Genomic DNA, 108,170 nt, shown 5'->3' on the forward strand with positions numbered 1-108,170 from the left:
ACAGCATGGAAAACAGAGTAAAATGCCATAACTTCCTGAGAAATGCTGAACGTAAATTCCATTTCCGTAATTGGTTCTTGTCGTCAAGAACGATTCGACAATATTCGTTTTTCTCTTTCTCTCTCTGCTTCACTCGGCTCTCTTGCATTTTTACTCTCTTTCTGCTTAAATTGAAAAACGATGCACATGTTCGTAAAATATTTAGTTATATTTTTGTTGATTCGGTGCAGTTTTGTTTTCTTCCCTTTTTCTTCTTCTTCTTCTGTGTACGTATACTTGAACATTAAACTCTTTTTTTTCTCCGTGATAAGCAGCTCATCGTTGAGTCTTGCTAACAACGATGTGATAAAATGTGTATTCCCGATATATTGTTACACGGTGCTTGAAGATGATGGCGACAACGGAGGATTGCTACCGCACATACAAATGCATTGTGCATGATCAAGTGGTGTATGTATTACGATGCATTCAAATGCATCGCATGGAGAGAAAAAAATGCGGTAATAGAAAATAACGCACCACCAGAATGTTAGAAAACTTCGGTAAACATTCTAGCTATTCTCTGTCAACCTCACAGGCATACACACACTAATACCCGAAGCATTCGTGTTTTTGTTTGGAGCGCACTAACCATTGCTACTGACACACTTTACCCGCTCAAATAGCACTCAACAAATTCAAGAACACAAAGTTAATCGTAAGGAGACGAAAAAATGGATTGAATAGATACAAACAGAGATCGAAACACTGAAACGCTTTTCGCCCAAATAAACAGTGAGAAATATACAAATATATGCCGACAACGCGGTGCTTAAACATAACTGACAATTTTTTTTTGCTACATATTCAAAAAGCATGCACATCCCAACCGGATAAAAGAGAGAGAGATTATTCAAATCCGTTTTCGTGACTGTTTGATAGTACAAATGTTTTTCGCTTGCTCACATCGGTGCACCAACTGATTCGATTGCATATCGTAGCCGCAGGTAGTCTCTGCAAACACTATGCTTGCTAAATATCGGATCAAACCAAAGATGGTTGCTTGATACGAATGGATAGAGATTCGGTTTTGACCGGATTGGTACAAAAATCTATCGAAAATCTGATGGAGAAATTCAAATAACAAACATCAAGACATACTCAAGCTCATTCAATGCGCTTGTTTTACTTTGAACATTGCAAGCAAAGTGGTCCCTCAGGGAGTCAACCCGTGCCGCATAGTTACTTTGCTCATTTCACAGTTCCATAACAAAGCAGATAGCATACACAACATGAATTTTGCCATTATTATTGCTTTGTGATGAATCTACCATCGTATAATAATATTTCAATTAGACAAAGGCAACACACAGAGACACCCATCAGCCATCTTCAGCTTTGCGTGTGTACCTTTGCTTCTTCTTAAACAAGAAACCCTATTGTTTTTGTCATTTTTTATATGCTCCTTTTGATATTTTCAATATAGCAACGAAGACAACGACACTTCCATTTAGTATTTCATTTAAGTGCCAAAAGGCAACCGTTGCTTAAGAAAGCAGTTGCCAAACTTTCACGAATAATATCTTAACTAGACGTAATCAACACATTTTTTTATTTCGACACATCGACTTTTTGTCCAACCATAAGACATTTAATAAATGGGTGACCAATTCTTTTAATTTGTTTTGGAGTTGAATCAAAAATCCCTTATTACAATGAAGTTATGGAATCTTTTGATTTTCTAGGGATTTTTCGGAAAAAGTGAAGACCTTTTGCGAGACCAAATTACCCCATTTAAATTTAAAAGAAAATGAAATTGTTTGTCAATTAAAAACATTTTGAAATTGCACTTTTTTCACACATCATTGCTAGTTTGTGTCTACCCCCTAGTTTTTTTTCTTTTATAAAAACAGTGTTTTTAAAACACTAATTGTTGCAGATAATGAACCAAATTAGTATCTTCAAAAGAAGCTACTTAACCTTGCCATGGAAACTGATATACAAACATTTCAAACATTTTGCGTATAAAATTCAGTGATTTATTGACTTTGTTTCAGTTCGTGTTCTACACCTATCTTAAATTAATTTCTTTGAGCAATTGAATTAATTCAATTTAAACATCCAAAATGTTACTCAAGAAATTATTCGCAAAGATTGAATCATTTAAGCAGGAATACTTGGATCGAAGCCCACTTGGGAAATGGCTTTTTGTTCGAAACGCTGGAATATTTGTTTTAAAGTCAACTGGCGTCCCCATTATTGATCCAAATTTTAAAGTTTATTGGTATTCTTATGCGGCTGCAGCTGTTATTATTGATCTGACAATTTCATTGATTTACACCTTCTGGTATAATCCAGCAAAAGGATTATTAAATATTCCGCTATATGTTGGTGTACTCATTCCGGTAAGTTCGAACAGAATCTGAAAAAAAATACATTCAACCAAACTAACTGATTTGATATATCTAATGAAAATAAAGTCTATTGTTCCCTATTCTTTGATACTGTATCGTGGAAAAATATATCAAAGCTTAGCTTTCTTTGCTGAAGATAAAATTTATACGGATTTTCAAAATTCCACTCCAAGTTATATTAAAGTATGTGATCAAAGTGCAATCAAACTACTGTGAGATACGCTAATAACACTGGTAATTATTGTTGGATCATTGAATGTATATATGGGGGGATGTGTATTCGAAATTACGCTTCAACATGAAATGCAATTGCCAATGCCTGTTCTACTTCCATTCACCGATGATGAAACACAAAGTGGATTTTTATTAAATCTTATTAATCAAGTCTTTGCGTCTTTGGTTGGTTTTTCTGGAAATATTGGAGTAGAAATTATAACATGCATGTTTAAGAATAATTTCTGGGCATGCACCGTTGCAATATGCCATTCAGTTGACGAATTTTCTGAAGAGATCAAAAGTTTGGGAGTGAATAGGGAGACAGACTTGAAATTTCGAAATATTTTAGTTCAAGTGCAAGATCTTGATCGGTAAGAATTTTTCTTTGATTTAAAACACGAAATTTTGTTTTATTATAAGTACTATGTAACTATGATATTGAAAGCGTTCGTTTATTTAGTCAAAATCAACTTTTATAAAATATTTAAACTAGTTTAAAGAGACCCGCGCTCAGCGACAGAATATTTACACTGTCCCTTGTATACAAAAACATTGTTTATAATAGGCTAGGTCGACATTTATGTTATGGTCTATATCGAAATCGAACCAATTGTCGTTAATTTTTATTTAATTTTTAGGTTTCTGTTTTGACTAATTAATTTTTTTATGTAAATAATCAACTTACAATGCATTGTAGTTTCACCCTTCAACTGTCTAAATTTTATTACTGGAAATTTTTCATCCAACCAATTGTTTGCAATTTTTCAACGGCGTTCGCTCTATTTTTATATTTTTTTGTAAGTTAATACAATCACATTACTATCAAAATAATTGTATAATAATCATTTACAATGGATTTTCTTCATATTAAATAGGTTGAATGGGCACCTGCTCTTGGTGCTGCATTTCTTATCTATTCACAAATGTTTATACTTTGTGATATTGGAAATGAAGTCACTATTGCTGTAATACTATTTTTTCGAGAGAGTGTTTTTCGCTGGGTGCGCATCGCTTGCTGTCTCACAACTCAACAACAAGCACAACTCACGTATTTGCAATGTTTGGTATTCTCTCTGAATGCGGACTTTCACTAGGCACTTCTGTGCAGCTATGAGTAAATGCATTGTATATGTTGACATAAGATCGAAGAGATTCGTACAGAAGACAATATAAAATAATATGCAAATTCTAGGCACATCCGTTTTTTGTCTTGTATTAAAATTTGTTGCTTATGTTTGTGTGTGTGTGACTGTGAGCTGGGCAGCAAAAAATACTCTTTGATTTTTTTTTATTCTCATCAACAGATTGGATTAAACATTTTCAATTTCTTCTAGAACGAACACTTGTTACGAAAATTCTACGGCATGTCTTGGTATATGATGTCGCTGAAAAACCAAATATTTTATGGTCATCTCCTTAATCGTTTGCAAAATGGTGCTGTTCTCAGCATTGGCCCATTTGGCGTGCTAAGCTTTCAAACATTCTCAGATGTAAATAATTATTTTATCCCACGAAACCTAAAACGTTTCTCAATGTACATTATTTTCTAGATGTCAAAGAGAATTTACAGCGTTGTGATGGCATTGGCAAGTATGATGGGTTAATTTTAATTTTAAAATCAATTTACGTTTGAAAAGGTTTTCCAATTTGTACAGATCAAATAGAATTTTACATTGAGTCAGCGATTATTATTTTTAATTGCTTCGTTTTGCAAAGGGCCTGTTTAATGTTCATTTTAAATTCGATTCAGTTTGAATATTTCTTTAAAGTTTATATACAGTGCCGTCAGAAAGTTTGAGACCAAGCAAAAAAATGTCATACAATTTCATACAAATTGACGATTTTTTGGAGCAATATTTAATATATTTCAGAGAGAGCTAGACTCATAATTTTTTGCAGACTTATTGTTCTATTTACGGAGAGTAAACTAGTGAAGTTTTACCAAAAAATATCTACGCGTTTAAAAAATATCCGATGTTTGAACTTTCAAGTGTGGAAAAGGATTATTTTTCATACAAAATGTAAATCCGTAAATAAAATAATAAGTGTACAAAAAATTATGGGTCTAGCTATTTCCGAAATATATTAAATATTGCTCCAAAAAATCGTCAATTTGTATGAAATTGTATGAAAAAAATGAGCTTGGTCTCAAATTTTCTGACGGCACTGTACCAATTTTTGTATGAGCCGTATACATATGATTTAAGTGATACCTATCAAGTATTGTACACTTTGCCAGTAGTATGCGAGATCGGGTTTCTAGGGGGCTAATTTTCAAGACTTCATTTTATTTAATACAAACTTCTGGGCAAAATCGACGACCAAAAACGAAGATTATGCCACCCGGATAATGTTTATTTCGATAAGTATTTTTCATTGTTTTCTCAATTGTTTACTTTTTCTGTTTACTTTTTAATAAACATTTTCCGATTTTTATGAGTATTTCATTGGTTTTTGGTGCAAAAATTTTAATCATAGATTAAATTAAAATCTGATATCACAAAGTTATTGATATAAATAAATACCCAATATTTACAATTATTTCTTTATTTTATATCGTGCAACATTGCATACTTTCGAAATAAATCAATTATAAAATCAAGACATCTTTTTGAACGCTTGAACGCGCGAACATGCAATTATTCACATCAACACAGCTAATAATAATTATCCTGGCGATATTATGGATTTTAATGGATTTAATAAATACGTAAAAAAGTGATCGATTATAATGCGAAAAATATGTCTAAAACGAACAATAAAAACAAAGAGATGGAAAAAAGGTTTTTCAGACATTTTTTTTTTAAATCAATGTTTTTTGTGCATGTATTTATTGAGAGAAGTATGAAAAATGGATTGTTTGAAAAGGATGTTATGATGATGAATAAAGTTTATACAATCAAACTGAGTCAATGGTCTTTACCTCATTAAAAGTTAACATTGAAGAGGCACACAAAACTTTGGCACCCATCGTATGGTTTTGCACCGCAACAAAAAGGAATGCATACAGAGAGATGAGGGAGGGGGAGAGAAATGGAACAAGCAAAAAAGTGAAAAAACATGATTTAACATTACACGGTTATTAGTTGACTTTTGATATAATATACACGGTTATATGATGTGAATCGATTACAGCGAAGACGTCATCAGCATCATCGGGTGCTTTAACCTACTTGAGGACGTTTTGCAAAGACTTGTGCGAATGATACACATCACAAAATCAAGCGACACACTTAGTCACACAGCGAAGTTCATTCAAATAATTCTCTGATAATGATAATCGTGTCGTATCACGTCTTCGTCTCTCACAAGCACACACACACATATATATACTGTTCTTGAATGAAAAGCTTTCGTAAGTTGCGAGGGATGCACATTATATGTGTATGCAATATGCATATTCGCAGGCAAATTGTCGATGAGTTGAATAGAATAAGAATATAGCGAACAAACTGCTGCGTAACAACTACTTGTTTCTTTTTTTCATGTCTAATTCGTCAAAATGTGTACTTTCAATGTATAGTTTTTCTGTCCAGTGGAGCGGTTTGAGTGTTGCACAAAAGAACGAATTTGAGAAAAAAAGTGTTGAGGCAGAAGAAAAAAACATGCTCTAAGAAAGATAGATATGACAAATAAAACGATTAATTTTTTTTAAAAATCGTCCAAATTTGGCGAGACAAATTCATCGCATGCACAACATCATGACGTGGTTCGTGTAAAGAAAAATTGGAACGATTATGTTATGTATTTGGTTAACGGTGTTCGTGTCAATGTTGTAAAATCATTGGCCATTTTAAATGGCATGAATGATATCGCTCGTGTTTTGTGTGCGCCCCAATGGTATAAAGAAACCACAGAATAGCATCCTTTTCGTAGCACCAACAGCAACATTAATACCACCATCACCATCTACATCATCATAAAAAATACACATATACCACACAAATACATAGTGCGACTATATGTATGAGTTGTGTCTCTATTTTTAGAAGTTTGACCCAATTTACAAAGGTCTCGGTTTGTGTTGACATGTGCATTACACTTTGTACACCAGACGCATTTGAAAATTCAAACATAAAGTGGGTGTGTTGCATTTGGGGATTCACAATGCAAGTGAGACACACATACACACAGAGAGATGAAGAGGGAGAGAGAGAGAGAGAGAAAAACACAGCAAACAAGCTTCGAGCGAGATATGTAGCCACACTGAACCCAAATCTCATAAATGTTCTTTAGCACAAATAAAGCAGAGTATGTTGCTAAGTGAAACAAAATAAGAGTGAATTCCAAATCAAAGATTAACACCAAACGATGCTCAAAGGTGTTTTTGGTGATTACCAGCAGCAATATGCGCGATGTTTTTACATTTCATCATGCACACCTTAAAATCTTCAATGTATTATCGTGTACGCGTTCAACACAAGCATATAAACATTTTCTCGGTTGCGCGCGAAAAAGAAAGGTACACACATAATCCAAAATAAATAATTCCAAGAGCCAGCCGCAGAATTGATGATGATGATGATATTTCATTCAACTCTGGCTCAAGGATTTCAAAAGCGTCGCATCCATCGTCTAGACGGTGTTTGGCCTATCGGCTATTGGGATATATTATCGTCAATGTACAAACAAACACATTCTCTGCAAGAGACAGAGACAAAAATTGTGTTGAATTTGTAATTTTAACAGACAGAAAATGCACAATGGTCATCGACACGGCTTTGCTTTTAATGCCCATCATCGTCGTCGTCTTCTGTTGTTGTTTGTCCACCAATTTGATGTTCTATCATAGTGTTCGTTGATATTGCTCTGTTTCGCACACTATCTATCACCCGGTCATTCGTTCTTTCTCCCACATTCGGTTGTTTTTCAAAACAATCCCACGTTTGCATATATTTCCATCGCTCCAGAATCAACAGCGAAAAAAACCGGCAAACGTTAATAATATTTTGGGTTTGAACATTAGCATATGATGCATGTGCATTGTGCGTTATCATCATTGAATATGCCGTATTCTTATACGCTTGTGACAGACTGTTCAATTCGCAGTAATTTTGCATCGAAAATTATCGTGAACGTAGATAAAACGACCAACGCGAGAATTCGTTTAAAGCAACATTAATACACACAATCGTAAATTTTGAACCGCACGCATACAATCGCCAAACTGGAGCACTGCAGTGAATATATTTACACCATGAGACAGACAACAAGAATATGTGAGCGAGAAACTTGAATTGAGCGAAAGAGAAAGAGACTGAGCAGTATGGTAGTGTGTTGAATGCGCGTCGGGAGACATCCATATCAAAATGAACATACACTAGCACAATATCGAATCTAGTGTGTATGTAACTGGGTGTGTGTATGTTTGTAAAAGCACAGCATTCATGCTTATACTGAATACGACTGCTGCCGCCAGAATTGATATGTGTATCGTATATTGCACGCTCCTTTTTTGGCATAAACGGCACAATGTTTCATTGTAAACGCAAACAGCAAACCGATTGGATGTGCAAAGTTTCGATGCTGTCACACATCGTTGTTCACAGTGAAATTGATTCGTTTTCGTGATAAAAAGTGTCGTTGCTGTCAGAATTGACAAAAACACAAACCAAATAATAAATAAAAGTGGTTATTCTTCATTTGTTGAAATCAAGTGAAAAATAAAAAAAAACCATAACCAACATTTTTTTAAATAAATTGTTGGGTTTTTTTTCTCTCTCTCTCTGTCTATCTCTCTCTCGCTAAAGCCATAAAATCGGTTTGCTCTATTTTGTATTGTGCGGCACACAACTTTGTTCTCAAAACAAACGGTTTTTGGGTGGTGTTGTTAAAAAAATTTTCTCAGTCTTGTTCGTCGAGAGTTAACGAGTGGTCGATTTTGTCATATTTGTAACTGTGTGTCTGCCACACCAAAAGAATTTCGCGTTTCGGTGAATATACGGGAGATAAATTTATTTTTCGGTGATACTTTTTTTTAAATCAAAACACATCAATAGTAAAGACAACCGAATGTCGGAGATTAAAATGGATGAACAAGCCCAAGAGAGAGATGGATTGGCGGAAAAAGAAATAGAATTGGAAGAGACCGATGGAATCTCGAAACCTTATAAGGTAAGTCAATATAGATATAAAATAACAACAACAAAGATTGATTGTAATTCAAATTGTCACTTGCATTGTGTGATATCTCTGCAAGCCAGCCACCGCCACTTCATTAACCATGAAGCGACATTGCACATACCAATACAGTACAATTTGATTACATTGGAATGTTATGTTTCTGTTGAATTCATTTTGTGTGTGTGTATGTGTCTTTCAGTCGGTTATCGCGTTGTTCACGTGCGACAACACACAACTCAATATATTTTGAAGAAATACACACACACACACATTACTCGTGTTGCAACTCACTAGATCAAATTCACACGCGGCACACGAGAAATATATATACAACAACAGTTTTGCAACATATTTTCATCATCAAAATGGTCATTTTGTGTTTCTCTTAAATTTCCTCCGAATAAAATTTGTGCATGCAAATTCATTTAAATGATAACTGAATTAAAATGCACCGGCATATACAGACTGTATGTCTTTTGAGAGTTTTGTAAAATATACTGATTCAATTATCCTTTGAAATCTTATTGTATCAGTGACGATGACGACGAAAACGAGATTGTAATTTTCTAAACGTGGATTTAACTATTTATGTGTGGCATCTAAAATTCGATTAAAATGTAAAATGGAAGTAGATTGCAATTAACTCATTATTGGGCGTTGGATCCTTTGTCTTTTGTACGATGTGTAGCACACACCAATCAAGAAAGAAAGAAAAAATACACTGAGCACCTCATCTATCGTCAGACAACCATATCTAGCGCATACAAAAAAAAACCGACCGGAGAAAAAATTGCATCCAACGATTTAGGCACTTCGTAACGACTCACATATCGATTGCACGAATCATTTGCCAGACTCTCTTAAATCAGTCGGTTCTGGTATTCTCATCACTTCTGTTAGTTTGTCATGCAATGAAAATGCTCCAAGCTTTTCTCCGTGCGTTATATTGCATTCAATATAAGAAAGTAGAATGATGTATAAAGTACTGTGTATGTAACAGACACAATGGATTATTATATGGAATACTTTAAATCCGGTTTTCTAAAGAAACATACATTTTTCCGCTATAATTTTTCTCTTCAATTTTTTTTTTTGCTGAATATGATTTAATAAAAAAAAGTGGGTCCTAGTTTGAAGTAAATAAAGTTCCACTTTTAACCCTCTAATGCATTAATTTTTTTTCGACATGAGACTTATTTTTCTATGATTGTTTTGGTTTATAATTCCTTAAAAAAATAATCGAAATTCAAAAAATCGCATGGTTTTCTCAAAAAATGCTATTGACAAAATTCGAGAACAATCAAAACCATTGTTTAAACTGCAGTAAAACTGCTATAAACAAAGAAAATGATATTTTTTTTGTCAAATTTCTGTTTTCGAGTACAGCCGTGTTTATAATTAAACAACCGATTTACATCCAGTTGTCAAATGACCGGAAAATGAAAGCCTGAACCCTACTGAATGTATTTTAATTCATAAATAAAATCTTTTTTTTAAATTATATATTTTAGACAATAATTTGTACACCATGCCTAAAGGCAGGGCTATGCACTAGAGGGTTAATAAGGTAATTTGAATTGACCGATTGATTCAATTATCCATTCGATTACGCTCTCTACAGAAATTCAATGGATCTGGAATGGATCTAAAACAGAAATACTTTAAATTATTCATGCATTAATGATTTGCTTTTCAAAATCTTGAAAGAATAGCGATTAGTTATTGGCTTTGCATTTTATCCCTGGAATCATCTAATTTATTCAAGCATATTTTTTTGCAGATATTGAGTTACGAATCTATTTGCCAATTTTTTTTTTGTTTTCCGCTCTTTTCAACACAAAAACCAGACAAAAAAGTTCGTCAAACTAAAATGTGTAAAAACATCATTTGGACTGTTTGGTAAAAATACCATTTTCTTCAACATAATGCTGGTCATCAGTATTTTTGCCAAAATAGGCTCTCTGCATTTTGGTTGTGTAAATTCTTGGTTAATATTAATTGAATCGAATAAATTTGTGCCGATTTACGGGATAAAGGACCAAGACCATACGATTCGTTTCCGCTTCGTAGAAAATAAGTTTTTCACTTTTTTTGGGAAATTTAGTGCTTAACACACACGAAAACGACTTGAAAAAAAAAAACTGCTACGCAATATTTTTCATATGATTTACGAGTTTATAATGGAAATAATTTTTTTTGTTCTGATTGTACAATTACGGAAGCATTGAAAAAATCTCTATGAGAACATTTGATTTTATAAAATGTTCGGATAAATTGTTTTAAAGTTTTTGTTGTCGGTGAATTGGTGCGACACATCTAAAATTGAAACACGTTTGAGCAACGAAGTATAAATGCGCAATACGCTCGTTTTCAGCGCGCATACACAGTTAGGACAAAGAAACAGAAGGCACAAAGATAAACGACAATAAAGTCGCCTTACTTAGTTCAATGTTCGGTTTGTCATTGTCCTTCTAACACATTTATAAAATCTTTCACACTTTAACAAGCGATCACCAAGAAGCATCAAGAGATCTTTAGAAGCAATGGTGTATTGTTTACAAAGGGTTGCGTGAATGTAGTAGAACTGAGACTATAACTCAATACACAGAGCACAGAGATACAGATCGGTTTTCAGTTGTCACGCTATCTTTTTTCTGTTTTTTTTTATATGCGCCATGTGGATTATATGCATCTTAAATACTTAGTATATTGCGAGCGAAATAAATGTTCAAATATGTATGCAAAAGGCTATATACATAGATTAGTTACGTTCAACTCTCTAATATTTTTATCTTCATTTTGAGAAAAAAGAAAACTAAATAACATTGTAATAACATTGTTCAGTTGGTACGGAATTTTGTCAAGTAGTTTTTTGTGTATATATCTTAGCAGTTTGGGGTGCATAAACAATGGAATCAATGAGGATATGGTCAGCAATCGTAAATCTATTGTTATCAAAATGTTCGGTTGATTATTTTTCTTTTGAATTAAAATGTAAATTCTTCCATTCTAAATCCGTTCTAGTCAATGCGATATTTGGCAAAATATTTGCGTACATTGAAATAGGTCGTGAAAACTTTCAATATCAAGAGCATTTAGGCGATGTTCAATGTTATTATTATCATGATATTGGATGAGCTGTAAAACAGAAAGAAAGGTAGAGAGAGGAGTATTTGTTAGAATCGGTCAAACACAATTTTCGATGCAAATGATAAATTCATTTTGGCACGCATACTTAAGTGTGTGGTGAGAAATCAATTTGTACGCTTTCAAACGTTGATGGACGAAATATTGACATATACCCCCTTTTCAATAAACGCCACACCATTTTATAATTTCACGAAAAAGATTGCTTGTATGATTGCACATGAATTTGTCGATTTTCCAGACATTTTTCGAAGCTGATGAAGCGAAATGTGGTGACACTTTGCGGTAAGCCGGAGTTCATGTGTTCACTTGTCGGTCATGTGCAATGCATATACATTTTACAAACGTACAAATTTTGAATCGAAATTAACAAAAAGCCGCAAATGTCGAGAGAGTCGAGATCCACATTTGGTAGATGTAGATGAACATTATTGAATTAAAAAAAGCCGGATTAATTACACAGAAATTTTCATGAAATTTACAAAAGCAGTAATATTAATGATACGATTCAAATGTCGTCAGTCTATAAAAAAAATGGTCTGGACACTCAAATGCTTCATGTTAATTGCAAATTGTTTCGTATGGTTTTTCATTTGTAATAGGTTCGGAACGTATCACGCGATGAATGTAAAGGTATTTCTGCCATATCATTGGAAGATGTGAAAAAGAAGGCGGCCAAACGGTATAATCACTCGGATTTACCCAAAATTCATTTGGATGCAGACGGCACTGAGGTCGACGATGAAGACTACTTTCAAACGCTTGATGGAGACACTGAATTGGTTGCCGTATTCGAGGGCGAAAAATGGATTGATGTAAGTATACCTCATTTTCGTGATAGTTTCATGCTATTAGCGTCGAATCTACTTTGAAGCGCACGACATTTTTAACGTAAAAAAAAATAAAAAAATAGAAGCAAATGGGAGAATAATCACAATGAGAAGATTAATTCAAATCTATCATTCTAGTGACATCATAAAAGTGTTTGCTCCATTTCATGATATGATTGCAAACACTTTCAAAGTAGTTGACACCAATCACAAAGGAGGATGTTCAATAAATCAATAATATATTTCAAACTTTCGTTATGTTTGACTTCTGACAATTCTGAATGAAAACCATCTACAGATTAACAACAGAAATGTATTCCAATGTAACTTATATCATCACTTGTACAACGCTTGAATTTGAAGAATGTCTGCACTTAACTGGATTGTTGAACAAAGATGGGCATCAAATGCGCACTTTGTATTTGATACGATGATTTTATTAAGCAGCTTTAGTTTTTGAAAAAATTCTATGCTGTGCTGCAACAGCATCAGTGTGTCATAAAATAATAAAATCGTAACTCAAATCCATATGTATATTTAAATACAGTTACGAATTGAAACTTTTAATCGATTTAATTTTCTTGGAAATAAATCATTTACACAAACCGCGTCAAAAATGAAAATGATACCAGAAAAAAAAAACACTGTTGGCTGTTAGTCGTTTCATTCTATTGAGCATCGAGTGTCAAAAGTTTTATGTGTTCATATTATTTCGATATATACACATTTCAGCCAAATTGTTCGGAAAATGTGCACTATAGAACGGCAGAAAATGTAAAGCATCTCTTCTGACGAATAAAAAGCAGCAAACTTTCAGAACGCCTAAAGCTTGACGTTGAACATTGACAAAATGGAAAAAGTTTCATTTATTTTTTTTTCTCTCTCTCTTTCTCTCTCTGTTTACATGTTTGGTATATTTCGATTTCCGTGCACTACTTGCAGTCGTCTGTGGTTTCGTTGATTTTTCTTGCCGAGTCGATCGAGCCTGAAACTTTTCCTATCTTACTTTCTCACTGCATGCAACCATAATTTTTCGTGGTTGTCGTTTTCATTCGTGGTTGTTGTTGTGAACTGGCCAAACAATGGTTGTGCATGGAGCGCTGCATTGAAATGTCGGAAATGAAGTTACTCGCATAAATCATATAAACATTTGAATTGTGCTGATTTGCAACGGCTGCCTGAGCCCAAAATGGTTTGTGGTCTCTTTTGATACGAACTCAGCGCGAGAGCACATTTTTGCTATATATTGGTGCACTTCTTTTTTCTCTATGTCAATGTTAATGCCTATGTTGTGGTATATGTGTGTGTATCAAACAAGGTGTCCTCCAAATATTGAAAATATCAGAGCCAAGCACTTTTTCAAGAGTTTGTCAGTTCTAGCGAACAACAAAAAAAGCATCACAACACCGGTAAACATTAGTATCTCTATCTCACTCGATGTCTCTTTCTCTTGCTCTCATTCATGAAATTCACTCCAACTTTATTTAACAGAGTTCGCAACGGAGGCGATTTTTCAACTCCAAAGCCGACTGAAGCCGAGACTATCAAATCCGACGCCGACCGACGCCGAGATTATTAAATCCGATACCGACCGTACGTCGACCATCTTTTTTCGATGCTCGAAAATCGAACAAAATTGAATACAAAATGAGATAGAAATGAGAAAAAAATGACAATTGATAAAAAATCCATTGAATTTTTCAAAAAATCGCGAACTCGGAAAAAACTCGGATGGCGAAATCATTCCGACGCCGACCATTCTCCGAGCAACTTGGGTTCGGTCGGAGTCGGCGGTCGGTCGGCGTCGGAGCTCGGTCGGAGGGCTACTAAAGAACGCGATTCATTTTTTTATGTGACATTAAGCGTGAAACAAAGTTTTTTCGGATTATTTTAGAACATTTTTGAATTATATCCCGGTTGAAAAATTACTGACTGACTTGGCTTAAGCCAACTGAGATTGAAGTAATTTAAAGTTGACTTGTTTGATTTTGCAGTCGATTCCAGTTGAGAAAAATATAACTCAACTTTAATAACACAGTTGGCAATAACCGAAATAATCGTCTGTTTAAAATCAGAAAAATAGACGACTAAAGTCAACTGGGTTTTAGTTAACAAAATTTATTTTCAGTTGATTTCAGCTAGTCAGTCACTTTTTTTCCACGCGGGATATTCAAAGCAAAAATTGGCATTGCCATGAAAAATAGAAATGCTAAAGGGTTAAATTGGTTTTGGCGGAAAGTTAATTCAATCTACGTAAATAAATTAAGATGAGCTAAATCAACAATGCAAAGTTTTGAGCATATGATTCTTTAAGTCAAGTTTGTTTGGACGTTGAATGTTATGAAATAACACGAAGATTCCGTCTCAAAATTTTTGAATTATTGTTCATTCAATTTCGATTAATGGAGTTTTCGAACTTTATTTTCGTCTGTTATCGACACACACACACACACACACACACACACACACACACACACACACACGTTAACTTTGTTTTCAAAAGTTTAAACAATGCCATCGTGATCTCTTTCAATCATTTATAGTTCTTTTTGTTTGGTATTTACATTCCATTTTGCATGCATAGAATTTGTTTTATAAGTGGAAACAGAAATCTACCTTAATTCAAATGTGTCGAGTCTAGATGTGCAGCTGAACATGATCGGAATATGAATATTCGATTAAGTGTAGTCATTTGGTACATTGACTGCTATTTCTATATTTAACAGCTTTTGCTTTGCATTCAAAATCATGCGAATCTTGAATTTTCGTTATAGTATCGTATTCTAATGCGATGGAAAACACAGCAACCATTCTTCTTTTTTTCTTTCTCTCGCCATAAACCGAACAACAAAAAAATGAGTGTGACATTACTGTGTCTGGATATTAAACTTGCGTCAAATATTGACACTTGTTACAATTTCAATTATGGTAGTGTTCATTTACGCTCTGCTGCTCGCATTTTATTTTGCAAATCCATTTTTGTATTTAGTTAGCAACACGAAACACACTCACCCACATCCAATGTCAACGAAAAAAAGGTGCATTAATTATTCGTAACAATGCACGTAAGGGACTCAATTTACAGTTTGCAAATGCGACTGGATGGCAAAGAATGGGAACACATCAAACAGACACCGAACTCAAAATTTGACTGGAATAAATTCCGTACACTTTTGCTATTTTTCAATTCCAATGAGAATTTTCAATGAACTGCTCTTTCCATTTGCAAACTGGGCTATATCCAACAGTACCGAAAAAAATATATTTTCAAATTTATTTATTTATGATTCCGCCCCGATTCTCGTCACCACTTTTTTAACGCAATTTTTTCTCTTTCCATCGCTCTCTCTCTCTCTCTCTCTCTCTGTCTGTCATGGCAATGCATATATCAGACTGAATGTAGTTATCGTGCATCAAGTTTGGTGCTTGTCATTTTTTTGGCGAAAGATCGGTCAAAATGAAAATTGATAATTCTATTCATGCACACATGCACAAATCATCTTTTTCGCTAGATATGCTCCACAAAATTTCATGAATATAGCTTGGCAGTGAGAGCTAAATTTTATAATACTACTCGATGATAAATACTATCACTATTTGCCGAACATATCGCATGTTACAATTTTACTACAAATTCCAAACCGAATATGTATTTATTCCGATAGTTCGATGAAGGCCACAAAAATTGAATGGCAAACCGGGTGGTTTGACTCTCTTGCAAATCAATATGGATGTCATGTGATTTGATGATGGCGAACTGAGATGATAAAAAATGCAAATAATATTTGGCTTTATAAAACAATGCAAAATGTTGATGGCACCATGTGCCATATACACGAGCCCTTTGGCCACCACTGGATTGAGGATGAAAACGAGCTATTGTATGAGTACTTTATTGACGATGACGACGACGAAACAACATAATATTTTATTCTACAACGCATATTCCTAATGAAAGTGTAAATAAATGATTTCAAAACATCATATCAGTTTACATGGTTGAAAGAGACACGCTTTCATTAAAATACATGAAACGACTGCTTTTATTTTTATCATACATGAACTTACGTACAGTTCACTTACCAAAAATGAAAATATCTTCTTATTCTGTTAATTAATAAAACTACTTTAATTATATTATTTATATACGGTATCTTACTTCGACTCTCATAAGCATTATAGCAATAATTCTATACAAACAGCGGATAATATAGTATTCAGAAGAATCCATTATTTAATCAGCGAAGAAAAGCGAAAGAAGAAAAGCGTTTCTATTTTTACTTTTGAAGAAAACAATCGGTGAGCATAATCAAGTTCTTTGCTTGAATATTGCGCTCTTTCCAACTTTCCCCCATCTCTCTCTGTCTTTATTCGACGTTTGTAATGTTGATATTGTTGTACCATCGATGTTAAACGATTTAAAAAAAAGCAATTTGTTTTTAATTGTGCATAGACGAATTGCCATTCGCAAAAAAGCAATTCGTTGAATGCCATTCGTCGTATTGTATAATAATCAATAAAAAAAATCAACAAGAAAACCATTTCATTTCAATGTGCCAAAAATATTTTTCTGAATTCAATTCTGGGAACCGAATAACATCAATTCTAATATTTTGATTTTTTCTTCTTTTTTCCACTTTCATTTACCTGTCAACACATCGCATTGTTTGATCCCGTTTACGAAAATCGCCAACACATTGCCACATACGAATGGGCGTATTGGGGTGCATCAAAACGGCATGCAAAAAAAATGGATTTGGTATGTATTTTCACGGAAATTCCATCAAATTTAGCCAGCAAAATACATCGTTAAAACCAGCCGAAGCTCAGGCGATATGACGGATAGTACGATCCACGGCAGATGTGTAAATTTGCGGAATATCGTTCTACAATTAAAAAATGATTTGACCAATATATCGGTGTTGAGCGATCCAGAGCTACAAATGATCACAAACATGGACAATGAAACGGAAGAGGACGAGGAATTTGTCCATCGTTTGAAAGAAGTATCAACCAGGTTAGGTCAGAAATGGGAAATTCATTTTTTGAAATTAAGGTGCACCATTCGTGGGAAGGTATTTTCGAATACAATAATAAAAATAAAATATTGAAGAGCAAAATTGATTACCATATTACAATTTCAATTGGGATCGCCAAAAATCATTTTAGGGTGTACTAGATTCGGTAAACCTTGCCCACGTATGTATCTCTCTTTTTTTCATTTGAACATTTATTTGATGTGATGAAAGTATACACACATCGGGCGCATACACACATTTAGTTCACTCATATGGATGCAATGACGGATGAACAAATAAATGAAATATTTTCTCATTTGTTTCAGTGTCATTTGTGGCAAAGTTAAAGAGAAATTGTTTGTCACAAACGGTACTCTTTCGATAGATAATAATCGCAATTATTTCCCCAAGTATATGTAATTTTCAAATGAAATGGAAGCTTTTTTAAATTATCTTTACTGTTGAAAATTATGTATCATCTGCAGTTTAAAACAGTTATTCCATCATACGTCAAATACACATGCACAATACATGACAGCATCACCGAGTACAGTTCACTACACAATCATATCAAAGCATTTTCTCCGTCAATTTTTTTCAATTAAACGATTTGGCTACATATTATCTATTTGAACCGGTTCTCATCTGAAAAAAAATTAAAAATTTATCTGTTCATTATGTAAATTAATAATATATTCGAATGAAAGGAGTTGAAATGGTTGTACCGACCGCAAAATAATTTCATTTATATGTATTTTCTGGATTTCAACTGTCTGAAATGAGAATGTACATGTTGTTATGCATGGCTGGAGGGTTAATTTCATAAAATCTGATTTATTTGCCATTCATTTAATTTGAATGAACTTCCGCAAACCAGAGTTGTCACATTTCAATTTCATAAAGTTACTCAATTTCCTCTGGTCATATAAATTTCAAGATCGCATTGTTCGTACCTAGAACGTTTTCGATTCCGAATACATTCTCCACCGCTTTCTCCTTTTCAATCAATTTTAACATTTCTTGCTGACACTTTTCGAAACAAATCCAACACTGAATAAAGGAAATCCTTCAAAACAACACAAAACGGCAACAAATCTTTGGCATAAATTGTACACACAAGATATCCGCCCCCCAGACATGAATAATGGATTGATTTGATTGAAAATTAATGCATGTTTTGGGAATGGTTTGCAAAAAACCTTTTATATGGTTTGTTAACAATTCGGTATTGTGTCGACACGCGAAAGATTTGTGATGTTTTTCAACACGCCTTTTGCAATTGCTGTTATTATCAGTAAAATTATTGATGTGTGAATGGCAGAAAGAAAGACATTGTGTGACACGTGTTTGAGTCGATCTCAAACGTCTTGTTCAAAACTTTGAATAATCCCTGTGCCAATACAAAATTACACGACGTAAATTGCGTTTGAAATATGAAATTAATAATCGAAAATTGTGGTAAAAATATGGAAATTTAACCGTTTGAAGCACGCCACAAAATTGTGTGGATGACACGTGCAAAGCATTTTTTTGCCATTTTTAAAATGAACGCATTCCGAATGAGATAATGGAAAAGTCCAATATAATACCATTTTGATGTAACGCGCTTTTCATTCGAAACACACGCTTTGTCAATTCAAAGCTTACCTTCTTAATGGGAGGTCCGTCTTCAATGGCAATGTTCTCTCGGCGACCAAAACATGGAACTCATTATATTGAAAATGCCATCGGCAATGATGAAACTTGAAAACAATTATCAAACAGAAAAGAAGGATAGTGATTAATTTTTAATTAAAAACCAATATTCTGTTTTTGAAATGTATTGTATGTTCTACCGTTTTCCTCACAAACATTTAAACATCCAACATCATTAGCAAACTGGGATAGGGGTAATCCTTGGACCCTATGCCAGAAGCTATGGTAGAATACCATACCGTATGTACACCACCAATGTGTTTTCGGATACTCGAGTCACTATTCTAATGAAGAAGTATTCGAATCTACATAATGTTTATTGTTACAGTTGATGTTGATGATTATCGATGCGTTCGAGTTGATGATAAAATAATCATTATTTGAATAGCATATGGCTTAGGTGTTCAGTGTTCAACATATTACTTCTTCTTGTCTTCTTCTTGACTTCCGTTGCTTTTAGCATTTTCGATTTAAACTTCCATAAAACGTTTAAACTTTGAATAATCACTTTGTTGAATGTTACATTTTTGTTGAAATTTTGAAGAGAGCTATTTATGCGATGCATAAACTGTACGTGGTTTTGTTGCTATTGAATCAAATAGCTTTCAAAGTTATTGAATTAATACACTTGACACTGACTGAAAAATCGTATCTGATGGACCATTGACGATTGACAGAAGACAATGTAATCGGATTTATCTGTTAAGAGTGTTTCTGAGAGAGAGAGAGAGAGAGAGAGAGAGAGAGAGAGAGAGGCGTAATGTGTTACGCTTTTGATATGTTTTGTGCTTTTGTTGTTGAAATCCATGAGTATTTTTTTGATATTGAACGTGTGAAGTTGTCAATGATGTGAGATTGGTTGGCGAATGTGTTGTCTTGCCAACTGTTCGACTCACACTCATTGCATCACATCTTTACTCTGATGTTTCGCGTCACATTTCACATTCAATCGTATTCGCTCGATATTCACAATTCTTCATGTTCGAATATGCGCGAATGTTCACAATGCACTCAAAATATGTTTTCATCCCTTTTTCGTTTTTGTTTCGTTGAATTTATACATATTGACATTATTTTTGTTTTATTTTTATATTTCCGTTTTCATTATTTGTTCCGGCAATTCAAATGGATCATCATCATCTTCTACGCTTATGGTTGACTGCGTACCTCTAAACCGCATACACATCAAAACCAATGTCAAATTCGTCTTCGACATTGCTTCATCATTCCACCGGAAATCGTAATGCAAATAATGACATTTTCTTTATTGAAATTGTGACAATGTTTGTGAATATACAATCAAATAGATTCTTACAAGATAAACAAATCGCTAATGATGCAATTAGAGTGTTAAAATTGATTTCCACGGATCAAGGTGTTAAATTGGAAACGCATGGAGCTGAAAACACATCCGATCAACAACAAGAAACCAACGAATTGACCATAAATTTGGATAGCAGCCAACAAACACTAACCGGTTCAGCTGTAATTGAACAACAGTTCCGTTTGACGACTTCAAATCCGCCAGACGATGCAATCGAACAAGTGCCCATCGAACAACCATCGACTTCAATTAATGTGAAAAAACCCACTTCGGAGGATATTTGATATAAGTTTAAGCATTTCATGCATCGGATGTGCTTCTGCAATACCATTCATTCGCTAAAAACATAAATTTGCTGGAGTTTTGATTTATTCGTCATTTCTTATCACACCCGTGAATTTTGGCAGCCCATTGCAGCTCCGCAATTCTCTTTTTATTCATTTTTTTTCTCACACTCTATTTGGGGTAAGTGGTGAACGACTGATCAAAGCACAAAACCACACAAATACACTTTGCTCAGTCAACACATAAAATCCTTATGAATTTACTTGAATCAAAATATAATGTACATAAATATCACAACTAAATATACACAGGAAAAAACTACGGTTTATACCAAATTTTTGATTTTTTTTTTAAATATGCATACATTTTCTTTATTGAATTTTTGTTTTTCGTGTTTTCTTTTTGTTCTTGTTCGGCATCTCGAACACCAGTTTTATGACATGTTAATTGCAAGCGACAGTTTGTTATATGTAACAACTGTTGGCAAAGAAATTTGAGATGATGAAAATAACGATATAGTTTATAACGACGAATGGATGTTGAGTTAATGAGTTTTTAATGCGCAGAGAAAGAGAGATAGAAAGAATGTTTAACAGATTTTGCTTATCATGTCATGCATACAAATGACATGGGCGGTGAATAGTACTTAATCGTAGCGAACAACTGGATAACTTTTCAACAACAACACCTATAACAATGGAAAGGGAAAAGAATATCCTCACCTAGTTTTGTATGGCTTGAAACAAATGTGAAAATACTAACAAATCAATCCTTGGGCGGAAAGATCAAACGAAATTTGGTATACTTTTCATTTATTCGGATATTTTTAATATATCTATGAAATATTTTCGAATTCTCTTTTATGGCTTATTTCATTTTCCGAATTGGAGCTATAGCTGTAGACATTTTCAGAATTTCATTCGACAATACCAAAAATTCCTAAGCTAGACGTAAAGTTTTTTTTTTCTTTAAATAAGCACGAAAGCTATAAATCCTTTTGCAAATAGATTTTTTTGCAGATTTTGTTTGAATGACATGAGTCAGTGATGTGCGAGGGTTATTTTATGGGCGGGGATTCATTTTCAAAATCTTTTTTTAATCTGGTGTAAACATTCTGGTAAAAAACTTGGCAAAGAATTTTTCAAACGGCATTCCTCGACACCCCCGTTCGCACCCACTGACATATATGTTTTACTTGCAAACATTTTTTTTGTTCAAGTCAGCTCAGAAATCAAAGTAATACTCTAGAACATACACTCCATTAAAAGTGAATAAAACAAACTTGTTATGAGTATGACGAAATTAAGCGAATATTTTGAAATATGCACACAAACTAAACATGTTTTTATATATCAAATTAGAAAATAATTTGGAGTTCTTGTTGAGTAGTTGTGACAAAAAAAATCCAAGTTAAATCAAAATCAGTCGTCGTCGTTGTATATGACACGAAGCAAAATTGCGAACAAATGAATATCTTTGTATCTGAAGAAATTGTTGATTGGCTCAAGTCTGCCATAAATTAGATATTAGAGAAATTTGTTTTGGACGAAGGAACGACCGAATGGAGCCTTCAAATAAACTCTCACTTCTTTTACACCGAATGAGAGTAGACTGTATTCGGTCGTACATTTTCACTGTGGAATCCATTAAATCAAACACTGTAGTATCAACGAAATGATATAGATGTATATAGTATTTAAATCTAATGAATCCAATCAAACCCAACTACTGCCCTTTAATGCCTGATTTGAAATAATCTAGACTCAATTTTATTCCCTGCCCCTCCATTTACACTACATTAACTAAATTGATTACAAAAAAAAATCAAACAAATACTCTATTCGGAATACACAATGAAAATAACGTTTACTTGCAAACACATTCAATAAACTGCTATGGATAACTACGAAATTGAGTGTACTAAAGAAGAAGAAAGTCGAGATTCTTGTGAATGGCCAAAGTTTAATAAAATTTAGGGGAATGCATTGGGATTTAAATAATATTCTAACTCTCTCACTCTCCATATAGATTCTTCCTTTTTCCAAATCGGGTTATTCCACTTCGTTTGAATGGCCATTGAACAGGCACTTAAACCTTTTATTGGAAACGGTTTTTTTTGTAAACTTTCGACGAAAATGTATATGTGCACACAAATGTATATTGGAATTTCCATTTCGTAATCTAGTTTATCTCCCACTGATTTAAACTGTCGAGAGCTGGATTTTGGTTTGATCTCATTTTGAAGCTGGTTCCCAAATTGAAACCGATCAGCTTCATAAAATATGCACAATCATTTTAATAGCATTCAATGAATTTTAAGAGCACATACTATTTGCGCACACAATATTGTATGCTCTCAACATTCCCACTGCACCTCTTCCCTCTCCCGACGCCTCTGTTTCTCTCAATTTCGTTTGAAATCGTTAAGTCAATTTCGAAAAAAATGCATAGTTTAATTGGCCCCGGTATAAAATGAGTATTAGTTTAGGATAAATTCACATTGATGCCATTATTTCTGTATTACGAATGGAGATAAAATATGAACGAAATATATTCCGGTAGATATATTGAAAGTAGACACCGACAAAGAATGCACACAGTTGGCGTACTTAACGTCAAAGCCGAGTCCATTTCTGGAATGTGCGAGCAAAGAAGAGCTGTGCATAGTACTCAACACTTTGGTTCCATGACATTGCCATCGTAGAATCGCAAGACTTAATTAATGAACAGCAAGAACATTGTAGAATAGGAACTATTCACGAAGTAGATATTTATTGAGTTCGATGTATGAATTATTTATCAAAAGCGGTAATCGAAGTGTAGTTTTTGAACATGTGAATGAGAACATACGTCGAATTTTACTATTTACAAAAAGAAACGTAAATAATTACAATTTTGAAAATGAACGAGTTCAGCTTCTAGCTTCCATTACATATAGTAATAAACATGAATGAAAACGACAACCAGACGAATGCCATTTAAATGAAATTTTATGATATAATTAATTCAAATGCATAGAATACAAACTACTACATACGACTTATTAAATTAAATTTCCCCGATCTGTGTGTACACATTTTTGACCGCATTTTCACCAGATTTTAAAAATGACAAATTTATAAATGGTTTTGCACATTCCATTTGGAATATATGTGTTTATTCCCTAGAATTAGAATTGATCTCGTGCAAATCAATGTTTTTGATGATTGTTGCATCTTTTTGTAATTCATGTTGGATTTTATTCCCTTTGTCTTCTATGTTTTCGAAGTCCAGTAAATATGACTTCGAAATTTGAATTTTAAAATTTCAAACCTAGCAAAAAAAAATAATGTTGAATTTTGTCCCAAAATTGTCTTTTTGTATAACAATGTACTACACAAAGAGGACGAATAACGAAAACACCTTTGCATATTTTGGACTCATGTGTGCATTGTTTTTAAACATGAACCATTGTAAACGTGGCTATTTTACAACTAAAAATTGTATATTGATCAAATCAATATATTTGATGTATTAATCAAAGTGTTGTCTGATTTCGGTTCTTTTTTTGAAACCAAATCTTATTGGCAATTTTTTTTTGCAAGATTCTTCAGTTTTGGTTTGAATTATTAAATAAAACGATGGCAAAATAAAGCGAAAATGAAAATGAAGAGAATACAAACAATTCATCACCGAAATCGAACAATGTTTTTATTAAGTTGATATGCATATTATAATTGAATCGAAAAGTTAACCAAAGATAGCTGTTTTCAAAGTGTCGATTGCGAATACTTTGATAGAGAATAAGGGAATAATATTATATTTGACTACAAAACATTTTTAAAACATTATATAAAAATAGAGAAAAAAAACAACAACACAAAGAAACATTACTAACGAATAGATATATAAAAAAAATAGCAAATAATAATGATAATGATGACATGAACATTATATTGGTTACGGTTTCATTTGTTTCCCGCAAGTTTCTGTTGTAGTGATATGCGACTCGGTATAGTCATTATTATTTTTGTTTATAAACACGCAAGAGTATGTAAGAGTTTATAATTGTAGGAAAACGAAGATTGTGGCTTCATGCACGTTGTACCATCACAAGTGGTGGTTTGTTTTGTTTTTTATTCCTCGATGCAGCCAACAAGAAATATATGATATCGAAAAGAATTGATACGCGAAAATGAAAATAATTTTGATGAAAGAAAGAAGGAGACGAAGAAAAATGGACCGAAACATTTTTTCACTGCAAACATTTCATTGGATAATTACAAATGTTCTTACGTTTATGTTTTATGTACAATCGAACGTGGTACTTTGTTTGTGTTTTGTAGTTTTGAGTTAAGCTCTTTGCGATCTTATAATTATAAATAAATCGATATACATTTCGTTCGGGAAAAATTCGCCTTTTTGAGAAAATCGAGTTTAGCAATGTGGAACATAAATAAGATGAACACTTCTTAGTCTGATACGAAAATGAAAATAGAATGTTTTTAACAATAGAATCGCTTTCCATTTCATAGAAGTGTTGATTTTTATTTTTGTTATTAAATCACTCATAGCAGCTTAGGTATATGTTCATTGTTCACTTTTCAAGTGGAACACAATAAGAATCATGAAATGAATGTACTTTTTTTTGGAAATTTCAAAACAAATAAACAATAACACAATTTTATTAAATTAGACTTTAAAAATCGATGTATAATATTTGTGTTAAATGAAATCAGCGCATGGTATACATTTGATGCCATTTGGTTGTGGAAACGGAATAATTTATGATACTTATTGAAATCGGTTGAGCACTTAGTAGCGTTTTAATACCCATTTTCTTTTTAAATCGTTTCATCAATTAAGTGGACTATTTTTATAGGCCTGACATAAAAACAAACCTGTTGATTTTTCCATATATTTTAATCAAGTTAGCTTAAGTCCAAATATTTGGAATGCTATAAAAATCAACAGAATAACCAGCCAAAAACACAAACCCATGACGGAGACTCGCTGTTGGAAAAATGGAAAATTACATAAATTATCGGAAAAACGTTTCTCGTCCAAATGTCATTCGGGAATAAAAGAAAAATTGGCTTTAATATGAAATTATTTGGTTTTATAAAATGCACAGCAGACAGCATTTTATTTTTGAATATGTATAGAGCAGGACAAAATAAAACGAAAAAAAATGTGCGCTGGTTTTGGTAAATTAAATTTCAAAAAATAATTGTATTTAAATGTGAAAATTAATATATTTAGATAATTTTATGAACACAAAAAAAAATCGAATTCTGTTTGTGAAACCTGTCCCGAATGCCATGCAATTCCACACAATCTTCCAACACTCATACACAGTGTTCCGTTTTATAAAATTAAATTATAATTATACCATACATCCATGCAAAATTCAAAACCGAATCAATAAATGCATAAATAAATTAAACAATGTAGAACACATCCAAACCAAATGTGCTTGTCTTTTTTTGCCTTTTTTTATTATGTATTTTTATTACAGTGTAGCAGAAGAACCTTGCATTCTTCTAGTGTTATGCTTACAAAATATGCATGAATTTTGTTCAACAAAAAAAAAATTGCGCATCATGTAAAATGTAATGCAAAGGAATTTCAAATATTCATCAGAAGACTTTCAAAGCTTTCAATTTCTCTGTCGCTATATTTTTTACTTTATGGACGCTTTAAGTGATTTCCGAAAAAAAAATTCTTATAAGCATCGTACTGAGATGCTTTTGAATAAATTTTTCACTAAAAACTTTTTACCACAAATTACACCAAATATGCGCCACTTTCTGACGATGGCATTTTATGTGCAACATGAAACATTGTTCGGGGCTACTGGATGAGGTGGTATGGAGATAAAAAGAAGCTGCATATATGTAAGTGAATCCAAATAGAGTACAAAACGAGTAGCAAAAAAACCGTGACACCGACACCGATCCAACCATAACTTTTCAAAAATTGATGGATAACATAAAACAACTGGCCTTACAGATAGAAATAACGTTCCGAATAAAAAACTGTAAAATAATGAAATTGACTGTGGCCTTGACTTGATGCTCAACTCCATTGCACCACCAATTGCCGGTACAACAAAGCGAAAATTATATCTCGTTATTTTAGCCTTTATTCATTGTTTTTTTTTTTTTTTTTTGGTTCAGTGTTGCGATTTCTTTTTCCTTTTGTTCGGTCATCTTTTTCTCTTCGTCTCCTAATGATGCCAGCGTATGAGAGATAGAGAGAGAAAGTGAGAATCTCTTAGTGGATGCGCGTGTGCTTGTTATTAAGCCAAAGAGTTGCTGTGGTGTTATTGTAGCTTTCGAGGTCGCATAAATGCACTTTGGATGCATCGGGGGAAATCTCATTTGCTATGCGAGATGGTGCATGGTATATGCTGATGGCTGTGTTTATGTTACCGTGACCGCACCATTAGAATAAGTAGCTGCTGCAAATGAATAACGAATACCATCAATTCTAATTAAATTGCATGTAAAATGATAGCAAAACGGAAATTAACATTAAAAAGTTCATTTAATTTGATATAATTTGTGGTTTAAGCATTGAATTTTCTTAGAATTTATCGATATGACATCGTTGGTGTTGTTACTCGATAGCATCAAATGAAGAGAACATGAACTGAATGCAAGCATATTGTTGCCAAAACTAAAACAAATGAGAGCAATGTGTTATTTTATAGATGTGTAAATAATATGCACTGTTCACTGTGCTTAAATCTTCGAATGAGGTAATGACCAATGGTCCCTCTTCATATCCATTCATTTCAATAAATTAATAGTATTTCCAATTATTTTATGTGATTTATTATATGAAAGGTAAGTATTTGATGCTTCATTCGAAGAAATTTGGCTATACACTATCTCAACGCGTAAAATTGTTCGTTTGATGAGTGTTTTTCAATAACAAAAGCATTTTTAATTCCAATTAATTTTTAGTACAATTTGGAAAAACACATTTATAAGTGTCATACACTTGAAAAATCAACAGTGTGCATGCATTTCAACTTCATCTCGATATAAATAACAACTATTTTGTATAAAACATCATTTTTATTCCGGAACTCTATTCATTTATATCTACAATTGTTTAACACATAATTATATTGTAGTATAAAGTCCACACTCCACTCTCATTGTTCGATAGTGAAACAATAACAATGTTTATATGACTAATAGATGATTTATTTAGTATCATTTCATAAATTAAATGAAGCTATCTATAAATAAAGGCCATTAAAGAATAATTATTTACGGAAAATGATTTTACTCTGATGTTTTCCACATTTACATTGTAGCTTTTTTTGCAAATTTTATTCGTTTAGATTTTTTTCATTTTCCATTTAATAAATGAAGGTGGCAAAAATGCATGAATTTCATTGAATAATTAACGTTTATTTAATTGGCCGATTCAAATAGTCCAACAACAAACTGTAATAAGTCCATTGCTATAAAAAATGACATTTAACATAACCTCAATTATGCTCTTTGTATGAGTTCATTCATATATATTTTTTTTGACACAACGACATCGGAAAATTTGTGAATGATTTCAATTTTCTGATCATAAGTTAGAGAAAATTTGGTGTAAATTATTTGAATCACGTGGTGGTTTTTGTGCATTCTTTGGTTTTAAATAGATCGCGAATTTATTCGTTGCATACGTAATATAGAAAAAAATTAAAATGTTTGTAAAACCATTTAAAACGAAAAGTAATACTCAAATCAAAAGTACTGAGCGAAAAAAATTGCGTTCAAAAGTCGAATCCACATTTAAGCTAAACGAAGATGATTTAAATAAATTATTACCGAGCAAAAGTACGCTGAATCAAGTAAAATTGTATGCATATTCTGGCCAATTGGTGACTGTTTACACATGTGATCGTCGTCCAATGTTCTTTGAATTCAGTCCGAGCGGCGATGAATCAAAGGCGGTGGTATTACCAACAGTTTATTCACTTTGGATTTTACCAGAGATGATTCCATCGTTTACCACACATCCGGCCGTTTTGCCACGTTTGGCTGGTGGTGCTGATTTAATGCTTCCTGGTTTGTTTCATTATCATTTGCATTTCATTGCGTTTTTGGTAATTGCTCTAAATTGTCATATAATTTGTTTTAGGTATAATCAAACAAGGCACGGGTTATTCAACATATGGCAATTACAGGTGTGATACGGTTGTGGCTGTGAATCTAACATCAAATCGTTCGGCAGTGGCCATTGGCCTACTAGCTAGATCCAGTGCCGATCTGTATATGGCTGCAAACGCGGGTGTTGGTGTTAGAATAATGCATGTATTTGGCGATAAATTGTGGGGCTACGATCCGACTGTGTGTCTTCAAGTGCCAAATTCTGGTGCCATTGTCAAACCACCGACAATGGATGATTTTCCAGCACTTGGCGAATCGAAACCAAAATCGATGTCAAAATCCGTCGAATCAGTAATGCCATCTGAGTTGAATTCAACGGAAACGTCACACCTTGAAAATGATATGCAAAATGTAGAGATTTCGAAAGACGATAGTGAAACAATTGACGATGAATCAAATGAGCCACTTGAGCCAACTGAATCACCAGATGATAAATTGAAACGAGCATTTTTAACGGCAATAAAAAAAATGGGGAAAAAACCACCAACACCACTGTTAACGAGTAACTTTTATCGTAATCACATTTTAGAAGCCGATAATGACATCGATATCAAAAAGACCACATATAAAAAACTATCAAAATTTCTCCAAGATATGGCCAGTTATAATTATCTAACCGTAAAAGAAGAACCAAAAGGTGTGGAGAAAATTGTGGCATTCAATACAACACATCCCGATGTTGTGAATACTATTCTGAATGTATCGGATGGTAGTGGACAATCGGAATCTGGTACGGGTGGTTTATTTGTTACCGAAATGAAAGAATTGTATACCGTAACAAATGATACAATGAAATTTTTTAATGTATTTGATGTAAAGTGTGGCGAAGGCATTGAACCAGCTCAAGTAAAAAAATATGTTAAAGAATATGTTTGCAATAATAAACTTCAAGATGTGGCCAATATTCGTCAAATTCATGTTGATGCCATGCTGCGCGATGTGTGTCAATTGGATGAAAAGCAGAAAACTGTACCATTCGATGTGATTTTATCAACAATAATCGATCGCATGGATCATAGTTATGCGATGCGAAACCGAAATGAATTGAAAACCAGCGGCAAACAGGCAACGATTAAAATGACATTGGCCACACGGTGTGGCAATAAACAAGTTACATTGATTGATGGCATGGAATTGTTTGGTATTCGTTTGCCAGAATTTGCGCAAGCATGCAAAGTTGGCGTTGCAGCCAGCACCTCAATCATTCGTCCAGATTGTCCGGCCAACGGTAATAAAGGACAATTACTCGTACAAGGCAATCAAATTCGATTCGTGCACAAACTGCTCACTGACACCTACAAAATTCCGCCGAAATTCATCACCGGCTTGGATCTAGCAAAAAAAGAAAAAAAGAAAAAGAAATAAGAAAAATATAATGAAGAAATCAAATCTTGACACTGTTGATTGTTGTTATCACTTTTTTTTCTATCGGTTTTTAATGAATAAAAAAAATATGATTTCAAACAACATTTTCAAATAATTTTTTTTTATTTGGTAATATCATTTTTAGAAAGAAGAAAACGCCATCTACGGAAAGTACACGAATTAGTATGCCGCTTTTATTGTAGCTTTAAGTGCGTTGAAGCTTATGATATTCAAAACATAAACCTCGAATATTTTAGTACACCACTGTGAAGAACCCATTTAGCACATTTCTTGATAAGCTATATCTTTGACTTTCCAAACAAAAATTAAAATGAAATCAACGATTTTATAAGTGATTTATAAAAAAAACGTTTTATTTTCAATATTACAAAATAGTTAGAGTTTAGTTATTGAATTGTCTGGCCTTTAATCAATCCCAAATCGATGCTGCCCGATTACTGACCACTCAAATTTACTATCAATTAAATTTCTTAATCTATCTTAATGTCTTAAGTACAATCTTAAATAGTGCCCTTTAATCCAATGCAATGTCTATTCCATTCACTATCAATATTAATTTAAATTTACTTTCCACAAACACATGCACATTACATGAGGAATTATTCCAATCTTCCGAGAAAAAAAATTGTCTCCTTGCTTTTTCATCTTCAGTAATTTATTTTGAATTTCAAATAGTTATAATCGGTTTTCATATTAAGAAAAATATTAGTTTAAAATGTATCTCGACTGTATTTCGAGTGAAAAAAAGTTATGTCTGTAGGGTTTTTACAAAAGTCGAACAAAATATTTTATATGCATTTTTCGTAGTCAAATGTTTCAATATTCGATGCGGCGATAAATATGGACACTTTCAAAAATTCACCATATTTATTCGATACATAAACAAATAATAATTAAAACGTTCACAATTTCTCGATTCCAGTATAAATGATTTTCGCTATTAAAGGGAATGAGTTTTGATTTTGTATTTTTCAAATTAAATTTGATCAAATTGCTTTATATGTATAGTTTGTGCTCCGAAACATTTAAACCTGACAAAGTAGTATTTGTATCTAAATAGTATATTTTTAAAAAGAAATTTTTATTCTTTTATTACGAAAATCATCTGATGAAAATTGTTCATTTCGAAAATGTGTACGTTTTATATGACGACTGAATATAAAACAATTGAAACTAACCAACAGAATAAATAAACTTGATTAATATTATAAATATTCAAAATTCTTATAAAACTGACGATGGTCTGCACCAGTTGCATTCATTTTTAAGTAATTCAGCCTTTTTAAGCTACATCAACGATTCATTAGGTTTTGTGCGCGTGTAAAATAGAGAAAATGATAATTTCTAATAAAGTGTGCGATAAAAGACACTCTGTCATCTCTGCCAATTTTTTTTATGCGACTTAATTTAACTACGAAAATTAATATATTTATATGTTGTACAACGAAATAGCTAAAATTGTGTTGGTTGTCGTAAATATTAATAAAACTTACACACAGAGTTTGTATATTCATATCTTAAACATTTAAACTGGGCGCTTGCAATAAATATTAAATATTTGTAACATTTAAAACAAAAATTCGCTTACAAAGCCAATACATACAATTTTATATGGAATGTTCTTATGCACATAATAATAAATAAATAAAAAAAATTAAAGAAAAAAAAATGTCGAGCAATATGAATGAGTCAAAATTCTCTCTCTGTAATAAGTAAAAAAAAAGTATGAAGAGAGTTTGTGATTTCGAAAAAAAGTAGTTTAATGAATGAATGTATCATTGGGGTCACGAAAATGCATTTCTGGACGATATGTGTGTAGTACGTATATAGAATGTGCGCATAAATTCTATCGATTGGATTTTATTGATAAGTCGATCGGTTCATTTTGCACGTAGAGGTTAAGGCTTGTTGCCGACGGTGGTGACATTGTTGCGGTGGCAGGACTGGCCGTTGGCGGTGTCATCATGCATACACCATATCTAAATTAAGCATGAAAAATATCACATCAGAAATTGAACTAAAGTGTAAAGCAAAAAATGAAAACAAGAATCATATAATGCCAAGATTTGGTTGCATTCAACAACATTTCGACTCATAACATTTATCGAAATGTGACAAAAACCAATGAAGAGAAGAATTTCAAAAACGATTATTACCCAATCAATTATAAAATTATGAATCATTAAAACATTTAATTAGATAATTAAAATTCAATTTCATATTAAATGCGATTGGTTGCATTTCGCTCTCTCTCTCTCTCTCTCTCTCTTCTTTTTTCAATTAAAAAGATTAATAAAAATTGGAATGCTCATTCGAATGATGGAAATTATAAAGAAAAAAAATGATCTGCTAAAAATGTGCAAACTTACGATGACAGTAATTGTGATGTAATCGTTGATGTGGTTGAAAAGAATCGATTGTTGGTAAAGTGGAAATTCTTCTGACCATTGAGGAAGAGATGTTGTTGTGTCGTTGGACTAGAAATGACGAAATAAATAAAAAACACATTTTTTTCCACAAAAATTGAAGAAAAAAAAAACAACAACATGTAAATTAATTAATAATAAATAAAATGTTTACCTGTAGCATCGAGATCGTGGGCGATTTTCGTCGGTAGTAGACGAGGCGCCCGAATCGCTAGATGATTTCTTTCGTTTTCGTTGTGCCTTCATTGCCAGTGCCATCGATGTGGAGAACAAAAAATTGGCGGCCGAATCGTGAATACGATTCGAAGATGGTGTTCCAGTATCACTGTGTCTAATCGATTCTGTTGGTTCGGTAAGTTTAGTGTCGGACGTTGAGCTCTTCCTCTCACGTTGTTCGCTTTGTTGTTGCTACGTCGGAGTAAAGAGAAGAAAAAAATGATGTTATGATTTTGAAATATTTCTTTGGTGACAGCTCTCTGGATTGTGAGATAGATAGATATAGACTGCGGGAAACTTACTTGTTGCTGTTGTTGTTGTTGCTGTTGCTCTTGCAGCAAGCAATGGATTTTAAACCAATTTGATCGACGTCCAAATCGAGAGCCACTTTTCGACATACCAACCAATAAGCATTTACGCAAACGGCATGCCTTACATGACGTACGATTTTTTTTATTTATGATGCAATCGCGATTGTTTTTACATTCCGATATTGATGACAAATTGTTGTACGTGCGCCCGAAAAATGACTGCAAAACAAACAAGAAAATAAACAAAAATTAGTATTTTATTGGAATTGTTGAGCATACGATACAACAAGGGGAGACAAAGGGAGTAAGAGCAAACATGCATATCAACTTTTAACGATTTAATTTGTAGCGCCAACGTCAAAAATGTTTGTGACGCATTATTTTTTTTTCTTCTCTTTATTGATAAAACAAGAAGAATCTTATACAGTAATTTTTCCTTTTTTCCGTGTGCAACTATAAAAAAAATGTTGAATGGAAATGCTGAAATTGAGCAATTGAATGTGATACTGTGCGCTGTATTTTGTTTTTTATATCATTATTTTTCTTATAGTGTGACCGTATAGCGAACAGTGTCTGTGCGCGAACATTCTTCACCGATTGACATGCATATTGACTCAGTTCTTGGCTATATCTTGACAACATGTTATTAATGCGTTCAACTTGTTAGCCGCTATATATATATACATATTTATTCACTTCTCTTCTTTTAAATTTCATGGCACGTTAACAAATGGGCTTCGAACTATTGCCAATTTCAATTCAAATGTCCGAATTCAGTAATGCGCACGCTTGTAGCCATATTTTCGTCTCCTTCTCTGCATTTCGCATCGAGGCTAAAATGATTTATTGACTATTATTTGCACATGCATGCAACCAAATGACGACAATTTGAAAAAAAAAGTGTGTGGTGTTATTTTTTGTTTGTATTGTGATTGCAAATGAACTTTCTGATCAATGCATACCGTGTCGTGCAATGGAATGTATCTTTCCCTACTGAATGTGATAAAATTCGTTCAACAACAACTTCATTTAGTATGGGCAATGGTCAATCAAATATCAATTCGAATTGTCGATGGTTTTTTTTTCGTTGTTCAAAATCGTCTTGTTTAAATTAAAACTTTTTTTTGCTTGCGAAAGAGTCTTAAATCTGCGCTGAACAAAAAATAAAACACCGATTACTTTTTGTAGAGAAAATGCGTTTAAAATGCGTCAAACAAATGCATGTGAAATGATTTATTTGTTAAATATTTTGTAGTCGATGGGCTATTTTTTTCTGCTTGTTCCATTGACAGACCATTTTCATCGTATGCGCACTTTTTTTTAACTTGTCGACTCTTTTTGTTCGTTGCGTTTCTTGCACAAATTGCTGTCGATCGACTGTGTTTGGTAGCTGTTTAACATTTTTATTGCATTAATCGTTTTTGTTCGATTCGCTTGTTTGACCTTCTTGCCGCTGTCAATTTGTCGACGATCGATTCGTCGTGCATTTAGTTTGGAAACCAATTGCCATTGGTCGCCTTTTTTTCTTGTAAAACTTTCTTATACAATACGCTTCCGATCGTATGGATCGAGGAGATGATGCACAATGAAAAAAGAAGAAATTGTGCAGAAAAGAGCAAAAGAAAGAGAGAAAGAAAAAAAGTACACAACTGTTAAACACCGACGATGAATGACGGCGATGCGTGATATAAATTAATGAGTCGCTTTCAACACAAAATCACAATCACACTCATTTTCAATTCAGATGCAGTGTGCGCCACAGCGCATATTTAAAACTAGAACGTCCTAGCGAAGAAGTTTTTATTGTATATGGCTAGTTTTTTGTTGTTGCTGGGAATAAGCTGGATTTATTCTTTGCTATTCTTTTCAAAGAGCGATTTTTCGTAAGAAAAAAAAATCGTCTAGTTACGGGGAAGAGAAAATCAGAGAGGATTGGAAAATACATTCATATCTACCGAATTGAAATATCATTGAAAATTCTTTTGAAAAAATACTTTGACACAAAGAAAATTTTGACAAATTAATACTGATAGACTTGTACAAGTAAAATACAATTCAAATGAGCAACAATCTGAAAACTGGATTATTTTGCGAAACAAAGAAAACTTGTCCTCTCAAATTCATTTTTTGAATCCATTTTTTCCTAGTCAAAATGGAAAAAGTTGAGTATCGAAGGCACAAATAACTAAAAAATGCAAAGTCTTTGTTTTTGCTTTTAAGGTATGTATGAATGTTGTGACATGAAATGTCAATGATTTTTCAATAGTTAATAAAGATGATATGAGGAAAAAGAAGAAGAAGAAAAAACCTGGCTCTTCAATCACATCTCGTGGTTATCTCATGTGTCATGGTTTGAGTTGTTGTGGCATTGATCGTTGTTGTTAGTGCGTTTTGTGGTAGTTTGAGTTGAGTAATGCGCATGATGCGCGATGTGGAATGCATGCATTCATTAAATTTAATGGTGTAAAATTATCGCATTATCACTTCATTTACTTCTAAAGTGTCATTAATCAATCAAATAGGCTGTGTGCGACAGAAAGCGGCTCATGCCGAAGCACCAACAAAAAAAAACACACACACAATATGCACAAAGAAGAAAAACAGATTGAATTGCATCGATAGTAAAAGCGATGAACGATGTTAGTTAAATGACAAACAATAATCATTATCAATCGGTTCGTCGTTTGTAATTGCAATGTAGCGATTAGCATCAAAATCGAAACAATGAAAATTTATCACGATGCACGCAACCATGTTCGATACACACTCACAAACACACAGTTTAATAAATGGTTACTTTCACAATGCGATGAATCGATTGTGCTCTCGGCCTGGCGCTCCCGAGATGACCATTTAGTGAAAATGATGATGGCAAGAAAGAACGAACACAAACGAATATAAATTAAAAATACAATCACTATACACGGTTCATAAAATAAATAAAGTGTCTTCGACATTTGATCGATTGGCAGCGACATTATCTCGATTTTTCACATTGTTGATACATAACGGATAAAAGTTGAAATCGATTCGTTCGATCTTCTTCAAATTAAACAAAAAGCACGTGTTGGCAATCGTGTAATGGGCCTTAATTATTCGATGTGATGATAGAGCGGAGTAAAAACAGTGGCGGAAAATAAATAAAATAGGCTAAACGGTTGTCATAGGCCTGACCAAAAAAAAAATGGAATAATTGCGCGTTGGGCGCATGATAGATGAAACGGTCGACCACCAATTTATCACGCACCTTTAAGATATTGCGCTGTTGTTTTTGGTAAAACTACGGCAATTTGTCGTCAAACCGGTGGTGCACTTGTTGCGTTCGTTTGGATAATCTGAAGCAATCTCATATATGGAAATATATAACATTTTTATGCGATTAATTGCGAATTGCTCTATTTATGTGGATAACCATCTAAAGGTGTAAGTTAACTGGTTCGTTTCTTCGTTTTTGCTTTCTCATGCACATTCAATTCACGCTGTGTTGTTGGTGCTGCTGCCATTGCTGCTGGGCAAAAAGGCGCGTGAATTTGATTCAATTATGTAAGAGGTGTTCAATCATTTAATTTATGACCTATTATAGTCGGGCCACTTGTTATGTTGTTATGGAGCACATTTCATGCTTCGTTGCTTCAATTTAATACGTATGTGAAATGTATCGTTTTTCTCCACATCTTCATCGCTCAGTTTCAGAGCAATTTATATTCGAATCAAGCCAAATTTGGTTACAATGTAGTCGAAAAATGAACTGAACGAACGAAAAGAAATTGGGAAAAATGTGAATTCCATCCTTGAATTGCGTGCTTCGAAAATGATACACATCCATCGAATGGCAATTAAGTGTTTCTTTTTTTTAAATTCTTCATCGATATCATTTTTTGGAGAAATGATCGGTGTACATTTTTATATCAAAGAGTCCAACGCAAGATCCAACGTACCAATAATAAGAATGTGTATATGTATTTGGAAATCAGTGCAAGTTCGGTGGTAATTAGCCAAAAATGAGCAGTCAATTTTCGAACTCTCGCGCGCGAAAAAGACGACACGAACTCAATCGACTGCGTGTTACTTTTTTTTTGATTCGTTTTTGTTTTGTTTAAGAAAGCATATAGGTATACATATATGTTGAATGCAGTAGTTGCATGCCATTTCCAAAATTGTTCATCTGGATCACATTTTCAACCTTACATAAACATCAGCTAGGCCGATATTTTGTACAAATTCATGCACTCAGAAGCAATTGACAACAGAAAAAAAGGCAGAATTCACTGTCTCTTTAAACGTTTCTCAGGTAACACACATTAGCCTCATAAGGACAATGTGCTATCCAAAATGAACTTTACGCAAACGAAATGGCGAAGAGAGAGAGAGAATGAGAAAGATCATGAGAGTGATCGAAGATCGTTGAATGGTGCAGTCAATGCGATGTTGTGTACAGCTTTTCGTTTAAATCAAATAAAATGTGAACGATATGAAGTAAAAAGCGATACGAAATGAGAATCGCACATGATGGAATAATTGTCACATTTTTTTATAATTTAGTAATTACTTTTAACCATGTCTAATGCAGTTGTACTTCTTGTCGGTTGACGATGGAATTTCTTCGTTTCCATTTATATGTGGGGTGTTTTTGCTTCGATTTTTACCGATTTTAATTCATATTTTATGCGCGCATGCACACGGTTAAGATCTCGAAAAACTCGACGAAAGAAAGAACGAAAAAGAAATGACGAAGAAGAAATCATTGAAGTTCGAGTATTGAATTGAAATAAACCAAGTATGCACAGTGTGCACACACACACACTCGTAATTCATATCTCGTCTGAGCCATTTATAGGCGAAAAACAGTTGACCGGTTGGCTTTTGGGCTTGCTCTTTAAATTGATTCGGGTAATAATTTTTTTTTAATAAAACAAACGAGCGATAGAGAGAAAGAGAAATCTGAAATTGAAAACCAACAAAAATAAAAAAGAACAGAAGACGATTCGCGATGGTAAGAGATCTGTCGATGATTCAGTTAAATTGATGCGATCGCAGATATTTGAAAATGCGGAAAATGTTACCTCCTTTTTGGAAAAGAGACAAATGGAGAGACAACACCTCCGACGAAACGACCACAGTGGATATTTTCAATCGATACAATTTTATGGAATTTTTGGGAAATATGTGTGTTCAACGCTTCTTCTTCTTTTTAAACTTTTATCGAATTTGTCTTTCGTAAGCCAATGAACCACAGTAGAAATTCATTTTCAGAAGTAACAAAAAATATAAAACAAGGTTGATTCGGCCAACATTTAGTTTTATTTACTATAAAACGTGATGAATGAATGAAGCTATTGACTTCGAACAACTTAGAACATTCATCGTCGCATTGCAAGTTACTCAATTAATGTTTTGCATGTTCGGCGAAAAACTCCTTTTTGTGAGTATGTGTGTGTGTGTGTGCTTTTGTGCATTTGAAAATTGATTATTCCCACTGGTTTTTTGGAATGTGTTGTATATGGATGGTAGTGCTGCCTGTTGTTGCAAAGTCAAGATTAAATTCATATATTTATCTAGATATTATTCTCACTATTAGAATGTACATGTAACAAACAGCAAGAAGGTGGAAACCGAATTAGAGAAAACCAAGCCGGTTAGATGGAGAGGAACACCGAAAAAGAGAAAGAAAGAGAGAGAGATTAAACGAACAAAAACTTAATTCGCAATTAAATTATACCAGCAAAAACATGTTATTTATTTTTGTTGTTGTTGAATGCGAACGCGCGAGCACACTCAGCTTGATGCTTCTCGCGTGATAATATTCTTTCGAATATTTTCGGTAACGGTGTATTGTGTCTGTATTTTTTTGAAATATAGAGATAGAACGAGACGAGGAGAAAGAGAATTGCATCGAAAAATATGCATTACACAGTAAGAATCGACCACGAAAATTATGGCTAATGCTTTATTGATTGTTTGTCTATGTTTATGCTTGTTGTGTTTATGTGTATAATTCCCTTTCTCTCTCTCTCTCTCTCTCTCTCTCTCTCTCTATTTTTCTTTTAAAGCAAGAAAAGACATGTTTGCGTTTTGTGTCCATTTGCAACTTTACTGTTTTCACGTTTGGCGCTTCTCTATTCGTGCTACGCACGACTTTAAATTGTTTCATTTATTAAATCATTGGATGATAAAACTGTACAAAGACAGAGGAAGAGATAAAGATAGAAGAGATCAACAATAACAAAAACGCATCGTAAATGCTAAAGTATCGTGTTTCTCGATTTGAACCTCGCCCACGCGTGCGAGAGGTAAGCGCGCTTATTTTAAACATTCTCTCAACTACTTTCTTTCTCATACGCGTTAAACTTCAGTGTGAGCGACCACGGGAAATGAAACTATATATGCGAAATGTGCAGAAAAAAGCAACACACGAACCAAAAACAACAACAACAAAACAAAGAAACACTTAACGAAAACAAAACAATTAAATGCATGTTAAAAGTATTTAATGGATTAAATCGTTGTAAATTGAAAACGTTTTATGGTGAGGTCTGTATGGATCATTCTATCTCTTTCCGTCTTCATCGTGTATGTATTCATTTGCACGAGCCGTTGAATTTCGTGTAACAGGTAAATTGCACATCATCCCGATCATTCGCTTTTCGCCTAGCCACTGCGCTACAATCACCAACTTCCTTTTACTCAAAAGACATAGTGCCATTTCAAGTGACCGTATACAGTCCATATCGTTTTCCTACTCTCAGTTTTTGTTGTTGTTGCTTATTTTCTTTTTTAAACTCTCTGGTTTCTGTTTTGTTTTGTGAGTGAGTGCGCTTCTGATGCGTGTCTGCGTATCAAATGCTCATTGTTTATATTGAATCCACGGGAAAATTACTGTTTTCACGCTTTATGATGCACGACTTGCATTAAAATGCACTTTATTTTAGGGGCAATTAAAACGGCCAACTGAAAACACAACCCACTTAGAGAGTCAATATCGCTTGTTTGCTCTCACTCTTTTTTTTTCACTCGGACACATCGATCAACACAATTTTTCGACAAAACAGCTTAAAAAAAAAAAAAAAAAAACAACAAACAAGAACAATTCGAAATTTTTGCTTGTTTTCGGTCGGTGGAGAGGTGTTACAGAGCTGAGCCGAGAATGAGAGATTGAGAGAGAAAGAGACTTAGAAGTTGGAACAATGTCATTCGAATTAATGTATGGCTTGTAAACATTGACGAAGCACGTCTTATTAAGCTAATAATAAAAAATTGCACCACGTTCTTCGACTTCTGCCTTTTTTCATTTTCATTGTGAATTTAATCCAAATTCATTTCAAAACATAGATCACTTGGCATTGTTGTGCAGTCACCGCTTTGCACGTCAACTATCATGGCAATGTTCAGGATCACTGGCTTCAAGGTGGTTTATATAATGTGTGTGTGTGTGTGTGTGTAAATATTGCAAGTGATTAAATGAAATCAGAATAAAAACAATTTGGAGCTATTAGTTGTCGTTGTTGACTACAACCGATTTGCGTTCTTTTTTGTTGTCTTTTTCTTTCTCTCTATTTATTTCTTTCTTTATTTGCGCATCACACCGCTTTATGGAGTGTTATGCTTTAAGGGATTTACATGGAACATGGTGATTTTTTTCATTGTTGCTGTTGATGTTATACTATTGTGCAATCAATCAAGCAGACGACATGGGTGAACACAATAGTGTCATAAAAAAACGAAACCAGCACAAATCTTAATAGGTAAAACACAACATTGAATGAAATTACATTTTAATGTTATTTTAAGTGAAATTTTTGTGCACAATCTCTCCCTCTCTCTCTCTCTCGGTTGCAGCGGGGCCACACTTGACTAATAGTCGACATTATCATTTATTTTATTGAGAAATTGAGAGACAGAGTAAAAAGTGTACAGTTAGATTTGCAAATGGATTGTCGTTCATTTCTTGTTTCCTATTGGCCGTTGTTTCTTCTATTTTTTTTTGCAAAGTGGATAAAAAGAGCAAATTCCATTTTCATCAAACTGGAGTGAATGCGCACCGCATTGCTAGCCAAATTGACAGCGAAAAAAGGGCAGACTGTCAAAAAAGTCGAAGCACAAAGAGTCGACGCTCATAATGCCGTGGAAAGATTTCATTGGGAGCACTTGCTTCAATTTATCGAAGAGTGCAAGCGAGAGAGAGAGGATTCAGTTTATAGATATTTGTTCGGCGTAATGTTTAACAACAAAGAATTATTTGATGTGCACCGTTGGTATTTTCTTTTGAACGAAGTCATCCGAAGCCGGCACTACATCGCGAAGTTTATTACCATCGCAAAACAAAATCATATTGTGTCGGATTAGGAATAATGACAATTTGTTTGCAATTTCGTTGTTGTCGTTTTCCATTTGCCAAGGCTCTTGTCCTCCATATAATTGTTTGACTACAAAATATTTTTCATATTAATAATTATATGGACGTTTTATTTTCTCCTTATTTTATTCTCTCATTCAGTTGTTTTATGCTCCATTTCCATCTCATTCGTTCAACGTACATTTTCATCGAGTTGAAAGAAGAAAAAAAGCGATTTGTACAATTTTGCATTGAACAAATGCCAATTTATTCATTTTTCATTTTTTATTCTCTCTTTATCGAAACGAATACTTTCCTTCCAAATCGTTCAACAAAGAACCAAAACCAAGGAAGAATGAAGGCAAGACAAACCACCATAAACATGCACACCAACCAGATAGAGAGAGAAGCAAATACAATCAGATCTAAGTTACGCTGACTCATTCGCATAGTGCGCTCTTTCTCTCTCTCTCTCTCTCTCTATTTCTTCCAGTGCCGGTGAAACATGTGTAATATAATGGTGGAAACGGCAAACAAATTCGTTCATATCTTAAAATATGAATCTAGAATTTCATTGCTCTGCATTTATTATGCATTTCATTTTGGGCTGTAGTTTGTGTGTCTCTTTGTTTCTCGATTGCGCCGTGTATGCATTGGATGTCATTGTCGTTCATGGTGCACTCTTTCTCTCATTCGGTTGATCAGCAGCAGCTGTTGTTGTGATGGTTGTTTTTTGTCTCGCGTAAGTGCGCAAAGCGCGCGATCCAAACACCTTATTCGGATCGGAATTTAAAATATTCATGTTTGTTGTGCATACTTACAAAACACTCGAAAATATGCTCAAAAACGATGTGTTGTTGTTGATGCTGTTGCTGCTATTTGGTTGCATGAATGGATTCATGAGCATCTTTTTGAATGTGCAAATAATCAAAAAGTAATCACTTTGTGATTCACGTGCTTGTTTGCTAAAAGTATGGTCTAAACCCTGAATGCACCATCATTCGACAATGAGAACCAATGAATTGTTGTTGCCGTTGTTGATCTTTTTGCGAGTGTTCGTTCGATGTCATCTCTTCTATGAGAGACGACAATGACTTGCCTATGGCAACGGTAGCAAATGTACGGCTCAGCATTATGCTGGCGGAATATTTGTTTTATATATCATTTCGACGACAGACACAATGCACATCGCGCGAACGAAAGAGCCCGATACACATCGATATATATGTATGTTCAAGCAAAGCTGCACATTTTACAAAAGCTCAGAAATGCAGCGAACAACATCAACATAAAGCATCGGCTTTCGCTTCTCTCGTTTCGAATATATCGGCCTTTTTGCTCTTCCTTTCTGCACATTTTCATTGCCCGTGCATTTATCTAACGGTAATTGATTTTTAAGCGAGATAAACTTTGTATGTAATGCATAAATTTAATGTCACATTTTCATTTGGTCAATTAAATGTTTTTCTTTCGTTGAATGTTTCGGGCATGTGTATGCTTGCTGGTTGAGTGTGTTTCTATCTGTCCTCCTATCCCTCGTTTAGTTGCGATTGCATTCTTTTTTTGTTGCTACTGCAAAAGTAGCAAAATCATGTCGAAGACATTTTTGTGTGCATGTCAAAAATTGAGCGGCACAACGAACAACGAAATAAATAAACAAAAAAAATGCTGGATTATGCGTGCTATTTCGTGTCCATTTCATAATTATCCAGCACGACACCGTTACCATCGCAAAAAGATCTCTCTGTGAACTTAGCACGAGCGCTGGATAGATTTTGTCCGTGCAATATCTCCAGAGAGCGCAAGAGAGAGCGAGAGAGCGAGAGAGCGAGAATGAGTTAGTGAGAGACCCCATTTCAAATAAGCCATCATCATATTGCCGATTTGTACGTAGATCTGTTGGCAAAGATTGTGGTCATCGTCGTTAAACTCAGAACAAAGTACATAATCAACTATCTCGCGCTTACTTGCTCTCGCTAATAAAACGGGCTCGCCACATTTCAAATACTTCACCTATTGTGTATTCTGCTCCATTCGGCGATATGTGTTTTTTTTTGTCCGTTCATTTATTTTCACACCATCAGGAACATATCGTTGACTCCGTCGCCGCCGCCACCACCGCCGTCGTCGTCGTCGTCGCCGCCATAAAATGGCTAATGTTCGCTTTCACAAACGTTTCTCACCGATTAAGTGATTTTTGTTTCTTTATTTCGGTAATAAAATAAACCGTTCAAAAGGTTAAAGAACCATTCGAAAGTATAGAAATACAAAACCGAACCGACCTCACTGTATTGGTGCAAATGTCGTAATTGCGCTACGATTATAATTGGAATTTCAAAATCCAAATGAAAAACATACATTCAATACACATTACCTCGGTATTTGATTCACCCACGCACATGCTCAGTAACACATAAACGAACCAAACAAATACAAATAAGTATCCACCCCTCAACGACAAACCTCAACTATACTTCATATTTTGTTCTTGTGTTCTTCACACAAAAATCAAACACATACTATAGATGAAAAGACGAGCTTGCCATTTTACCGTGAAATCAATAATAGACAATCGGTTTTAATATTTCCTTAAAAAAATGTTTCGAAAGTTTAATGATATCAACAAGAATGTTTATTTTGACATTGCAGTAACTGGAGAAATTCTGTAAAAAAGTTATACTGATTTTGATAGTAAATTTAACTTTGCACAGATACTATTGAGGTATCATGGGGATTTCCTCTTAACAAATCTTTATAATATCGTTTCAAATTTGACCGGTTTAATACTAACCAAACGATTAGTTTGCAGTATTTATTTATTTTCTTGATTAATTCAGACGTAACAACCAAATTACGAATAAGTAATCTTGGCACATAAAATTCAATTCTGATAAGCTATAGTTATCATCGTTGAATGAAAAATGCTCAGCATGAACCTGTAAGTCGATTTTGGTAGTCATCTATTGCTGTCTTTTGGATCCGTACAACGTTGGCTTAATTAATTGTTCAAGTGAATTGAAATTTAATTACACACTTACAACACAACAAAAATCTTCCCGAAAATTGTTTTCACTGTCAAGATTTCGGGCTTCAATGATACGTTACGCTTACGAAAAATCGCTTGGTATGTTTGTAAAATAATTTGATTCATCAAATTTACGTCGTCTGATAAACGTGTGATTAAATGTGAACCAGTTAAGCGAGTTGAAAAAATAAAAAATTGAATCATCTACGAGAAAGAGAAGTGAAACCGAAAAAAGATATATTTAGAGCCGCCCAACAAATCAAACAGCAAGATATTTTAATTATAGCCCTTTTTCATGTTTGACATATTGAGCGACTTGCCGTTTCGAGATTCAAAAAAAAAAGTTCAAACAAAGTGAAGAGAAAACCATGAATTGAATCGACTGAGAACCGAGTGAAATGCAAAAGTACATTGGGTCAAATGGTAACGTTGTCATTTTCAAATGAAACACACTGACACAAGGATCACACCATCTATTTCAACAAATTGTTGTGTTTCTCTTTTGTTTTTTTTTTCGTATCGATTGCGTGCTATCACCGTATGATATTGCGCACTTGTCAGTGCACACACACACATTCTCCGAACAGAGAATAGATCGTTGCTGTTCTACATATATTTAAATTGGCCAACGATGCGAGAGCAGGTAAACTTGTGATTGGTTTGCATAGATTAAATGTCTGATTTACATTACGGGTCAACTTAACAGGTCGACAATGATTTATGACACCATCGTGGAATCGCAATATTTCAAAATTCATATAATTGATTTGACTATATGTATTCTCGCTCGCCGTATCTCAGTTGTGATTGTTGTTGTATTCCTTTTAAAATGGACCACATTGAGTATATCAATTGAATTTGAAATGTGCCCGTGTCGCAAGCAATAGAATGTGGCGCATTAACTTGTTTCTGTTTTTCTTCGAAAGCACTTTACCTAGCAAACAACAAATTAGTCACACTTAACCAGTTCTGATGTGGTGTGCGGCGCTTACTGTTTTCAATATCTAAATTTACTTTATATTTATTGCTCTGGTTGTTGTAATTCGTTTTTTTCTTCTTCTTCTTTTTTTTTTCAATTCTCATTCACTTTGCGTTTGATTGGAGTTTTTGTTTTTGCGCCGATCAAAATTATCGCTGATGATGGTGATAGTGCATTAGTTTTTTTTTCGTGGTTTCTCTACCTTTCCAATTTGGTATAATTCATTTTGATATTTCCAAAATATTAATTGCTTCGTTGTGATCTCACACCATGTGAGTGTGTGGTTGTTTTTTGTCGGTTCTTGTACCATACCAATGGTACGAATTTTGATTTTTCGACTTTGAGTGGTCGAATGTAAGACGAGTGATTGTCGTTGATTACGGTGATGCGTGTGCATCAATAAAAGTTATGAAATTTTTTGGGAGAGAAAAAAAATGCCTTTCATTCATCTAGCTTCGAACTTAATTTCTCTTCAAAATGGTCAAACTCTAAGTGCTTGCCCGCCATCGGAATTCATTTGTATTCGGTTTGGAAATCGCGTGTTTACAATCTTAAACTCTTTACTATATTTTGTTCGCTGTATTAGCAATAATTGCACTCATTAAACGCTATAAATGATCGAATCCAACAATAAATAAATCACGCAACAACAACAACAATAAAAAAACGAATAATAATCTCGCTCACGAGATGGAATAACATGATCGTGTCTTAATAAATGAGATTGTTTGTGGATGTTGTTTTTTGTCGTACAGCCACTTGTCAGTGCTTTTTCTCTTCCATTCTCAGATCTAAATTGGTTTTTATCGGATGCGAAAAATTAAATCATTCACCAATTGAATCGAAATACACTTCTTGAATTTATTACCGGCATGAAAATAAAAAAGAATAGCACACAGAAACCACAGTGCGCTCAAATTGGATTTTTTTCGTCCGTTTTTTCCCTTTTCAACATTTTTCAAGTTTTTGATTTCATTTTTTTTTTTAAATTCAAAGCCAAATTTTTCCACGCTTTTTAATTGACGCAAATTGAATTGCGACCGATATCGAGGAATGTTTTGATGTTGTTACTCAATTATGTAATGATTAATTACAATTTCGTTTGAGACAACGATCTATTAATTAAAAAGGCTGTATATGTGAGTGTATTTTTGGTTTTCATGATAGAAATTTTCTGTTAGAAAATATACTGTTCACATTGAATGCGAATTATTTGAGATAGAGAGAGCGAGAGAGAGAGAGAGAGAACGTGCTCTTGCCAAGTAAGCCCACCAAAGATGTTGCATATAACGATGAGAAAGAGTTGTGGTTTGTGATTGCCAAGTTCATAAAATAAACTCCAATAAAATAAAATCGCTGTAAAATTGTTTGGCATTTGCCTATATGATGATGATGCGATTGTGTTGCGTCCACTCGGCCACTCATTCATGTTAGATGGAGAAAGAGAGTTAAAGAAATCGGAATCAGCGATATCAAGTCAATTCGATGGAAATGCCGCTGAATTGAGCATTTCCATCGTCGTCCAAAGAGCCGAAGTGATCAATAGAACGACAGTGGCACATTAATCGCATCGCCAAAATAGCAGCAACAAAACTAGCGGATGTAACAACAAAACGACCAAACAACCAACAATGCTTATGCTTCACATAAATATTCGAGAAGTTAGCTTCTTTCGTTCATTCTTCAAGGACAAAAATCCAACACACACACACCGGTCATGATGTGTACTTTTTGGTCTTCAAGAATTACATTTGTGTTCCATTGTAAATTCCAGATGAATGTGAAAAATGAATGCGATTCGATGAGCAAAACAACTCGGCACTCGACTGTTTGAGCACGGTAGAAATGCGATCGATGCACATTCAAAAAATGAAAAGCACCCGATGAATTTCAAATGAAACACCATTCAATTGATGGAGAGAATAGTTTCAACTCATTTGTGATGTGTTTGTTTTTATTTTGTGTGTGTGTGTTATTTGCACCGTCGGTAATTGTATTAAAAGAAGCATATCAAACAAAAATTGCTAGTCCAATGGACTAGTAGAAAAGAGAGAAAAGAGATAGGGAGAGAGAAAAAAAGAACCAACAACCAAGAGGAACATCACTCTTTGGCGACAAACACAAAGCGAACAAATAAATAACAAATAATTCGTATTTGCACGGTTTGTTGTTCGTGGCCAAACTCCAAAGTGGCGAATGAGAACAACATCTAAAGAAGGAAGGAGAGCGCCCAATCGCGACAATTCTATATGATATGTATATATTAGCTATCGAGAATAATATTGAATAGGAAAATTATTTACATTATTCATTTGGATTTTCTTCTGTTTGGTTCATTTCTCGGTGAGTGAATAAGTGGTCGATATCGAGTGAGTGAATGGCAACGGCGACGGGGTCGAAAGTGCGGAATGAGTAAAATACATACAAAACCACCGAAAGCAAAATCATTCGGCCATAAAATTGCATTTTGGATAAATTGACGACATTTTTTGCCGCATATTCAACATATTTATACAGCAAAAAAAATGTATTTATATAGCTGTTGCGAAGCTCTTAAACGTGCGCTCACGCTTTCGATTCTCAAATATCGAGATGAACTGTGGGTGCGCGCGCGAACAATTTTATGCATGCACCTAGCGCAAAAAAATAAAAAATCCCGAAGTCACAGGTATATTGCCTTATTTTATTTGACTATTTGCGAAACAGAGCAAAGAGAGCGACCGAAAATGAAAGAGAAAGAGAGTCACATTTCCATTGAATGGCAATGCAGTCAGTTTGCAAACTCGGCTGAATTTAGCGTAAATCTTTCACCGAAATGCAATCCTTCAAAATCGATTTGAATGCATACATTTTTTTTGTGTTTGTTCGTTTCTCAAAACAAGAGAATAGCGAATGCAAATTTGTCTAGAAGTTAAAACGCGAATAAAATATATATACATCAGTGAGAAAAAGAGTGAGAGAGGGAGAAAGAGAGGGAGAAAGAGAGAGAGAGAGAAACGCAATGCGTATTCGATTGCACTGGCCGGGATCAACAAGTTCACATGAGAAAGCTCAGGTAATCTTGCGTTTTTTTTCTCTCTGTATCTTCTTCTTTATGCTGTAATCGATTGTGTATGTTTTACAACGGGAACGAAGTAGCATATCGAACAAATATGCGCGCACAACTTTTGACCACAACGTTGTTGTCGCATTTTCTGTATCTTTTCGTGTACTTGAATCGTTTTATTTCTCTGTGTGTGTCTCTTTCTCTCTTTTATTCAATCCCATTGACAGCCTCAACCAATAAACTTGCTAATACATTTATTGCGATTGTCAATTTAGAAGGCAAAACAACGAGCAAATAGTGGAACCAACAATCGAATAATAAATGCAACAAATGTTTTATTTAAAATTGTGCGATCCGATTTTTACGATCATCTCATCTCCATCGTTGCCGTCATCGTAATCGTTGTCAACGAAATGCGTAAACACGATGAAATCCGAGGGAATGCCGATGGCTTGTATTGTTGCCCATTTTGTCCACATTCAATCGAATAAATAGTTGAGGTCGTCGTTTTTTCTTTTATTTTATAGATGCTGTTGATTTCTTTCTATATTTTTTTTCGTCAGCGCTTTTTTTCTGCTTGCGATTTGTTTGGCATTTATCTGTGCGCGCTTCTCTTCTACTCTTTTTTTGTTGCTTTTACTGTGTTCTATTTATTTTGTGACAATTGGTCTCTGTGTATATATAGTCATTCGATGGCACACAGAATATTCTCTCTGTCCATTTTGTTCGGTTTGGTTTTATATTCGATTGTAATGCAACAGGCAACAGGAGCAGTTTTTAACTTGCAAAATGGTTTGTTGTCACTTGAAGTCGTCGATCAATGTGAAAATGGGGCTTTTTGCACACAATATTTAACCATCAGTCACATCAAAGAGTCCACACATATAACACAAAATAACGCAAATCCATGATATAAAGAGCGCATACAATTGTAAAAGGCAGTCTGTGAAAATAAAATTTATGGCGATTTAAATGAAATTTGAATTTTTGCCGATTGCATCAATGCAATCGCATTAGCACACACAACGCTAGGAGATTGTGCATTCGATTTGTCGTGCTGCGCTTCAATTTGTTTGTGTTTTTTTTATTATTTTTTTTTTTTTTCGTTTCACTTGATGGTCGGTGCATCGGTTGTTCAATCGTATTGCAATGTATGCGATGAAAAAGTCGCGCGCACGCACATGGTCACTTCAATGGAAACGCATCCCATCGATGAAATAATCATTTAGGCCATTGAATTTGAATGAAATTAGACATAAATGAAATCAACTTGCTAATTGTATTAATTTGAATGGATTGCTCTATTCACATTCCACACGTTCATCCAATAAAATCAAATCTTCCGACCGATTCCATTGAATCACTGAATCGACCAATGTCAATTCACAATAAATATTCCATTTTAGCTGCGCACCCGCGCGCGCTCGCAACTCAAATATTTCACACAAACATTAAAATCACCACAGAAAATGGCACTCTCTTTGAGAGAACGAGTGAGAGAGAGAGAGAGAGAGAAAGAGAGAGAGAGAGAGAGAGAGAGAGAGAGAGAGGAAAAGAGACTCTCTCACACTGTTTGATTTGTTTGTTTACATCGGGCGGTGTTTTGCACAGCCCATTCGAACAAAGATTTTAATAACGACGAAGACGACGGCGATGATGTGCGAAAAGTGAGAGAATGGAAGCACCGCATAGCATATTGAAGCAGAGATTGATTGATACTTTTATTTGGTATTTATTGAGAATGCTGTGATGGGCACATCAAGTCTCTTTGGGCTTGTATGTGCATGTGAATTGAGCTCGACATTCAATACAATATAGCACATTGATGTATTTGAACAGGCGAACCACTAAACGAAGCAAATATCATTGTGAAAATAAAGCAAATAGAGAAAGAGAAATAAAAGTTTTGAGAATAAATTCACAGGCAAACACTGTGTAGTATAATTATTTGACGGCTTAAGTGTAACGTCGTATTTATCACAGCCGACGGCTGTGTGGCAGTTCAATCGGTTTCCTTTTCCGTTGAAACATTCATCGACGGAGATCGATGTGAATTTGAAGCGGATAAAAGCAAACAAACGCAAAAAAAAAGAATGAATATTGCAGTTCCTGCAAATCACAAAAGATAAACTAAACGGTATTGATATTTACCTTGCATCCTTCGCATGTGAATGCACCGAAATGGAAGCCTGCCGCCGGTTCGCCGCAAACCTTACACTGCTGATTCATCTGCAATTCAAAAAAAAGAAAACGAAAAAAAAAACGATGTTCAATAAGAGCGAAAAAATTGGATTCATTAATTAAATCAAAATGGTAAGACGCGACAAGATTCAACTTAATGCATGACAGAGCAAAAAAAACTGCGAACGCGAGCGGAAGATCGTGGCTGAAAAAAACAAGCGATCGAATATTAATTAGTTAACACGTTGTTTGGTGCAGATTAAAACATGCGGTTCTACAAAACGCCCGTTTAATTCTTGATATATGTTAATTTCTTCACCATATTGATTACGTCTCAAGCGTTTTCATATCGATTTTCTGGTGCATTGCGTTCATGTGAGTAACTCGCTTCGTTTTTGTTTCGGCCGTTGATGTTTGTGTGTGTGTGTGTGTTGCTAGCTGTTTTTCCTTTTTAATTAAGTAACACGACCCGATGAATAATTATTTATCTCACCTTCGTTACAAGCAACACAACTGAACAGCGCCTTCACTACTCACCATTATTGGTGTGGCGCAAAACAATATACACACATTGCAATCTTTTTCTCTGTGCTCGCGCAGCGCAATGAAACTCGAATGAAATATGACCATATGCGAATGGTTTTCACAAGAAAACAAAACGAAAAAACAAACAAACATTGTGCGGCGTTCATTGTGCCAAACAATGACAACAAAGAGCCAAGACTAATATTTGCGGCAAACCAATGATGATAAAACAAGAGCATAACAATATATGTATATATACTAAAGACACACATCGAGAAATACGATGGAATTGGTGACAGAGTGTGTTCGAGTGAAAGAAATCACAAATTAAGTGCATATGCATTAGATATGCGGACAGCAAAAAAAAAATGCCCGAGACAGTTTAACTGTCGTCACAGAATGAGAGGAAGAGATCTCCTATATTCATTGCAATCCTAATTGCACTTGTATTACATATTTATTGCGAATGAAAAAAAGACGGAATCTCTCTCGCACACACACATACGCTTATCTCACATTCTTCTTCGGTTTTTGATGTGGCGTTTCGATATAGATTCCATGATTGCCATTTTTTTTTGTTCAATTGTACGTTTGTGAATTGTTGACAATATGAATTTAATCGATCAAAGTGATTATTTACTGTAATCGGTTCTGTGTCTGGGCCGCCGAACATTGGATGCAACGAAATATACAGAGTGGAAACCAAAGAGAGAAAGAGATAGAGGGAAGAACAACCGTCTAGGGGTAGACTCCGTAGAATTTATGCACGAAGATGTTTGGTTTTATACAAAGCTTTAAAAGACTTTCAAAGATTCAAATTAAATGGTTTTCCACCCATATTGATTTGATGTAATTTGAATAATTTTTTTTCGTAGCTAAAACACGATTTGATTTACTGAGATAAATCAATAATAGTTTGAGTTCCAAGCATTGTGAATCCATCGCAGAAAAAACAGAGAACTTTAAGCGGTGTGTATGCCAACTCCTAGACAACAATTGAATCATATTTACGGCGACAAATAAAACACGCGCCATCACTGTACAATATCGAACACAACTACCGAATGATTGCCACATTTTCAGTTTGTTATTTAAAAAAATGTGCTGTTGTATTCTTCTTCGTTGGTATTTTGCTTGGGTTGCACCGGATTGATTGTGAATATTTCATTTCTCTCTTTTATCACATCTGTATATTTGTTCGATTTTCTCTCTGGCATTGTATGCCGCATCAATGTGGTTTTCTTTCGTTTAATTCTAGCGACATTCGTAAACGGGAGTGGAAAACGCGTTTCAATGGACACAACCGACCGACGGTACAAAAAAAAATATATATATATGAAAAGATTGCAACGTCAAACTGAATTGGTCGATTTTTTTTACTTCGTTCGCGATGTTGCAGCGCATGCAAGGTAACAAATAGGCGCATCATCATTTTAAATTATAATGAATTGAACATTGTTAGCGTTTTATATCGCAAAACGTTTTTGTCTTTTGACCCTTTTTTGTTTTGTGACTGACAGAAGTGCTGTTGCTGTTGCTGCATTTTCAAAGCTTTTTCAATGAAGCGTTTATGATTTAGTTTTCCAGTTGCGCTCGAAATCGATTGAATCGAATAAAACAACAACAACAAAAAATTGGTTCGCGCACGACACATTGATTTGGCTCAACAACTGAAGAATGTACAATTGTGCAAGCGCATTCACACACAACAATTCTGGTGAAATGCACACACACACACACAGTCATACATACTGTCGATTCTCGATTTATTAATTTATTTTCAGAGCAATTTATAAAATTGATATCAACTGTCATTTGTGCATTGAATTATGGATGAACGCGATTAATTTGTCGGTGTACATCTCGGTTATGCATTCGAATCAACATCGATCGATCTTATATTTTATATATAAATGTATATTTAGATCATTTGTCAGACGCGATCGGAGGGAACACATCATGAAGTTGATTAAATGTATCGCGCACAACAGCTAAAAAAACGAAAACTTTAATACTCGCTGTGAGATACAAGATTCAATTAACCGATTGGACTGAAATTGTTTTTTTTTTGTTTGAAGCATATTATCTTGTCACACTAATTATCTTTTGCATAAAAAACCATATTTTCGATTTGAAGAGTGATTTATTTGCAGGGAAATAATTTTTTTGTGAAGAATTCTTTTTTATTTTGAAATTACGTTCAATTGAGTTTTTAAAAAGATACCGGTGAATTGGAAACTATTTTGGGTAATTCTACATCGATTTCAACACGATATGGAATCGGTTTAATTGATTTCGATTTGTTTCAAATTCAAATGAAGTTATCAATGTTTGCACCATCATCATGAGAAATGCTGCTGCATTTTGTATGTATGTGTGTGTGTGCGCAACAATAATAATCGAAGCTTGGGCTGCTCAATGTCAACTGACATTTGTGTGATCGTAAAATCGTGCAAACAACAGCTGCCGTGATCGTTGCCATCCAATTCCTTGTAGCATGTGCATATCGAACCGGGGAAAAAAATAAGATCTCTCTCTTTCTCGAACACATGCTGCTTTTCGTGCTGACGATTTGCGCAATAAAGCTCAATGAGTCCAGATTTTACAAACGCGATAAACACGATCTCTCATCATTGGCAAATATTTAGAACGAACAAGACAAGGCATACAATGTATTCTCTATAACAAAAACATATATATATGCACCGCACCGTAGATTCAACATCAAATTCATGTCAAATAAAATTTATCATGATCGCATATTTATGGTTGTCACGGCGGTCATTCGAATAAAACCGTGTATAATTGAAATATTAATTTTGAATCGTTTCTGTGTGTTTTTTTTGTTGATATTCTCACTTTTATTATGTGTTTTCACCTTCTGTGTATCTTTTGTGTATGTGCATCGATGAATTATTATTTTATTTCCGCCTACGATAGAAAACTATTGCCATTCAAAGTGCAACAAGAAATTTTTTTTTTTAGACAATGTAGATTCTTTAAATGATGAAAATGGAGCTAAAAACATTCATTTTTAATGTATTATTTATATATAAGGCGTAATCCGTGAAAGACCAATGATGGTACTTATTAGATTTTAAGTATCGACAAAATTCAAACTAATTGGCAATCGGCTGGGGCCTTTATGTTAAGAGTCGCGCAAAACCACTTGAGAATCAATTGTGTGGACAATTGATGGCATGCACAATTGTCGAGTAGGCATTGTGCCTCGCCAATTCGTATTGATCGTGTCTGTTTCATTCGTTGTATCGAACGCTCTCATTCATGTCGGTTTGCTTTCCTATTCCTTGTCACATCGATAGTCATACATATAATTCATTTTGCACAGAAGAGAGACTTAGCGTTATTTTCGCTTGGCTTTTGTTTTCAATACATTTTGTTATCAGACGAACGCTTTGAATAAGATCGATCATTTTGAGTGAGCGTGTGCGTATTTGTTCGCTCGTGTATCGACCATATACAATGCAATAACATCGTGAATTGACATATTTTATTTATACATTAAAAATATTTGGAATAATTTACGCGTTCGGAAAGCACAATTCACCCATTCGACGATAAGACCAGAGGAAAAATAGATAAAAGAAGAGAGATGCAATTGAACATGTATTGAAAATTCAAACGATCGCCTGGCCGATTATTTATTCGTTTTCTCACCCAACACACATGTATGCATGTTGGGTGCATGGTGGAAAATCTATCGATTGTAACGAAAAAATAAAAATAAAAACGCCGCACATAGTTAATTCGTTCTCATTTTCGACTGTTGGATTGAAAAAGCAAAATGAGTAAGTGCACGAGAAAGAGCATAATCAGCTAACAGCTCATCGCATTGGGATTGCATACAAATTACAAATGCGCTTGTCTATGTGCTATTATTAAAATATTCGCGTTCATCTCGCATACATATAGATATATATATCGTTTGCAAATGATATGCGTGTGCCTGAGTCTCGTGTTAAGTCGTTAGCAAGCAAAATAAAGGCAAACCCAATGGAAATTGCAGTATGCGAGAGCGAAAAAAGCGCGCGCATTTCGTTTGAAATGGCCGACACACACACATATATGAGTTGAAGAAAACAAAAGCAAAGTCATTCGTTATTGTTGTTGATTTTGTTTTTGTTTTTTTTTTCACTCTGTTGTTTTGTTTGAGCGCTAAACGCTGAACTTTTGCCGAGCATTGTGTTGCTTGGAGTGCGCAAGCAAAAGAGCTACCATTCGACCGCTTTCTTTTGTCCAATATTGCTTGTTCAGTGAAGATGATATGCGGGGAAGCAATTGCACAGATTCAACAAGTACACCGCCATGGTCAGAAAGAACAATGCATCCGATTCGAATCGAAACAACGATGTCACGTAAATTTTGCGCGAATAGATCATGTGTGCGCTGACTCTTTTTTTTTTTTGGTAAATAAGTGCGAGAGAGAAGAAGAGTGCGTTTGTGCAACAAATTTAGATCTCTACTAATCTATTATGTTTGATGATGCTTTAATCTATTCAATCCCACCTCTGACTCTGCCAACCAATATACTATAACAATTTATTATTTAATGCTCAATTCGATTCCCTTTTTTTATTCTTTTTCTTTTCATCTCCTGAATGGTTGTTGTTGATATTGCTCGTTTTGGAATGGAAAAGACAAAAGACCGATCCAGAATTGGTGACCAGCACAACCACCACTTAAGCTTGCCGCTTAATTTGTATACTGTGCAGTTTAACACACGAAAAGCGAGAAATTTTTTTTATTAGAATGTAGCATGTTTGCCGGCAAACGGCGGCATTTAATGCATTTCATTATAGCAACAGGCATCGAATGCGCATAAGGAGCAAATTTGAGACAGCGATCACCATCGTCTATTCAGCAGTAGCGCACTTTACAAATTACGGGCTCGAATGTTTAACTCTGTTCATTTTTTGTTTTGTCGCTGTGTGTATGTACGATCGCTTTGCCTTTGTTTTCACGATTAACTTTGTATAGGACACCAAAGTCACGCGCTGATTTTCATAAATAACGTCACCTTTTGTTTTATACGGGAATGGTTTTTTTTCGTTCGCAAGATTTGTCGTGAGTGTGTGTGTGTGTGTGTGTGTGTGTGGATATTCTCTCAATACATATTTGCACTTGTATCGGATTTATGCCTGGAACAAAGTGAGCGATTAAGTGGGAACGTGAATATGATAAGCCATTGAAAAATTTGAAATTTCAAATGAATTTGTAATCGCAATTTGTTGCAACATTTTTCGTTTGATTCATAATAAATGGCGGCAGAGGAGCATTCGGCTTTTTTTTAAATCTAAATAGCGGCTTTCAACATTTTCAGCAACAATAATTTACATACTAGAATATTTACAAATCCATTAAAGCACACAATCGCATTACGGATATATACGGTGAGATAATGAGATTGAGATCAGAAAATTGATTAAGAAAAATTAACACACGCACTTCTAAATCACAATTTTTTTTTTCGTTAAATGTTTAATGGAATTGAATGTGTGAGACGATCAATTCGTTGTGAGCAGAGGGACAAAAACTGAACCGGCCCAATTAAGATTAACATTTGCACATTAGCATATTTTGATAATTTGTGAAAATGATTCATTCGTATAAAGTCTTTTTGAAAGCTAGTGGACAGAATTGCGTGTGATTGACGATCATGTTGTTGTTATTTTTCTCCGTAATATATGAGATGGTGGAAACCGCGTTTGAATTTTTAATGATTTTTGTGAAATAGTTTCGCTCGCTTGTCGTTCATCTGAACAACATAAATAATTTTTTTTCTCCATTAGTGTGCGTCAGTGAATCAATGACATTTGACCATATTTGGCTGATGAGATGGACATACCGACACAACGACCGAGCAAATACCCGAAAAAACCCAAACATGAAACTAAGAATATATAACAGTTTGAATGGGATTTACAAATTGTTTCACTTAAAATATTTGGATTAATGATCCATTTCGGTCATCGCACGCACAAAACATGAATATTTACTTCGCGGCTAGCTGAAGAAAGTAATATGTACATCAGCATAGGCGCGAGCGCTCAAAAATGTCATATAAAAATATTCGGCGCTGAAATGGATAATTTGTTCACAATTAAGAAGAAACGATATGGAAAGAAAAACAAACGCAAATACACGAAAAAAAACAATATATATCTAAAAGTCAATGCGATCTAAAAATAGTAAGTAATGTGAGTTGAAAAACATCAAAACTCGAGTTCAACTTCAAGTGGGCGATAAATTTATTAAATTGAATGTTAAAACATTCCCTTATTTGCTGTTACCGTGCGAACGCGACGCGATATCGGATCATCAGCATTTAACTCCCATTCAGTCGTATTCAACGTTTAGAATGAACCGCAATCCGGATCAAGTATACATTTTATGCATTTTTCATTCTCTGATGGTTTACTGATCGACATTAACACCTTAATTTTATGATCTTCTTCCAACATTTGTTTGTTTATTGTGTTTTTCTCTCTCCTTCATTTCTTGCATATAGTGTCACGGTTCGAACGCACGTAACATTGTTTGCAATATGCCTTGTTTGGACATTAAATTTTATGTTGAAATAAAGAGAAAGAAGAAATAACAGGCAAATCTCAGCAGAAAATGCTAATATGATTCGAAATGGACAGAATACATCTAATTCGCGCCTAAAAAGTTTCTAAAAAATACATTCGAAATGCTAATTTTTTGTCTTTCTTGCCTTCTCTCTCTTGCTTTGTCTTATTTGACAAGAAAAAATTATTTTTTCTATCATCGTTTCATTGAGAGCAAAACGCCGTTTGAATATCTTCTTCAAAAACAAAAAAAAAGACATCATGTTGCGGTCGAACACGTGGTGAATCACAAGTGAGTCAAATATGAATCTCTTTCGTAAAAAATCGTTACAATTTCTGTTCATCATTCGAAACCAGGCATACTTATGTGATTTGTATGTATTTGGAGCGATTTATTTTCAAGCGTTGACAGAAAAAGTTATTCGAACCCACGATTTGGGTATACATTTGCCTAAGATCATACCACAAATAACGCACACACACAAAACAAAAACACCTTCCTTCATATTTATCAACTAAAAAAAATCGGTGCGATACGTGACAAGTCATCTTTTAAAATTTGTCGTTTTATTTTGATTCAAGTCAATCAGGCTCACGTCATGCTATGATTAAAATCAACAAAAGCCATATTTTGAAATTTGTTGGTGTCATTAGATGAATATTCTTTTTTTTTCCGACGTCAAACGTTTGTTGTAATTGTATTCTGCGGGTGTTTTTACACTTTTGTGTCTATGTGTTGGGAAGACGGAATTACTGAAATGTCGCAATCATCTTTTTTTAGTAAAATAATGATTTGATATTCAAACAACATACCAGCAATTAATCGGGCATGTGTGATTCTTCGGTTGAAAATGTGCTTTGCAACATTATCTGCATCAATCATTTTAACATTCCGTAATCGAATTAAAAATGACTTTATGGATTTTTGAACGATCACAATATAGCCGGCGGCGTGTTTTTTTTCGCGAGATGATCGCACTTTTGCAATCGGACAACATACACAACTCTTCGGCATTTTTGCCAAGTGAATTGCAAACGAGCTGCCGTTTGTTGATTGCCCTGTACATCATCATTTCATGCACATATACTATCGGAATGGTATGACACGCCAACGCGTGAGCATTGCGTTGAACAAACCATACTTAACGCATTTTTAACGAACCAACACCGAATTCAAACCATCAATTTAGAAATTGAGACTCGATAAACGCTTCTGGACCTAATAATTTACCGTTATTATTATTAAATTTTATCGCTTAAATTTTATTTTATTTATCATTTTGCATGTACTTGTTTCCGTCATCGATTGCGGTCATCTATTTCGTTCAAGAATGCGTATTCTTTTATTTTTGTAAAGAAAAACGACAACAAGGACTGCACATGAAAAAAAAATTGAATTAAAAAACCACGAAGAAAAAATAACATAAAAATTTATCTGATGCAAACTGAATTTGAAAATGCACGATATGCACAGGTAAAAACAAAATAATGCAGTGCAAAATTGAAGTAAAACAGGTAGATATCGAATATTTCGTTTTTGTTCAGTCGTCAATATGCCTACGGTCTATCGATCGACAAAATCAACAAAAATACACATTTTTTTTCTGTGCGAAACAAAAAGACAATCGAATAAAAGAGAAAAATGGATATTCGAAGCAGCAATATCACGTTACATGGAATTCGATGGGCTTTTTTTATGGCAAAATGAGTACTCACATTGTTCGATATGACATTAAGTACCAACGCCAGTTGCAACTTCACTTCTTAAAATTCCATATATTTAGTGCATAATAGCTGCTACGTAATCGTATTTTGATTTTGCTCTTGATTTTTTATGCTCTCTTTCTCTCTCGCTTGCTAATTCATTCTACATTTGGCAGTTACTTGCTTCTTGCTTGCATACGCAATCCGTTCAACTGCAGTCAATGTAAGATATATACACCGCACTTCTCCAAGTAGACGATGAAATGAAAGAAAAATCAACAACCAAAAAGAACAGGAGACTGAAAAGAGCGTAAGTAAAGCAGTACAACGCACACGGTGAATATGATGTACAGGATTCGCATTGTGAAAATGTAAAATGTCAAAATGAAAACTGTAAAGTCAGTTCAAAAAATCAAGCAATCGCTGCTTGGATTTTGTTAGTTTGGCTTGTGATTAATTTCTGAAAATGAACTGAAGCATAAACATGTCAATGTCCTATAAAAATGTATAAAATTCAATCGAATCGAATTTGTAATTTCTTATTTTGTGCGCATGACATATCGTTTTATTTCGTTGTTCTGTATTTGGAATATTTGTTGTGCGTATTTTGTCGTTCATAAATCTTGTCATTCTCTCTGGAAATGAGTGCATGTGTATATATTTTTTTACTCTATCATAAGAATCACTTTTGATATGGAGTGGGAGAAGGACCGCCACCGAGAAAACATTAAATCAAAAAGTCAATAAATCGACAGCACATCTCTTCGCTGTCGATGCAGTCGATTGGAAAATGCGTTACACATGTTTTGCACATATATTCAACGCGTTAAGTCTGTTTTTGGTGTTTTGCTTGTCGAACAAAAAAAAAAAAAAAAAACAGGCAATGTGCAACAAATGAAATGAAATTTTGATTCAGATGTTTTGGAAGCAGCAACCGAAAAAAAAATAACAAACTCATTATCATTTTTAATTAACATGCATTTGCCGTTTAAGATTATTTACAATCTTGAAAATTATTTATTAAAATCGCGGTATTGAGCACAACTTGCCGCGGAATTCAATGTTTTCACTTCGATTTTGATCAATTCACGCCGCACTCCGCAAAAACTAAACTGCATGAAAACTGAACCAGAATATTTCGAAAAAAAAAACACACAATGATTCATTAGCCACATGCATGTATTTTGGTCGTGAGGGAACATATAAACTACTTCGATTATATATAAAGTACGCCTTGGTTCAATATCCGAATAATCAGATGAAATGCATGAACTTCTTCCTCCGCACAGATCAGAAATCGCATCTTTTTAAATCTTTTTTGCCAGCCGCCACGATTCCATTCTACTCCAAGTGCAATGCCATGTACACGCATCGACATTTAACGTGCTCATGAAACTTCTCGTTTTTTTCTGTTGAACAAAATGTTGTTGTTATATTTTCGGTTCCATAATACGTTGTTCTCTTCACCTACTGAACGCGCAACTGGCTTGATTTACTTTCAAAGTCAGTTGCAAATAATCAGAGCGGTGAATTGTTTTTTTTGTCTTTTTTTGGTGCGACTCTCGTGATTTTTTCTTACACTCGGCCGTCATTTGTAAGCCGCTTCGATAAATTATTGGCGTGTCTTTAATGTGATTAATCAAGTTGACGAAAAGACTTTTGCGCGTTGCCCTTTTCAATTCCTGTTATTGTCTTTGTGTGTGTCAGTCATATTCAGTTGAATCGCATCAAAAATCGAATGCATTCAGTCGAGAGATCGAAAGAAGAGAGAGAGAAAAAAAAAACAGTAAGGCATGAAGAAAGTCGAAGAAAAGCGAATTGCAGCAAAAAAAAATGACAAAAGAAAGAAACACTGCCGCCGCATCCAATGGCCATTACCATTTTCCGATCAAATATAATAATTAATTATGTCTTTTTTGTTTGTGGATTCGCACGTCGTCCAACTCACAAATACTGTGGCATTCGTCGGCAAACGACGGTGGTGACGATGATGATGATGAGATACATTTTGTGTGAGCAACGAGTCAAAACGCGTTTGTTTAATTGGTTTCCGCCCACAAAATTAATTCAAACTTGCTGATACATCATGGCGATACCATCTCCATTGAATCGATCTTATTCATTCTATAGATTTTTGCGCAATGATATAAGGCATTGAGTTTATTGAAAGGGTTTTTGTTTCTTAATATTTTGGACATGTTTTTACATTTAAATTATAATTTTTTTTAAAGAAGTTTTTAGTAGCATTATAATGAATGGAAATCGATTAAGATATTTAAATCGATTTTCGGCGACTCATCAAAAAATAATATATACATATTGAACTGTTTCAAATTTAAATGAAAGATGGGAAGAAAATGTGATTCTTATAAATGATGTCATGTGACAACCGTTATTATTTGCATGATCCTTGATGACGCAGCACTTCATCAACGAACTAATGTCCCTCTACCCATTCTTATTCATGCATTTCATTGAAAATTTTCAAGAGAGAGAGAAAAAAATACCCACTCAAAATAACAAGACGACAAGCTGCAGATTGGCTAGTTCAACGATGCAATTTCCCTTGAACGTGTGCAGTTTGCATGGGAACGTCTTAAACAACAACAACAACAACAACAACAAAAAACAACGGTTCCGAACAACATCGAATCATTTAAATCGTGTGGCTGCCGAAATCAATTAATCAAATTGATTCGAAAAAGGTACACATGGAAATCCAATGCAAATGACATGAAATGATGTTGACGATGAAAGAGAGAAAGAGAGTCAAAAAGACAGTCAAAGAGTAGCAGACGAAGCAGCATGCAGCAAACACAAGCGAAATTGTGATCACGATGACAATCGAATCAACCTTGACTGATAGAACATAAAATGGGCTTTGACTTGATCTGCATGTAACAACGCTCACGTATATTTATCATGGTGACGATTATGGTCATTCGCTTGTGAAATATTCTCGGCATAGGACTTTTTTCACTTCAAACGATCGTTATGCATTTTGGCACACACATTCACCACCAAAGAACGCAAAAGAAATTATGCTATGGGAATTTGCGGTACAAAACAAGATCCAACTCCAACTAATAGACTTGAAGTGGCACAGAACATATGATGTAAATGAACAAAACAAATCTTCTCGTCCATTCTTAATTCGAGAATATTTACATTTAATAAGCTTCGAATTTATGTGTCTCTGTGTGGTTCTTGTTTGGTCGTCGCATAAATCAACGACATTATTTAAAAATGACGGTTTCTGGAATGATTTTTCTATCCCTTTTCTTTACATTGTATCTTTCAATCACTCTCATTCCCTCTATGGTTCATACGTAATCAAAAATGGAAAGTACTTGTTATGCAAAGCGATAAGAAACTGATCATCATATGATTTGCAACGAATGAAATAAAATTACGACAACGACAACAACAACAAAAATTGCTCCCAAATGGCTTCTGTTCAATAGACACACGATCGATTTGATTAGCATTTTTTTTCTTTTCTTATTTCACTTGGTCGCTGTGTTTAGGTTTACGCATATGCCCAAAAGAAAATGTGCGACGAAAATGTGAACGTGCGCGCATACGAAATATACTTGTTCATATTTATGGCGACTTTTATTTGTTTTATCAGGCAAAACGGGGTTTTTTAGCGGAGAGAACGAGAAAAAAAAGAAACACAAACACAGCGCTAATGCATATTGGCAAAAGACAAATAAAATGTTCTCTCTCTCTCTTCGTTCGATTTGCAATGTGAAAAACATCGATTTGATTGAGCTTAATCCAAATGGAATCCATTTATATATTTTTCTTTTTCGTTTTGCAATATTGCAAATGTGTTGATTTTCAATCTTTCGCTCCTAAAATGGGTAAATTGTCAGCCAAACGATATTTATCTCACAGTGCAAATATTTACCGAATCGCGAGTATATAGCGGGCTGGTGTGCGCGATTGAAAATGGTCTGATCCAAAGACGCTTCAACCGTTTGCTCAATGTTTGTTTGTGTCTGTGTGTGAAATGAAAGAGAGTATGTGAGCACAATTTGATAGTCAAACATTCGGTCTGAACATGTTGACAACGGTTTTGTTCATCGATTGCCGTTCATCGTTCGGTTTTTGATTTGTTGTTGTGATGCTGATCGACAATCCATATTTATCTTTGTGTGGTCTGTGGAAATGCTTTTATTCTCTTTTTATCTTCGCTCGAACTCTTTCACTCTGTTTTCAATTTGCCGGCGAATTTATACACATTTTTTTTTGTCCTGCTTCGCCCTTCGCAGTCCGATCGACATACTTTCTATTCAATGGCATTCAGCAATCGGGAAAAGTAAATCGATCAAATTGATATTTTTTTTCTTGCACGCTGCTTACCGATTGGATAAATGTCAGTGTTGTAAGTGACTCTTCATATCTCATTCGATCTGTTTGAATCGAATTGCCTGTCCAGGATTCGAAATGTGTAAAATATATTCGATGGCATGTGAACTGGCTTCTCTTTGACTTTCGGTTGTGTAATGATCACATTTGGTTTTGCAAAACCAAAAAAAAAATGTTTTTTTTTTGTATATCGAAAAGAATGAAAGAAAAGAGGGAAGAATGGCCTTTTGGTCGTGATTTTAAATGTAAGCATTTGAACCGGCTTTGAATTACTCTCTGCTCATTTTGGTAGTTTTTGATGAATTTATTAACTGCGCCAAAACAAAGTATATACTTGTTCAAAAATACCTCGGCCAAATTTGACTCATTTTGCAAATTTTTAACACCATTCAAATGCAATGTTCGAACGTGAGAAGAAGACCATAAGTCAGCATCAACTTGTAAATGACGCTTCTTTTGCCCCTGAGACGTTTAAATGTACAACGAAAATAAAAGGAAAAGAAGGCATTATGTCTATTGTCAACGATGAATTAATGGCGATACACATATGATCATTTCATTTGTATCTTTCAAGTACATATATATTATGGTTTGAGCATCTTCTTTAAATCGAGCAACAAAACGAGAGCAAAATGCTCGCGCACACACACACACATCGGCATGACCCTCGTTGTTATCTAGTTGGTTGGCTGCACAATGAAGTACACACAATTTAAGTGGCTTATGGTCGAAATCATCACACTTGAAATACTTTTATTAACCGATTCTTTTACGTGCTTCTCTAACCAAGAGTAAGTGCTTCTTTCAAATTTTTGGAACAAAGACCCGACTGGTCAAATGACAATGAACCAGAAATATATGGCCAGAGAGAGAGACGGAGAGTGAAAACCAACAACAACTAACTGTGGAAAATTAAGGAACATTGAAATGCAAAACAAATCACAAAAACGCGTCAAGCGCATCTCCCAATTACAATGTATTACATTCACGGCACTGAAAATGATATTTAGCAGTGCTTAAAGTCATGATTTTTTTTTAAAGATTCACTGATGCCACCGTTGTTCGTGTTCTTTGGGCTATCTCTTAAAAGCAATCTTATTCATATGTTTCTTTTTTATTTCGGTGTTCTTTGCATGCGTGCTGTTGAACGCACGAGGTATCCAATCGATTTAACATGGCCGTTGTGTGCTATGCTGTTGCATTTTGAGACAAACGGATGAACATTAATAAATATGCCAAAAGGGGTTACTTTCTGTTCTATTTCATTATTGTTTTGTGCGCCCATTGAAAATGCTCACTTCATTTCTCAATGTGTTGGCTTGTTTTTCGGTTTTCGGTTCACTTTTTGTCTCTAACGGAACGGATGAGGCGAATAAAAGCAAAAACATTCAGGCAAATTTATCATTTAACCCATTCAACAAAAACCGACACTCAAAGAATCGATGTGTGAGAAAAGACACATTGACTCATATGAATAATCGGTTTGTGACTTTTTGACGCATATTAAATGTGAACACAATAACAATCTGGATTAGACATATATGTGTTCGTAAAGTCGTTTTCCCCCCGGTTTGTTCTAAATTGAGATGATGAAATAAAAGTGCGTTTATATGAATTGATAGGATTTAATCGTTTTATTTTGATCGAACAAACACAGAGTTTTTTTTTGTGTGTGTGTGTGTGTCTTCTTCAAAACGATTGCTCTTTTTTTGTCTCCTTCCAAGGTGTTCACTTTCCTTTTATATGCCTTTTGAATTGTTTTGGGCGATATTGGCCTAGAAAGAGAGGTATGTACACGATCCCTTTTGGTTACCATGTTATTGGGCTTCAGATGTTGATTAAAATCATTGACATGGCACTTTAAGTGCTTCTTTATCGGCATGTTGTTGCTGTCATTGTTCTTGTTCTTGCTGTTGTTGTTGCTGCTACAGTGATTTTTGTATGTCACTTAAGTATTTATCATATTCATGTTAAGCGGTTAATAAAATTAATAATGCACACAATAAATTTGGCATTGTACATGCGTGTTCCGTTGAGTGGTCTCGCCACTTTATGCAAGGAGTGTGAAGATTTTCGGCGAAGGGATCTCAAAAAAAATATATATACATAACACTGAATAAAATAATATATACAAAGACACAATCGTTGATTATATTGCTGCTGGTTTTTTTCGTGTCGTCTTCTTTCGTTGCTTGTTGTTGATATCGATGAATCAAGTCAACTTTAGGAATTAATACTCGGAACTCATAATATTCAATGTTGAACGCCTAAAATGGGAATAATTATAACAATAATCCGCCGAAAAAAACATACACAATGAATGTGTATTACCTGAAGTTAAGATCAGAAGAAAGAGAAAGAGAGAGAGAAAGAAAGACATGCCACAAGAGTGTAAATATGTGCGCTTGCACCAGAGTGAGAAGTGGCGGTCATGATATGATGAACAGAATTGGTAAAGGTAATTGTGCGCACTACAGACACGATACACAGTGCAACGGCACTGTGAGAGGAAGATAGAGAGGAAGGTAACAATATCATAATAAAAAATATTGAAGACGAGTAAAATGCGCGAGCGCTCTCACTTGAGAGAGTTCAGTAGAAACGACGAAAAATGGAACAAAGTCATAAATCAGTCACGGCGATTTAATTTGCCGCCGATGATCGCGCTCGCGCACACATCGAGCACAATATGAGCATTATTGTGTGTCCGTGTGTGTGTGTGTGTGTGTGTGCTGCAAAGAGATGATGATTTGGCACCAAGATTGTACTCTCTCACATACCAGAAAGAAAGAGACCGTTTATTGCAGTGCCATACGCAAATATACACACTATTTAACCGATTACGATGTTTCGTTGCCTCTTTTTTTTTCTCTTCATTTCTCCTCATATGGTGAACTTTTTGTGTGTGTGCTTTGCTCATTTTTCTGTTATTCTTTTTTTGTTCCGTATGAAAATGGATAAAAATGTGCGCGCGATCGCTAACTGCTTACACACAAAACTAAAAGCAACAAGGTGCAGTGTGATGGCATAGCCAGTGAGCAAGAGAGATAGAGAGAGAAAGCATTCGAGTAAAAGAGAGAAAGCAAGTGATGTGAGTGAGTTTCTGGATGTTTGTGGTTCCGACGAATTGAGAAAAGATAGTCAGAGGTGTGCGCGCGCAATTGCGCACACACAATCTGTTAGTGTGACATCAATCGAAAAAATTCCTGTTGGTGAAATTGAAGATGCGCACACCAGTTTACTGTGAAACCATGCACCAAGTGCAAACGGAACAGCACATATTTTCGATGGCCGTACACTGTGCGGAGAAAAAAAAAAAAATGAAATCGGTAATCAGCGAAACAAACAACGAACGATGAAATGAACGAAAAAAAATAACAACGAAATAAAATACGATTAAGAACAAGATCTTGACACCAACTGCATTTTTAGCTTTAACAACATTTCCATTAGATATATTTTAGCTTTATGAGAAAGCAATAGTTGCAACACTCAATGAGCGCACAATGACACACCTCGAGCACATTTTTAAGCGCGAGCTCGTAAGAACAACGGCCCACAATGCGGAAAGAGCTGAAGCTAGAGTTTTTTTTAGGAGTAAAGTGTATAAGAGAAATTCCGAAATCAGCAAAAGGGCAACAATGTCACCGACTAGTGCGCATATATAACTGACTAACAAATCGGCACTTTGGATATCGTTATCGACTTAGCCTCTCTTCTCTGGAAAAGAAAAAGAAGAAACATATATTCAAATCAAATCCAAATGATCCACTTAATTCATGCTCGTTTACATTTTAAACGACAGTTCAAGCTGTTTTTGATCGTCAATCAAGCGATGATACTTTCGGTGTCACTTACATCTCGTTTTCGTGGTGCATCTTCATATTGCTTACCGCACACACCTTTTGGTGCTGCTGATGTTTATTCTTTATTTTTCATTTTCGTGCCATCATCTCTTAGCCTTTCGTCATTCGGAATCGATGTGATTTACGTGTTTTCAATTCGTATGAAATGAGAGACAACATGCCATGCGTTTACCAGATGCCTGATTGACTGGCTACCTTTTCTCGTTGTGTTCAATGTGTGCATGTGTATGTGTCGTTCGTACTAAAATTGAAATGAACAAAAACAACAAGAAAAAATCCATTTTCGTTTGCATGTGATGTTTCCGTGCGCGTGCGTTTTCTTCACTTTACGGATTTACAAAATTACGCGAGAGCGACCAAAAAAACGTTATAAATTGAGTGCTTAAGATATTTTTTTTGGCAGCACATATACAATATATGTGTAATATATGATGCATTTTCTAGCGTGTGTAATCGTTGTGTCCCTCCCTTGTGCTCACACTCTGTGCGTTGGTTTTTGTTGGAATTTCGCACGCATCATTTTTCGATTGGTCATTGATGTGCCAGTTTTAACTGAAATTCGAAGAAATTTTGCGGTATAAATAAGAGTTAACACGTTAAATAATTTACAATATTCCAGTAAATTTGCCAAGCAAATAAGCTGATTAAATGGCATACTGTTGTGTTATTTTTTTCTTGTTTATCTCTTTTTCTGTCTTTGCATTGTGTTCTCTTTTGCGGGCAGCGCCGCTGATTTGTGCAATAACCACTCACAAAAAGCGAATTTTGAAGGATTTTCTCCATTTACCACACTGCCTATACAACCGAACTGTATATATATTTGTAGTATGCATTGATTCGATTAGATTTTGTATTTCAGTCGTTTGTTCATTGGTTTGTTCTCTCGTTAGTGAGTTTTTGTTTTCGTGCACCGTTGTTTGCTTGCAGTTTTTTTTCTCGTTTCAGGTGTATTGCATTGTGCCGTAACTTTTCATTAGCCGGATCGAATATTAGCGACAAACAAAGATGAGAAACAATTTTTAACCTATTAAAAATATTCTAGCAAAGCAATAATTCAATGCTATCACTTTTTTGCAAAGAAGTGAGCGCATACTCATCACGTTGAAGGTCGTCGCGTGCATTTGAACAACGAGAACGACGACAAGCGTGAACAACGACGAGTAAAAAAAAATAACAACACAAATAAATGTATAAGGAAAAAAAGCACGGCATCGCAACACAATAAACATTTGTTGTTTAAGATCTGCTTTTTTGATTCATGTTATACGCGCGAATTTGAATCAGAGTAGTAGTAAACAAGAAAAAAATGAGCCAACAACTGAAACTCTTAGCTCATGAATGTTTTGTTCCAATGCAATCTTTCTAGGTTTTTGCCCAATAAATCGTCGAGTTCAAATTCAGAACACTCTTGAAAACGATGAAGAAGGAAAAATGATGACGATGAAAAAGTAAATATATATAAGTATATTCCCATTTATTCAATTTGAACTTGTTTTGCATAAAGTGACGACTTCTTTGCCGGCATAAGTCGAATGAAAACATCCGAATCGTTTCACAGCATAATAGCATGAGAATTATATAGGTGCTATAACGAGTCAAACTCAATCTATCTCGCTCGCCCATTGAAAAGTGAATTGGATTCATTAGGTTGATGTGCGAGCGCGTAAACAAGCCAATGTACGCGTTCACCGTCGCAACATTAATTGAAACGTATGATTGCTAGCCGGTTGTCGATTGCCGCCTGAGTGTATGTGTGTTATAATTGCCATGCATTTCTTGCAATTCTGTCCATTTCAATTTGGTTTGAAAACGATTTTGATCGTTTCGTTTGTTTTGCGATTGTAATTTATTATTATATTGTATGGAACGCAAATTGCGCTAGAGCAAAAGGGACATCAAATCGACAACAACAACGACGACGACAAAGACGACAACAGCAACAAAAAAAAGAGAATCTATCGTCATCGTAGATTGTCAATTTCGTGCCAATTTTAATTAATTTTGTGTGAACGGAACACACCGTGCACAGAGTTTTTCCATCTGTTCGACCTTAACCAAACACAAAACGAAAACTCATGAACTGTATCAATTGACAATTTTAAAATTGCTATATATTATATATAGTGTTTGTGAATGTGAGCAACGCTATATATAGATTTTAATATGCAGACGCTCAAGCACATTCTAATATGCAGAAAATGATTTTCCAATTATTATTACAGCAAAAATGATCGATTTTAGACAAAAGGAACTTAGTCTAGTTCATCCGACGGTATGATATTTATGCATGTACATTTGGTGAACGGTGCGATCTAATTGAATAAATTCGCTGAACCGAAGAATTGCATCACATCGATGAGTTTTACATGCAATTTGATGAATCCAATCAAAGGTTTCTTTCTTTGTGTTTTCATTTTCAAACAGTTGAATTATAATTGCAATAGTATGTTTCGTATAAATAATTTGAAATGATCGTGATTTTTATGATGTTCAACTTATTATCCTCATGTTCATGATTTATTGATCTATTTTTTGTCGTAATACTTTTACTAAATCCATTTCAAAATTATATACTTAGAATGGATCGCAACAATAAGCGTTTAATTTAAAAAAAAAATCCTCAAATTTAGAAGGGCAATTCTCTTTGGGGTTTTCTTTGTTTTTGACTTCTTGAACCCTGATCAGACGACACCCTGTAAAAATATTGATTTTTGTCCGAAATTCGCAAAATTTATGTTGACATAATTTCTTTTTAATATTTTCTAAAATCTCATAGCGTTGATAATTGCATGGATTTGTAATGCATATATATAAATTGAGCAATTAGTCAAAAGCGAAGCGCCTAATCAGAAAATGTGACGTACTAAATGATCATAATTGTCGTGTATACACGTTGAGACATCAATCACATTGAAAAATTTCTCTATTTTTAAAAGAAAACATTTTCCATAAATGACATTTGTCATTTTCATTTAAATGGGACGAAATGAAGAGAAAAAAAAATAAGTACCCGTAACTATTTCGCGATTTAATTGAATGTGTTCATTAAATCATTGTAGTGTTTTATGCGACGGACAATCTGCACAATTTTAATTGGAGCTCGCAAATTGACAAAACAATGAAAATGTGAAATAAATGTATCTAGAGTCGGTTTGAACAAAAGACGACCCATTCTCTTTCTACTGTAACAAAGCAAATAAAATAGACAACAAATAACACACTCGATGTCTATCTATGAAGAAATAAATAAAAAAGTGAAGGATTCTATGTGCGGTTAGTATAAAACGTAAGTACGAGAAATTTGGGTGTAGTTCGCATATTCACTTTGATTTTTCTGACATTTTTCACAGAGCTCATCTCTAGTATGCATCGCGTTATTATGTGTACTGTGTTGTTGTTTTTGCTGTCGTAGTGGTGCTGGTTAGCCATTTGTTGATCTCAATTGTTTTACTATGGGTTTTGTGTGAGTTGGTGAATGGTTTGAAAATGTCAACTATTTGCTTTTCCTATAATTCTTTTCAGTTATTATTTTTATTGCTCTTTTTTCCATCTCGTTCGCTGTGGAGAGTGAAGATTACCGTTTTCTGTACCAGCAACACCAATGGTATACGAAAAGCACACTAACTCTTGGGTTTGATCTCTGCGTTTTTTATCCATTTTTCTGTTTCGATTTTAGTAGTTTGTGTTTTTATATACATATATTCGCTTGAAAAACGAAATAGCAAATGAGCAGCGATAGAAAAAAAAGAGTAACAGTCAATGTCGATTTATTTATTAAGTGTGAGGGAGCAAGAAAATGACGACACTGAACCCATTTGGCATGGTATTGTCACACCGCCACCACATTTTCGAATGTATGTGCGCGCGCACATTACTTTGTGCGCGTAACGAAGCCAATTCGAAAGAAAGCCTCTCGATCGATTTTCATGAGAATGCCGCGAATTAAGAATAAACTAACGAAACAAACAAACGAAAAAAAACAATATTGAAATGAGCCAAGTGTGCGCTGGCGTACGCGAAACGAGATGATGTTGTGACACCCAATATCACACAGAAAAAATAACATCCGTGAAAATATTGGAAACAGAAATGTTGCAATATAGACACACACACAAACAACCACATACATGGGCGAGAGAGCACTTAGCAAAAAACCAATAAAGTGGAAAATAGCAGCCGATATCAGAAGTGACTTGACTCGTTGACTCTCTTTTTTATGTGTGTGTGTGTGTGTGTCTTTCTATATACATTGATCGTGAGCTTGAGTGCGACAGACTCGTCCCAGGCCGAATGTTCAGACATCGGTTTTATTGCAAATATGCAAATTTATTACTTAATTATTGATTTGTGGAATTGGTTTGGAAGCGCACATGCGCGCAAGCACAAATACTTATAAACTACAATGAGATTTGCGAATGAAAGAGATCGTCAAATCGAGATAATTAGGAACGCCACAACACAAGAGTGCAACGAAACAAAAAAAAACATACACACACATAACGCAAACAAACAAACACATTTTTATAGAAAAAAAGCCACAGTCAAAGAAATGGAAATAGAACAACGATGCAAATCCAAACAATGTAAATCAATAAAAATGAAGAGCAACGATGCCAGGCATGGCTTGTAATTGGCGGGAATCAATGCAATAGACATAAATGATCCAATTTAAATGCAAATCAAGGCAAAATGCGAAAATTGAGAACAAGTCACCGACACAAAGACACAGCAAACGAACAATCGATTTCCAAAGGAAATAGTTCCATATTTACCGCAACTCCGCTTGTGAACTCTCCGTACCGTGCATGAAATGAAATAAACGAAAAATCAAACAGAATATCAACACATTTGCATCAATAAAAAGACGACGGAGAAGAAAAAATGGGAATAAACAATCGAATCAAACATAAAATCTGACACTTAGATCTATGATGTTGCAGAAAGTCGATGTAAAAATTCTCTCATTTTTCTTTGTTTAATGAATTTTTCATCGAAGTTTTCGTTGCCTCTGCTTTGAACAAATGGAAAATGATACGAACCAATTGCAGGAAGGCGATTATTATTCTAGCGGATGATCGATTGCCGAAAAGCGATTAAACACAGTCCAAATATAGACATTAATTAAAATTTACTCTTTTTTTCGCCTTTAATCAACTACACTTTTCTCCTCGTATTTTTTCTCATACCTTTTCGCTCTTTATTTTTCACGTCACCATTCACTTTACTAATTGATATTTCGGCATAGGTCAAAGTGTACTTTGGGCCTTATTTCATACAAACTGAAAAGTTCACATACATATTTTGCTTTTGGCATCGAATAGTCTCATCGCAATCGGTACACAGGCATACATTTATAACCAACAACAAAAAAAAACCATCTACATTTTTCCGAATCAATCAAAGACGAATTAATTTTTAATTATGGCATTCGATTTGAAATCAACGAACGAACGAGAAAAAAAAATTCAATTGAATTTTTGACGTATCGATTTCGCAGCCGACCAAATCATCTCTAGCTAATTATCATCCAAGTTCTCTATTGCGATATGCAGCTCTTTTATTTGTTTTCTATTTAGCCGAAAGAATTGATTCAATCCAATTTCAATACATAAATTACATAGTCATTGATGATCACTTCATTAATTCCAAGTGAATTGGAAATGAATGCCGTTGAAACTGCAATCTAATAGAAACTATTGAACCGTTTGATATTCGAAACGGAGATTGTATGTAAACAACGAAATTGAAACAAACGACGCCTTAATTGAATGTGAAATGATGAGAGCGTGTATGTGTTGAACGATAATAATTAGCTTGTAACCTGAATTGATTTGTTTGGATTAGCTGCGAATCATTGTGTGCGCACAATAGTGAATTGCATCAATTTTTATTCTAAAAAAAAAGACTTCAATTGATCATTGAATCGAAACCAGACATATTAACGTTTTAATTCAATGGTCTCACCGAATCTTGATTAGTACAAAGGAAAACGATGCAATTCCATAATTGGAATGGTCAACGGAATCTCAAATCAAAATACTGGATAAATGTAAAAATTCCAAACCTGAAACGAAATCACTTTTCGTCGTCAAAACAATCTTCAAGTGTAAATTCAACAAATCCTTAACTTATGACACTGATTAACACTAAAATTACCTGAAAAAAAAGAAGAAATGTCGATGTGAAAATCGTTTTATGCCTGTACACTGTAAGAGTTTATATGATTCATATAAATGAGTGTCAAACTAGTGTGAAACGCTCTATAATTAGGAAACACTCTAAAATGTTTATATGAAAAATAAAATCGAACGATTTTTTTTGTGGAATTTGTTCGCAAAGATGAAACTTCCATAAAAACGAAACATTTTATGATCGAAATATAATATAACCAAAAGAAAAAAGAGAACGCGAGAAAAATAGCTACCTTGGTTATTTTTGTTGTTGCTTGTTTGCTCGAGGAAATGGAAATCACGGTCGAAAAGTGTGTTCCGAAAGTGTTGCTTATCGAATTATCCGATTGTATGTATGTATCTTGTTACAAAATAACTGCTGCTGTTGTGATCACAGATTCGGATTCAGTTGGTGGCTTGTATGCGCAATGCTGAATTTTGAACTGAAGATGAAACTGTTGTTGTTGTTGGTTTTTTTTTGTTCGTATTGTTCACACTGAACGCTTTTGTTTTCGAAATTGCACATCAATCAAGGGAATGCCAAGCACGATTTTATTTTTTTTCTCTTGATTTTTCTTATTTTGATTCTCTGTCGATTATCATATATAATTGTGAATTGATACGGATTTTTTTTTTCTTCATAAAAGAATGTTCGCGTGAAAACTGTTTATTGTCTTTTTTCCGCTTCGATTTTGTCGTAAAAACACCTTAAAAATCCACCTTAAAAGTGCACATTCACATAAAATAAATCGTAAATAAACACTAATTTAGGTAAAGAAAAACATTCTTCCTTTGGGTGATTGCTGTTCCGAATTTCTTTACTTCTTTTGATTAAATATTTCTTTTTATTTTAATTCAGTTTATTTGCGTCAAACGATTTCTGACGAGAAGGATTAAAAAAGATAACTACGTCATTCAAAATCAGTTCAGTTTTTGCATGAGTTTTAGTTTCATTTACGGTTTTCTATGTTCACTATTTCATCACAACAATTGACACCGATGCATTTTATATCATTTAAATTTAAGCAGGAGTGAAAATATTGTTTAATGAGTGTGGGAGATATCAGATTTTATTATTGGTAAGCAATCAAAAACAAAAAAAGAAACAGCCTTTTGTCGCTGGTATTAATTCTGCTTTTGCTTAAAGAAGTGTTCCGTATTAAATGCGAAGCAAAAAAAGTGTGGTGGTGATGAGATGTGCGCAATTTTGGTGTGGTGCAATACAGATATATATGTACATATTGCCTTGTGGCAGCATCAATGTTGCATTCATGAACCGAAATGAAACATGGCTTGACCCGAAAACAACGAAATTTTTTTTTGTTCATCCATGCACGTTTTTTGCTTAATTAAAACCGAAACCAAGACACACACGAGCGAAATGAAAGAAAAAAAACCTCTTTCTCCTTATTCCCGGTGAGTAAGTTGTCGTCGTAGTCGGTGTTGATGTCGTCGTCGTCGTCGCATCAATTCACAACACTGCGTGTTCAATGCAAATCGAAGCATAGTATTCTTTTCGTATTTATTTCAAAAATAAATATACTTATTTCGTTGGAGGCTCTCTGATCTGTCGGGTGTTCAATTTTAATTTTACCTTCTTCTTCTTCTTCTTTTTTCTTTCATGAAAGAGAAAAATGACGTTTTTATTTTTGTTTCATCCGTTTAATTTAGTATTGATTGCATTTGCTTTTGCACGTAATTTAATTCAATTATCGACCCAGTGCCACCGCCTGCTGCTTTTGTCTTTTCGTGTCACTGCAAAGAGGTTCACGCTAAAGTTCTGCTTTTTATTATTTGTGTACGTTGTGACGTTCTTTAATTTTTGATATTGCTGCTATTATTTGGTTGATGTTAATTATCATCACTGCTGAAAAAGTGCGCAACACCGATCGCATAAAAAAAGTCACAACTCAAAATCAGATAGATACACACAACGAACTTATTATGAAAATGTGCAATTAATGCCATTGTTGATGTGTCGATTTGCTGCATGCAGTTTTAATTTGTACGATCATACAATTTTATTTTGTCTTTCGTCAAATAATTCACAATATTCCATGAGCAATTTTTTTTTCGTTGGTTTTCGTTCATTTGACGGTGAGTCTGTTGCATTTTCTGTGTGCCAATATTTTTCGTTTTTATTTGCGTCGTTTATTTTATTTTTATTTTTTGTTGTTTCGTGTGTGTGTGCATGAGACGATCAATGCTCAATAATATTCGTCGGTTTTATTACTTTGACCGTTCACATGCACTGGCACCAGCGTGCGTTTGTTTCTCTTGGCTCTCTTGCTTGATTAACTTGTTCATTAAAACATTAAGAGAAGAAGAAAAAAAAGCTCCAGAGAAAAAGAGAAAGAACGAGCAATGGGTGTGTGAGAGAGAGAAAGAGAGGTAGAGAGTGAACGAATGAAGTATGAAAATTGTGTTAATGATTGAATGTGTGTCGTTTTGTGGTGAGAGAGATGCAGCAAAATCCCGAATGAATCCGCCGAGCCAAAATGGAATCAGCGCGAGGAGAGGATGTTGAGAGCAACGCCGAGAAAAATGATTCCTGATCAAAGGTTAGCTATGTTAATTATTTTATGGATTTTGATGTGTGTGCACATGCACTGTGAGCTCAATATTAACCGTCACTTTTTTCCTGTTCTTCGTTCTTTTTGTTCGTCTATTCATATATGTATGTTTACATCTATCAAGAGTCTCTCATGTGAGTTGTTGTAGTTCTCTTTTTTTTTGCTTTTCAAATTTTAAATTCACAATTTGATATTTTTACCGCTCTCTCAATTGATTTCAAGTTTATTGCACAAGCACTTTGCGAATATATCAAATCAAATCAGCGCGAATGGTTTGCCAGCTCTATCAATGTGTGTTTGTTTCGATTTTGCATTTAGATATTGTGTCTATGATCATCATTTGCTTTGTTTTTTGTTTCTCTTTGCATTGAGGATACAACAAAAAATCACACTCCGTTTTTTTTCTTCTTCTTTGCAATTTTGCGAAAGAGACTGAAACAAAAAAACAACTACGTGTTCGTCGTTAAGAACAATAACGATCGATGCGAGAGAGTGAGAGCATAGAACAACGTGTAATCAGTTTTTATTTATAGTTTCTGACGTTTTTAGCGTTTAATAACAAACAAACACATGTGGGATTCCCATACCATACGAATCACACTTAATCTGCATCCATACATTCGATTGTTCGGAGAACCGTTGATGAGATACACGGCCGTCGTTATTGTTGTCGTCGCCGTTGTTTCTTCTTAATTCAGATTTTTATAATTCTGTTACGTTTTTTTTTAAATCAACAATCGTTGCAAATATTTATAATGACAATAAGCAAAAATCATTATGTTTATGACTCATTCCCGTCACCAATATCGTGCTGATCGTGCTCTGTTACAGTAAAACACACTACATACATATTACTATTTTTTTCCGTAAATATGTAAATTTAATCGATTTTAACGACGTCGTTATTCACCTATATATTTCTAAGTATCGTGTGTCTAAGGTTCAAGTTGAAATCTTAACCGGATTCCAATTCTCATACGACTTATCAAAATTGAAAGATCATAATTATACACAAACCACCGAATTAAAAAAAATTCTGGAATTTTTTTTCTGGCTTTCTGTCATCGGCCGTATTTCGAAATCTTTTGCTCTGTCTCTCTTTTATCAAATTTATTCATAATTAGTTTCGATTCGGATTGAATTTCTCGATTTTATTTTCTTGTTTTTTTTACTTTTCTTTTTCGGTTATTTTATTTAGAGTTGAATGTTTTTCTATCATTTAGTCTACATTCGGAAATTTATTTGAACGTTAAATATTTTTCACCGTGGCCACATTTGATTCTACACCTTTTAATAATTTTCCCACGGAACTATTTGATAATCCACTTGAAAAACCGTGTTCACTGTTTGTGAGCGCTGGGCGGCAACATTTGTGCTTATCACTTAATTGGAACTTAGTTGCGATTCGCTCGTATCAACTGAACTGGAACAAAACGTGTGTTTGTCAAAGTGAAACACAGCAAAAAAAATCGATCGCGTTGCACAACTGCCTACAATTAAACTAATAATGTGTCTGCCTCTTCTCTTTTTCTTTTCAAATCAAAAAATATCAGTCTCTCGATTCGTTTTCTGAATTTATCGTTTTGAATCGTTTTGATTTATAAAAACACAAAATTATGACATTTTATTTATTTATAATCGCTTTAATCCTTGTATAATAGCCGTTTTTTTTAGTTCTTTGAGCTCGAATGTCGAAAAGCGTGCACAAAATCTCTCACTCGTTACACCCGATATGTGTGTTTTTGTGCTTGCGGTACTATGCGTAATTCGTTTATGTCTTTCATGTGTTTTGTTTTATCCACTCAGAGTCACCTCTTCAATCGTCATTCTTATATATATATATATATTTCTCTCTCTCGTTTTGTTGCTGCTGTTGCTGTCGTATTGATGTTCTCTTTCACTCTGTGGAACTTGAGTATAGCATCGAGTGTGCGTATTTCGATCGATTGTGTGAGAGAGCGATGAGCGCTTCTTCGTATGATTATCAATCTCAGTATTTATTAGGTAGATGTTTTTCACAGAAGAGTCATTTCACGACTGAAGACACTCTCGTACCAAGTACAACCGGCATAAAAATTCAGAGAGCGAACGGCGACAAACGGCAACAACAACAACAACGACGACGACACAACCAAACATCACATCAACATCATCATCATCATCGTTCGGTTCGTTTATTCGGTCGGCTGTCTGCATGGGCAAAGCCTAAAATCTCTCCCTCTTACACATATTGCCGTGTGGTACGACATGAAAAAGTGAGCAAGAATATGCGATTGCAAGCACCGAGCACAGCGTAAGCATGATCGGTAACAGCAACCAGCAACAACAACGTCGTCGTCGCCGTCGTCGGACCAGCAACCAATATAACAAAAACAGTAGTAGAACAAAACCGAAGATACATTGAAGCAACAACAAAGCAACAAACAAACAAATGTTAAGCATTAAAGTTAAGACCTTTTGCTTGTAATGTATACACATATTGATACTTGGTTGATAGAGGCGCTTTTTTCTCTCTCATTTGCGATGATCATCATATCTGGTTGTCGCTGGTTGCTATCTTCATGTGATCACTAGTGTCTGCTTGAATATTGTTTGGTTGGCCATCGAGAGGCAATAAGCTACCTACAACGTTCATCAGAGAGACTGCACCATCATCCTGAGAAAAAAGTCGCCCGCTTTGTCGATCGAGCAATTGTGCATTTGTGAGTTGATAGAGGTTCGGTCTTTCTCAGTTTCGCATAAACCGTACGGCACACAGTCAATGGTCATATCTTGCTTTTTCGCGATTCACGGCTCAATTGCGCCAACCAATATCATTGTGTGTGCGCGCGCTGGACGTGTGTGCATTATAATGAATTTCGCGCAAGTGTGAACGATTGTGTGTGCGTGTGTATTGCGCGCCAACCGCGCGTTCGACTGCTCACTCACCACACGAATTAAGAGGGACAAAATTCAACCAAATAGGATTCATAGCACGTTTGATATAATGTAACAAGTAATAAAAATAAATAAAATTTAATGTGCAATGAATGTGTGTGCGGTTTTTGTTTTAATTCCACATGCTTTTATCTTATTTGCTCTGTTACTCTTGCAATTGATGTGTTTTGCATTGCTGTTGCATTTGATGTGCGATGGATTTCTGATTGTATCGGTATCTCTCCATGCAAGTGATTGCCATTCAAACGCTTTACACACTGTCACACGTTAGTCATATTTAACGTGATTATTTTCAAGCTTAATGCGCGCCCGTGCACTGCGCTATATTTTTTGTTGTTGTTATTTTACTTTTCATATTCGTTTCCAGTTCGGTGCTATGTGCGCACATCTACAGTTTCACTCAATTACGTGTGTGCTTGGTGTGATGTGCATTTTTTTACTCTTTTCTCACTTCTTACCTCCTTATTATACGAAATAAGTGCATCAATTATTCAATTTGCTCATTTCAATTTGATTGCTTAGCTATTGCCCGTTTCCCGATGCAGCTCTCTGGCCACATCGTATTCGATTGTACATTATGGCTATTCAATTGTGTCGCTCACTCAATTATTCGTTTATTTGGTGTCGATGTCTGTTGTTGGTGTCGCCTTTTTTTCGCTCGTTTCACTCTCTCTCTCTCTCTCGCTCTCGCATTTTTGTACTTCTCACCAGAAGATGTGGCTTATGAATTTTATTACTATCGTATTTTTCATCATACGCATCACCAGTTATCGACATCTAACACACAATCATTTCCTCGAATTTCAATCGTATCATCACAACACCATCAAACAAAACACCTTTTAATGATGCGACATTCAAATTGCATAAATTGAAAATGTTTATGACACTTTGGTTGGCATCTTTCAAACATATTTCGGTTTCCGTATTCTTCGGAGCAACAGTTTTTTTCGGGTTCGCGTACATGCATTAATGCGATGTGTGCAAAAGACTTTTATAAGCGAGAAACCTCACGTTATTAGATGCATGCTGTTTGACAGAACTAAGCGGAAAATATAACGAACAAATTCGTATTATTAATAAAATAGATACTATTTGACAAAAACTTTTAACGAAAACAAATAAAAACACACTCGCCGGGCCTTATTCCAGGTGATTTGGGGTTCTTGTTGCATTTGGCGAGAGAAAGAGAGAGATAGAGAGAGAAGTGGCATAAAAAGCGTTCCGACACACAAAAACTCTAATTCGTTCATTTAATCGGAATTCACAAATTTAATACGCTCCTTGATGATGATTGATAAATGATGTTCGTCTCTTTGGCAGAGCGCAATTTTTTTTGTTTCTATCGTTTCTCTTTCGATCTCGACTTTGTGTTAAGGCCACACTAAACATACATCACATCGAAAAGGGAGTAAAAAAGAGACAAAAATATGAGAAAGAGAAAAAAAGGTGAAACAACGACGAAAATATTTTGAAAACAATTAAATGTTGATTGGATCGTTGTTAGCAAACAAAAATGAATGAACAATGAATGGTGTAGAGATGACGAAGAAAAAGAAGATAAAGTGAGCAGCAGCAGCAAAAAAAATCACATCACACTCGATTCATATCGAAATGTGAACAGCATTCAGAACAAAGTTTTTACGGTACAATCGATAAAATGAACAAATTTTGCACACTTTTTTGCCGTCTCATGCCTGTATCACTACTATCTCACTCACGCTAGTTGCACTGTTGCCCCCCGGTTGCATGCAGTTTTTTTTGTCTCGCTTGCCATTTGAACGGCAAAACAATAAATAATAACCATCAAATACAAACGTGTGAGTTAGTAAATCAAATGTTTTTCAACTGCTTGTGTGTCTCGCATTTTTTGTTTCTGCTGCTGTTGTTGTTGTTCTTTCTCTTCGAGAGTGTGACAACACTGCAGCTCAACTTATTGTTGTTGCTGCCGTTTTCAACAACAAGAAAACTGTTTGTCTTGTGTTGTGTTGTGTGCTACATTGAGACATGTGATATTTCTCAAATCGATCGAGACTCCTCGAAATCAATATATAATGAAAAATTACTTTGCACTCGACAATGAACGAAACAAAGCGTGACAATTAGGGGGAACACAACCAAATCATCTGCTTACCGATCATCATCAGTTTCTCGAGCAATGTGTGTGTGTGTGCGAGCGGCGTTGTTGTTGTTGAATGCCAATCGTTTATCGATTTTGATGGTGTCGTTATCGCTTCAAGCTCATTTGCTCACATTGTAATCGAACACTCTTCGTGAATTGTGAGAGATGCTTTACAAGCAAAATCCCAAAACAACCAATTTTCGAAAAAGAAGTAGAAGAAGAAGAGGAAAAAAACATTCGAAAATGGAATATGTGTGATTTTTCAAGAGAAACAAGAGTTATTGTTTGTCGCGCGGCAAAATCTGATCTGACTTTTGACCAAATCCACCATAAATTATTGTTGGTTATTAGATATCTTACGACAGAAGCAGTTTTATTGACCCGCTAAAAGCAATTTACAGATTTTTATATCTCAAAAATAAAGATGGTTTTTTTTTCTTCATTTCAACAAACCGAATTCAACTTACACATTCAGCTTCTATGTTCGAACCAGCAAAAGCAACAGCAAACACAAATATTTGATATGGAATTTCAATTGTTGATGAAATATTTTGAGTAAAAAGCTTACACAAAGTGATAAAAGGCGGCAGATTGATGTAAAGCCTCTGAAAAAATATGAGGAAACGAATGAACAACCAAATCACATATATTCGTTACGATAAAATGTGAATTAATTGTTTTTATGTGGCACATAAAACGATAAAAACTCCCAATTAATAATTCATTTTTTCATATTTGCATGCATTTCATGGGCGACTTCATGCCGATTATCAATGATTTTGTCTTCTTTTTGTTTCCAACGGGTCATTGCAGTTGTGTTTTTTTCTGATGTTTTTGCTTGTGATTGTTTTTTTTATTCGTGCATTTCTTCTGGATGTAACGCTTATTCACTTCAACTAATCTGTTCGGAGACTCAGTGTGATCGCTTATGATATTCGCTGGGTGTGTGTGTTCATCGTTGTTTTATTTTTGTTTCAGCTTTTGGATCGCGCTTACACACATTTGGCAGAGACACATTTGTTTATATCAAGCATTGCTTACAACGAAATATTAAATTCATTGCCTCACACTCGGCACGACATTCAATTTTATTGTTATCGTTTATTATTACTTTTTTTCGGTAATCATTAATTTGTTGTATCTTCGTCGTCATCCACAGTTGGCTACCTACCTCACGTTATATCTGTCTCTTTGCCCTTCCTCCGACAGTGACCACAACAGAAAATTGCAACTGATCAGTTACACACACAAATCGTTTCATTTTTAATAATTTTGTGCATTGATTCATTTGGATATTATTTCGGATGTTTTCGGAGCTTGCGGCGCAGCAACCCATTGAATTTGTAATCACCGCCATAAAATGTATCTCTCTTCGGACTGGATCACAGACCGATGTCATTCGATTCGAATTCACGAATTGCAATCGGTAATTGTTTCAAATAAATAATGTTTTATTAATAAGAAATGGTGATGATGACCACGTACGGGCACACTGTCCACATCATCACATGACCCTCGACTCGTTCGGTGAATTTTATTCGATTGGACGACAAAGTGCGGCAGAAAAATGATAAGTAAGAGAGGGAACGAGCGAGGGTGAGACTTAATGTATTATACCTTGGACAGGCTGTCAAAGGGAGAGAAAAATATAGATGCAAATGTAAGCGAAAACTCAAATAATTCAGCGCGAAGTGCTTACATTTAAATAACCAAAAATATGAGGCCTGAAAAATTAAGGATATAAAACTCCATGCGAAATCATCGATGTCGCGAATAAAAAAAAAGAGACAACACACACACGAAAGTTGATGCGGAAAAAAGTGTGTTGCACGCAAAATTTGGTCACATTTCTCCAGAAACACCAAACATAAAACATCGACGAGTGCATGTAATTTAATCACATTCGTGTTCCGAACGCGGAAAAAAATATATTCGCCAGCGATAAGAGAAATAATCAAGCAAGCGAACGAACAACAGAAAAAAAAAACAGCAAAATAAATAATATTTAATGAAATCGCTTTACGAACGATGCTCATTTATTATTTCAAATGTAGAAGAATGAAAAAAAGCCGAGAAAATTCAAAGCCGTACAAAAAAAGAAAAAAGTCCGAATGCGGAGAAATGAAATGAATACGATATGGCTCTTATAATTCTCACAACACACACACACACACACTCTCTCTCTCTCTCATACACATTTGCTTTTGCTCGATGATAACCAGTGACGATGCTGTTGCAATTTATGCAAAACGAAACAAAGAAAAAAAAATAAGCTGCACTTGAAGTTGTAGGAAATATAAATGAAGGCAAAAAAATAAAAATTAGGTAAATTGCCCGCCAATAAATATATAAAATGAAATAAAAGAAAATTGACTATTTTTCATGCGTTCCAATCACATTGTCCCGTTCACGTCTTCGTCGCTGTCGTCATTGGCTCGGCATGACAGATAAACTCCAATAGTGTGCACTGGCAATTCAATACGCATTCGCAATTGGATGGCGTTCAAAAAAATGTATTCGTTTGTTTGCTGTTCTTCCTCCTCTGTGATCAACTAATATATATTTTTGTGCAAATGGCGCACATGCATTCCATGCAATCGGATCTCATTTCACTAACGGTTTTGCACATCTCCTTTTTTATTCCGGGGTCCGATTCGTTTTTTTTTTGTTATTCGGTTGTACATTTCTCTCTCCCTCCATCTCTCTCTTTCTTTTCTCTTCATCTTTTGGCTGCCAATTCACCCAAGGAAGGATTAATAAACAATGTGAAAATATGACAGCACACCAAAGAAAATGAGAAAGGCATGAATGTGCGCTCACGCTTACTCTATCGCATTCGCGTAATTGAGTATTACGTACAGAGGCATGCCCATGGATATGTAAAATAGCTGATCAATCGATCGTATGATGATGGTGTCAAATTTAAATTTAAATTAGTGACAATGAAATTCCAAATGAGTTTCACCTTTTTTTTGTTCATCATTTTTCCATTTTCGTTCCAAAATGATCAAGATTTTTTCGGTCGGTCATCGATCGGTAATCAATTTCGAAACGCTTCTCAAATACATATTTACCGCACGAGGGCAAAGAACGCAGCAACGACCGATTTTTATTTTACGTCAATAAAATATCCATATAATAAATGCAAATACATTTCTGGTATCTAAATATCCGATCACAGCATCGATGCTTCAATGTTTGAACTCATACACCATTGAACCCATAAAAAACAATATGAGCTTGAACCGACAATTTATTATATCAATGAAATGAAAATTGAAAAGAAACAAAAAGTTAATGAGTTCAACCGTTAAAAATTGAATTGGAACATAAGAAGCAAAGAGAAAAAAATTATTCGAAAAATTTGAGCCATTTTCATTGTACAAACAAGGTAATCAAAACTCCAAAAAAGGACAAGACAAGCAATCAATCGATTAGACGAATTGTTTGTTCACCGTGTGTGATTTCTCTTTCACTTGGCGCTATAATTTTCCCTACGTTACACGATTTGCACTGAAGGGATTCATCATGGTGCGCGCACAGTTATAAATTTGGTCTTCGAAAATTAAATTATAATGAGAACATGTGTTCTTTTGCAGTTGAAAATGAACATAAATACAATGGTCAAAACACGATATCCCCAGATAAATTACCATACGCACTTGTAACTACACAGGCGAACATTTTATATACATACATTAATTATCACTATGAGTGAAAAGGCGATGGAGAAAAAATATGAACAGAGACGGAGAAAGAGAAGGAGTATTGTTGGTGGAAAAAAGTGAGATACAACCGAAAAAAAGCAATCGCATGCAATGTATAAAACATTGCAAATGAAAGTTGTGTTGCCACGTTAAATCACACGATGTTTTTGCAGCGCGCGCTCGTCTGCGTTTCTTACTTTGACCGATTCGAGAGAAGAAAAAAAAAACGAAAAAGAGTTATTCGAATACGAATAAAACAACAAACTTATGATTGTTTTTTTTTCTCTGTACGCTTTTGATCGTATGTGGTGCTCCATCAACATTCAAAACACATACAAAACCGTTCGCATGAAAAGAGACTCTCGGCAGGTAAGGCATTTCGTACGGGTTAATTTATTAATTATTGCAAAGCGATTGTGTGCTAGAATGAGAATGAGAGATGGAATGAATAAAGAGCCATTGTAATGATGCCACTGCAACCGAGATGATCAAAATGATGATATCTACACCGAGAGACAGAAAACGGATCGCGTAATGAAATTACAAGCAACCTCAGATCGGAACAAATCCGACCGAAAATGAGAGAGCCAACAACAACAACAACCACAACAAAATATAACGCAAACAACGATGACGACGACGAATTCATGATGCAAAAGGTTATCATGGCCACTATGCATCAGCATATATGCAACATATGGACCATGCCGACAGTGTAGTACAACGAACGAGGCTCTCTCATGTTGATGATGCACCCGATACGGCCGATTATTATATATTAAATTGTAAAATTGTAAAATGTATTGTACACATTGGGTTAATAAAGTCGCAGCAAATGTGCAGTTGCATCTTGTTGTGCCGTTCATTGGTTATTCTTTGGCCATTTCACCGTTCACGCATTTTCAAAGGAAATTTAGTTGCATAAATTTGGTGCAATTAAATCAATTTCATGAGTTGGTTTTGTTGTTGTTATTGGATTTCGCTTCATTCCATCCCGATCTAATCGGATATTGCACTCTCGCAAATTATATATTATAACAATAAAAATCAGAGCAAGTTAGCGATAACAAAACACGCATGGAATTCTGAAAACCAGCAAGTAGATCCATAAGGTTTAAAAAATGTTGAGAAAAACTGATCTATACGATCGAAAATGAAACAGTAAACCGAACGAAATGCAAAGTGAATAATGCATTCAATGAAAATTTACTTTGTTTATGCCAAAATGGTGTGTTACGCATCAAAAATATATGAACTCTGGCCGAATGAAAGAAAGAGAAATGCTGCGAGATGGCGGAATGAAGAGCGCAAAGTGAACAATAACAAAGAAGAAGATGTACGTTGCAAATGTAAGACGACGAAAAAAATAATAATAATTAGTACCCTGTAATTACATTATTTTGGCTGATGTAAAGCATCAATTACGCATTGGTGCAAATCAGACAACGAAACAATATTGCAATATTCAAGAAATTGACCGAATTTTGCTGGTAAATTTTTGTTGTTGTTTTTCGGTTAGTGTGCGTACATGCCTTTTTCACATTTCAGTTCAATTTTGTAGTAGCGAAAATCGTACGTCATTTTAGCATTTTTTTTGTTCGTTAATGTTTGAAAATATGTGCTTTTATTTCATTATCAAAGATATTGACGGGCATATTTTATTATGTTGCTAAAAAATGCATATATTTTTTTTTGTTCAATTCACATTATTCTTGATGTCTTCATACATATCAGAATATTGATCTTTCCACAGAGAAACACTGCATTTTGATTTGGTAATTGTGTGTAATTCAGCGCCTTTGCGCTACTTCATTACCTTTGCGATTTACTCCCAATAGTGTGTGGATGTGCATTAACACTACAAACAATTCCAAGTTTGTCTTGAAACAACGACGATCTTTCTTAATAATTTCAATGGACTATACTTAAGGTTCATCATTGAAATATAATGCACTCAAGAATCGATACAAAAGCGACCAACGCTATTCGATCACAACTTTTTGTATTACAGGCCACGACAATGTCTGACGTTACGCAGCGTATAAACAGTGGCGTACAAATACATTTTGACCGCCATCGTCTTTGCGCAACCGAAATACACATTATTATTGATATCGATGTCAATTTTGATGGTTGTGCGAATTCATCAACTAATATTTCAACTGCTTTGCAATGAAAACCTGCAAAAATGACAATAATTTATGTCTTTATAATCATTGCATTTTGCAGTCATTTTCGCTTCGATTACATTCCGATCGGTTCATGAAGTACTTTATTTCACTCGGCTCCATCGTAAGGAATCACATTGAAAGTTTATATATTTATTGAAAATACTTTGCTTTCGAAAATCGAATTGAAAGAAAAAGTTCAATAATTATTTCGCGCACGCACACATATACAATAAACAGAGACGAAGAATAAGGGAAAAGAGAAACAAATACACAAAATGAATTGTAATCGTTTGTAGATTGCTGCAAGAATTTTGGAATAATTGTTGATCCGTTGATGTAATGCAATTGGATAAGCTCATAAGTAATAAAAAAATTAACCAAAAACAAAAAAATTAAGGCAATAAAAAGTGGACCATCTCTCTCTCTCTCTCTACCTTATCTGCGCAATAAAATGTGATGCGCCAATTTAGCTTTCGGTTGGCTTTCGTTGCACTTGACATGAAACAAAACCGAACGTATCGTAAATGATATTCGAAATCAGCCGAAAATAAAATTAATGGCATTTTTTTTCTGCAATGAAACAAAGTCATCTTCGTAAACACAGCCAATCTAGTATTTGGATATACAAATTTCGAGTTAATTCGATATTCAATAGATCATTATCGTTGCTGAATGGATAAAGTCTTTTTTTCTTTTGTAAATGCACGGTTTGCAATTGTGAAAACAGGAATTGAAGAGCAGCAAATCAGCTTATTGATAAAGAGGAGAAGACAAAAAAATAGATATCTTTGAAATCAAGTTTATTCGAATGTGAAAATTCACAATAATCTACTTATATTTAGCCAACAAAGACGACACATTGAATGAAGAAAGAAAAAAGGTAAACAGCATTTGTTGGATTGTTGAGTTACCAGCGCCAAATCGAAATGTTGAAATATTTCGATGAAGAAGACAAAGTCGCATTCCACTCTGTGGTGTACGATGATAGTGAGCATGGTTAGTGTGTCTATTTAGCGTGGCCATCGACGTTTTGTGCTTGATTGTTATTGAAAGCGGTTAGCAGCAATATCGCTTCAGTTGAATAATAATAATAAGAAGAAGAAGAATAAAAAAACGACATCCACCGACGACACTTTTCTCTATCGGCCTCTTGCTCTGTCTTCTGCGGGCAATTTTATGGCCGCTTCTTCTATTTGGTCGAAAATTAAAGACTATGTCGAACAACAACTATTTGCATAGGCAAAAGCAACGAAAGATACTGCTGTTGCAGCTAATACGATGACAAATAGCAAAAACACGACCATAAAATGCTGACTAAAGCACACGGACTCAAGTGCAAAGCTAATAAAAATCCATATGATATCACACACCAAAACAGAGCGATAAAAGTCAAACCAAAACGAGAAAAAGAAATGGACATGAATCTTAAAGACGAAAGGAAAAAAGACTTAAATTCACGCTCGCGCGCGCTCTCACACACACACATAGAGACACGTGAAGTAGAAGATGAACAGAAAAAAAACACGAGCAGCAACATTTAAATTGAGGTGCATCCGTAAATAAAGCGCAGTGTGATCGTCGCTTGGAATGTATACTCTACTGTACTCACACTAAACCAATGCTGCACATTTGGCCACAAAATACGACTCTAAACATGAAATAATGAGATAATAATGAGCGTTCCTTCTTTTTAACTAAACACACTCGAAATAAACGAAAAACAGAAGAAGAAGAAAAAAAAACTTGAAATAAATAGACACACAAAACGAAAAGTGCAACTATGCGCCACTCTATTATAGCCTCATCTTGAAAGTTAATCGAATAGTTGAACGCGCGCGTAAAGCGACCGTTTTGCAAGTTCCGACCAAATGAATACACATGTATATTATATGAGAAATTTCATTTTACTATACAAATAACAGAAGATGAAGTTCCGCAAGGGTTCCCAATCAAAACACATGCTCGTTGTGGTTATTCTTGTTGCATCTCTCGCTTTAAAAAAAACCGCTTGCGCTATTCGCGCACAGAGAATAATTTTTCGTTCTCACTTTTTTGTTAAGTTTACACAAATAAGACGAATTGAACATCAAGCATTTTCATTATGGCGTGAACTACAGTGCAGTGAGTGCACACATTGAACATAAATCTGTCTCTCTAGCCCAACTGTCATTTAAACGCATACAAAAAACGAAAAATTCCGCTCGAAATTGTCGGCAATCTTTTTCAAGTTGTTTGTTTTCACCTCTTTCATTGCGCAAATACTGGCAGTGAGTGAAAGAGAGACACCATCCTATAGCAAGCACTGATGAGATCTTTGAAGTATTCTATGTTCGTGGACTTTTTCGACACTTTTTTATTCGCATTGACTTGAACTCTACGTTTGCTCGCTCTCATTTACTTGGCAGTAATGCATCGCACAAAAACTTGAGAGAGAGAGAGAGAAAGAGAGAAAGATTTGGTGAGCAAATTTTTGGTGTGCATAAGTCATGCGGTGAGAAGCAACTACGTGATAATATTAAAATGTTGCAAATGTGTTATAATTTGATAAATGAAGACCAGCTTCGTTTCATGCATAGAAAATGCGGCACATCTTCATCATCTCTCTGTTTGGCGGCAAACATTCTACACACACTCAGTTCCATTTGCTGTAAATCGTCAAAGCAATTGCAATAAATTCCTGAAATCAGAATATTCGTTTGCTTCAAAGATGTATTTTACTTTAAAAATATCTCGCTTTGAACAATCCTCGTTTTTTTTACTGCAATGCTCAATCAACACATTGAATTCATTGCAAAGAAATGTGCAAATTTCTTCAAATGACAATATGAATCAACGAATAATGTCCTTAAATTGGTCATATCATGATATGTACTCTGTGAATCCATTTTGAATTTCTAACTCAATGCTGATTTTTTAATCAAGACCACATTTGAAATCGACATTTGAGATTCACATCAAAATCCATTCTTTGTTGTTAATTTTATTTCGTTCTCTTTCTCCCTCTCTCTCTACTCTCTCTTTGTGCATTTTTTATGGTTGAAGCGATAAGGCTTAGGCACGAATGGAATCAGTTCAGAAATGGAAGCGCAGTAAAACCATATTCCAGCGAAATGATTGCAATTAAATGCACGAAATAACATTAAATGCATAAATATTTAATTATGTTCCTTGAAAAAAATAAGGTAAAACTCATTTGTTCGTGTGTGATGTGTTGTTGTTGTGGCTTCATTCAATCAATTTTTTTTTTGAATTCCGCTCTTTGGCTATGCGAATGTAAATCGCATTCGCGCGCTAGCTTGCTCTATTCGGGACGAATTATGTGCAGCATGGGAATATTGAAATCGAAAATGCATGCACACCGTCAGTTCGTTTGTTATTATATGTCTCACATACGTCATATACATGGTTTGAGTTTTTGTGAAACAATAAACATGACATTTTCTATTATCGCGGATCACGTTGAATAAATGAATGTTGTGACGGTTTTGCCCAGAGAGTTCACATTTGCATTTGATGAACGGCTGTGCGCTCACAAAAATGACATCAATTAAACGGCTGTCAAATGTTCAAGAACAAATGAACACAAACCAACCAAACACCATGCACACTAAAATGGGAATGATCAACAAACATTTCCGAATGTAAATGCAAATGATGCAGCCCGAATCGAATCGAGAGAAGAGAAGAAAACAACAACAAAATATCTATATAAATGAAAACACGAATGGCAACAACAACAAAATTATGAAGTGCACTGAATGTAAGACAATGTGCTTGTCGTTAATTCGGTCACGCGGACAACATACATAACGAGAAACTATGCGCTGAACTAAAAAATAAAATTGATTCTATTTTTATCAACGTCATCATCGTTATTTAGTTTTATATGATATTTCTTTGCGTATCTTATTTGTTTTTTTTTAATTTCATTTATTTTGCAACATTTTCATAATGCCAAATTGAATTGATGCGAGGACCAATAAAACAACGAAGTTAGATCTTTTTCAAATATCTCAGGGCTGAAAGTTCAAAGTATCAAACTGACCGAATGCACAAATTTGCCCTAAGCAGATACAGAACCGCCGAACATGAGTGAACAAAACACTGAGAAACAACAGCAAACAAAAAACACACAAAAACGACAAACGATAGCTGCACACACGATGACAATGAGAGTATGATCATCGAATAATAATTTACGGTAAGCGGATCGATAATGTGCAAACGGATAACACAGATGCCTACAAATTCATTACGAAAATGAATGCAAGCAAAAGAGCGAGAAATGAAGAGAAACATCAACAGAATGGAGACCAACAGTGAGAGAAGAAGCAAGAGAGAGAGAGAGAGAGAAATCAATAAAAATAGAAAAAATAGACAACGAAAAGTCGATTGTGCAACAATTGAATTGTGCACAAGCATTGACAATATAAATATTGTGACATTCCGGGAGAGATACATTCTCGACAAATACACACATACAAAACGACAGAAATACACTAGAAAAGATAGAGAAATCGACGAAAAATCGAACAAAACATATATATTGTCGCTTTTGTATAGTCTCGTTGGTTGTTTGTTACAGTCTATGAAAAATCCATAAATCAATCGCATGTAATCTATCGAATGCGTTTGAAAGTTATAAAAATCAACTATTTATGAACTTCCAGGCACTTTATTTAATGGATTTATCGTTTTATTCCACTTCTTTTCACTGCGTTCTCTCTCTCTCTCTCTCTCTCTCTCTCTTTCTCGTTGTGTTCTCATCTCGTGTTCGATTTATTTATTTTTTGTTCATTGTTTTGGCATTTGGTGCGTACGTTTGTTTTTAATGCGTGCCTACGTTTTATGAAGCTAATGTCATATTGCGTGTGGTATTATACGTTTGATTCATGCCAAAACATACACACTCATTCGAATTTCGTTTTGTAAATTTGCTACGCAGCCACAACAACGCACATTCAATATTCACTCTCTTTCACAATTCATACTCTGCAGATTCTTCTTTGACGATGTACGCTTATGGTACTTGGAGAGTGACATGAAAAAAAAGAAAGAGAATAAAACGGTAAACAACACAACGGAAAAAGAAAATGGATAATAATCGATAATTTATAACGAACATCACCCCATTGATTATGATTTAATATTTCAGCTTTAGTTTGATACATTTGGCAGCGTAAGCGTCAATGAACAATAAAACAACTAACTAAATGTTACAGTGACACACACACACACACACACAAGTCAAAATTAAAGTAACGTTTATTTCAAAACTATGTCGACTGTTATTGTAAATGGAATGGAAAGAATTAGTAGCAAGATATTCCACTCAATATCCTTCGATTAGTCTCGCTGTCTGCGTAATGCAAATGGATTTTGATTATGATCAATATGAAAATAAATGGGCTCGTCCACATTGACTATTCAAACATTCGTTGAGCTTATTTCAAATCAAATCATGATCATTCTTATTGAATTTCAATTCTCTTGATTTTGGGATACATTTTTTTTAAAAGACGATTTATTGTATGCTTATTTATTCAGATTGAACAATTTTTGTCTTTTTGACTCCAAACTTTGGTGTAATAATAATAAAAGGATACCATCAAATTCTCTGAAGATCAACATAAAATGCCATTGTTTTGGCAGCATCATGAAAATAAATTCGATGGAAAAAATTCAGGTCTCATTGCCGTCAAATTTCTCTGCCCACAACAAAGCGAGAAAGAAAATGACACCAAAAGAAACTGTATGCATTTCAGTTGAAATACAACTAAATACAGGTAAATCATATCGTGAACAATGATAATTTATTTACTTACATTTTCGGACAGATATATCTCAAGAGTAAAAGAGAAAATGTCTCTTGGTTGTCTCTCGTTGTCTCTAGAGTTGAAGATGCGAATGCGTATGAGAAGAATTGAAAAAGGGAGAAGAAAAAAAATTGATGACAATGAAATGCGATACACAATTTGTTGGCATTGCCATAAAAATAAGACAAACGGTTAACAAGGACACATTGTGTGCGTCGGTCGATCGTTGATGGTTTGTATTGCAATGAAAGGTGTTGGACATTCAGTGGCAGAATTGGTTTGATTATTTTGTGGCTTTTGAGTGTGTGCCATACATTATAGTTTTTCAAATGGTTTTGTTTGTCATTTTGCTCTTGAGACACTTTTCTTTGGTATCGTTCTTCAAAAAAAAAAAAAAAACTTAAAATTGTCACACCAAAGTTGCATCCCCATGAGACAATTCAATTTCAAAGCCACATACAATTCGAAGAAAATCGATCTCAAAGATAATATTTATTTGTGGACCCGGATTCGAATTGTGAATTATACAGGATTCAAGTCCGAATGAAATCATTTTTATTCTCGTTTTATTCCGCGAAGATTCACACAGATTTCGATCGAAACAACGATTGCACACCGGAAAAACTGCTTATAAATTACATTTCGTGACAAAGTTAAACAAACGCATAACAACAAATGGTTAACTTATTTTAAATACACAGGTAGATTGATTTGAAGTAGATGAGTCACGTTCACATCAAAACGAGAATATATTGCGCTTGACTTTATTCTGAATTCTGGGAGCATTTTTTTTAATCGATTTGAATTTTGATTTCCTCAGTTCTCGAAATGTAAGCGAAACCAAAATTGAATGTATGATTAGCAATTTAATGATGATGGCCGATTTCCATGGAATTTGTGCTGAGAAACAGTTGTGAAAAACCAAGTGAAATTATTTTTTTTCTATATCCTTCTATTCGATCATTATTTTAAGTGGAAATTAGTAATGCTCTTGAAATGGTGTGGAAACAATTTCAACGAAATAAACGCTTCATTGTCTTGCTATACATTTTTTTTAAATGATGTTAAAACACATTCAAGATGAACCCTTCTTCTTACTAGATTCGTCAAGATGACAGAAAAGCAAAAAAATGTTGTATTTAATTTATGACGTGTCATATCTATATGTAATAATGCTACAGTTATAGTGACGAAAGGATCTTGGTGAGCCCGTGTAAATGTGGTGTGTTACATGGTGAAACATCAAATATGTGAGCTAATAATTCCTATTATATCTAGTTAAGTATGTCCCTGCGCGCATACCCAGAGGGACAAGAATACCGAACCAGAAACAAAAGCAAACATCTTGAAAAAAAAGAAGCAAAATTGTAACAATGTCGACGTCAAGCGATTTATTACTATTTACATTAAATGAAAAGAGAAATGCGCGTCAAAGTGAGACACGATTGAGTGCGTTCGTTTTTTAAGATGTTCAACGTCGATTTAATGTACTTTTATGGTTCATTCATTCGGGTGCCAAAGTTATGAATAATTACCGTCGCTAAAGGAGCTAAAAAATGCTTACCTAGCAGGTCATCATTAAACATTTCTTTTTTCTTCGTTTGAATACAGAATGTTCGTTGGAAACGGAGAAAGCTGTGATTCGAGCGATAATCATTTATTATTACAAGAAAAAATGGTCATGAAAATGGTTTACTTACGTCAAGCAGGGATGACATTTTCAATGTCATCAAAGTGAAACAGCATACATATTTGTGAACAAACAGACAGACATATAATTCGGACAACACTTAAACATTGACATCTATCTACCTTTCAGCCCTATTTGTGTCATGTTTTTAATGTGAGGACGTGCTCGTCGACCGAACGATCAACGATTGGTAACGTCGGTAAATTGGGTTACCATCGCACACACACACACACACACACACACACACACACACACACATTTTTATACATTACAATGCCAATGTTTCGTCATCATTGTTACGTTTTCATTTCAAACGGTTCTTGCTTTTTGTCCTGTTTCTTTTCCCGATATTTTATGAGTGTGCGTGTGTTCCTTTGATGCCCTCAATTTTTGTTTCTCTCTCCTTTTTTTCGCTTTTGAACACGGGACCTTTTCATTCCCCATTACGTTGTTTTGGCAGTTGATCGCTGTTATCGCTTTTGTGTGTGCGTGTTTATGATTGCCATTTTTATTTATTTTGGAATGGCAATGAAAAATTGCTTTCGAGCATTTTAACAAAAGGATCTATTGTTCGTTGCATTGGCATTTATACCGGTACAAATCATTTGGTCGGCTCTCGATGGCTTCAAAAATTTGGATTTTTTTCTTCAGCTTTTCCCTCACACACTCTCTTTCTCTCCCCCGGATTTTTCTCGTTCATTCTCATTCTTTGATTTGTTTAGACACTTTGGCCTAACAATCGCCTTTTGTAAATGCTGAATAGCATTTGGTTTTGTAGCATATTTGACAAAGCCATCGCCAGAACAATGGTGAAATGCCGGCAATAACATTATTAGATTAATGATTTTTGTAAACAAAATACTTTCTCCAGTTTATCTTTATAAAACCAATAGAAACCATTGATGGCTTATGAAAAACACATAAAATTGATACACAAACACACTCACAGTACCAAAAGGATTTTTAGTCGGTATTTTTCTTCTTCTCTCGGCTCTCTCTATCTATCTATATTTATTTTGCTTGATTTGAATAATTTTACAAAATATCTCACACAAAACAGAAACAATGGACAGTTTGTTTTAAGTGCACTTTTGATGTGGTTCGTGATTTTTTTTTATCTACAAAACACTTTGATTCTTATAGTTAAGTTTGCTGTGTCAATTAGTATTGAGTTTTCACGCAAATTTCAAATTGATTGCACATTTCATTTGTTGTGTGTTGTGGTTGTCAGCCCAACTACAGGTGGTAACTTATGAGATTCTGATTGACAAGTTCATTTATAAGATCTTATTGAATATTTGCACGATTACAAATCATTTGTTGTAATGTTGCGAGCTCCTCTCGAAGAGCTAAAATTTGTGCTCGAAGTATTGCATTTTCTTGTTCCAACAATGCTGCACGGAATGCAATCTGCAAATGAAAGCAAAACGATGAAAATTATTACAGTTGAACGATCAATAATGACGAACGCATTTTTTTTTTCAAATGCTAACGTTATTTAAATAATTCCTTAAAATAAATCTCATTTGTCATCAATCACAAATTCAACTTAGATTGTGAAAATATTTTGGAAATTATACAAATCAAATAGATTAAGACTGACAGAGTCTCAAGATTTCTTAACATTTTCGATGTGTTAAGTAAATCGAATGGAAAAGGCTTTGAATTAATCGTCAAATTTCGTATACTCACTCGATCTTCTCTAATTTTGCGTGCGTCTCTAGATTTTTTGGCTGCTTCGTTGTTCCGTTTCCGTCTTTCAAAGTATTTTTCATCTTTTTGTTCGTCTGGAATGGGTCGCTTTTCGCCACGTTGTCGTCGATTCAAAATACATTGAAAATTATCAATTGACGGAAGATTTGCTGGTATAATATTGCCATTTGTTTTAACTGAATTCGTTGGTATTAAATTTGGTGGAATTGCAAGAGTTTCAGTGTAGCCATCAAATCGATTTGTTTCGTTGGGCAATCGATCGCATGTGTTCTGATTTTCTGTAAAATTGTTGACCGAATCGCTTTGCAATCGATTGCTTACCTGTGTTGATGGTGTCGGAGAGCACGTTGACGATACCGTCATTCGATTGGGACCTATGAATTGAATCATTCATTAAAAAACCATTTCGCACTCGCAACTTCTCAATAAAATAACAACAAAATACTGAAAATCAAAGCAAAAAATAAAAATAAAACCAAACCAAAGAAAAAAAGATCGAAAACAACAACCAAAAACAATAATAATTACTTGATGGTTTCTTTAATATGTTATTCAGTTCTCCGGTTGGTTGGTACTCCTTCAGCGGTGTAATGGTTTTTAGTGGATTTATCGATGGTACAAAATCATTTGGAGCTCCCAAACCGAATGCTGCACTAGTGCGTTCGAAATCTTTTAACAGAGCTAGGTTATAGTACTGATTGAAATCTGTACACACGACAACGGAATTGCAAAACATCAAAAGAGAGAAAGAGAAAGAATAGCATAGAGGCAAAGAAAAAGAAAAGAGTTTGATACTATTTAGCAGCGAGTATTGACACCGATGAGAAGAGTCGAGCGAGAGAGAGAGAGAGAGAAAGGGAGAGAGAGAAGAAAAATAAAATTTAAAGCACACAACAGCAAATAAAATTTCAATTACTGTTCACATCCCACTCGAAACTTTGTTTAGAACAGTAAAAATACATCGTGACTTTTAGTCAACTTCTGACTAAAAAAACACCACATACAAACATGGGAATGTAATGCGATATATTGTGAAGCAATTTTGTGGTTTGATAGCGCAACACAACACGTTTTGGACGATTTGGAATTTTTGCCCTTTTCAAGTCTTAATTTTTTTTTTTGTTTATCTCGTAAATAAAAACACACCAATGACGACAACAACAACCTATATGTATAAATATACAATATATCGCCAACGACCGCAATTAAATGACATTCGATTTGAATTCGCACTATATTTTCATCATCATCACCGTCATCCATAATATTCGATAACGATGTGCAATATCCAACAGATTTGGTGCAAAACTATCGAATTCTTTTCATTCTTCTTTCTTTCTGTTCCCTCTCTACCTTTCTTTATCTCTCTGTCAATCTTCTTCTCTGCTGATCTCGCTTCGATTGTGATAAAATAAGTGCTAACTTTTTATTGACGTTAAAAATTTGATTAAGATTTAAATGTTAATTTTCAGACGAATTATTATATTCATAAAATTAAAAACTTTTGTGTTGGTTAAACGATTTTAAAATAATCGCTTTGACATCAACACCATAAAAAATTTATTAGTTATCTAGTTAAGCTAAATCGGTCAACTATTTGATTTTATTAATTTTTTTCCTTTGGTTTCCCGATTTAGTCTCTATGTTGATCTCATCAAAATAAAATTCATTCATAAAAAATTTAATAGCTTCTGATTTACCCACATTTAAATTCAATGTTAAAATATTCACGACGACATTTTTTTTTTGTAAATTAAATAAAAATGTGATCAACTTGAGAAAACAATTTGAAAATAAATAACAAACCTGTTGGTGTTGGTGTAACGAGTCTATTGTAGTTCCTGAGCAATTGAAATGCTGAAAATGAATCAACATACAATGGTCCATTGCACATTTTTGCTTTCATTTGTTTCCGTATTCTTGTCACCGTAATGGATAATTTAAAAAATAAATCACATTTATTCACACAGAATTCACTGAATTATTATTATTAGCCAGAGATCAAAACTTCTCCATTTAATTCTAATCTAAGAGTCATAATCTGTATAAAGTCACAAAATGATTGTCAAAACGTTAACTAGACAATCTTTAAAGAAGAAAAAACAACTGTTCTTATGTTTAATGTAAAACTTCAACTATAAATTCGCATGACAACCACATATGGGACTAAATTTTAGACAATAAGGCACTAAATTTGATAAACAAGGCGTAACAAATAAGGATCGTCGTCCGATTCGCATAACTATTGAATTCTAACTGGAACGAATTGTAATAAAAGTCCTTCTAATATACATGGTTCAAAGAGACAATCACCACTGAAACGAGCGAGAAAAAAAATCGAAAAAAAAAAATCAGGGATGAAAAAGTGACGGAAACAACAATAACGACGTTTGCGCCAACACCAAACCATATTACTAGCGAAAAACAATCAAATACACAAAAAAACCAGAGCAAATGAACGAATATTTGTTTTATGTGTGAGGGTATATGTGGCGGGCAGCCGCAAGCAATTGGTTGTTTTGAATGTGTTGTTGTTTGTAGTATGATGTACGTTTGTGTGTGGGCGGCTTTATACTTTGTCCGTGAAAACCTTTTTCTATCGTTCGTGATTTGCCACGAACCACCACACTCAATACTTTATTTACAACAAACGGGGTAGAGTTGACGTAATTTACCACTGGAAATTGTTTATTTCGTACGCTTAACTCTCTTGCAACAATTGTGTTGATAAAATGTATGCCAATTGACTTTCCGCCATTTACTCATTAAATCGGCGGTTTTTGAATGAACTTGTTTTAGTTATCATATCATGGTAATTTTAATTTTTTTGGTGAATAAAATGCATGTCCTCCTATGTCATTGGAAAATAAACGAAAATTACTAAAATACAAACACACCGATTTGAACTTTTTCGATCATTTAATGTCCATTTTTATACATCGTTGCCATGATATCATATACAAACTGGATAATACGATTGCATGTTACCGAGGTAATAGTTTATAGGCTGTAATCCAAAAGCCAGTAATTATAGTCAGCGTGAAGCGTTGCGATTGGTCGAATATGACTTTGGTTCTATCTATTTGGGTAATCGTGTGACGAATTAAAAAACTTGATTTGTTTTGGCTGTACTTTATGGTGAAACGCCATGCCATTTGTCGTTTACATATTGTAAATTGTGAATATAACTGGACCTTTTTTACTATTTTGAGTTTCAACACAAAAGTTTCTAATGCAACACATAAATTTATGTAACGGAAAAAAGTGAATGTCACCGAAATGTATGAACCGAAGAAAAAAAAATGAAGCAATAAATAATGTTCAAATATATCTTTAACGATAACATCAAAATTCATTTACTTGGAATTAAATGTCGTTTTAAAAATAGCATCAAACGCTCAAAATAAAATCATCGAATTTAAATAGTTTTTGGTTCAATCGACCGTAATTTAATGAGCGCCACAAAAGTTTGTCGGTAAATAACTAATGAAGTCCAGTGATTCTTAACAATTTCCATAAAAAAATTTATTGTGGTAGGGGTACTCTTGAGAAACTGGGCTAAAGAGACGAAAAATCAATCATTCCAAAAGTTTCGAAATTTATTGTAATGCCTATGATATTTGGGTGCTTCCGTTCAACAACTTTACAATCTAATTAGCACCCATAGTGTATCAAAATGTACAATGCATACACCCGTCAAGCGTGTTCAAAGACATGTTTTCGGTAGAATATAGTCTATAGTATCACAAATGCACTTTTTTATTGTTTTATCAATACTTGGAAAACTCTAAATGCGGAGTTAAAACAGCATGAGTGCGAGAGGGGGTAGAAAGGGGCGCGAGAAATGTAGACAAACGACAAAAATAAAAGCGAGCGCGTGTATTTCATATATGGTGTTAATAATTCATATTGAACCGTAATAACGGATGTAATTATACAGCAATTGTCCAACGAACATGCATATAGACGTAATGATAGGATTGTGGCAGGTGAAATGCGACAAATGTCTAAGTAATATTCGATGTTGGAATTTTTTTTTCTACGTTCAGTTATTCAATCAATAATTCATTGGCGATGTGATATGCGAATGGCAAAAGTATTGTAACCACTGCAAAGCGGCTCAAATAATCGTTTTTAATGCGACGACAAGTAATTTGAAAATACATAAAATATTATTTTTTTCACACAGTAAAATCATAAACAGGAGCACAGAGAGAAAAGATGTGGTATTTTTAGTTCAGTTTTGGTAGATTTAATATAAAATCAACCAACAATGAATTAAATTTACCATTTTTGACATCTCTGAGGCATATTTTTCAAAATAGACGAATAAGTCTCATCAAATTCATGGGCTAGCGTCATCTGTGGTTCCGAAAAGTTGGTAAATGTAATAAAGCAGTTTGTAAAACTTATTCAACAAATAGTCACTTTTGAAAAATTTGCCTCAGAGATGTCAAAATGGTAAATTTAATTCGTTGTTGATTGATTTTATATTAAATCTACCAAAATTGAATTAAAAATACCACATTTTTTTCTTTCTGTGAGTCGATCAATTTATGGAAAAGTTAGTTTTGCCCTTGTAAGATCTGTTTTTTTTTTTTTTTTTTTCAGTTTTAATCACAATAATGTTTCAACAACGAGACTTCTGGTTATGAGGACGAAGTATATTTACTTCACATTGCGATGTCTAATTGTTCAAACATGACAACAGGCTCATCATTTTCACTTCTTTCTAATTGCAAACACGTTTCGCTACGTTAATGGCACCCATTATTAAGATCGTCAAACAGCTCAAAATGTTGGACCCTATTAGCGATCCAGATTTATATAAGTGTCATTATCGCCCATAAGTCTCATCCCCGTTTTGATCTTTTTCCAATTTTTTCTATTCGAAAACACCTACCAAATGAAAAAAAGCAAATCAAAGGTCATCAGGCTGTAATTATAATTCGTATGAGCGATATTTAATTACTGAAGACGATTTGTTTTATTCCAATAATATTTCCCTGTAAAAATTAAATGCAGCACACCATTTACCCTTTGTAAATTTTAAAAAGACTTTTTTGTGTGAGTGTTAAAAAATGCTGTTATTTTTTGTTTCGTTCTGTAATTTTAGGCGATCGTGATAATTACCTTGAGTATTCAGTTCATAGTAGCAGATGACTAGCTTCCCATGCATATGCATTATAAATTCCATTTTAATAATGCGTAGTATTCTAGTCGCTTCTATTTTTGCTCGGTCACATTTTGCGGAACTGCGACCGAATTACTTTAATATTTTTGTTTTTCTTTTTGATAAAAAAAAAACGGAAATGGAACGCATATCATCATAATCGAATTTATGCTCTCATTCCTCACGTAAATGACACAATACACAATCAAGTAATATCGCCAAAAACTTTACACAAGTCAAACACACAAAAATTGATATAAGATTCGCGTGTGTGGATAATAAATTTTTTGTTATTAATTTTCATTTGCGTCTGGTTGGTTTTTTCTCTTCTTTGGCTCGTCGCTTTGCCGTTTTGTTGCTGTTGCTCATATTCGGTGTTTGTTTTTCGTATCCGTTTGAATTGCGTGCAACATAATCGAAATCACCCACTCATTTGCGCCCGATACACAGTCTGTGTGTTCGTTTGGAGCCGTTTCATTTGTTTTATCATTTTTTATTCGAATTTGGTCGTTGTTGCTGCTGTTTTGAATGCAGGCGGGCGAAATATGTCATTTAGAAAAATGATCCACCCGAACAAGCACCAAATAATTGTCATTTCTCACCATAAATACCAAATAAAATCAAGTAACAAACAAATCAAAGAGAAAACAAAAAACAATTTTTTACATAGAATATTAGCTACCTGAAGCAGAACCGTAAAACATGAAAGCATAAAACTAAAATATAAAAAATGCGGTGACGATTGAAATGCATAATATGAAACGAGGACTCTGGAATTTTACAATGAATCCTTTGATTGGCCAATCTTTTTCATTTTTTTTTTTGAATTTGCAAATATCAAAATAAAAAATTCATTCAAAATTATCTCGATTTTATTCAACTGTCAATTTCTCATCTAGACGAATCGAATTTTCACAATTGGCTTTCATTCAAACTCTGAACAAACTTGTACCACAAAGCACAATTAATTTTGACGCTTGTCACAGCAAGTTTAGTCGAACATCATTTAATTTCGAACATTTCGTCGTTTTATTACTATTTATTTTTTGTTGATGTTCGTGTTAAAGAAAACCGATCAATTTGTGCAGACATTACATGACGCACGAACGAATAAACGCGAAAAATGAACAAATTGATAGACTTAAAATGCTTGTTCGAATTGATTGCCTTTGGGCCCTTCTTCCCTCTCTCTCTCTCTCTCTCTCTCTCTCTCTCTCTGTTTTTTGTGACGTTTTTTTCTTTCATTTTCACCTTTTTTCGTCCGATTTGTATGTGGTGTATGTTTTGATGCAGCGCTCAAATTACGTGATAAATTTCTGAATATGATTTATTTTGGTTCAACACCATAGGATAAATGATACTTTTACGTTTTTTTTTTCGCCACGAAGCCATGTTTTGTTTTTCAGCCAAAGTGAAAATGTTTTCGATCAGACGCGAAAAACATGTAACCATTAAGATATTGTGCGTCGATTTTTATCCTAATGCATTGTATAAAAAAAACGCCGAATTCCAGCCGAACAAAATGCGCAATCATTAAAACAAAAGAAGACGAACACATGCAGTGCCGTATTTATTTATGCGATTATTGATTGCGATCAGTTCATCATTTTTGTGCCAGTTTGATGTCATTTTGCAAGTTGAACAAAAAGAGATAAAATATAACTTTGACGGCCACATGGAAATGGGTCAGATTCAACATTTTAAAACACTACATGGAAATTATTGATCGAAAGCAATAACTTACAGCATAATTAACCACCAAAACATTAAACATCCAAATTCTTTGATCGATTCAATTCAATATATCATACGCATATAATAAATATTGCATTTAGAAGACAACCACCGTTTTTTTTTCGAGTAAAATATCCACCATAAAGAAATGACAATCACTTGTGCCCACTTGATTGACAATCGAAAGCTTGTAAATGATTAGCAAATATTTGGCGTTGACCTATTATTTTCATTAAATGTTTATTCGACAAATGTGGACACGTGAACATTTGACGTAATCGATGCTTGTTCAACGACATGATTTAGTGTTATCACTTCCTTGCTTTATTTATGTTGTGCATTCGTCAACGAACATCAATTAAGTTGAATGGGAAATGAAGAACATCTAAATTTTGATGATTTGTCCGCTCTTTTTTTTTTCAACCAAAACAAATGATAATCATTTTTGTTTGTTGTAGCATGGAGCGAAGTGATTTTCTAAAAAAAACATAAATTACAGATATGAAAACATATCAATTTTCAAGCAAACATATTATCGCTATCACCCACCCACACTCTCTCTTTATCTGTGTAAGCACCCTGTTCATTTTTATTTTCATGTATTATTTCCAAATATTCAGTGTCAGTTGAAAATTAAGTAATAAGTTTTCGTCCCTTTTCCAATGTCAAAATATAAATTTATCAAAGGGAATCAAAGGTTGGTGTCATTCCAATTTATTTGTCGTTTTTTTTCGTGCCCTCTTTTATTCAAACTAACAAAAAAATGTGTCTAGAATAGGAGTTTTTTTCTGTTTAATTTTTTATTCTCTTATTTTCTATATTTCGTATGCATTGCAACACGTCAAAAATAAAGCCGTTGAACAAAAAAAAAGAGATTAAAATAATAGAATAAAAAACAAGCGCATAAAACAAAAGAAGAGTCATAATCAAATTCCCCGATGAATGAATATCAATATTTAAAGTGACAAAAACTGGCTGGAGGAACATAACACATAACATTATTATTCGACAAATTGCATTTTTTATGTAAGAAAGAATGAAAAAATATTATTATTTTTTTCCCTTTTGATGTTGTTTTTGATTGTTGCTTTTTTTGTAACATTCGTTAAACGGTGAATATGAAAAATGTGAGCATTTAATATGCATGTGTCTTGCGTTGATTCACACACAGAGAGAAAAAATGTGGTATATATAATTCAATTTCGGTAGATTTAATATAAAATCAGCCAACAACGAATTAGATCTACCATTTTTGAGTTCTATGAGGCTTGGTTTTCAAAATAGACTATTTGTTAAATAAATTTACTAATTTTTCGAAACCATGGAATTCGGTAAATGTTATGTAAAATTGATTCAAAAATAGTCTCCTTTCTACCAAAATTGAATTAAATATACCGCATTTTTTTTCTGTGTACAGTAATGTCTATAGCGTGGATCATTTGAATGTTGTGTACACACACCAAATATGAATAATGTAACATGAATCGAAACAATAAAATCGAACAATGGTAATATCAACATGGGCTGACACATACACATAATACACAATGGCCAATAATATTCATCGGTAGTTGAAGGGGTCAATGGATAACGGTTACCACATTTTCCAATCCACCTTCTTTGGTCGGTCTAATCACCGAACTGGTTATGCGATAACACGGTGCGCACGACTCATCGATTCAATTTCAACCTATTAGCATGTGAATTGTCTCAGGTGTGCTGTGGTTATTTCGTTTTTCAGAAAAAATACAAATATTTTCATTTTTTTTCTTCTATTTATTGTTGCTGTTGTATATTCTATTTAATTATTCATCAGCTATATGATGTACCGTAAAATATGGGGTTGATTGCACAGTATTATGTGAAAATGTATGTGTATAAAGTATATGGTGCCAATGAGGGTCGTAGGCGATTACCGCTGACCAAAAGAACACACAAAGGGTTAATCGATTCATTTTGTAATGATGGGTTTTAACATACAATTGTTTCAACGTAAAATTTTAGATTTTGGAATTTTCCACACATGGATGAATATCGGATGACCCAATCCGATATCATTTTACCATTCGATAAATCATTTTTGAAAATAATGACTTTAAATTGCATACACATTGAATTGCAAACAACATGAAATCACATTTAATTAATCCCAACGATATGCCTCAATGAAATCGGCTACTGTAAATCAAATAAATATTCATAAATTACCTTCACATGGATTTCATCGGAAAACATAGATTCGGTTTTAATCACCATTTTCTACGCCTATCATGTTTGTGACTGAATTTATTTTTATATTTAGTCGAATATTGTTCATTTTAAAGCAAAACCCTTCAAGTTGCTCAAATTCAAATTTATATCTAAGAATTTTTGTATTTTAGATTTATTCGATGCAAAAAGGAATATAAATTTATAAATGACTTTCAAAATTTAGTAGCTTATTGAAATGCACAGCTAAATTCAGTTCAATTTTAGTACAGAATGAAATGTATTGAAGTCAAAAACCGTTCAACTTGTAAGTTTGATGTCACGATATCGAATTATTTTAAAGAGATGGCGCTGTTTACTTCTTCGATTTTTAGTGTGCTTTAAACACAACTGAATCTGAAGTTAACATTTTTTTAAAATCAATTGCAATTTATTCATTCAACTGTTTCTGAATGCACGAAAAATTCTGCATCAAATTTTAATATCTCCAAAAGTAACAGTGAATAGACAGCTATAGTAGTGTTATTTTCACAGCTCATATTCATAGGTGCTATTTGTGAACAACGCATACGGACAGCGATTTTATGATAAAATTCCGGACAATAGACATATTGATTTGTTTATGCAAAAAAATGCAAAATACTAAAATCAATTGATTGTCCGAGAATGAATGTGAGTCTTCTCCTGAGAGTTTATTGAAATGTAACACCGCCATACAAAAATTGCTGACAGTCAGCATTTTTTGTATGGCGGTGTTACATTTCAATAAACTCTCAGGAGAAGACTCACATTCATTCTCGGACATTCAATTGTTCTTTTTAAATTTTGAACATTTCGTTCGGAATGTATCATAAAATCGCTGTCCGTATGCGTTGTTCACAAATAGCACCTATGAATAGGAGCTGTGAAAATAGCACTGCTATAGCTGCAGCCCAATCTATACACTGAAAAGTAAAGGCATCAAATTTTCAATAAATCTAAACAATAATTATTGATAATATTATAATATAAAATGTGAAGACGACATTTTAGACTACACTTGATATAGACGTTTTTTTAACCAAGATACGTTGCATCAAATTTTTGATTTAAAACATTTCTCTTCACATTCATTCTGACAAAAATCAGCACGATAGAATTATGATAACGCAGCCGAAAGTTTAGATAATATCTATTATTAAAATAATAGCATAAATTTTTTAGAGAAAAAATAGCTTGATGATCAAATAAATCAATCGAAGTATACAATTCGTTCTCACATCATTTTGCTGTAAATGGTCGTTTTCATATAGAAAAACAACTTTTTAGTTTTTTGTATGGGAAAAATGCGATTTTTTTGAACTTTATTAAAATAACAAAAACGGTCATGTCTCGTTAACCAATGCTCGCCCCATGTTATGGTCTGAGGCAAAGTTGTAGGTAATTAATAGAGTTACAATTCGTTCTCACATCATTTTGGGCACATCTTTAGTTTAGGGACACATTAATTGGAGCGATGTTTTGTTTCTTTTTTGTATGTTATGAGTAGTTGGGAGTCTGGTCATGTGTTATCTGTGGTGCGATTTTAGATTTTTTATTTTATAAAAAAAAATTTGGTTCAGTTATTCCTCAGTGAAATTGAATGTAAAAAGAGTATTTGCCTTCCACCGATGAGTATAGAATGGATATTGCGTCTTAAAATTAAATAGCATCATATCTGTGTGGCGCACGCATCTCATGTTGTTTATTGCACATTAGAAAATTGATTCCGTTACGATTTGCCAACACAATCGAAAAACAAAATATGCGATGGTGTTGCTGTCAATACAATCTTTAGTTGTAATTGCATTCTCATTGAACATAATGAATAAAACTAGGGGGTAGACACTGAAGAAAATAAACAAATCTTCTGTGGTAAAAATGTAATCTCTCACATAAATTTGATGTTCTTTTAATCAGTTCCATTATTTCAAATTAAAAAGAATCATTTCGAATCATTTCCAGTCATTTCGAATCAAGTTTC

The 108,170-nt window shown here is 34.3% G+C and overlaps 4 protein-coding genes across 4 annotated transcripts; 2 read left to right on the forward strand and 2 right to left on the reverse strand.

Moving 5' to 3' along the window:
• The first annotated feature begins 8,104 nt into the window (after positions 1-8,104).
• LOC116344468 (DNA fragmentation factor subunit alpha-like) lies at positions 8,105-21,366 on the forward strand. The gene is made up of 4 exons (XM_031773023.1): positions 8,105-8,723; positions 12,482-12,694; positions 17,503-17,726; positions 20,730-21,366. Exons 1-4 carry the CDS (start codon positions 8,622-8,624, stop codon positions 21,028-21,030), a joined length of 840 nt encoding a protein of 279 aa, XP_031628883.1. The 5' UTR covers positions 8,105-8,621; the 3' UTR covers positions 21,031-21,366.
• A 7,203-nt stretch (positions 21,367-28,569) lies between these two features.
• On the forward strand, positions 28,570-30,615 carry LOC116342902 (eukaryotic translation initiation factor 2D). The gene is made up of 2 exons (XM_031770709.1): positions 28,570-29,091; positions 29,165-30,615. Exons 1-2 carry the CDS (start codon positions 28,728-28,730, stop codon positions 30,556-30,558), a joined length of 1,758 nt encoding a protein of 585 aa, XP_031626569.1. The 5' UTR covers positions 28,570-28,727; the 3' UTR covers positions 30,559-30,615.
• Positions 30,616-30,952: 337 nt separating this feature from the next.
• On the reverse strand, positions 30,953-78,922 carry LOC116346457 (protein embryonic gonad-like). Its single transcript, XM_031776530.1, has 6 exons — positions 74,579-78,922; positions 51,066-51,143; positions 33,524-33,751; positions 33,160-33,413; positions 32,949-33,056; positions 30,953-32,558 (listed from the first exon to the last, which is right to left on the reverse strand). The coding sequence occupies exons 2-6, from the start codon at positions 51,141-51,143 to the stop codon at positions 32,426-32,428; spliced, it is 801 nt and encodes a 266-aa protein (XP_031632390.1). The 5' UTR covers positions 74,579-78,922; the 3' UTR covers positions 30,953-32,425.
• A 17,414-nt stretch (positions 78,923-96,336) lies between these two features.
• LOC116347973 lies at positions 96,337-99,054 on the reverse strand. The gene is made up of 4 exons (XM_031778806.1): positions 98,860-99,054; positions 97,582-97,758; positions 97,033-97,427; positions 96,337-96,750 (listed from the first exon to the last, which is right to left on the reverse strand). Exons 1-4 carry the CDS (start codon positions 98,957-98,959, stop codon positions 96,628-96,630), a joined length of 795 nt encoding a protein of 264 aa, XP_031634666.1. The 5' UTR covers positions 98,960-99,054; the 3' UTR covers positions 96,337-96,627.
• Positions 99,055-108,170: the final 9,116 nt, after the last annotated feature.

Source organism: Contarinia nasturtii, unplaced genomic scaffold (assembly GCF_009176525.2).
Source record: "Contarinia nasturtii isolate CC-2019 unplaced genomic scaffold, AAFC_CNas_1.1 Cnas_scaffold_129, whole genome shotgun sequence".
NCBI classification, from domain to species: Eukaryota; Metazoa; Arthropoda; class Insecta; order Diptera; family Cecidomyiidae; genus Contarinia; species Contarinia nasturtii.

Excerpts from the sequence above, each read along its gene's own strand:
- LOC116346457 (XM_031776530.1), bottom strand. The coding sequence starts at position 51,143 with ATGAATCAGCAGTGTAAGGTTTGCGGCGAACCGGCGGCAGGCTTCCAT. Across the intron at positions 33,752-51,065 it reads TCACATGCGAAGGATGCAAG|TCATTTTTCGGGCGCACGTA; the intron begins GTAAATATCAAT and ends TTTGTTTTGCAG. Across the intron at positions 33,057-33,159 it reads CCACGATCTCGATGCTACAG|TCCAACGACACAACAACATC; the intron begins GTAAACATTTTA and ends CGTCATTTCTAG.
- LOC116342902 (XM_031770709.1), top strand. The coding sequence starts at position 28,728 with ATGTTTGTAAAACCATTTAAAACGAAAAGTAATACTCAAATCAAAAGT. Across the intron at positions 29,092-29,164 it reads TGCTGATTTAATGCTTCCTG|GTATAATCAAACAAGGCACG; the intron begins GTTTGTTTCATT and ends AATTTGTTTTAG.
- LOC116347973 (XM_031778806.1), bottom strand. The coding sequence starts at position 98,959 with ATGAAAGCAAAAATGTGCAATGGACCATTGTATGTTGATTCATTTTCA. Across the intron at positions 97,759-98,859 it reads CGTTACACCAACACCAACAG|ATTTCAATCAGTACTATAAC; the intron begins GTTTGTTATTTA and ends TCGTGTGTACAG. Across the intron at positions 97,428-97,581 it reads CATATTAAAGAAACCATCAA|GTCCCAATCGAATGACGGTA; the intron begins GTAATTATTATT and ends TTCAATTCATAG.
- LOC116344468 (XM_031773023.1), top strand. The coding sequence starts at position 8,622 with ATGTCGGAGATTAAAATGGATGAACAAGCCCAAGAGAGAGATGGATTG. Across the intron at positions 8,724-12,481 it reads GAATCTCGAAACCTTATAAG|GTTCGGAACGTATCACGCGA; the intron begins GTAAGTCAATAT and ends CATTTGTAATAG. Across the intron at positions 17,727-20,729 it reads TTGAAAGAAGTATCAACCAG|ATTCTTACAAGATAAACAAA; the intron begins GTTAGGTCAGAA and ends ACAATCAAATAG.